A 144,179-nucleotide genomic window follows, 5' to 3' on the forward strand; every position below is an offset into this window, starting at 1 on the left:
CGCCAATACGCCTTTTAACGGCGGCCACTAATGGGCTTTATTCTGATGCATATGCCTTTTTAGGCACTGCATCAGGATAAAGTAAACAGAGCAGGGAGCCGTCAAATCTCCCTGCTCTCAGCTGCCAGAGGCAGGGGGCGTCCCTGCTCTGCCGTGTGAGATCGATATAAGTATCGATCTCACCCGTTTAACCCCTCCGATGCGGTGCAGGTCCGGAGTCTACAGCGATGTCTGTTGGCCTCGCTATAAAAAAGTCTTATAATTGCTCTAGTGAGCGCTTATTCTCTAAACAGGAGCTGTTACTAAAATCTTCTGTACTTAGAGAAGCATTCTGAATACGGCTGGAATAGGAGAAATCTCTGACCACAGCTCTTTAACCCTATGATCGCCGCGGTCCATGACCATGGAATGATCAATGGAGACTGCCCTCTTCCATCGTGTTGGTGACGCAATCAGTGACTAGGATCACTGCAGTCAGCCCTTGGAACTAGAAGGGACCCCAGGGCTGTATGCTCAGTAAGCCTGCTACTGTTAAACTATGTGCTGCCTAAAAGCAGCAGCCTGTGTCATAGTGACACAGTATAATTTATTAACATACAGGCATGGGTGGGATCCGACTGGTTCGCCCCAGTTTTCCCGAACCGGTTGTTAAAATTACAGCCGGTTCCATACACTCAATTGTATTCACGGCCTTCGGACTGAAGACATGAAGCCTCGCCATTCGGCGCTTTAGTGATGATGCAGTCGGCGATGATGTCATCGCGCCACTGCATCGTTCCGCTGGAGGACTGGTGCCGCTGGAGGACGGAGCAGGAAAGGGACAGGTAAGAAATATTTTTTTTTTCCTTCTACCTTGGGCAGCGTTGGGGGTCTTATCTATAGGGGACTATACAGGGAACAGTAACTACAAAACTACAGAGGACTATATAGGGAACATAAACTACAGGGGACAATACATAGGTAACAGTAACTACAGGGGACTATATAGGGAACAGTAGCTACAGGGGACTATATAGGGAACAGTAACTACAGGGGACAACATAGAGAACAGTAACTACAGGGGACTATATAGGGAACAGTAACTACAGGGGACTATATAGGGAACAGTAACTACAGGGGACTATAGGGAACACTAACTACAGGGGACTATATAGGAAACAGTAATTACAGGGGACTATATAGGGAACAGTAGCTACAGGGGACTATATAGGGAAGAGTAACTACAGGGGACTATGTAGGGAACAGTAACTACAGGGGACTATATAGGGAACAGTAACTACAGGGGACTATATAGGGAACAGTAACTACAGGGGACTATATAGGGAACAGTAGCTACAGGGGACTATATAGGGAAGAGTAACTACAGGGGACTATATAGGGAACAGTAACTACAGGGGACTATATAGGGAACAGTAACTACAGGGGACTATATAGGGAACAGTAACTACAGGGGACTAAATAGGGAACAGTAATTACAGGGGACTATATAGGGAACAGTAACTACAGGGGACTATATAGGGAATAGTAACTACGGGGGACTATATAGGGAACACTAACTACAGGGGACTATAAAACACTGCTGTAATCTACATTACAGCGCTGATCACATTATGTACAAGATAGGCCGCTTATAATGTGGTGACAGAGCCTTTTTAATATAAAGTGTGGGTAGGTATATACGCATATGCAATTATATACATAGTGTGGCAATCCACACTAAAGCATTCTGGACAGGGAATTTCTTTATTTAGCATCCACTTTAATGTAGGGGGTATTTGGAAAATCGTAATTGTTTTATTTTATAATTAGAATCATTTTCAATGGCAAATATACCGCAAAACACCGTGACACCTCCCCGGCACGTATGTCTTTGTCCAAAAAACAGGGAACCTATGATTAAAAATTTGAATCCCATCCCTGCATACAGGAGTATGCTAATAAATTATAAGTAAAAAAAATATAAAGTTGTTAAAAAGTTATCTCTTCATGGGATAAAAAAATGCAAAAAATATAACAATAAATGCTTTTTAAAAAAATTATTATTTAGTTTAAAATATATTATATTAGCCGTACATTACAAAATAACGGTATATATTAGGTATCTACACGACTGTAATAACCTTAAGAATTAATTGAACAGTTTATTTAGTGTGAAACGTGAATGGGATAAAAAATAAATCCCCAAAAACTATTTTTGCTATATTTATGCAGCAAGAATAAATGACATAACTTACAAACTACATTTTTTTGTACCCCCCAAACTGCACAGGAAAAAAAATTACTATTTCTCCCGCATAAAACAAGGCCTCATACGGCCACGTCAATGAAAATGTTAAAAATTCATGGCTGCTGAAAGGTAGGGAGGCAAAAAGGTCCATTCAAAGATGGTCATTAAGGGGTTAATGGGGCATCTGAAAAGCTGTTTGAGTCACCTGGGGAATTGTAGCAGCCACTGAGGGAAGGGAATGCAGCGTTGTGTCCATTAGGCCTTATTCACACGAACGTGTTATACGTCCATGCTACGCGCGTGATTTTCACGCGCGTTGCACGGACCTATGTTAATGAATGGGGCCGTTCAGACTATCAGTGAATTTCACGCAGCATGTGTTCGCTGCGTAAAACTCACGACGTCCTATATTTGGCCTTGTTTCGCGCAGCACACACCCATTGAAGTCAATGGGTGCATGCAAATCGTGATGCGCGCTACAGTAGTACAAATAATTAACGAAAACAGAAAAGCACCACGTAAACATTCAGTGTCATAATGATGGCGGCTGCGCGAAAATCACGCAGCCTCGCATCATATGGTGATGACACACGGACCTTTTGCGCACGTGCAAAACGGACATGTCCGTGTGAATAAGGCTGGGGCACTTATGGGGGCATCTAAGGTACTCATACCAAAATATGCATCAATTATGGGGCGTTTGAGATACTTATAGGGTATCTGAGGCTGAAAGTGAGTGTATGTGACTCACACAAATAACGCTATATGCTGCAGAACTTCCCCATGTGAATTTACAATCGTTGATGGACGTATATATAATATATATATATATATATATATATATATATATATATATATATATATATATATATATATACATACACGCGCTATGGTGCATTCTGAAATATTAAAACAAATCGCGGAAAAGAACCATTAATAGCCGTTATTAACACCATTGTCCCCTTGGCCTTCCGCCACTTTTTACGCCTTTTGTTCGTTTTGAAAATGACTAAACAAGCCCCGCCCAGTCCTCCGGAAATAACCGAAGAGCAGCGCTTTAGTCTATGGTTTTTTTCGTTCCGGGAGTAGGCGATGCTACGATTAAGCTCCACCCTTTATTCCGGAAACAGTCGAAGCAGTTAGGTAAGTGTGGAGGAGCTGTTGCCTCGTTTTCCTGTTCGGGACCGTGGAGCGCGGATAGAAGGAGTGTGCGGGAGACGCTCTCAGACAGGCCGCAGTTGTGCTACTAGAGGCCGTCATCATGTCTGAATTCGACGAGTTCGAGCGACAGCTAAACGAAAATAAGCAAGGTGAGCGTTGACTGTGGCCTACCATGGGCCGATGGCGCGAGATGTGCGTGTCTTTGTCCTCTTGGGGCGGTGACTGGTTTATGGTTTCGGTAACAGACGGAGACCCGGGAGACGGTGATTTTTTTTTTTTTTCCCCACTCTTTTACACACGTTTCCTTTTTCCCCTTTAATGGTGGCGCCCCATTCTGGCGCGACTTCCCTTTTCTATGAGGCCTAGCACGGGCATGGGCCTAGATTTCTGCCGGTTAGAGAACCTGCCTTTACAGGGTGATGTGGTTTCTATAAAAATAATTGTGTGTTTGTTCGTTTTAATAGCGACACTACCTGTCCACCAATGACTTTTTTTGCGGTTTTCTTCTGTGCTTCGGCCTTATTACTCGCTAGAGGTTGTAGTGTTTGTGACCATGCTGTAACATGAAGGCTGCGGGGTTACTTTTATTGTTCTTGTAGCATTCTAGTTAACCGTGAGATCTCCAATCCATCCAGAGAACAAATATTCAACTATTGGCTCCAGCTCCTCTTATGTAGGGTTAGGCCTCATTCATAATGCTCGATTACAATGTTACCGGATCAGCTGTTTCTACAAATGAACGTGGCCAATTATTACCAGATAGTTTTCAAAAATGGCAAATTTGTCTAGTGTCCTTGAAGTTGTTTGCCAGGACCCCTTTATGAGCCAGAATGGATCTGGAGCATTCATTACAAGGGTGCTCATTCATTTTTAACCCCTGCAGGGTGACCTTTTTAAAAAGGGATTGTCTCCCCATGCTCAATCTCTTTCCTCTCTCCACATAGAGGGTGGTATGTCCCGTCCCCCCCCCCAGTCAACCCCTTTAAGATTCAGTGACTGTTTCCTTAGGCCCCATGCACACGACCGTGCCCGCGATTGCGGGCACGGCCGGCCGCTGACTGACAGCCGCATTTTCGGGCCGTGCTCCCATACAAAGTATGGAAGCACGGCCCGCAAAATGCGAAAGAACGGACATGTTCCATAATTCCTGGAACATTTCCACGGCACTGACACCCTTCCGTAGTGCTACGGCAAGGTGTCAGTGTTCAATGAAAGTGAATGGCTCCGTTTTTGCGGAACGCAGTTGCGGTCCGCAAAAACTGAGGTTTTTTGCTGTCGTGTGCATGGGGCCTTAGGGTCCCCCGATATGGGCCATAAAAATGAGCGCTGATCAATGAGATCTAGATGATCGGCGCTCCTTTCACAAGGAGCAATAATGGGTTCTCTGGGGGACATCCGATCGTTCCTACGATCATTCCCATACACCTATCATGTTGGCAGCACGTCTACATTCCGTAAGTTTTCAGTGTTTCGTTTTTAAATGTTTTGGTTTTTTTCCTAATCTCATCCGCTCTGCTGCTACTGTAATACTCTGCAGATTTTCCACAATGAAATCCATTGCTGAAAATCCGTAGAATTTACGCCACGTGTGAGGGTATGTTCCCACAAGCTGCATGTGCTGCATAAAAGTATGCAGCGTACGTGATCTAGAACCTGCAGGGAATTCCGCCCGACAAATCGCACCAGATTTTCGATGCAGATTTTCACCTGGAATCGCCGCTATTTATGGTGCTGAGTTGTTTTTGAAGTATTTTCCCTATGTACTTCAATGGGGAGGCAAACAGATAGCAAATGTTGCGATTCAGCCTTAAACCTGAAAAAACAACCACTTTAGGCTTCGTTCACATCTGCGTCAGGGCTCCGTTCCGTCTGAACGGAGCCCTGACTGACAAACTGAAAGCATAGGTTTCCATCACCATTCATTTCAATGGTGACGGATCCGGTGCCAGTGGTTTCAGTTTCTCTGTCGTTTTGACTGGATAAATACTGTAGTAGACTATGGTATTCATCCCACCAAAACAACGGAGACAAACTGAAACCATTGGCACCGGATCAGTCACCATTGAAATGAATGGTGATGGAAACGGAAACCTATGGTTTCAGTTTGTCAGTCAGAGCTCCGTTCTGACGGAACGGAGCCCTGACGCAGATGTGAACATAGCCTTATCTGTTAAAAAAAAAAAAAAGGGGGTCCCGTTTTGTCATAGCAACGACTTCTCCTCTTAGCAATCTGGCCTCCTGGGATGTCATTTCATCCCATGTGACTTCTGCATCTTCACCACAGGAGGCTGGGCTAAACGGAGAACAGAGGGACGTGTTGCTATGACAATGCCTTGGGGAGTAAGTATTGATTATTATTTTTTTTTCTTCCCTTCAAACTTCGTTTTCCGCAGCAGAGATTTTGGGTGACACACTGGTTTTTTTTTTTAGCTTAATTTCTCTGCGGGTTCCAGGTCGGATATGTTGCGTACTTTTATGCAGTGTATACGACCTGTGGGAACATACCCTTACACTTCTCACATAAATGTGGGTCAGAAAATTCTGCAGGAAATTCACTCGAAAAAGTCGCACCGAATCATACTTATTTTAGTGTGGATTTTTGGGCACATTCACCATTGCAGAATACAGTGGACAGACTATACTCTCCTGCCCTGGTGCTTCTTTAGTGATGTGTCCCTTCTCCCCCGGTGAGTCTCTGTACAGCCGGCCTCTTGTTTGTAGTGTTTCAAAGATGTGGCCGCTGCAGCCTGTTAATGAAATGTCATCAAAGGAGGCTAGTCCCACAGACCGATATCAGCCAGGGGAGCAAGGACGCAACGCTACAAGAGCAAGTGTAGCCTTTTTATTTTTCTAATTGAACACAATAACAAATTTTGATGTACAGATTTGGTCTTCCACATTCTACTCAATGGGGAAAATTGACAACAAATGCACCACCATTACTGCGGATATAAAAATCTCCACTGAAAGTCAATTTCTGAATGGAAAATCCAGAGTTAATGAGGTTTGTTAAAAATCTCATTCACATTGCTGCTACCATAATGAGCTGTAAATTTTCCTTCCTCAAATCTGTGTGAGGGCAGCCTTAACCCCTTCCTCCAGCCACTTCTGGCCTTACTGGCAGCCTAATTTTTCAAATCTGATAGGTGTCACTTTGTGGTAATAACTTTATAATGCTTTTACCTATCCGAGAAAATCGGAGATTGTCTTCTCATGACATGTTGTATTTTGTCAAAGGAAAAAATTTGGTAGATATATTCAGTGTTTAGTTGTGAAATACACCAAAATGTGAGAATTTAGAAAAATTCTAATTTGTTTAAAGTGTAGCTAAACGTTCAACAAACTTCTGACATGTCATAGAGACATGTCAGAAGTTTGGATTGGTGGGGGTTCGAGCACTGAGACCCCCACCAATCGCTAGAACAAAGCAGCTGAAGGTCTCGTGTTAGCGCTCAGCTGCTTAGTTTCTGTTCGGCTTTTTACGGAAAGCCGATGTATCGGAGTACGGGCTCATAGACTTTCTATTGAGTCCGTACACCGATACGTTTATTTCCGTAAATAGCCGAATAGACACGAAGCAGATGAGCGCTCACACAAGACCTTCAGCTGTTTAGTTCTAGAGATTGGTGATGGTCTCAGTGCTCGGACCTCCATCAATCCAAACTTCTGACATGTCACTATGACATGTCAGAAGTTTGTCAAACGTTTAGCTACACTTTAAATTTCAACGTATTTGCTTGTAAGACAAATGGGAAAATGTGCCAAAAAAACGGTCGAAAATGCCTCCCATTGATTTCAATGGGAGACGGAGGCGTTTGTTTCCCGTGAGCGGATAAACCGGCTCGCGGGGGGAAAGGGACATGCCCTATCTTTGGGTTTTTACGCTTCTGACCTCCCATTGACATCAATGGGAGGCAGAAGAATGGTATTCCGTGGCGTTTTTTTTGCCCGCGGTGCTCAGTGGGCGAAAAGCGCCGCAAGAATCCTCGTGCCGACAGAGCAAAATCTGCCTCAAAATTAACGGAATTTTGAGGCAGATTTTCCTTCTGCGGAAAAACTCAGTGTGAACCCTGCCTTATAAGTTTAGCAACAATTTCTCACATTTTCAAGAGAATTTCAGAAACCTATTTTTTAATGGACAAGTTCAGTTCTGAAGTGGCTTTGAGGGGCCAGTGTATATTAGAAACCCACAAATCACCCCATTTTTCAAAACCGCATTTAGGAAGTTTCTTAACCCTTTAAGTTAAAGAAAGTATAGGTGAAATTTCCCAGTTTAAGGCCCCATGCACATAAATGTGCTTTTGCGGCCGCAATTCCCCCGAAAATCCACGGGAACATTGCGTCCCCATTCATTTCTGTGGGGCCATGCACACGACCGGGCAAGTCTTATTACGGCCGTGTTCTGCAGTCCAGGCTTACAGCAAATAATGGCCGCTGCCATGTGCACGGCCCGCGATTTTCGGGTGACCTCCGGCCGAACCGACAATCTAAGCCGTGCACATGGCTTTGGTCGTGTGCATGAGGCCTAATTGTTTTTTGCAGAAAATCTGTTTTAATCAATTTTTTTGCTGTAACAAAGGTTTTACCAGAGAAGCACAACTCCATATTTATTGACCAAATGCTACAGTTTTTAGAAATATCCCACATGTGGCCCTAGTGTGCAAATGGACTGAAGCAATTTCTCCCGCTTATGGCAATACCCCTTATGTGGTAATAAATTGCTGTTTGGGCACATGGCAGGGCTCAGAATGGAAGGAGCGCCGTTTGGCTTTTAGCGCTCATGTTTTTGCTGGAATTGTTTTCGGGTGCCATGTCGCATTTTCAAAGACCCTGAGGTACTAAAGCAATGGAAAACCCACAAAAGTGACCCAATTTGGGAAACTACAGCCCTCAAGGAATTTATCAAGGGGTATACTGAGCATTTTGATCCCTCGGGTGTTTTGCAGAATTTAGTCTAATTAGGCAGTGAAAATGAAAATCTAAGTTTTTGTTAAAAATAAAATGAAGTTTTAGCGCAGATTTTTTTTGATCTTCACAATAAAGGAGAAAAAGCACCTCAAAATTTGTAAAGCAACCTCTTCTGAGCACAGCAATACCCCATATGTGGCAAACTGCTGTTTGGAACCACGGCATGGCTTAGAAGGGAAGGAGCACCATTTGGCTTTTGGAGCTCAAATTTTGCTGCAATGGGTTGTGGCGCCGTGTCACATTTGCGAAGCCCCTGCGGGACCATTCAGTGGAAGTACCCGTCCCCCAAAAACAAGTTTGGGGAACCTTCCCATTGGGGAACCTACAGCCCTTAAGTAATTTATCCAGGGGTATAACGAACATCTAGACAGCACAGGTCTTGTAGAATTTATTAGAATTAGGTAGTGAAAATAAATACCAAAGTCGTTCCCCCCCCCCCACTAAAATGTTAAATTTTTTTTAATTTCCACAGGATAAACGTGAAAAAGCACCTTAACATTTGTAAAGCAATTTTCTCCCGAGTACCCCACATGTGGTCATAAACTGCTGTTTGGACACACGGCAGGGCTCAGGAAGGCAGGAGCGCTAATTAGCATGCAGATTTTGCTGGTTTGGTTTTTGGGTGCCATGTCGCATTTGCAAAACCCCTGAAGTTCCCGAGTACACTGGAAGCCCCCAAAAAGTGACCCCATTTTGGAAAGTACACCCCTCAAGGCATTTATCATTTGCCTGGACATATGACAGGGCTCAGGTAGTGAAGAACATGTTCATTTGAGGCCTATTTTGGTGTAATTCACAGCATTGACCCACAATTGCAGGGTTCGGAGGTCAAATTGTAAAAAAAAAAAAAGACAAATTTCTCTTTTTTGAAATCTACACATCTTAACCCGTTAGTGACCACCAATACGCCTTTTCACGGCGGCCATTAGTGGGCTTTATGCTGATGCATAAGCCTTTTTACTGCGCTGCATCAGAATACGTAAACAGCAGGGAGCTGTTAAATCTCCCTTCTCTCAGCTGCCAGAGGTAGCTGGGGGCATCCCCACTCGAACGTGTGAGATCGATATCAGTATTGATCTCGCCCGTTTAACCACTCCGATGTGGCGCTCAATAGCGTGAGCTGCATCTGAGTGGTTTTGGAGAGAGGGGCAGGGAGCTCCCTCAAATCCCACCAACACCTGGTGATAAGATCGACTAATAAAGGCCCCCAGGTCTGCCTGCTAGGTCATGCCAGAGGCATGTCCTAGCAGATGCCTGTCCGTTTTGAAACGGACAGGCAGTAATACACTGCAATACAAAAGTATTGCAGTGTATTATAATAGCGATCGGATGGAGCAGTCCTAGTCTTATCTGATGCTAATTAGCAGCTCACATTAGTGTCCTGAGACTCTTTGCCGGAGGGAAGAGGGAGAATCATCCAGGCACAGAGACCAGTGCACAGTCTCTTCCATGCGCTCTGCTGCTGCTGGTTATACTAAAGAGAACTGTGTAGTGTATAGAGGGAGAGAGACCTTCCTGACGTCACGATGGGGGCGTGCACATCTGTCAGGATGGGGCCACCACCCACCCGTACTCCTAGGCAGCAGAATCTGTACACTGATACATTCAAATGGTGTATGGATTTCTGCTAGCAACAAGAGAAATACAAGAAATAAAATGTGGTAGAAAAGTGTCAGTGGCCATTTAAAACACATATAACACAAAAAGGAGCCCAAATTCATTAATAAAGTAGATTACAAAATATATTTATATTACACATGCTGCTAGAAAAATAAAAAGTTGATTGAACGTTTAGTTATGCTTTAATAAAAGTTAATCAATAAATATGTACCTCAAAATGGTGCTATTAAAAAATACAACTTGTTCCGCAAAAAACAAGACCTTTATACAGCAATGTCGACACAAATAAAAAAGTTATAGCTCTTGGAATGCGACGATGGAAAGACTTAAAAACCTTGGTCATTAAGGTTTAAAATAGGCTGGTCATTAAGGGGTTAAGGCATTTGTTAAGGGGTGCAGTGAGTGTTTGACCCAAAGGCTGGGTTCACACGACCTATTTTCAGGCATAAACGAGGCGTATTATGCCTCGTTTTACGTCTGAAAATAAGGCTACAATACGTCGGCAAACATCTGCTCATTCATTTGAATGGGTTTGCCGACGTATTGTGCAGACGACCTGTAATTTACGCGTCGTCGTTCAAACGACGACGCGTAAATTGACTGCCTAGGCAAAGAAGTGCAGGGCACTTCTTTGCATCGTAATTTGAGCTGTTCATTGAACTCAATGAAGCACAGCTCAAGATTTACGAGCGTCTCAGACGCCTCGCAAAATACGAGGAGGAGCTTTTACGTGTGAAACGAGGCAGCTGTTTTCTCTTGAAAACAGTGTCATTTCACACGTAAATGACAGCTAGCGTGTGCACATACCCAAAAGCTGTTTTGTTTTTTTTACTAGAAAATAATGTGCAGTGGATTTTCCACTGATGTGTAGTTTTAGTGCACAATGTTATACCCATCTCGTGCCACTGAAGACAAATACCTCAAACTGTTAAGCAGGTTCTCCCGGGTATAGGGATGCCATATGTGTGGATGTAAACTGCTGTTTGGGCACGCTGAATGGAGGGAATGCCACTTGCTTTTTGGAGCGCAGATTTTGCTTGGTGGTTCTTGGTGGTATTTCAATTTATAATGTGGGGGCACATGTAAGCTGTGGGTAGCACATCAGGCATAATAAGCGGGTATAATGCGGTAAATAAATATCCGCAGTGATAACAGCCTCCTGTCTTTTTCAGGCACTATTGGGGGCATTATACTGTGTGGGGGACTTTATACTGTGTGGGGGACTTTATACTGTGTGGGGGCAGTTATGGGTGGGCAGTTGTACTGTGGGGGCACTCATGGCGGAATTATGTGTGGGACTCCTTTTGGACATTATACTGTGTGGGGGTCAGTGTCAGGGGGTATATTATATAAAGTAGTATACAGCAGGCTGAGGGGATAAATATTATCCTAGCGTGCACATAGTGGGCGTGGCTTGCAAAAGGGGAGTGGTCTAAATAATCGTAATCGAGTTTACATATTCAATTAATCATGATTTTGATTTGGGTCATAATTGCCCAGCCCTACCTTCGCCCCAGTCTGAGGTCCTGAGCACTCGATCTGATTTTCAATAAGAATTAGGGATGCACGATGCATCGAAACTTTGATACTGTTTCGATACTCTGCATCCCCAAACGGTTCGATACCCTTCATGTATTTCGATACTTCGCTCTGCAGTCGTACACATGAATGTATGAGAGCGAGGCTGCGGCTGTGTGATAGTCATTGCCCCGCTCCTGACAAGTGCGCGCCGTCAGGATGATGCGATGCGGCCAGAGCTGCACTAATAATTGCCAGCAATGAAGACAGAACATTGCGGGCGCACTAGAAAACACCCCTATGTTCTGTCCTCCATGCCTGCAGCCGCATCGCCTCATGCTGACCGCGCGCGCACTTACGGTCAGGAGCGGGGCAATGGCTATATTACACAGCTGCAGCCTCGCTCTATAACGGCAGAGATCAGAGAAACCTCTCATCTCCGCCGCTATTCTCCTGAATGCTGCCATCAAAGCTGACTGCAGCATTCGTTAGGAAAGTGAGGAAGGGGGGATGCCCCTTGGTTCCGCGTCACAGGATTCCCTGTGACGAGATTGAGGGACACACCATATATGGGCAGACAGCCCAGGGTCCATTGAAGGACCCCAGGGCTGTCTTACCATATTTCCTGTTAGGGCATACTTGGGTATGTCCTAACAACTGCCTGTCTACTATCCGTACACAAGCTAATGTACTGGCATATAGATATATGCCAGTACATTAAAGTTTAAAAATAAAAGTAAAAACAAGGTAATAAAAAAAAAAAAATACACATTCACTTATTTTAATGTTTATTGTAAAAAAAAGTCTCTACATAAAATATACATATTCAGTATTGGCGCGGCCGTAATAACCTACAGAACAATTTTTTTTGCATCATTTATGTGTGCGCTGTAAAAAAATAAAATAAAAACTGCTTTTTCACGTGTGCGGCACGCGGTGTGATGAATTTAACCTCCATGTGCCTCACATTAATACCCCATGTACCTTACACATTAACCCATTATGAGTGAGAAACCTGATGGGGTTAATTACTATTGTTGTGAGGCACATTCAAAAATTCATCACACCTTGCGCCTCACATCAGAAAACGGAAGAACTTCTTTTTTTTTTTATTTTTATTTTGTTTCTGTTGGCAAAGTATAGTTTTGGTATCGAAATCGCAATACTACACGAAGTATCGGTATCGAAGTCCAAATTCTGGTATCGTGACATCCCTAATAAGAATTTCTCTGTTCTTTGGTCAGGGTTAAGGGAAAGATGAATGGAGCAGTCTCCCTGTCCCAGCTGCTGAGAAACACACCCTCACAGCACGATGCTGCCCCCACCATGCTCCACTGTGGGTATGGCATTGGGCAGGTGATGAGCAGTGCCTGGTTTCCTCCAGACATGACTCTTAGAATTGAGGCCAAACAATTCAATCTTGGTTTCATCAGACCAGAATATGGTTTCTCACAGTCCTGTATGTGCTTTTTTGCAAAAGGTGGGATTTCACGTGTCTTGTTTTTGTTTTATTTATTTTTTTAAATTTTTTTTTTTACTGAGGGGAGGCTCTTCCGTCTGCTCTGATATAACGCCTAGATTAGTGGAGGTCCTCAGTGATAGTTGACCTTCTGGAAGTTTCACACAGGATCTTTTGAGCTCAGCCAGAGATACCATTGGGTTCTTGGTCACCTCTCTTAGGCCCCATGCACACGACAGTATTTTTCATCCGTAATTACGGACCCATTCATTTCTATTGGCCACGGACACCTTTCAGTATTTTTACTGATGGGTGTCAGTGCTCATACAGATGACATACGGATGTGCGTCCATATACCGTCCGTATTTATGGAAACATTGCTATACAACATGCTGGTGACATCATTTGCATGCTCCCTCTTTTTTCATGGACCCGCATACACGGATGCAATACGGACCGTGTTTACGGCCGCCATTCCGTATATACTGATGGTAAATACGGATCAGTAAGTATCCTCATTCCGATAGTATTTCTTGATAGATGAAAATACTGTTCTGTGCATGGGGCCTTAGCAAGGCCTTCCTCCTCTTATTTAGTTTGCTGGGGCAGCCAGCTATAGAAAGTCCAGATTGTTCGAAACTTCTTCAATTTCAGAATTATGGAGGTCACTCAATCCTGTCTCTTGAGTTCTACAGGTAGTTTCCTCCTCATGGCTTGGTTTTTGCTCTGATATGCATTGTCAGCAGTGAGCACATATATGGACAGGGGTGTGTCTTTCAAAATCATGTCCAATCAAATGAATTTATCACAGGTGGACCCCAATCAAGGTGTGGAAACACTTCAAAGATCTAGAGAAATGGGAGGTCCCCCATAATGAAAGTTCAAGTGTCATAGCAAAGGGTCTGAATAATCCATGCGAAATTGAGTTTTTGCTTTTCTAATATGAAAAAAAATCTAATTTTGTTTTCACTGTCATTGTGCGTTATTGGGTGCAGAATGATGGGATGGAAAACGTAAGTTTTTATTTTTATAACAAGGCTTCACCATAACAAAATGTGAATGTAAAACTGTCTGAAGACTTTCCAAATGCACTGTATATATAATCTGCAGGATATGTTATAAATGTATAATTGCTGGGCGCCCCACCACTGGGTTCCCCACCGATCGCTAGAACCAGGGTGCAGATGCCCACTTCTCTTCACTGCATGATCGCAGTGATCTTCACCTCCATACAATGTCTATGGGGCTGACAGACTGCAGAGCACTGTACTCCGCTGTCTGTCGGCACCATAGACATAGAATGGAGCGACATTGCAAATGAGCAAGCGATGCTCCTTTCAAAGTCCTCCTCCCTTGATCGTACAGTGAGGGGGGGGGGGGGTCAGGGCCCCTTTTCTAGTGGTTGTGGAGGGCCCAGTAGTAGAGCCCCCAGTTGTTATATATTTATCACCTATTGGATAGATGTAAAATGTATCCAACAGCATGTGCCTGCAACAGTCTTTTGCTGCAGATTTTCTGTCTGAAAAACCGAATGTAAGATCTGCAATATGTGCAGGGGACCTCAGGCTGAATTTGCACGTGCAGGTTTTTAGTTTTTTTTTAAGCCAAAACCAGGAGTGGATTGAAATAAATGGAGAAGTAGTATCTTTCTTTTATTCTTAATTTATAATCTACACCAGGTTTTGGATTTATATAACTGCATTAAAAAAAAACTTGAAGTAAAACTGCACATGTGAATACACCCTTAAATAAATAGTTATGTGAATTGCCAAATTCTGAAATGTTAATTATTCACTACATAAACTTTTTTTTTTTTATAACCAAGAACGGGACAAAGAGAACCGCCATCGGAAACGCAGTCACAGCCGTTCTAGAAGTCGAGACCGAAAGCGGCGAAGTCGTAGCAGGGACAGAAGAGCTAGAGAACAGCGCAGTGGATCAAGAGACCGGCGGAGACGCAGGTTATTGTTTGTTTGTTAATGTTCATAATAATTCAGGCATACATAGACATGGCTTTTTATCCGAGATGAAACACAAGCAAGATACATGTATGCTAAGACTGCTGCTTGAAATGAATATAAAACCTATAGAAAATCAACATTCCTGCACCAGTATCTACTTATTGCTGTATAAAATATTGTTAAGCATTCCAGATGCACATCAACAATATATCAAACTTTATTTGGGAAAGAGTTCAGATTGTGGATATTGGTTGTGTCTTTAGTGAGGGGAGTTTAATATTTTTTTCTAATACAATGGCTGGTGGAGAGGAGACTGAGTAAACCGTTGTCACTATTGGGCGACCCGGTGGGTCAATTAATGTCTTCTGCACTATTGACAGTATGTAGAAAAAACAGGATGGACTGGCCGGCTTATAAGAAAGATTGAGACAATTATCAGACAGTGTTACTTATAAAAGTTTGGATGCCGAATTGCCGGTCCTATTTTTGATTGAGCAGAAAGTGAAAAATATTGCAGAGAATTATCTAAAGTTCGGTAATAGATAAAAAAAAAAAAAAAAAGCTAGAATATCTGATCAAAGATTCTCTTATTATACTGGTCTTTTACATACTGCCAAAAGCGCATAAAACATTGTTTGAACACAATTAACCCCTTAGTGACCACCAATACGCCTTTTCACCTCGGTCACTAAGGGGCCTTAGGCTAGGCTGACGCCTTTTCACGTGAGCCTAGTCTAAGTCCTGCACGACAGCTGGGCTCCTGCTCCAACGCCCGCGATCGAAGTTTACTTCGATCACGGCCGTTTAACTCGTTAAATGCCGCCGTCCATAGCGACCGCGGCATTTAACTTTGTTTACAGAGGTAGTGAGCTCCCTCTGCCACCCATCGGCGGCCCGCAAATGCAATCGCGTGTCTCAATGGGGTGTCATGGCAGCCGGGGGCTTGATAAAAGCCCCCAGGTCTGCCCTAGACATATGCCTATTAGGATTAGCCGGAGGCACGTCCTAACAGATTGCCTGTCAGATTTACACTGACAGGCAATAATGCTCTGGTATACGAAGTATACCAGAGCATTATATCAGCGATCTGAAGATCGCACAGTAAAGTCCCCTAGTGGGACTAATGAAATAAGTAATAAATGTGAAATAAAGATTATTAATAAAAATTACAGTAAAAAAAAACAATTTTTTTCCATTAAAAGTGGTTTTATTTAGTAAAAGTGTAAAAAATAAAAGTACACATATATGGTATCGGCGTGACCGTAATGACTCTATTAAAGTTAATATGTAACTTAAACCGCAAGGTGAACACCGTAAAAAAAAAAAAACACAAAAAACAATGGCGAAATTGCAATTTTTTTCCATTGCCCCCAAAAAAGTCATAATAAAAATGAATCAAGTGCCATGTACCCCAAAACAGTACCAATCAAAACTGTCTCGTCCTGCAGAAAACAAGCCCAAAGAAATCACTGCATTGATGGAAAAATAAAAAAATTACAGCTCTTGGAAAGCGACGATGCAAAAACAAATAATTTTAGTTCAAAAGGGTTTTTATTGTGCAAAAGTCGTAAAACATAAAAAACCTCTACATATGTGGTATCGCCGTAATCGTACCGACCCATAGAATAAAGGTAACATGTTTACGTCGCACAGTGAATGGCGTCAATTTAAAAACGCATAGAACAATAGCGGAATTTCAGTTTTTTTTTTTTTTAGAATCTCCCCAAAAAAAGTTAATAAAAAAATTATATGTACCCTAAAATGGTGCTATTAAAAAGTACAACTAATCCCGCAAAAAACAAGTCCTCATACAGCTATGTATAAAATAAAAGTTATAGCTCTTTGAATGCGACTATAGAAAAACGAATAAAATAGCTTGGTCATTAGGGCCTAAAATGGGCTGGTCACTAAGGGGTTAAGTAGCCATTTACTTCTGACCACCTTCCCGTATATTTACAGATGGGTTTCCGTGCCGTAGAAAATGTAGAACATGTCCTTTTTCTGACCGTAATTACGGCACCATCTAAATAGAAGCCTATGGGCGCTACCATAATTAGACTGCTACGGATGTGTAGCCGTCCATAATTATTGAAGCGTTGCTAGGCGAAGCCAGGTTTGCTTATGTTGCAAATTTGTGGTTTCCATCTTTTTGCATGGATCCGTGTTTACGGACCAAATTGACGTATGGATGAAAATACGGTCGTGTGCATGGGGCCTTACAGCCCAGTCACAGTGGAGAGAAGACATGGCTGGATGATAGATATGTCCCAATTCTCCTCCAGCATTATCAACTCTAAGGGTATGTTCACACGGCCTATTTTCGGCCGTTTTTCTGGCCGTAAACTGCTGAAAAATCAGAGGCTGAATGCCTCCAAACATCTGCCTATTGATTTCTATGGGAAATATGGCATTCTGTTCAGACGGGCCGTCTGATTTAGGATCGGCGTTTGCAGGTAGGTCGATGTAGCTACTTGCCTGCAAACGCTGCTGCTGAATCAACTGTAGCCTCTGGTGCCGATGTGTCCTCGCTCGTCAGACACAATGCAGGAAGTGACGTCACAGCGTGATCTCTCGAGAACACGCTGTCTGTGCACTGCCAGAAGCTGGGTGGTAACGAAGAGAAGTGGATGATGCTGATTCATCAGCATCATACACTTCTATTCACAACGCCCAGCTAGTAAAACAAGTAAAAACGCCCAGATGTACATACACAATACACGCCCAGTTGTACTTTAGAAAGCCTCATTTACATAAATATAAAAATGGTCATAACTTGGCCAAAAATGCTCGTTTTTAAAAAAACAAACGCCGATCTGCTGCAATAGGAGATGGGGGTTGCAAAATCTGGCGACAGAGCCTCTTTAAAAAACGGCCGTAAAAAACAGTGACAATCCCGAGTGGCTTAAAAAACGTCTGAAAATCAGGAGCTGTTTTCCCTTGAAAACCGCTCTGTATTTTCGGTTCAGCGTGTGCACATACCCTAATTCCTCAATCTTGTTGAGTCTTCTGGCATTAGTATACATGCACTTTATATTTTTATCCGTACCGCTTTTCTTCTTATTCCTATTAACTGTTCCAACCCATTCCTCTATTCTACCCCATGTTCATTTCTCAGCCCCAGCTCTCTAAAGTTTAAAGGAGAAAAGCAATTCTGCACACTTGCTAAAATAAAGTATTTAAATATAGTGCAACGTGTGCTGTTTTCCCCAAATTGCGCGTGTATATTGAGGTAAATGGCGCATAAAAAAAAAAATCTATTTACAAAAAAATCTATGTAAGGCCTCATGCACACGACCATAGATTATATCCGGAATTATGGACCCATTCAATTTTAAGGCCGCCTGACACCTTCATGTATATTTACAGGATTGTGTCCGGCAGGAGAAAGTTTCAGTAAAAAATAGGACTTGTCCTATGTTTTCTTATCTTACGGACCGTTCTTCCATACTTTGATGGGAGCATGGCCTGCAAATGCGGGTAACTCTGTGGTCTGCAGTGCCCATAATCGCTGACCGGGATTACGGCTGTGTGCAGGGGGCCTAAATCAGTTGCGTGGTGTGTGAAGGTTGCAGTTCTGACTTTCACGACTCAATACTTTATCCTAGAAAGAGTGGTGAGGGAGCTTTGTGACTGCAATGCCGAACCTCATTTATGTGTCTGTTTTTGTTTTTCTTCAACCCCTTAATGACCAGCCTATTTTAGACCTTAACCCGTTAGTGACCGGCCCATCGTGTTTCTACGTCGGTCACTAACGGGCCTTATTCCGATGCAATAGACTTTTTACGTTGCGGCATCGGAATAAGTAAACAGAGGAGGGAGCTGTCAAATCTCCCTGCTCTCAGCTGGGGGCGTCCCTGCTCTGCCGGATGAGATCGATATTAGTATCGATCTCCCCCGTTTAACCCCTCAGATGCGGTGCTCAATAGCGAGCACCGCATCTGAGTGGTTTTGGAGAGAGAGAGGGAGGGAGCTCCCTCTCTCTCCCACCGACACCCGGCGATACGATCGCCGAGTGTCTGTGTCTCCAATGGCAGCCGGGGGTCTAATAAAGGCCCCCAGGTCTGCCTGGAGTGAATGCTTGCTAGATCATGCCGCAGGCATGACCTAGCAGATGCCTGTCCGTGTTAAACGGACAGGCAGTAATACACTGCAATACAAAAGTATTGCAGTGTATTATAAATGCAATCGCATATTATAGTCCCCTAGTGGGACTAGTAAAAAAGTTTAATAAAGTTAATTTGAAAAACCCAGTTTTTCCCCTTACAAACTGCTTTAGTATTAAAAAAACAAAATAAAGTTACACATATTTGGTATCGCCGCGTCCGTAACGACCCCGACTATAAATCTATTACATTATTTAACCCGCACGGTGAACGCCGTAAAAAAATGTAATAAACTATGGAAAAATTGCTGTTTTCTGTGAATACTGACTTTAAAAAAATGTGATAAAAAGTGATCAAAAAGTCGCAACTACTCCAAAATGGTACCAATAAAAACTACAAGTCTTCCCGCAAAAAAAAAAGCCCTCATACAACCGCATCGGCGAAAAAATAAAAACTTTACAGCTCTTCAAATCTGGAGACACAAAAATAAATAATTTTGATAAAAAAGGCGTTTTTACTGTGTAAAAGTAGTAAAACATACAAAAACTATACAAATTTGGTATCGTTGCAATCGTAACAACCCGCTGAATAAAGTTATTGTGTTATTTATACCACACGGTAAACGGCGTAGATTTAAGACGTGAAAAAGAGTGGCGAAATGTCAGGTTTTTTTCTATTTCCCCCCCAAATAAAAGTTAATCAATAAATAATGTCCCCCAAAATGGTGCTATTAAAAAATACAACTTGTCCCGCAAAAAACAAGATCTTATACAGCTATGTCGACGCAAAAATAAAAAGGTTATAGCTCTATGAATGCGACGATGGAAAAACTTAAAAAATGGCCTCGTCATTAAGGTTTAAAATAGGCTGGTCATTAAGGGGTTAATGACCAAGCCATTTTTGAAGTTTTTCCATCGTCTCATTCCAAGAGCTATAACATTTTTTATTTTTGCGTCGACATAACTGTATAAGGTCTTGTTTTTTGCGGGACAAGTTGTAATTTTTAATAGCACCATTTTGGGGTATATAGAATTTATTTAACTTTTTTGGGGGGGGGAGAAAAAAAACTGAAATTTCGCCACTTTTTTGCCTCCTAAATTTACGCAGTTTACAGTGTGGTACAAATAACACTAACTTTATTCAGCGGGTTGTTACCGTTGCAACGATACCAAATTTATATAGTTTTTGTATGTTTTACTACTTTCATGCAGTGAAAACACTTTTTTTTTTTTTTTTCAACATTATTTGTTTTTGTGTGTCCATATTTGAAGAGCCAGAACTCTAATTTTTTTCGCCGATGCAGCTGTATGCGGGATGACTTTTGGAGTAGATGTGACTTATTGATCACTTTTTATCAAATTTTCTTTAAGGCTCCAATCACACGAACGTGTTGTGCGACCGAAAATCCACTGGAGAATTGCGGCCCCATTCATTTCTATGGGGCTGTGCACACGACCGTAGTTTTTACAGTCCATGCATGGCCCGGGAGCCCGCACCGCAGAAAGAACGGAAATGTCTGATTACGGCCATCTTCTGCGGTCCGTGCATGGCTGCGATTTGCTCGCGGCTGACAGTTCGCAGCCGGCCGACCCGAAGTTCACGGCACTGGATTCAAAGAAAACCGCAATTTTTGCATGTTTTTTTTATTTTTTATGACTTTCACCGTGCGGGTTAAATTGTGTAATAAGTTTATAGTTGGGGGTCGTGGCGATACCAAATATGTGTAACGTTTTTTTTTTGTTTTTTTTTAACTTTTTTGTTTAATAACAAAGCAGTTTATAAGGGGGGAAAAGTGGTTTTTTTTTCCCCACTTTTTATTAAACTTTTTTTTTTTTTTTTTTTTACTAGTCCGACTAAAGGACTTCACTATGCGATCCTACGATCTTCTGTATTGCAGTGTATTATGCCTGTCCGTGTAAAACACTGGCTATCTCACAGGATGAGAATTCTTGTCCTAATGCGCGAAGTACTTGCCGCTCAGGACGAGTATTCTCGTCCTGTGTAGACAACCAGTTAATGTAATTACATTAAAAAAAACTGTTGTAATTGCATTGATTGCCCCAATATTTTTAATGTGAATACACAGACTACTAAAGCAAATAAATCTGATATGAAAAATGTTTGGTTGTGTAGTTCTATACCCAGCTCAATTATGTTTTTTTTTTATCCTATCTTAGTCGGTCTCCAAGACATGAAAAGAAAAAGAAGGTTCGTAAATACTGGGATGTCCCACCTCCTGGTTTTGAACACATCACACCTATACAGTATAAAGCCATGCAAGGTAATTGGATTTTTAAGTATCCACTTTGAAATAAAGCATGTTAACAAACATATTCGCAAAGGCCGTAATATATTTAAGAACATTGCATTTGTAACCGTAAAATGAATGCAGTTGGCCTTTCAGTGTGTTCGTCATCCATAAAGAATAAAGCGGGTTAAAGAGCTTCTCCACCAGTTTAGAGGGTGCGTTTAGCAGCTCATTACCTCTCCTAGTATTGGAGCTGGGCTGCGTTGATGTAAACGAGGGTGGTTAAGCTGCAAACCCTGGTAAAACCTGGGACAGTCTTTTTGCCCTGCCGTCTCTGACCACTTGTAGAAAAGTCATTCCCTATCTTGGAGCGGTTTCCACCTCTAAACCTCCATTGAAGTCAATGGGAGGCAGAAAAAAAATGGGACGTTCGTTTGTAGCGTTTTTTTTATGGGCTTTTTGCATTTGCTTAATAAAATTTGGCTAAAAAAAATAAGTTGAAAGTTCATCGAACGTGTGAAGATAATAATTTTGAGGCAGATTTTCATGTTTTGAGGCATTTCTAAATGTTGTATAAAATGGACTAATTTAACCAATTTGTTACATTTTATTCTCCATGTTGTTGTACAGTTTATAATTTGACTTTCACAAATTTTGAGATTTGATATTGTCCTGCTAACATAGCGGCATGGTTCATTCGAGGCGTGTGCTGATGAAGCACACACTGTGTAAGCGACACTAGGCCTCATTTATCAGTACTGTAACAGAGCACTGGCCTTGTTGCCCATGACCGCCGCTCAGTGCAGCTTTAATTTTTCCAGAGCAGTTTTGGAGATGAAAGTGGAGTTCGGATTGGTTTCGATTGGCAAAAAGACCAGTTTTCTAGTTAGTTTTGGTCAGTGAAGCCTGATCTTTTCAGCCCCTGGCTGCATGGCTGGAATACTGCACATTTTACAACCTTATGGTGCTGTGAGCCGTGGGAGGTTTGTTTCTGCCAAGGATACTAAAATACGCCCGTATTACATCTGTGTGAAAGCGGCCTTTGAATGTGAACAATTTTTTAAATGCCGACAATGTGTAAATTTTGAAAGTGGAGAAAATGTTAACCCTTAGTGTACCTTTTACATTCTAGACAAACACCCCTTTCACACGACAGAGTTCGGGCTGTGAAAAACAATCGGACGTGTTTCCCGGCCCGACCGCGGTACAGGGGAATGGACTCCTGGTATCATAGACATTTTATGATCCTAGGAGTCTCTGCCTTCCCGTGGAACTGCTCTTCCGAACTATACTAAATGTTACAGTACGGATCAGCAGTTCTGCGGGGATGGCAGGGACTCTTAGCATCATAATGTCTGATGTCAGGAGTCCCGTTCGCTTGTAACTCGGTCGGGCCGGGAAACGCGGCCAACGCTTGGACCGGTTTTCACAGGCCGAACTCGGTCATGTGCAAGGGCTGTAACAATAGCGTAGGACTTGCAAAATATTTGTTAAAGGTGTTGTCCGGTTGCAACAAATTTTTTTACATTTTGTTTGTATAATTAAGTGGGTTTTCAAGATCTCTGCTTGTTCAGTAGGAATATTCCTTATTTACTTCCAGCGGACAAACTTCTGTCCATGGGCATGTCAGACCCAGCTCTGCATACTGTAATGAGCCGTGCACCTGTCTATTACATGACTATGGACAGAATTGTATCCACTGGAAGTAAGCTATGGATGTTCCTACTGAATCACAACAAGCAGAGATCTTAAACTGAGAAATCAATACAGAAAAAATATTGGAAGGTTGTATAACTTTTCTAAAAGCGGGCAACCCCTTTTAATAATTCTATGGCAGAATTTTGCTGCTTAACCGCAGCATGGACCGTTTAGTCCTGTGCTTCTGTGTGCTCATAACTATGCAGCAGGAGACTATGAAATTGACACTTGTGTACCACCCTGCTGAACTTACTATTGCCATATTAGCATATTTGGTGTAACATTGTGTTTTCTGAGAATACTGGTATTGTGTTAGACCTCTAAGCTTTGCATTAGGTTTGTGCATACATACGGTTTGTGGTTCCTCTAATGACCACACTGCTTCTCCACAACTCGTACTGTTCTGTACTTTTGTAGAAGGTATTCAAATCATTGAAAGTATCAACAATTCCTCTTAATCTTAACTTTTGCGCTCATGTTGTATTTAAAAAAAAAAAATTCATACGTGTGTCCCTTGAGATGAGCCATTTCCCTCCTTTTTTTTTTTTCTCACAATCCTGCTGGCGCTTCTCTGGTCCCCCGTTAGACTGTTTACTAGCCTTCAGCGATGACGTCTCTACATGACTGCTGCAGGTGCGGAGTGTCGAGATGGCATGTCATCGCTGTAGGCCGGTTGGGGACCAGGGAAATGTCACCATGGGAACGCCAGAGGATTAGTGAAGTGAGATTTTTTTTTTTACGTTTTTTTTTCCCCCCACATAAGTGAAATCTGCAAGCAAATCCACAACACTAGGGTTTGGTTTAACGTCATCATTAATGTAAATGGAGAAATTCCACAGCAAGTCCATTCTCGTTCCGTGACCGGAGTTGACGTGTAACAGGTTTAAAAATCTGCACGAGAGGTCAACTTTCGTGGTGCATTTCTGTCCTGTGGACTTCGCCCAAGACCAATGACTGCAGCAGGACACCTCCCCGACTCCTGTCTGCAGTGGGAGATAAAGAATGTCAAGCACCGACCCGTTTGCCAGCCCTAAATGGGGAAGGAAATGAACACCTGAGTGGTCTGCAAGGTTTCTAAAAAAACAGAAAACTTGCAGATTGATAATTGTGGGCGGGTTTGCCCCCTGTTTAATTTTACTGTAAATTTCTATATTTAATCCTACTTCAAAGACTCTAAACAAACTTATCCCGTATAAAGAAATGCACTATGGAAAATAATGTAATTATTAATAGAACGGGTATATTAAGATTTTGATGTCTATTCACTTATCTCACATTCGTGTTGTATACCTTTTTTTTTTATTTTCTTTAAACAGCTGCTGGTCAAATTCCTGCTACAGCATTACTTCCAACCATGACACCTGATGGACTAGCTGTTACACCGACACCAGTGCCTGTTGTGGGTAGTCAGATGACGAGACAAGCCCGTCGTCTTTACGTTGGAAATATTCCATTTGGAATTACTGAGGTACTAAGATTTCTTCTATCAACGTTCATTTTCTCAAATTTTCTTTTCCGTGGTCCTCAATTTATTTGGTTCAGGGGGTATGTGCTTTGTTATATCTGCCTTGTACAGGTTTCTGTATGGTGCGTGTGGTGGGTTTTTTAGTTTGTTTTATTTTTTTATCTTTTTTTGCACCGCCTGTCTTTGGAATCTGATGGTGCTCAAGCTATTTTTATTTCTTTTTAAAATCTACGTAGGCTTTATCTGCTTTGCGGTAAGTTACAGTTCAATGTTTTTTCAAATTAACACGATGCAGCAAAGGTTTTACGAAGCATTTACAAATAGTGTATGCTATTTGTAAGGATAACCTTTTGCAGGTAGGTTGGTAAACCGGCTCTTCTTAGACCACTGGCTTCTTATATCTTTAACTAGGCACATGTGTCTTAAAGTCTGGGTCTCAGTGTTTACTTTTTTTACTTCTGGAAATGGTAACAGTTTTAGACAAAGGAAAGAAGTCCAACTGGCCCTGCTAACTGTATGTATTGCCTCTGTTTCAAAGTTTGGCCAAATTATACTGCGGTTGGTTTGGTGTTTACAGAAATTGGTAATTAGTCTATGTAAACTTTTTTTTAAAGCAAACTTTGAATAAAACCCTTTCCATTTGAAAAAAACAAGATCAAAGAGTTGTTTCCATTTCTTTTTAAAGTGAAAATTGTGGGGCTGAAATCCCTTCGTAGCAAAATAAGTTTGCTACCATCATGAAAGGCAAGTAGGACATTCTAGATCTTACCAATGCTCTCTTTTTATTAGTAGTAGGTACATCAATAAATATGTTTGTGTTTGTTTTTTCCCTTTTTCTTCCCATCACAGGAAGCAATGATGGATTTTTTTAATGCCCAAATGCGCCTTGGTGGTTTAACGCAGGCACCAGGAAATCCAGTCCTTGCAGTCCAGATAAACCAAGATAAAAATTTTGCCTTCTTGGAGGTTAGTGAAAACCTAGATATGCCTTTTGTTAATGGTACAATAAGAATACAGATTTTTACATTGCACCCAACTTTATTTTGTTTTTTAGTTCCGTTCTGTTGATGAGACAACACAGGCAATGGCTTTTGATGGAATAATTTTTCAAGGCCAGTCATTAAAGATTCGTCGCCCACATGATTACCAGCCTTTACCTGGCATGTCTGAAAACCCATCTGTCTATGTTCCAGGTAATCCTTAAATTTGTTTCGGTCTTCATTTCATGCTACTTTATAGTGGTTTGTAAGACACTTCTCTTTTTTTTTTGTGCTTCTATTCTCACGGTCACATCTCTTAAAATGTACCTTTCAATTCAGCAAAAGATTACATTTTGCATTGCCTCCATTATGACTGTTTCCATTCACTTAACAGAGAAATGCTTTTTGAACTAAACAGCCTGGACTCCAGACTTATGCATTGTAGCAAACTACTAGACTTGTGAGCTTGTTGCTGATTCATTGTTTAGACTTGGTAGAATTGTATGCATTTCTCTGCTGAATTCAGGACTAGCTTTGTACCGGTTTGTTTCCTCTGACAGAAAATGAATACATGCAGTACACTACACTTTCATTTATACAGTGGCTAAGCATTATTTATGTAAAGCTGGGAAAATCTTTTAACCTCCCCTTTGTAGACACTGCATTTTTCGTCCATTAGGCTTTTTCTGCAATGCTTCAGTTCACTAAAACGAGAGCTTCATAGCAATGCTCCCAAACTGAATACAGGAGACTAAGACTTCGGTGTGCATTAGCTTGTAACGGTTTAAAGCACAACTACCTCTCCTCAAGATGTTAAAAACGGCTTATAAAGCCTAACTTTAAATGTGGGGCAAGCCCTGCAATAAGTTACATTTGTTTTTTTAAATGACAGGTGGACTTTAAAGTGTTGGCCACATTTTGTAGGTTTTTCAAAAGGGCTTGGTGCTCTGTTTTTCCAGTACACGGCTCCAATTCCCTGCTCCCTCCGAACCCAATGAGTAGTTGTAGGTAAAAAGTTCTGTATTCAGTGAGCACAATCCTGCGGCATCCATAGGCCGACTTTCTTTTATTACTACTGTCACGTGTCCTGGGCGAGCCTGAGATCCGACCTCAGAATCTATGGCCACTTTGTGATTGTGAAAGTCGGTTCTTAAAGGGACTGTGCCTTTTTTTTTTTTTTTTCTTCCCCCTTTTGTAATACAACAATCAAGCAGGTTATGAATGTTATTTAGGTGGGGTCCTGTCCTATGTCTCAGCTGTGGGACAACTTTAAATAAGTTACATTGGTATTAACACTAAAACCTCTACGAATACTTTAACCAAAGTGACACTAAAATAATACTAAGTGGTCTTTGTTTTTTTTTCCCCGTGTTTGTTTGTATGTGTGTCTCTGCCCGTGTGTGTATGTGTGTGTCTCTGTCTGTCATTTTCAATAGGAGTGGTATCCACTGTTGTCCCAGACTCTGCACACAAACTGTTCATTGGAGGTTTACCCAACTATCTGAATGATGACCAGGTAAGTACATGTGTTTGTAGGCTTTCAACTTGATACCATCTAGATTTGCAACAGCATTTCCTTCAGCAATAACTTTACCAGCGGGATAAATGCTGCCTTAACCTTCTCCCGACACACCCGCCACATATATACGGAGCACGCCTGGCGGGTGGAGTATGGAGCGAGTGTGACAGCCGACACTTCCAGGTAACAAGCAGCATCCCACACGTTTAACCCGTTAAATGCCACGGTCAACAGCGACCGCGGCATTTAATTACTAAAAACTGGGTGGTGGCCTGTAACGTTGGAACAGCCCAACCCGCGGCGAGATCGGGGGGGGAGGGTGCAGTTGGTTAGCATGGCAGCCAGCAATATATCGTGCAAGCGATTTAACGATCACTGGTTAAAGTCCCCTAGGGGGGCAAGTAAAAAAAAAAAAACAGTAAGGCCGTGCTTTTGCGGCCCCAATTCCCCCGGAAATCCACGGGAGAATTGCGGCTCCATTCATTTCTATGGGGCCATGCACACAACTGTAGTTTTTACGGTCCGTGCATGGCCCGGGAGCCCGCACCGCAGAAAGAACGGACATGTCTTATTACGGCCGTGTTCTGCGGTCCTGGCTCATTAAAAATAATGGCCGCGGCCATGTTCATGGCCCGCGATTTGTGGGCGGGTCGCGGCTTACAGTCCGCTGCCGGCCGACCCGAAAATCACGTCGCACGTAGCTACGGGTCTTTTGCATGAGGCCTAAAATGTTTTTTTTAATAAATGAAAAAAAATGAAGTAAAAAAAAAACCTTTTCCTATTTTCCCTGAAGCACAATGTAAAAAAAAAAAAAAAAAAAAAAAAACTGCTATTGAGGCTTCCATAAAAGTCTGAGCTATTACAATATATTTAGTCCGCACGGTAAACGCTGTAAAAAAAAAATGTAAAACATCAGAATTGCTGTTTTTTGGTCACTTCATTTCCCACTAAAAATGTAAGTCTCATGTACCCCAAAATGGTACCAATATAAACTACAGCTCTCCTGCAAAAAATAAGCCCTCAACCGCTAAATCGATGGAAAAATAAGTTATGGCTCAAATTTAAGCTTTGTCGCCACAATCTGATTTTTTAACACTCCGTTTATTTCCTTGTAAAAGTCGTAAAACATAAAAAGAACTCTGTTTAAATTGCACGGTGAATGCCGTGAAAACAAAACCACCCAAAAGATTAAGGAATCAGTTTTTCCTATTCCACCCACAGATAGATATAGATATATATAATTTTTTTTTTCTCGTTTCCCACTACATTATATGGTACAATAAATGGTGCTGTGAAAATCTACAACTCCTCCTGCAAAAACCAAGCCCTCATACGGCAATATTGATGGAAAAATAGAAATTACGACTTTTGGAAGATGGGGAGGAAAAAACAAAAGGGGAAATCCGAAAAATGGCTGCGGAGGGAAGGGGTTAATATACTAAATTTACGTATTCGCTTATAAACCGTATCAAAAGTAAACTAGCATGTTATAGCATTTATATACATATGTAAATGCAGGGCTCCTGATTTCAACCATAATGCACCAAAAATGTACAAATCGCTACATAAATTAAGATTTATTTTGTATTTATATTAGAGGCTCTGCCACCAGATTTTGCAACCCCTATCTGCTATTGCAGCAGATCAGCGCTGCAATGTAGATTACAGTAACGTTTAATTTTTTTTTAAACGAGCATTTTTGGCCAAGTTATGACCATTTTTGTATTTATGCAAATTAGGCTTGCAAAAGTCCAAGTGGGTGTGTTTACAGTAAAAGTACAACTGGGCGCGTATCGTGTGTGTAAATCAGGGCGTTTTTACTTCTTGTACTAGCTGGGCGTTCTGACGAATCAGCCTCATCCACTTCTGTTCGTTAACACCCAGCTTCTGGCAGTGCAGACACACAGCGTGTTCTTGAGAGATCACGCTGTGACGTCACTCACTTCCTGCCCCAGGTCCTGCATCGTGTCGGCACCAGAGGCTACAGTTGATTCTGCAGCAGCATCAGCGTTTGCAGGTAAGTAGCTACATCGACTTACCTGCTAACGCTGATGCTGCTGCAGAATCAACTGTAGCCTCTGGTGCCGATGTGTCCTCGCTCGTCCGACACGATGCAGGACCTGGGGCAGGAAGTGCGTGACGACACAGCGTGATCTCTCGAGAACACGCTGTGTCTGCACTGCCAGAAGCTGGGCGTTCTGAGGAGAAGTGGATGATACTTCTATACACAACGCCCAGCTAGTAAAAGAAGTAAAAACGCCCAGATGTAACGAACACAATACACACCCAGATGGACTTTTACTTTAAACACGCCCACTTGGACTTTAGCAAGCCTCATTTGCATAAATACAAAAATGGTCATAACTGGGCCAAAAATGCTCGTTTTTTAAAAATAAAAACGTTACTGTGATCTACATTGCAGCGCCGATCTGCTGCAATAGGAGATAGGGGTTGCAAAATCTGGTGACAGAGCCTCTTTAATCTGCAAAAACTTAAATTCTATTCAAATATACTTAAAGGGAATGTGTTGCCAGCAAAACATGTATTTTTTTTTTTTTTTTTAGTTAAACAATTAGTGTATAGGTGATTAAACATTGTTCTAATTTTTTTATTTTTTTTTCACGAGTCAGGAAATATTATCAATTGGATTCTAATTTATAATATTTCCCATTGCTGGTCACTAGATGGAGCCATTCCCAAAATTGCAGCATTGCATGTGGTAAAGCAACCACATTGCTTTATGCTGCAAAATTGGGTAAAAAGCCCTCGCTCTAGTGAGCTCTCAGAATCCCCCCCTCCTTTATCCTGGCTAGTGCCGGGAGAAACGAGGGGTTTGAACGGTCTAACCTCCTACACTGTGTGTCGCCATTTTTTGAGCTAACAGTGTAGAAGGTTTACATACAGTAGTAAACACACACTGAAACACAAACATACATAGAAATCCCTAACCTTCTCCGGTCCATCCGCTGCTCCATGTGCACAAGTCCGGAAGCCGCGACCGGAAGTAGTAATCTTACTGTCCGGCCGCGACTTCCGGTCCACAGGAAAATGGCACCGGACGGCGCGCATTACAAATTGAACTGTGTGGGAGCGGCGCATGCGCTGTTCCCACACAGCGGCGTACATGTTAGTGGATGGAACGGGCCCCGTTCGCAGTCCCTATGGGACTGGAGCTGCCGTATTCCATGTCTGTATGTGTCGTTAATCGACACATACAGAAATGGAAAAAAAAATGGCAGCCCCCATAGGGAAGAAAAAGTGTAAAAAAAAGTAACACACAAATTAATCCAAACGTTTTTAATAAAGCACTAATATCTTTAACATATTAAAAAAAAAATTGTGGTAACACTGTTCCTTTAAATATACTAAATTAATAAATGGAATACTGTTTCCTGTGGGTACCTCTGGTAACAATGACCCACTCTAAGGATATTTCCTTAATAAACTACCCTCTGTTTTCTATTGAGTGAATTACCTAAAAAAAAAAACAGATCGTGTGGTATATGTTGTTCTTGATGTGTTTTTTTTTTTTGAGGCGTGTGTTTTACCACTTTTAAAGGTAAAGGGAAAAAACTGTTTTTGACAAGTGTTCAAAACCACCGCGGCCATTCAGTGTTTTCCCATCTCCCATTGATTTCATATATGGTTTTTGAGGCATAAAACGCTTGAAGACGGGTCATACCGCTTCTTTTTTTATTTTTATTTTTTTCTGGCGGCAGCAACAAACTGGGAAACTCCTTTGACTCCCATTGAAATCAATGGGATTAGATTTTCCCCATCAAAATCAGTGCCTAAAAACTCAATGTGAACAGGGCTGATTTTACCTGGACTGTTCAGCCCCAGTTAGTGGAAAAGTGTGGTGTCCTAAAAATAACATGAAATAATAAAGTTCCCAAAGAACTTTTCTGACCTTTGCAGGACAGACCATAATAAAATAAGTGAAAAAGCAAACCATAGTAAGATAAAGAGAACCTTTCACCTCCCCATACATGTGCAGAATGTAACGTGCAGGGCTGCACAAACCCTGGGTCACTTAACATTTTTTTTTCTACCCTCCGTTATTTATATATCGGTGACGCTATATTTGGCACCCAATATTTAAATAACGCCCTGAACTGTCAATGGGCGTGTACTGTCAAGGGGGCATGTTACTATGGCTGTGACACTGTCCAATCAGATATGGACAGTGTTACAGCAAAGAGCGAGGAGTGTGCGCACACGCTCACTCCAGCTTTCAAGATCAGTCTTCTGAACTGGCAAGGGGGCGTGTCACTGCCTCGGACAGTAAGGGCAGTGCAAGCGCTCCTCAGCTCTATCAGACACGCCCCATTGCCAGTTTGGCAGGCAAAGTACAAGACTGATCTCTCGCAAGAGCTGAAGAGAAGAGAGCGCGCATGCGCACTCCTCTCCACAGCTCTTACACTGTCCTTAGCAGTGACACGCCCCCTTGCCAGTTTAGAAGACTGACGTGAGCTCGCGTGCACAATCTTCTATCCTCGCTCTTGCTGTAACACTGTTCATATCTGATTGGACAGTGTCACTGCCATAGTAACACGCCCCATTGACCGTTCAGGCCGTTATTTAAATATTGGGCGCCAAATATAACGCCACCGATTATCTAAATAACGGAGGAGGGTAGAAAAAAAATGTAAAGTGCCCCAGGGTTTGTGCAGCCCTCCCGATTATATGCTGCACATGTATGGGGAGGTGAAAGGTTCTCTTTAAATAAAAATGACACCTAAAATAACATGACAAAAAAGCTGCTCCCCTGCCAGTCATCGTCAGAACCCTAGCCCTGACCAAATAGACCTGTAATATATCAATTTACGGTAGACCATGAATCACAAATAGTTTTAGGCCGGATTCACACGAGTGTGTTCGGTCCGGGATATGCGGACCGTATGCCGGCAGTATTTCCCGGACCGAACACACTGCAGGGAGCCGGGCTCCTATCGTCTGTTATCTATGACGCTACGAGCACCCAGCCTCGCTGCGGGAAAACTGTCCCATATTGTAATCATGTTTTTATGTAGATAACTATGGCGATAGGAGCCCGGCTCCCTGCAGTGTGTTCGGTCTGGGAAATACTGCCGGCATACAGTCTTCATATAATGGACCAAACACGCTCGTGTAAATCTGGCCTTAGGGTAACACTTTTACCATAAAAAATTTGTGAGACTTTTATTTTTATTTTTTTCTTACATTTCTTCTAACTAAGCTATAAATGCTAAAAAAGCAAAACTTTTGTGTATAACATTGATCAGACACTCTAAAAAAAAAAAAAAAGTTGCTAGCTCAACTAATAAAGTTATAGCCATATTTAACCAATGCTCTAAAAATGGATTCAACTGTTTCTTCCTTCAACGGTTAAAATGCAGTGAGGCAAAAACGGAAAAATTAACTGCATCCAGAAGGTCAAAATGACCCTCTTCCTTAAGGGGTTAATGTAATTCAATTAATATTTACCCCAATGATCCTCTAAATATACATTGCATTATGGATGCCGAATATTGGTATATGGTGTAACGTATGATGTCGCTATACTGCCAAGAACAGACACCATTTTGGTTTTACATTTATCTACCTCCTTTTGCTTTAGACACCTGCTCTGCACATGGTTAATAATGATCCAGGCACAGAAATGTTTTAGTTTAGGTTAATAAGTAGATAGGGCTAGTGCAGTTCAGCTTAAAGGCTGGTGGCCATAGGTAATTATGTATGTTTTGGACAATCCCTTAGAATAAGAGTCCTTTTTTCCACATATGTACCCTGATATGTGCCTTTTGACTCCAGTGAAGTCAGTGAGAATTTCTTCCAGACTTGTGCAGTGTTTTTAAGATATTTGCAAAATGAAGATAGCAATGTACTAAGAAAATGACGGGTGGCATCACTCTTATAATCAAGTGAATTTCCTAGAATTCATTCATACGCTTCTAAAAAAAAACAACAATGTTTTACATATTGATTGGGTTTTGAAAGCTTTTCCTTTTTTGACAAGGAGTAAGTGCTACATGTAAAATCTAACATGTATTGGCCTTTCTTCACAGGTTAAAGAGCTGCTTACTTCTTTCGGTCCTTTAAAAGCTTTTAACTTGGTAAAAGATAGTGCTACAGGCCTCTCTAAAGGATATGCTTTTTGTGAATATGTGGATATCAATGTCACAGACCAGGTATGTAACCCATAAGGAAGTGCATGCTGTAAATAAAACAATGCATCCTAAGTGTTGAGACTTGATTCGATCTCCGAAATCTTTCCTATACAGCAGTTGGTGAGCAAGTCAGGTAGTTGTGCTGCTGATAGATTTAGCTCAAAGGATTGTCTAGACCAGGCGTCTCCAACTCGACCGGGTAAATGGGCTGGATGTTGAAAATTTGACGGGCCGCATTACTTTCAAATTTGATATGATACAAAATTGTTAATCAATTTGTTTGCATTACGATTACCATACTACGTTAGTGTCACGATACCAGAATTTCGACTTGGATACCGATACTTTGTGTACTATTGCGATACTCTATACCTAAACAATACTTTGCAAACAATCATAAACAAAAAAAATAATTAAATTTTCTGATGTAAAGCAATGTGGTGTGATGAATTTTGAGCCTCCAATGTGCCTCACATTAATAGTAATTAACCCCATCATGCTCCTCTGTCATAATGGACAACATTGGGTTAATTACTATTAATGTGAGGCACATGGAAATTCTAAATTCATAATACCTCATGCCTCACATTAATAAGGGAAACCAATCTGTTATTTTATAACAGCGTAAACATTATAAATTTGTTCAGTCAGTCACGACGATACCATATGTGTATATTTTATGTATTGAGACTTATTTTAATGTTACTTGTAACGTTTTTTTATTTTTTTTTAAACTTAAATGTACTGGCATATGTCTATATGCCAGTACATTAGCCTGTGTACTGATAGTACACAGGCAGTTGTTAGGACATACCCAAGTATGCCCTTAGGTCCTTCAATGGACCCTGGGCTGTCTGCCCATATATGGTATGTCCCTCAATCACATCACAGGGATTACCTGTGAAGTGATCAAAAGGGCATCCCCCTTGAATGCTGTGGTCAGCTTTGATCGCAGCATTCAATGGAATACCGGCAGATCAGAGGTTACAGCCATTGCCCCACTCCTGGCAACAAGTATATGCGCGCGAGCGGTAAGCATAAGGTGATGTGGCCAGCGCTGCACTGAGCCATGGCGCAGGCACTGAAGACCGAACATGGGGGTGGTTTGCAGTAAGCCCGCCATGTTCTGTCTTCAGTGCCAGCAACCATTAGTGCAGCACTGGTCGCATCACATCATAACTGCGTGCGCACACTTGTCAGGATTCAGGAGTGGGGCAGTGACTGTATTACAACATTCATGTGTTACTATACTTAGCTGATACATGAATTAACGGTATTGAACCACTTAATGGTGCACAGTATCGAATCCCGTTTCGATACATCGTGCAACCCTATACTACATTACTGTAACATTACTGCTAGGTTTAAACTTATGGACATTAGAGTGTACACCTCGTGCTTAGTTTAACAATCCAATTAAAGTGTCTCTAAATGCAGTCTTGCTGCTCTGTTGGCAGCGTTTGGCAGACACAAGAATGTCAAGGTTGGGCAGCCCCTACATCAATTCAAACTCTGACAAGTTGTGTCTGTAACCTAAGTAAATATGTATATTCTAAACACATTTTTTTACATTTTTAAGGCCATTGCTGGACTCAACGGAATGCAATTGGGAGACAAAAAACTACTCGTTCAAAGAGCAAGTGTTGGTGCAAAGAATGCAACACTGGTAAGGATTTTTATTTATTTTTTTAAGTTCTTTAATTCAATGTATATCTGCTTTCAAACGATGATGCCATATTGTGACGCTGCAGGCAGTGTAACAGGTTCTTTCCAGGAGAGCGATTAGAAAACATTTACAAAATGCCATTTGGCCTTTTCACGGCCTCACGTACTGGGAAACTTCTAAAATAAAGGGAATCTGGATTCAAATATTGGAAGTTCTTACGGTGTCCCCATAACCATATATTTTGTGAAAGGTCACATCTGGCACATTGTGACAATGCCATCCACCACTTAAGTATAAAGCATAGTTTTTTAAATGCATACACATTTTATCTGTGGCTAAAAGTCTGACCCAAGCAGAGCCTTAAAGAGGCTCTGTCACCAGATTTTGCAACCCCTATCTGCTATTGCAGCAGATCGGCGCTGCAATGTAGATTACAGTAACGTTTTTATTTTTAAAAAACGAGCATTTTTGGCCAAGTTATGACCATTTTTGTAGTTATGCAAATGAGGCTTGCAAAAGTCCAAGTGGGCGTGTTTAAAAGTAAAAGTCCAAGTGGGCGTGTATTATGTGCGTACATCGGGGCGTTTTTAATACTTTTACTAGCTGGCCATTCTGATGAGAAGTATCATCCACTTCTCTTCAGAACGCTGATGCTGCTGCAGAATCAACTGTAGCCTCTGGTGCCGATGTGGCCGTCACGATGCAGGACCTGTGAGTGACGTCACAGATCTGCACTGTCAGAAGCTGGGCGTTCTGAAGAGAAGAGGATGTTACTTCTCTTCAGAGCGCCCAGCTAGTGAAAGTATTAAAAACGCCCCGATGTACGCACATAATACACGCCCACTTGGACTTTTACTTTTAAACACACCCACTTGGACTTTTGCAAGCCTCATTTGCATAACTACAAAAATGGTCATAACTTGGCCAAAAATGCTCGTTTTTTAAAAATAAAAACGTTACTGTAATCTACATTGCAGCGCCTATCTGCTGCAATAGCAGATAGGGGTTGCAAAATCTGGTGACAAAGCCTCTTTAAACACGCAGTGTTCATTCGTGCCATATCTGAGTTAAGGAGGTAACAAATGGTTTAAATAGACGAAGGGCTAATTTGAATCTTTCACTCCTGGGGTAGTAGAAATTAAAATCTTTTGCAACTTTCTTCCAGTATTTTGTTGACTCCAGGTAAAGTAGAGCACAACTTTTGACATCCAGATGATTAAATTCTCTCGCTATCATTATGGGGCCCGTCGCACAAAGGTGGTAAAACAATCTCAGGGGATTTGTGGGAAACATTAGGAGAAAACGCTGGATCTGGGAAAAACACATTTCGCTCTTCAAAAATGTTGGGTTTACAGGGCCAGAGCAAATGGCTTGAATTTCCTTTACCTAGTAGCCAGCAACTGTAGCAACTAGATTGTTTTTTTTATTTTCCGGAGCCTATGAAAGACATGGGTTTGAAAAGTTTCCAAATCATCCCACCACCCTCTCCCCCAGGGACTGTATAAAAGTCCCAAGAGATTACCTTGGAGGGAAGAGCTGGAGTGACCGTTACAAGTGGTTAAGTCATAGAGGACACCAGATAACTTTTGAAATATTTAAAGGGAACCGGTCACCAGCGCGGTCAGTGAAGTGGAGGAACCTCATTATTGTCTCATAACGAGACCTGGGCATTACTGCAGAATACAATGGGGTGCCTTGGGCGGGTCTTGTTGACCAGTGAGCCCTAATGGAGGGCTTTTTGACCCATATTTAGGGTGAGCCCCAAAAATGTTTAGTTCCTGCAAATTTGTGGGCGTCCAATCTCTGGCATGGGTGGATGAAGGTTTCTGCCTATATATACTGAGCAGCCTATAAATTAGTTTCGTGGACAATGATATTTAGGAGGTCGTCAGTAATTAATAAATAAATGGAAGTGATCCACTTGGATAAAATTTGTATTGTCCATAATTATGCCAGGAGTGGCAGTAAATACGTGGATTCTAGGCCCAAAAGATGTAGCAGGTGCCCATACAAGAGCCTGAACTGGAGGGACCAGGCTGTCCCGTGCTACAGCGCTACTGTCAGGGATGACATCCCCTGACGATGAACCTGAAGTAACACTATCATCGTCACTGCCTACGACCGGTTCGATCTCTGATGCGGTCTCAGACTCTGACCACAGCATGGCGCATGCCTCAGCACTAAAAAAACTTCCTTGCCATGTCTCAATAACTAAACAAATTTTTTTTTATAAACACAAACTAACTGGTGTAGAATTATATATTCCCTACATGCCTATTCTAATATAAAAAAAGATAGATTGTATAGATAGAAATCTATATTTTTTTTCTATCTGTAAAGAGAATGTATTGATGTGTAAGGCCCCATGCACACGACGGCAAAAAACCTCCGTTTTTGCGGACCGCAATTGCGGTCCGCAAAAACGGAGCCATTCACTTTCATTGAACACTGACACCTTTCCGTAGCACTACGGAAGGGTGTCCGTGCCGTGAATTGTGGAACATGTCCGTTCTTTCGCATTTTGCGGGCCGTGCTCCCATACTTTGTATGGGAGCATGGCCCGAAAATGCGGCTGTCAGTCAGCGGCCGGCCGTGCCTGCAATCGCGCGCCGTGATTGCGTGCACTGTCGTGTGCACGGGGCCCAACACTGTGTTTTGTTTTTTGTTTTTCCAGTGTGTTCTTTTGGCTACAATTCTCTTGAGTTTCTTCTTCTCCTCAAACTGAAACGATGTGTGAGAAGAAGAGGCAGGAGATTTGCTGCCAGAAATAAAACAAATGTGATCGCTATGATTTTCACAGCGATCACATGTTCAGGGACCATCAGATTGGTCCCTGATACTCTGCCCAGTGCCATTGGCTGTTTGCAACAGCCAGGGCACAGGGCTGTGTGCACGCGATCGCGCGTGCACACTCTGAAGTGCCGCCGTATTTAGTCTATACGGCAGACTTCAGAGACCCTGACCGCTGGCCGTAAAAACACAGCCAGTGGTCGGGAACCTGTTAAAGTACGATATACCAGGATTTGAAAGAGTAGAATTTTTATGCTCTCCTGGCAGATGTCTTAAGGGGGTTTTACACTGGGTGATTATCGGGCAGACGAGTATTCATAGAACGCTCGTTGTCTAATTCCCATGTGTAAAACAATCCGCAGATAAACGAGCGAACGCTTGATCTGCTGGTCGTATAGTTTTAAATAAGTAAAATATTATCGTTTTTAGCAGTACATCTCATTGTGTAAACAGGGAAATGCGCTGCCGACATGATGTATGGGGACGAGCGATCAGTGTAACGTCCGCTCGTCCCCATCCAAAGGTCCGTGTGACCGGAGCAAACAAGCGCCGATCAACAAAAAATGCCCCAAATCTCCCTCTATTGATTTTCAATAGGAGGTTGTTTGTTTTTTACCCCCAGGTGTTTTGTCAACCCACGGGAAGAAGTCATGCCCTATCTTGTAGTGGTTTGAAATCAGTGGGGATGGAAAAAAAACTTCGGTGTTCGTTTGGCGCAGTTTTTTTGTGTTCTATTTGCTAAATTTTAAAGTGGGTCAAAAACCAAGCGGAATTTTGAGGCAAATTTCTTTTTTTTTTGATTGACCGTGTGCACATACATGGAGCATAGTAAGTAGTAATAGAGTCCAAAGATTACTATTAATGAAGCAAATATGGCTCACGGCTTACTGCTGGGGGAGAGCCTCATTGCCTTCACTATCTGCGATGCCTCGAACGCCCTGTTAACATCTGCGTCGGGGCATTCGATTGTTCTGCTTAGTCAGATGAACCGAACAAGGGAATGCCGGGTGCAACTATTCCATTGCAACAGACACCACAGTCAGCCGAAGGAACCCATTGTATGTGCTAGTGTTTCGCGCCAATCTTTGCCAGCTCTGCGACGTGGCCCTTAAAGCCTCCAATGCAGATGCGAACAGGCCCTAATTTGGAGAAAAATATCCACTAAAAATGTGGCAGTCTTTGGCTAAAACACACCTTTTTTTTTGAAGATCAAGTTCAATCCCAGAATTTAATCTTCTGAAAATTGTCTGGACAGCTTTTCCACCAAGTATTTAACCAGAAAAGAATATATATTTCTTTCATTACGCCGCTCACTGTGTGGGTTAAATGTAATCGTTTTATAGTGTGGATTGTTACGGACACTGCGATGTAGGGAGAACATGTGGGGGTTTTCAACTTATTTTTTTTTTTTTCTTTTTGTTTTACTTGTAATTTTTCATTTATTTTAGTGTAAACTATTACTTTTTTTAGGATATGTTTCACAAATGGTGTTTTTTTTTTTTTTTTTTTGGTCTGGCAGCAAAAAACGCCACCTTAAAAACCTGCCTTAAAGAGGCTCTGTCACCAGATTTTGCAACCCCTATCTGCTATTGCAGCAGATAGGCGCTGCAATGTAGATTACAGTAACGTTTTTATTTTTAAAAAACGAGCATTTTTGGCCAAGTTATGACCATTTTTGTAGTTATGCAAATGAGGCTTGCAAAAGTCCAAGTGGGTGTGTTTAAAAGTAAAAGTCCAAGTGGGCGTGTATTATATGTGTACATCGGGGCGTTTTTAATACTTTTACTAGCTGGGCGCTCTGATGAGAAGTATCATCCACTTCTCTTCAGAACGCCAAGCTTCTGGCAGTGCAGACACAGCCATGTTCGAGAGATCACGCTGTGACGTCACTCACAGGTCCTGCATCGTGTCATACGAGCGAGGACACCGGCACCAGAGGCTACAGATGATTCTGCAGCAGCATCAGCGTTTGCAGGTAAGTAGCTACATCGACTTACCTGCTAACGCCGATGCTGCTGCAGAATCAACTGAAGCCTCTGGTGCCGATGTGTCCTCGCTCGTCTGACACGATGCAGGACCTGTGAGTGACGTCACAGCGTGATCTCTCGAACATGGCTGTGTCTGCACTGCCAGAAGCTTGGCGTTCTGAAGAGAAGTGGATGATACTTCTCATCAGAGCGCCCAGCTAGTAAAAGTATTAAAAACGCCCCGATGTACACATATAATACACGCCCACTTGGACTTTTACTTTTAAACACACCCACTTGGACTTTTGCAAGCCTCATTTGCATAACTACAAAAATGGTCATAACTTGGCCAAAAATGCTCGTTTTTTAAAAATAAAAACGTTACTGTGATCTACATTGCAGCGCCTATCTGCTGCAATAGCAGATAGGGGTTGCAAAATCTGGTGACAGAGCCTCTTTAAAGATGTTGAAGGAATTTTGTGCAAGTCTCCTGAGGGATACAGGTTTCAGCGCACAATAAGTAGCCATTGCTCCTTAATTAAATCTATTGCTGTGCAGTCCAAATTGGCTCTATTGGTTTGCTTCGCACTCTAGTACAGTATATGGTTTAGTGACCCCATCTACTGCCATGTCTGACCCTTAGGGAAAACTTCAATTCCAGATAACCTTTGCAATTATGCCTATTCCAAATGCAATACTAAATTTCCCTGTGGCAAGTTTACTTATGTGATGTATGCTGACCCCATGGCCAGTTGCCTGCGGCCTCTGCACCTCTGCCACCCCCAGGTTTAACCCATTGTATGGTGTCTTGATATGCATCTGGAATGGGCCTATTCTCTTTTCAGGACTAAGCTAGTGAGCATCACTCAATCCATTTTGGGTGGAATGTTTACTTGCCCTCCCATGGACTCTTGTTCTGCCTGTCCTCCATGTCTTCCTCTCGTGGCAGACCCTGATGGCGAACCAGGTCCACTCGCTTTCATCGTCCTTCTGTTTCACCTCCCCACCAGAGGATAAATTTGAGGCTTCCTCTCCCACTGGAGAGGTTTTGTCAGGGGGTGAACGGCCCGAATCAAACTTAAGTGTCTGGGATACCAGCCACTGATTCTGCACCTTCATCTGACTCCATTTCCTTCCTTCACCCTCAAACTTCCCAAGCGGTCTTTCCAGACCATTTGGGGCTTGGGATTGTCTTTAAGGATTGGAAACACCCGCACAATAAGTTTTCTTACTCTAGCAGTCTGGAAGTTGTCTAGCCTTTCCAAGAAGGGAATTCTTCCAAATGGATTAGGTGCCTGACTGTGTATCCTCTGGTTTCTCGTTTAGTCAAGGCTACTACTTTGCCTATGGCAGTCTCCACTTCCGTCAAAGAACCTCTGGATCACCACATGGACTCCTTTTTGCTAAAACCACTTTGGAGAAGTCTGGCCATGCCCCTTGGCTGATTTTTATCATTTATTTATTTATTTTTCCCGTCCATGTCTGGGTTAGCAGAGCTATCACTGAGTGGGCACACAAACTGTCATGTCCTACTCGCTGGACACAGGACTCTCCACAGGACTCCTCCTATCTGGAATTTAAAACCATTTTTTCCTGAGCCCGCTGCACTGGACATTGAAGCTGCCCAAACACGTTGTGTGGATACAAACAGACAATGCCACAGCCATAGCTTATCTTAAGCACCAGGATGGCTCTTGCAGTGTGGCTGTGATGGCAGAGACCGTGAAGTTTCTGGCCTGGGCAGAAGCTCACATTTCTGCTCTGACAGCAGTACAGATTCCTGGGGTCGGCAACTGGGTCGTGGAGCTTGATCTCGGGGGAATGGTCTCACCAGGAAGTCTTCGACCAAATGTCACGGGGGGGGGGGGGTCACACCGCTGTTTGTATTCGTACCTCGTGTCCCTGTTGCCCTTGCCTGTCTGTCCTGACCTTCTCGGGGACCTCTGCTATAAGAATTTAAGGTCTCTACGTTTAATGATGTGGCTGTTGAGGCCACTGTTCTGAGGGCTCGTGGTTTCTCAGTGGGGTTCTCACTGTGCTGAAGGCTAGAAAGCTGCCTTCAGCGTGCTTTTACCACCGTGCTTTTACCACCGTCGGGATCACGAGCTGCCCCTGGCGTGTTTCTCAATCCAGAGTTTTATTTTTGCAGGGTGGTCTGGATCAAGGTTTGGCACTCGGCTCCCTGAAGGGGCAAGTTTCCAAAGAAACTAGTTCGGTCACCTGATGCTGTATACGGCTGACGTCAACTTTTCTGCAAGGGCTAGCTCATACATGTGTCTTTTTCCACCTCACCCATCCCTCATCGTCCTGCGATCCCCTCTTGGGGGTCTCAATTTGGTTTTGGATGTCTTACAGTTGGCTCCCTTGCGAGACCTTTCCCTTCGTTTTCTGTCCTAGAAAGTGTCTTTCTGGTAGCAGTGACCTCCATCCGTATGGTCTGAGTTGGTGGCTCACTCTTCCCGTTCTCCATTTCGGTATCAAGACAAGGCGGTGCTCCGCACAGTACCTTCTTTTTTTGCCTAAGATTGTTTTTGCATTACACCTGATATTGTTTTGCCCCCTTTATGTCTATCGCCCAGTCATCTGAGGGAGCGTTACCTTCACAACCTGACTGAATATCTTCTGCGCCTTGAGGACTTCACTTTCTGTTACGGTCTCCTGCCACTGCTCTGATTTCCTGTTTATCCTTCCGGAGCCTCCCAAGAAGGGTTTGGCGGCCTACCGCAGTTGCTCGCTGTTTTGACTGATTGGTTTGCGAGGCTTATCTGCTTCGGGGGACGGTACCCCTTTTCCGGGTCACTGCTTTACTAGAGCAGCCGGAGTTTCCTGTCTGTGTGCTATCAGGCTTCTGCCCTTCAGTTGTGAAACGCAAACTTGGTCTTATTTGCACATCTTTGTCAAGTTCTATCAGGGGCACACCTCTGCTTCTACAGACACCTCTAGGTCGCAAGGTCTTGCTGCCTTCTGTGAAATAGCTGACATGTCCCATGTTCTATTCCCACACCTTTGAACTGCTCTAGGACGTCTCACGGTTTGTGCCCCCCAATGTAACGAACAAGAAAACCGGTTTTGAGTACTCACTGTAAAATCCTCTTCTCGTCCAGTTTGTTGGGGGACAGCTCCCACTCATGTTTACAAGGTTTTTTTTATTCACGGTATAAAGTTTGAGGGATTCTCCTCATTTGACTTGCCTCTTACTAGGTCTGGGTGATCAAATGAATTAGATTAATTCGCCCTCAATGCCTCTGATTAACAGTCGTTTAATAGACTTCTCTAGTGACGCCGTCGCAAGGTGCTGCAGGAGGAAGCTGCACCCCGGCACCTGCCTGGTCCACCGCTTCTGAGAAGCTGCACCCTGCTTTCAAAAATCAACCAAAATTGGCCTCAAATGCGCAATGGGGTGCTTTCACTCCTGAGCCCTGTCGCATGTCCAGAAAAATGTACATTTTTTGAGCGGTGTACTTTAAAAAAAAAAAAAATGGCCACTGCTGGTGGGCTTCCACTGTAATCTGGTACCTCCCAGAGAGCTCTGCAAATGCAATTGGATATTTTCATGTTGGTTACCCACGGTTTGTGTTCCACAATGTATATGCTGTTGCCACTAGGAGACTTGACATTAAGGGAAAAAAGTGACGACTCCTACAGGAAATACCCTGCCCGCAGACACGTAGCTCCTCAGTCTTAGCTTAGTGTCGTATGAGGCATAGAATTCTGCCGATAGACGCAGTCTCTTCCAATAACTTTTTTTTTTTTTTTTTTTCATCATGAACAGGGTGTTCTACTTTTTAACCAAGTGGGCGTTGTGGAGAAAAGTGTATGATGCTGACCAATCAGCGTCATACACTTCTCTCCATTAATTTACACAGCACATAGCGATATAGCTTTATAGCTATGTGCAGCCACATAAACACACTATAACGTTACTGCAGTGTCCTGACAATGAATATACATTACCTCCAGCCAGGATGTGATGTGTATTCAGAATCCTGACACTTCGCTAACACAATCACGACACTACAGCACAGCAAACGTAATCTCATTTGAAATGACCGTTTACAACGTAATCTCGCGAGATTACGCTTGCTGTGCTGTACTGTCGGGATTGTATTAGCAAAGTGACAGGATTCTGAATAGATATCATGTCCTGGCTGGAGGTAATGTATATTCATTGTCAGGACACTGCAGTAATGTTATAGTGTGTCTATGTGGCTGCACATAGCGATATAGCTATATCGCGATGTGCTGTGTAAATGAATGGGGAGAAGTGTATGACGCTGATTGGTCAGCGTCATACACTCCTGTACAACGCCTACTTGGCCAAAAAGTAAAACATGCCCAGTTGTCCATTAAGAAACTCATTAGCATAAAGCTAAGCCGTCAAAAATGATAGTTTTTTTAAAAATAAAAAACACCGTTGTAATCTACATTACAGCGCCGATCACACGTAGATTAACGGGCTCCAGAGCTGGTCCTTGTGCCTGCAGCCCATTAATCTACGTGTGCTCCTAATAGAGCACACACTCTCCCCGCAGCCCGGCATCTACCAGTACAGGCTGCTACTAGCAGACTTAGTACTGGGGGAAAACATCTGGTCGGATCCGAACAGATTAACCCCTTAACCGCGGCAGTCAATAGCGACCGCTGCATTTAAGTTGTTATAGAAACCTCGGCACCCCGCGATTGTGAGGGCTGATTGTTGCCGGGGGGGGGGGGCGATTGCTATGGCAACCGGAAGCCTAACGAAGGCTTCGTGTCCGCCATCTATTGAAGACTATTACGTCTTGCCGGGGGCAAGACCTAATATGCCTCCTGTCAGTGTGAAACTGACAGGTATAATACCCTGCAATACATAAGTATTGCAGGGTATTATAACAATCCAACAATTGGCTCTGCAAGTCCCTAATAGGACTAAAAAAAAAAAAGTTACAAAAATGTCAAAATAAAATCGCCTTTTGTTCCCTTATAAAGTCCTTTATTAGAAAAAAATAAACTATGCATAATTTGTATCGCCGCATCCAAAACGGCCTGAACTATAAACAACTAATGTAATTTATCCTGCACGGTGACAGCCATAAAAAAAATAATGAAAAAATGATACCGGAATCGCTATTTCTAGACACTTCAGCTCCCAAATAATTGCATAAATAGGGATAAAAGTCACGTGTACCCAAAAATTGTACCGATAAAAACTACAGTTTGTTACACAAAAAACAAGCCCTCACACAGCTTTCCGGATATAAAAATAAAAAGTTGTGTCTCTTAGAATATGGTGACACAAAAACCATTTTTTTTTTTTAAAACTGATTTTATCGTGCAAACACCATAAAACATAAAAAAAATCTATATACATATGGTATCGCCGTAATCGCATCGATCCACAGAATAAATTAAATGTCATTTATAGCGGACGGTTAACGCCGAAAAAAATAAATAAAAAACAATAGAAGTTTTGACTGCCTAATTACACTAAATTCGGCAAAACCTATGGGATCAAAATGCTCACTATACCCCTAGACAAATGCTTTTTAGGGCTGTAGTTTCCCAAATGGGATCACTTCTGGGGGGTGTCCACTGTTTTGGTCCCTCAAGGAGCTTTGCAAATGCGACATGACACTCAGAAACCAATTGAGTAAACTTGAGCTCCAAAAACCAAATAGTGCTCCTTCCCTTCTGAGCCCTGCCGTGTGTCCAAACTGCTGTTCATTACCACATATGAGGTATTGCCGTAATCAGAAGAAATTTCTTTACAAATCCTGGGGCACGTTTTTTTAATTGCTTGTAAAAAGTTATAATTTCTAAGTTTTATTGAAAAAAATTTGGATTTTCATTTTTAGACTCCACAAAATTGAGCAAAAAACCTGTGGGGTTAAAATGCTCACAATACCAGTTGATTCCTTGAGGGGTGTAGTTTGCCAAATGGTGTCTCGTTGGGGGTGTTTCCACTGTTCTGGCACTACAAGACCTCTTCAAACCTGGCATGGTGCCTAAAATATATTGTAATAAAAAGGAGACCCCAAAATCCACTAGGTGGTCCTCTGCTTCTGAGGCTGGTGTTTCAGTTCATTAGCACACTAGGGCCACATGTGGGATATTTCTAAAAACTGCAGAATCTGGGTAATAAATATTGAGTTGCGTTTCTCTGGTAAAACCTTTTCTATTACAGAAAAAGGATTTTCCGACAAAAAAAAGAAATTCGCAAATTTCCCCTCTACTTTGCTTTAATTCCTGTGAAACACCTAAATGGTTAAGCTTTCTAAATGTTGTATTGAGTACTTTGAGGGGGTGTAGTTTTTAAAAAATCGGGTGACTTATGGGGGTTTCTAATATATAAGGCCCTCAATGCCACTTCAGAACTGAACTGGTACCTATAAAAATAAGTTTTGGGATTGTTGATAATGTGAGAAATTGCTGCTAAAATTCTAATCCTTGTAACGGGCCTAGAAAAATAAGTTCAAAAAATGATGCCTACATAAAGTAGACATGGGAAATGTTAATTGGTAACTATGGTGTGTGGTATTACAATCTGTCTTACAAGCAGATACATTTAAATTTAGGAAAATGCTAACTTTTGAAAATTTTCTCACAAACAAATACTGAATTTAGTGATCACATTTTTCCACTAACATAAAGTACAATATGTCACAAGAAAACAATCTCAGAATCGCTTGGATAGGTAAAAGAATTCCCAAGTTACCACACAAAATAAACATTTGCTCTATCCACAAGGCCAAAACAGGCTGTCCTGAAGGGGTTAAGGCAATATCTGCCTCCATCATAGAGCTAGGCAGTCATTAAAGACTTCCAACAACATTGGTAGGCTAACATCACCGTATTTCCTGTATATCGCAAGAGGAAAACCATTTGAGCTAAGTGACTATTTTCTCAGTAAATTTATTTAAGCACCACCCTTAAAGGGACCAGTGTCACGAAAAAAATTGTTTTTAGATCTATTTGCTTTTAGTATTTTATTATATTTTTTTTCATTTGTTTTACTTTTTTTTTTCTTTTTTCACTTTCTTGTCCATGGGGGCTGCCATTTTTTTTTCCATCTCTGTATGTGTCGATTAACGACACATACAGACATGGAATACGGCACATACAGTCCCATAGTGAATGCGAACGGGGGCCATACGATCCACTATGCTGTACGCCGTCTGTGGGAACGGCGCATGCGCCGCTCCCACACATTCCAAATTGAACTGTCCGTCGCCATCTTCTTGTGGACCGGAAGTCGCGGCCGGACAGTAAGAGTACTACTTCCGATCGCGGCTTCCGGACTTGTGCACTTGGAGCGGAGGGAGCGGCGGCGGCAGGAGCGGGTAAGTTAGGTCTGTGTATGTACGTGTTTTACTGTGTGTTTACTACTGTATGTTAACCTACTACACTGTGTGATAGCTCAAAAAATGGCGACCATGTAGGAGGTTTGACCGTTCAATCCCCTCCTTTCTCCCGGCACTGGCCAGGATAAAGGAGGGGGGATTCTGAGAGCTCACTAGAGCGAGTGAGTTTTCTCAAATTTTGCAGCGTAAAGCAATGTGGTTGCTTTACCACATGCAATGCTGCAATTTTGGGAATTGCTCCATCTAGTGACCAGCGCTGGGAAATATTATAAATTAGAATCTAATTTATAATATTTCCTGACTCGTGAAAAAATTAGAACAATGTTTAATCACCTATACACGAACTGTTTAACTAAAAAAAAAAAAAAAAAAAAAATTTCTAGCGACACATTCCCTTTAAAGAGGCTCTGTCACCAGATTTTCAAACCCCTATCTCGTAATGCAGCAGATCGGCGCTGCAATGTAGATTACAGTAACGTTTGTTTTTTTTTTTTAAAAAGTAGCATTTTTGGCCAAGTTATGAGCATTTTTAGATTTATGCAAATAAGCCTTTCTTAAGTACAACTGGGCGTGTATTGTGTGTACATCTGGGCGTTTTTACTTGTTTTACTAGCTGGGCGTTGTGAATGGAAGTGTATGATGCTGACGAATCTGCATCATCCACTTCTCCGTTAACACCCAGCTTCTGGCAGTGCAGACACATAGCGTGTTCTCGATCACGCTGTGACGTCACTTCCTGCCCCAGGTCCTGCATCGTGTCGGACGAGCGAGGACACATCGGCACCAGGCGACAGAGGCTACAGTTGATTCTGCAGCAACATCGGCGTTTGCAGGTAAGTCGATGTAGCCTCTGTCGCCTTGTGCCGATGTGTCCTCGCTCGTCCGACGCGATTCAGGACCTAGGGCAGGAAGTGACGTCACAGCGTGATCTCTCGAACACGCTGTGTGTCTGTGCACTGCCAGAAGCTGGGTGGTAACGAAGAGAAGTGGATGATGCAGATTCGTCAGCATCATACACTTCTATTCACAACGCCCAGCTAGTAAAAGGTAAAAACGCCCAGATGTACATACACAATACACGCCCACTTGTACATAACTTTAAACAAGCCCAGTTGTACTTAAAAAAAGCCTGATTTGTATAAATATAAAAATGGTCATAACTTGGCCAAAAATGCTCGTTTTTTAAAAAACAAAATGTTACTCTTATTTACTTTGCAGCGCCGATCTGCTGCAATAGGAGATGGGGGTTGCAAAATCTGGTGACAGAGCCTCTTTAAAGGAATGTGTCGCTAGAAATTATTATTTTTTTTTAGTTAAACAATTATGTAAGTGGTTAAACATTGTTATAAATTAGAGTAAAAAAAAAGAACAATTTTACAACATTCCCATGTGCTGGGCACTAGAGTGCAAATCCCAAAATTGCAGCATTGGCAATGTGGTAAAGCAACCTCATTGCTTTATGCTGCAAATTTGGGGTAGACACTCGCTCTAGTGTCCTCACACAATCCCCCCTCCCTTATTCTGGCTAGTGCCAGGAGAAGGAGGGGGTTGAATCTTCAAATCTCGTACACTGTGTGCCGCCATTTTCTGAGCGAATTCAGTGTATAAGATACAGTGGTAATCAGACCGTATAACACTAACATAATACACACGTCACATACACAAACATAACTTACCTGCTCCTGCTGCCGCCTCTGCCCTGCGTCTTTGCTTCCTTTAAACTATGGTCGGAAGCCACGACCGAAAGTCGTCATCTTACTGTCCGGCCGCAGCTTCCGGTCCACATGAAAATGGCGCCAGATTTCACACTGCCAAAGACCTTCCTTTTGATCTGTGTGGAAGTGGCGCACAGTATATAGTGAATGGAACGGCTCCCGTTCGCTTTCTCTATGGGGATGTATGTGCCATATTCCATCTCTGTATGTGTCGTTAATCAACACATACAGAGATGAAAAAAAAATGGCAGCCCCCATAGTGAAGTAAAAGTAAGGAAAAAGTACAACACAAAAACACAAATAAATAAAACATTTATTTTAATAACCTACTAAAAGCAATATTATAAAAAAACATTTCATGACCCCTTCCCTTTAATTCCTCCAGGGTGAATGGCTCCTCCAGTGATGCCCTCTGAGTTTCAGAGAGGAACAGGAATTTTATTTGTACTAAAGATTTTTCAATACCAGTCTGGTCCACTTCAATTGTGGAGGTATATAATTGACAGAAAAATAATCTAAATTCTAACTTGATTTCTTTCTTGTCCTGTCATAGCTCCCACACGTGTTCCAATGGAGACAATTTTTTTTATTTTTCTTGTTTCCGAACAATATCAGCCAGCAATTTGTCTGGCCTACCTGACTTGCAAAAAATGTTTTTGCTGGGCCTTACAAAGAATGTGTCGTATATTTAACTCTGGCTAATGACAAGTTATTTATAATTGTCTCCATTGGATCGTTCGAGAGCTCCTCCTCCTCCTCCTCCTCCCAATGCTTTATTTGCACTTTTACGTGAATCCTTTGGACAAAGGGAGAGAGAATTAAAAACTCAATCTCCTATTAACGCTCCTCTCAAAAAGGCTTGCAGTGAGTCCCAGGCCGAATGTATGAGTAGAATTTTGGTTAATTTCCAAAAGAATAATTGCCTGATTAAAGCCTGGTTGTTAATGGACAACCAGTGTGGATTGATCCTGGGTAAGGCCCTGTCCCCGCCTGTCTTCAGATCTACCACCATAGGGTAGTGATCAGAGACCCCTGAAGTTTCAAAGACCATCCTTTCAATTATATCCAAGCCACTCTAGTTCGCCAAAGACCTAATCTATTCTAGACATTGATTTATATGTCTGGCTATAATAACATGAGGCTTTTTTTTATTTTGGGGTCTCATCCTCCATACATCTTTAAAACCTGAAAATGTATATGGGAGGTATCCACCAGCTCACCTTCAGCAGAATCGCGCTGCTGGCTGCGCCCGGATCCTCGTGTCGGCACACGATCTATGGAACGAACAGGAATACAGGGAAGGATCCAGCGCAATTTTGTGGGTCAAGAGCTGCGTGACACAGTTCTAATTCTGTCCAACCATGCATCCAGAACGCAATTAAAATCAACATTTAACAGTATCCCTCTACTGGATGAATACAAGCAGATTATTCAGTACATAGGGTGAATAAGGGGGAGGTATAAAAACAGATGCCAGCACGCATCTAAGCTACAGAGGGATATGCATCTTCCCTTATCTGTAACTGTTGATGATGCCTTTTAAAATCAATCTTTGTGAATCAAAATACTTATGCCTCTATAGAATATGTAGAACATGTTGAGTCTGGCCGGCTCATTTTATTTATTTTTTTTTAATTATTTCTAACTTCTCCCCAGTCAAATGTGTTTCGGTATAAGCCATTATTGCTGTTAACGTTTATTAGGTCAAATATCATGCATCACTTTTTGTCCCCTAATCCTCTCACATTCCATGTTAAGATTTGAAGTCTCATTTTCTACAAAAAAAAAAAAAGAATCCCGTGGCTGGTAATACCCACCTCATTAGGCCTCATGCACACAAACATGCTTTTACGGCCGCAATTCCCCCGAACGTCTACGGGAGAATTGCGGCCCCATTAATTCCTATGGGGCCATTCACACGACCGTGGTTTTCACGGTCCGTGCATGGCCCATGAGCCTGCACCGCAGAAAGAACGGGCAAGCCTTATTACGGCCATTTTCTGCGGTCCAGGCTCATTGAAAATAATGGGCGGATCGTGGCTGTCACTCCGTGGCCGGCCAACCCGGAAATCATGGCTGTGCACATGGCTACAGTCGTGTGCATGAGGCCTTAGCCTACTACATGGCCTGCAATGCAGAACATACATGCAGCCCTCTTCCACTTCAGGCCACCCCCTTTATCCCCCCTCCCCCAAGCCGTTATTGCTTTATTATGGTTATAACAGTTGTGTGTCCTATTACACCATGCGATCTATAATAACCCTTTCCCGTCACTAATATGCCTATTTACATCGGAAAAGGGTATTTAAAGATGGCACCCGCTCACTTCCGTTGCTTTAAGGGAACAGGTGTGGCCGTTCCGTCAAAAATAGGACAGGTCCTATTCCTGTCTGTTTTTGACGGAACAGTCTCGGCCTTTTCATCGATTTGGTCCGTGAAACAACGGACCGCACACGGAAGCCAACCTTGTGCAGTAGGTGTCACGGATCAGTCATTAACGGCCGTACAACGACCAACGGAAGTGTGCATGAGGCCTAAGGCTGAGGTGCTGTGGCCACCCACCCACAATGACTTTTTTTACGCTGGGTAAGTTCTGAGCAGATCCTCCAGGAAAGTCTGTTTGCCTGTTATGTGACCCATCCAGTGCACCACTTTTCTTTTCTCAAACAAACGTCTCTGCTTCTACAGGTGGTCGTCATTCCGGTACCCTTGAACCAAAAGTTGCAGGGTTTTTATTCCAACCTTTTTGTCGTCCCTATAAAGGGCAGCTCGGTTTCACTCAACTGGAACTCAAGCGTCTTAACGCGCAGGTTCAGGTCCGTCATTTTCAGATGGAATCACTCTGATCTGTCAACGCTTCCATGGAACGGGGAATTTCTTCTATGGACATTAGGGACTCATCTACACGTCCCTATCTGCACTGTCCACCAGTGCTACCTGCGTTTTGCGGCACGGTATTGTTACCAATTTGTAGGCACTTTTGGCCTGACCACGGCCCTGCGAGTATTCACAAAAGTTCTGTTATGGCACGCATTCGCACCAGGGACGGTGTCAGTCACCGCTTACCAGGACGACGTAATCAAATCTAACTAAAGGGGGCAACGAGATGGCCCTCCAGATCTCTCTGGAAACTGAGTCGGTATGGTTGGATCATAAACCGGTCCAAGTCTTGCCTATCTCCTTCACAGCAGATCGTTTTTTTTGGGGTCGCCTTCAACTAACTCGGCGAAGGTTTCTCTTCCTCTGGAAATGTAGTCTTAATCTTTAGCACAGGATTCGTTCCCTACAGACTGCTGTGCCTACCTCATTCCGCCTCTGCATGCGGGTGCTCCGGACCATGGTGGCCTCTATCTAGACTATTCAATTTGCATAGTTCCACACGTGTCCTCTGCAGCAGGCGATCCTCTCCCAGTGGGACAGATCTTTGCAATCATTAGATATGAAATTGCCCCTTCCCCTCTGTCAGTCGGTCGCTTCTGTGGTGTATATCGGTTCTCTGGCCGTTCCTTGGGGGCGCTCCTTCCTCCCTCTGAACTTGCTGATCTTCTCCACGGATGCCAATCTCAAGTAATGGGGGCCCACTCGGTCTCGGTATGGACACCATGTGAGGCATCAGATGGACAATGCCATGGCTGTGGCTTATCTAAATCACCAAGGTGGCACTCTGTGATGGCTGAGGCTTCCAGGATCCTGGTCTGGTCAGAAGCTCACGTTCTGGCCCTCACAGCAGTTCACATTCCTGGGGGCAGACTATCTCCGTCGAGAAACGGATCCTGGGAAGTGGTCTCTTCACCAAGATGTAGTCAACCAAATTTGTCTCTGGTGGGGTTGTCTGGATGTGGACTTAATGGCCTCAAGGTTCCCTTTTATTTCCTGAGCTCAGGATCTGGAGTCCTGTGCCTTGGACGCTCTCGTGGAATCATGGGCGGACTTCCCTCTTCTGCCATGACTCCACAGGCTCAAAGCGGAGGGCTTTCTTGCCATCCTGGTGGCCCCGGATTGGCTGCGCAGTTGGTACGCAGAGCTCAGGTCCCTCTTGGCCCTTGCCTTTTTGTCCTGTCCTTCTCTCTCACATACCTTTCTTCCACCAGAGTTGAAAGAGGTTTTGTCACCAGATTATAAGTGCCCTATCTCCTACATAATGTGATCAGCGCTGTAATGTAGAGAACAGTGGTTTTTATTTTGAAAAATGATGATTTTTGAGCAAGTTATGAGCAATCTTAGATTTATGCTAATTAGTTTCTTAATAGACCACTGGGCGTGTTTTTACTTTTTACCAACTGGGCGTTGTACAGAGGAGTGTATGACGCTGACCTATCAGTGTCATACACTTCTCATTGTTCCAGCCCAGCTTCGTTCACTGCACACAGTGTGGTTGTGCAGTGAAAGAAGCTGGGCTGGAACATTGAGAAGTGGATCACCCTGATCTTCACAATGCCCACTTGGGCAAAAGTAAAAACACTCCCAGTTGTCTATTAGACTAATTAGCATAAATCCAAAATTGCTCATAACTTGCTAAAAAATGATAGTTTTTCAAAATAAAAACCACTGTTCACTACATTACAGCGCCGATCAGATTATGTAGGAGATAGGGCACTTATAATCTGGTGACAGAGCCTCTTTAAGGTCACTATGTTTAACGGCATGGCTGCTGAATCCGCCGTTCTGAGGGTTCATGGGTTTTTGTCCTCTCTATGCTTCAGGCCATAAAGTCCTCTTTAGCATGCATCTTTCATCATACATGGTAGGCTTACCTTGGTTGGTGTGAGGATTGCAAGCTTCCCGCCCTTGTTTTTCCTTGTCCAGGATTCTAACCTTTCTACAGCGTTGTTTTGATCAAGGTTTAACTCTCCCTGAAGGGGCAGGTATCTGCCCTTTTCCATTTTTGTTTCCATGTTCGTGTTCCATCTTGCAGTCGATTCCATTTGAAACAGAGCGAGATCTCTCCTTTTTCGGTCCTGGAAGGTGCTTTTTCTGGTCTAGGTTACTTCCATCTGGAGGGTTTCTAGTTTAGTATCTGATTCTTCAAGACAAGTCGGTGCACCGCACGGTGCCAACATTTTTGTCTAAAGTGGTTTCAGCCTCCCACATGAACGATTTTGTCTTGCTATCTTTTTGTCCTCCTTCCAGTCATCTGAGGGAGCGTTTCCTCCATGACCTGGATGTTGTCCGTGCTCTGCGGATTTACCTTTGTCACTGCTACCATCTGGCAGTCGGATTCCCTCTCCATCCTTCCTGAGAGTCCTAGGAAAGGTTTGGCAGACTCTAAGGCCACCATTGCTCGGTGGATTCATATGATTGTTCGTGAGGCTTATCACATACGGGGAAGGGTTCCCAGTTTCCGGGTCATGGCAGATCGGTTGGGTGCACCACCAGGCCTCTGCGCTTCAATTGTGCAAGGGGACCACCTGCTCTTCTCTGCACACCTGTCAAGTTGTACTTGATGTATACCTTTTTCCTCTGCAGATGCTTCTCTGGGTCGCAAGGTATTGCAGGCATCTGAGAAATAGCTGACAGTGTTCTGTACCTTCCCCTAGGGACTGCTCTAGGACGTCCCACAGTCTGTGCCCCCCCCCCCTATGTAACTAACAAAAAACAGGACTTTTCGAATGCTCACTGTAAAATCCTTTTCTTCTGCTGTTCAGTGAGGGACACGGTTCCCACCCAATTGTTTCCAACTTTTTTATTTTTTTTTGTGGTTTTCCGTTTTGTGATTACTCTAGTGTTTCACATATCTTACCTTGGATCTGCTTTTCCTCCGCTTCTGTCGCAAGATCATAAAGGGAGAAGCTGTATGATGCTGATAGGACGGTGTGAAGCAGCCATAACCGATGCCTCCCCCAGTGAATCCTCCGCATTACTGCCCCATTGGCTAGTATAGCCTAATTAGCATTATAAAAAGAAATTACTCATAACTTGGAAAGCAGATGGCTTGGGATACAAACTACACTGAAATCCGTGTGACCGCGCCTCTGACAGTGAGTTTGGATTTGGGCTTTACTGAACTAATGACGTTCATAAAAAAAAAAAACATTCATAAGTCGACCTACGTTGTGGCTTTTTTTTTTTTTTTTTTTTATATCCGCTCCATATAATTTTAATGCTTCAGAATCGCTGCTCTTCTGTTGTGGGTTTTCCACGTTGAATTCAGAAACCTGCAACAAAGGGCTTGCTTGTGCAAATGGAAAAAATATATTTTATTTTGAAATTAAATAAACTTATACTTACCCTCGGCCGTAGTCCTAGCGACGTGATCTTGTTGAGCGCAGCCTGGCCGCCTTGGATGACGTTTTGTCGCGTGACTGCTGCATCCAATCAAAAGCTGCATCGGTCACATGGACTACAGCATCATCTTAGGGGGCCGCGCTACGTTCAGAAGAGAAGAATGAGTTTCTATGTGAATACAGCCAGGGTAAGTGTACTTCCCCTCCCCCCCCCCCCCCCCTCTTTTTCTTCCCTATTGCTACAGGACTTCCACAGCGGACATGCCATCCACTGCACCACAATTTGGTGCGATTGTTTCAGGTAGAATTTCCTGCAGCTTCCAGGGTGGGAAAGTTGGGTAGTTTTACGCATCATATTTGCCTAGATATAAACAGAACCATAAAAGTGGGGGGGTAAAGCCAAATTGCGTAGATTGATAAAAGACAAGTTAAAGTTCAACCTTTCTTACTCAATGTTTTCCACTGCTAGATTATTTATAACCCTCAATGCGATTCGTCAGTAAATAAACATCTAGCCCTTTTTTAACCACTTCTGGACTGCCCATTGACTAAACGGGTCCGCAATTTACTCTGCAAGTTCGTTCCAGAACTTCCTGCAGAGCTAGCTGGTTTGCCGCTCCCCGGCAGCGTTTAGCTCCGTGATACAGCTGTCTCTAGACAGCTATATCATGTAACTTTAACCGGAGACCACTCAGCGTGGTCTCCGGTCATGTGATCGTTGTGACAGCATATTGCAGCGATCACATTGCTCCTCCCAGCATTGTTTGCGCACCAGCGGTAAGGAGCTGAGCTATGTGAACGCTGTGACAGCCTGTCACAGCGATCACATGCGTGCCGACGTTAAGGAGCTCCATGACCGAGCTTGAGTGGTCTCTGGTCAGGTGATCGCTGTGACAGCCTGTCACAGCGATCGGCAGTTGCATCTTCTCGCCAGAGGGAGAAGAATAATGTAATGCTGAAAAAAAAAATTTTCGCAATAAAAATTTGCCCTATAAATAAATTTGTCTATCTGCTACACGGCGACTTTGGCCACGCACGCACTGGTCGTCCGGCCAAAGATTACAATGTCCCGTAGCCTACACTGCATGTAATAAAAGTCAATGTGGTTGTGTCGCAATGCGCAAGTTGCCACGACATGACAGTTGCAAGAAATCCAAACTGTCGTGTCGCAGTTATTTTGCAGGTCGCAACGCAAACACATTGACTTTCATTACTTGTGGTGTGGGCTATGGGACATAGCGATCTTTGGTCGGACGACCTGTGTCGTGGCCGAAGTCACCATGTAACTCACACGGAGTATTTTGCAGGCAGAAAAAAAATCTGCCTCAAAATTCCTTCAGTAATTTTGAGGCAGATTTTGACCTGCCTGCCCTTTTTTGCTGAGGATAGGCAATCCGTTTTCATGGACTGGAAACGTCAACATCTGTAATGGTCGTATGGTGTCAGCGAACCAGCTTTGGGAAAAAATTTTTTCTCTAAAAGCCAGTTTGGACATCACTCATTGTAAGCGTGTAAGAAATGCACACATATTTGGTATAGTTTGGCAGCCGTTGCCAAATACGTATTCAGGTGTATACCCAGTGGCTGCACCAGATGAGAAAAATGTGAAATTTTTTTACTATTTCCCCCCCCCCCCTTTTTCCTTTCATATTTTCAAAAAAAGTTAAATATATATTTTTTTACACAATATTGAAGCCCAATATGTTCTGAGAAAAACAAGACCAAATACGTGTAGGTTTGAAAAATAATAGAACAATTTTGCTTTTAAATTGGCACATGGCTAAATCTTAAAAATGGGCCTGTTCAGGAAGTGGGGTAAAGCTCCTGGTCAGGAAGGGGTTAAATAGTATCTGCCCTTGCTATTGCTTGTGGTAGGAAATTTCATAGTTTGACTGCTCTAACTGTAAAGAACACTTTTCCCTTTATTGATATCTAAAACATGTTTCCACACTGAATGAATGTACTCTAACGCATAATTTCTTTACAAGGACTTTACAAAGGAACAGTTTATTTGTATTGAGAATTTTTTTTTTTTTTTTTTTATTCCAGAGCACAATAAACCAGACTCCAGTAACACTGCAAGTTCCTGGATTAATGAGTTCTCAGGTGCAGATGGGAGGTCACCCAACAGAAGTACTTTGTTTGATGAATATGGTTTTGCCAGAAGAACTACTGGATGATGACGAGTATGAAGAGATTGTGGAAGATGTGAGGGATGAGTGTAGCAAATACGGCATTGTTAAATCTATTGAAATACCACGGCCAGTTGACGGTGTTGAGGTACCAGGATGTGGAAAGGTATGTTTGATTTTACTTACAATCTACAGGGTATTTTATAATTTCATGTTAGTTCCTGTTTACATCTGCTTTGGTGGCCTCAAGATCTGGTCCAAAAAAACGCTATTCTTTCCTGTAAATAGACGGAACCCATTAAAGTCAATGGGTTCCATTGGGCTCCGATGGTGTCAGTCATGCAACTGACCCGGTGTTTTCGCTGTCTTTTGCTTCTCTGATGGAGCAGAGCAACGGAAACACTGAATAGTAGATGTGAACAGGCCCATTATCCTTTTAAATAAATTTCATCATTGGGAAGCAGAAGCTTGCTCTTAAATGGACACTTACTTTTCAAACAACTTAAGCTAATCTAATGGCATACCGTGTCCTATTTTCTCACAAACCCTTCACACGGTCCGTTGAAACAACGGCCATGTGAATGGCCCCATTGAATTACATAGGTCCGTGTGATGGCTGTTTTAACGGACGTATAACACGTTTGTGTGAATAAGGCCTTATTGCTGCTACCCACCCCCTGTTAAGCAAAATCCAACTAGTTACAGGGCAGAGTAGACTGGCTCCAGGAAGTGGGGGCTGTGTCTTTCCACAGCCTGCCCATAGAAGGCTATGGGGAGGGGAAGCATGAGCAGAGAGGAGACACAGGCTGCCGGTGTTTTTAGCTTAAACCAGTGCTGTAGACTCGGCTTACTGCTATATGATCTCCCCATGCTGCTGTTAGATATTCTATATATCTTCTATATACGTGATAGAAGAGCAGGATTCTCTTTTCTCTGTGCGGTGTATAGAAGACATGAGAGCAGTAATGCTCCACCCACTAACTCTGAGAATTAGAGCCTGCAGAGGGAAAAGCGCTAATGTGTATCTATATCTTGCTGCACAGTAAAGGTGATATTATACGGCCCGACCTAAGCCGTGTAGACTAGCACCGATCAATGAGACAGCTCGTTGATCGGCGCTCATTTGCTACTTCCACAAGGAGCTAGTATAGGGACGAGCGCTCGTTGCTCCAATCGCTCGTTCCCATACAGGGAGATGTGCTGCCGACAACGATAATTTGGCAATGAAAACGATGCAATCAAGCGATAAACAAACGTTTGCTCGTGCATCGGCTGATCGTTGCCCTGTTTACACAAGGCTATTATCGGAACAGTTTGCCAGATAATCGGCCGGCGTAAAAAGGCCTTAAGAATGCTTTTCAAAATTAAAAGTGTTAATGTGTTTTTTGTTTATTAAACCATTCACAAACTAAGAATGAACAAAAGAGAAAAATCAAATCAATATTTGGTGTGACCACCTTTTTTTTTGCTTTCAAAACAGCACATATTATTCTAAGTACACTTGCACACTTTTTTTTTTAAAAGGTACCCTGCAGGGAGGTTATTAGCAGGGAGATTGCAGGGCCCTGTGGTAAGTTTAGGAGAATTAACCACAGGGCTCCTTGTTTACGCTGAAGATAGTTCTTAATGACATTGGCTGTATGTTGTCCTGCTGCAGAATAAATTTGGAGCCACTCTGATGCCTCCCTGGTGGTATTGCATGCTGGATAAGTACCTGTAGTTCTCCGCATTGAGGACACCATTAATCCTCACCAAGTCCCCCAACACCATTTGCTGAAATGCAGCCCCAAACTTGCAAGGAACCTCCACCATGCTTTACTGTTGCCTTCAGGCACCCATTATTGTACCACTATCCAGCCCTTCGGTGAACAAACTGCCTTTTGTTACAGCCAAATTCAAAATTTTGACTCTTCAGTCCAGAGCAGCTGCTGCCATTTTTCGACACCAGAGTTCCTATGTTTTTGTGCATAGTTGAGTCGCTTGGCCCTGTTGAAAGTATTTTGGGCTGCAATTTATCCATGAAGACTACTACTGACCTGGACAGTAGATGGATGTACCTGGATCCCTCTGGTTTCTGCTAGTTCTGAGCTGATGGTATGGTTGGACGTTTTCCAGTTTCTAAGGGAAGTAAGCATGATGTCTTGATCTGCTGTACTAAGTTTCCTTGACCAACCACTGTGTCTACGGTCCTACGTTTTCTTTGTGCTTCAAAAGGGCTTGAACAGCACATATTGACACCCCAGTCTGCTTAATGTTTTCCTGGGAGAGACCTTGCTGATGTAGCATAACTACGTTGTCTTGTTGCTGTGCTCAGTCTTGCCGTGGTGGACCTGTGAAATTAAATGGTCTTCCTCACATTTTGTAGCGTAGTTTGGCTATTTCTCGCACAGCATTAAGCCTCCTACACGTTTTTTTTGTTAATGACCTTTCAACCTACCTTTTGAAAATGATAATCATTGTCTGGTATAATTGGTTAATCCTACACCTCATTATAATCCTACAACATCCATGAAATTGTGCAAGTGTACCTGTTTGATGCTGTTTTGAAGGAAAAGTGGATGTCACACCAAGTTTTGATTTTAGATTTCTCCTGTTGATTCAATTTGTATTTTGTTAGTTTTTTATTTTCATCAATTGACACATTGAAAGCATTCTTACTGTTACTGTGCAGCATTTTTTCACAAATGCCTAAAACTTTTGCACAGTACTCTGGAGAATTTTTATTTTTTGTTACATTGATGGCACAGACCATAGGTATATGCTGTTGACACTAAGAATAAAAAAAGTGATGACTCCTGCGTAGGAGGCAGGCCTTTCTGCTGATAGTCCCTGTCAAGAATAAATTTTTTTATTATGAAGAACTAGGGGCACAGGGTCCCCCTGTGTTCCCTTGGTGGTGCACAGTTTCATATGTAAATGCACTGTTGTCCAACCTGCCTATGAAGAGAAACTGGACAAGAGCATCAGCTACTTTGTCACCCACCAGCCCAAGAAGCACCTATAACCTTTCTCCCACCAGATCCTTGCAATCATTGGATATGAAATTCCTCCTTCCCCTCTGTCAGTCGCTCACTTCCGTGGAAGGGCTGGAGAAGTGATCTACACCATGTATATCACTTCTCTGGCTGTTCCTTTGTGGCGCTCCTTCCTCCCTCTGAACTCGCTGATCCTCTCAAGGGATGGGGGCCCACCTTCTGGAATCTCATGGCTCAGGAACTGTTGTCTCCGCAGGACTCTTTCTTTCCCATCAACATTTTGGAATTGAGACCCCTTTCTGTCGCCTTCACTGAACTCAGTCTCTGTGCGGACACCATGTGAGGGATCAGATGGACAATGCCGTGGCTTATCTAAATCACCAAGGGGTGGCACTTGTAGTGTTGGCCGAGGCTTCCAGGATCCTGGTCTGGGTGGAAGCCGACGTTCTGGCCCTCACAGCGGTTCACATTCCCAGGGTCGACAATTGGGTTGCGGACTATCTCAGTCGAAACGGTGGATCCTGGGGAGCGGTCTCTTCACCAAGATGTAGTCAACCAAATTCGTCTCAGGTGGAGTTGCCCGGATGTGGACTTGATGGCCTCAAGGTTCCCTGCTTCATCTCCCAAGTGAAGCTTGGGACCCAGAGTCCTTGGCCTTGTAAAGGTGGTAAAACACACCCCGCCCCACCCTGCTGGCCAGCAGCTTTTTATTTATTTAGGCTGTTGCCATTGCTAGTCACTGTACTGGTTGGGGGGGGTGACCTTTTTTTTTTTTTTTTTTACTTTGTCCTCCAATAGCGCTTCAGCATTCTTTTTCATATTTTAAATTTGTTTTATTCCCTTATCCTCTCTCTCATGTGGAGTCTGGACTCTTGATTGGCCGGTCTTCTCAAATGACTGCCAGCGGCTAATCTTGGGTGGATCTTCGGCGCTACCTGCTGTTCTCTAATATTTGGATGGATGCTGCTGAGGATGGGGACACAGGGCTGGGCATCTTGAACAGAGCTGCTGCTTCCTGCCTGAGGAAGGACTTCTGATGTTTTGGGAAAGAGTGGGATCAGCCCTGCTTCTTTCTACTTTTCTTGCGGGTGCCCTAGATGTTTTCTACCCTTTTCGAGAGAGGCAATTCTTCTGCATGGGTGAGGTTCCCGGCATTGGATTCCCTGCGGTTTCTCGTTTGGCCAAGGCCACTACCTTGCCAATGGTGCATTCTACTTCCTGCATAGATCCTCTGAATAGCCATGTGGAATTTTCTGGACGGACTATTCCCTTCGCTGAACTTTCACATCCGTCTGAGTTAGCAGAGTGGTCAGTGAATGGGCACACAAATTTAGACAAAGTATATCTCTGAAGCTGGCTTCTGTTTCCTTTGTCACTGTTTACATGACTAATGTCTGGAGCGGTTCAATCTGCAGAGGCGGCAAGCCTTCTTTACTGAATCTATGGAATAGCCGATCGCAGGAGCTGGTGACAGTAGGGACAGTAGATGGATTAGATCATTTCCTGGAACAAAAAAAAATATTTGCTCCTATGTGTAGAAATTTTTCCCATCTCTTGGTTGAACTTGAGGGACGTATCCTTTTTTCAACCGTACTAACTATGTAACCTGGCTGAAAGCTGTGTCTGCTGAATCAGCCTCCAAAACCTCCCTGACTACACTCCCCTTTTACAGGCTCTCATCTCTTTTTGGGCCTAGGTTAGATGAGAATCTCTGAAGTTACAGCTGGCAAATGCACCTATCCTCCTAAAAATAGGCCTAAGCGCACTGCTTTGGACAAAAAAGGTGGGTGTGCATTTTTGTTCCTTTCGCGGTTACTCCCAACACCACATCCTGTAGGTTTCAGCCTCACCAGGTACAGTAGGCCACACCTTCCTTCAAGACTGCCCTTCTGGCATCCTCCACCTCTGAAGGCTGGAACCGGCAAGGACATTCCCGCCTGAGGAGGTGCCCCAATTATATTCACCCTATACCCTCAAGTCAAAAGTTTGTCCCCCCAAAAGTCAGTTCGGCTTGGCCCATCCTGGATCTCAAGCATCTAAACGCGCATATTCGGGTCTGTCATTTTTGGATGGAATCCCTCTGATCTGTCATCACAGAATAAACTCCCCCTGTTCCATGGCAGCTGACCTAAAGGACGCATATCTACACGTCCCTATCTGCACTTCCCACGCTTTGCAGTACGGTCTTGTCTTTACCAGTTCGTGGCCCTTCCATTCTGCCTGGCATTGGCCCCGAGAGTATTTATGGTCGTGATTTCGCTACTTCGCACCAGGGGGATGTTGGTCACTCCGTACCTGGATGACTTTCTGATCAAGTCTCCCTCCAGGGAGGAGAATTAGGGGGCTCTCGATCACTCGTAGTTGGCACGGTGTGATTATCAACCAAAGTCTTGCCTATCTCCGTCCCAGCAAATATTTTTTTCTTTTCTTTGGGGGGTCCCCTTCGACACTTGCTCAGCGACTGTTTTCCTTTCCCCCACAGCGGCTCTTCATACTCAGGGACGGGATTTGTTCCTTAGACCGCTGTGCCGAACACTCCGCCTCTACATGTGGTTTCTCAGGATCGTGGTGGCCTCAATCGAGACCATTCCATTTTTGCAGTTCCACATGCGTCCTCTGCAGCGGGTTGATTTCCTGCTGGGACCGATCCTTGCAATCACTGGATCTGAAGTTCACCCCCCCCTTGCTGAAGTGGCTAAATCCTCTCCGGATCCTAGCCTCAAGGAAAAGGGGGAGTCTGCACTTCCTGACTATCTTCTGGAATTGTCATTTTTCTGTGCCTCCTGCACTGGACTAGGATTCTGGTCTGGGCGGAAGCTCAAGATCTGACTGTTACAGCGGTTCACATTCCCAAGGTCAGCAATTGGGTCGCAGACTTTGTCGTGAAACGGTGGATCCCGATTAGTGGGTTCATCTGATGGACTCAAGGTTCAATCAACAGGTCCCCTGCTTCATTTCCTGAGCCCAGGACCAGGAGACATGCACCATGGACGCTCTCGTGGAGCCATGGTCTGACTTCAGTCTGCTGTGAGTCTTTCCTCCTCTCTAAGGCGGTACTCCACTGTACCCACCTTTTTGCCTAAAGTTGTTTCGATCTTCCATATGAATGAAGATATTGTCTTGTCATCTTTGTCCTACTCCCAGTTATCCGAGGGAGCGCTTTCTCTACAACCTGGTTGTCGTCCGCTTCTTTCCAGCGATCGGATCGCTTATTTGTCCTCCCGGAGGGTCCCAGGCAGGGTTTGGCGGCCTCAAATGCCACCATAGCTCGGTGGATTTGAATGATTGTTTGCGAGGCTTATGTCCAGAGTTTCTCCTTTATAGTTTACGGCCCACTCTACCAGAGTGATTGGGGCTTCCTGGGCTGTGTGCCATCGTGCCTCTGCCCTTAGATTGTGCAAGGCGGCCACGTGGTCGTCTCTGCACACCTTTTTATCAAGTTCAACCAGATGCACACCGTTGCTTTTGTAGACTCTTCCCTGGGTCGCAAGGTCTTGCAGGCATGTGAAATAGCTGACCATGTTTCACATTCTGTTCCCAGAAGACTGCTCTAGGACATCCCACGGTCTGTCTCTCTCCATGTAACGAATAAGAAAACAGGATTTTTTTATTTTTTTTTTGCGTACTCACCGTAAAATCCTTTTTTTGTCCAAATCATTGGGGAGCACATCTCCCACCAATTTGTTTCACGTTTTTTGGCTGTCAGTTTGAGGGATTGCCCTCTAGTGTTTAACATGCTTAGCTTGCATTGTATCTGCTACTTGCGGACAGACTAACTATGTCTGTGGGCAGCATATATCCTGTAGGAGTCATCACTTTTTTTTATTTCATAGTGGCAACAGCATATACCCTAGGTCTGTGTCCATCATTGAACTGGACCAAAAAATTATTTCATGTGAGCGGTTTTTTGGGGGGGTCTTTGTTTAAGTAATTGGTCAGTGACTTTATGCTGCCCTCTGACATGCTGATTTCAGTCCACCGTATTCATGAGCAGCTGCGTACCCAGCCGCCGATTGACCGCTTTATATCTATTCGGGTATGTTCACACAGGGCGGATACGCTGCAGAAATGTACACTGCATATCCGCCCTGGAACCTGCAGGGAATTCCGGATGAAAGACCGCACCAAATTGTGGAGCAGTTTTTTGGCTGGAATGTCTATTGCGGATAACAGGTTAAAAAAAGTCTGTACTTACCGGTAGTAATGGTGAGGCGTCCCGCTGACGTGCTGCAGCCTGGCTTCCTGGGATGACGTCCCATGTAATCGCTACAGCCTGTGATTGGCTGCAGCAGTCATGTGAAACGTCATCCCTGGAGGCCGGATTGGATTCAGAAGCATAGAGGTCTGAGTAAGTATAGAAGTATATATTTATTTTTCTTCGGCGTTGCGATTTTTTTCAGCGGAATCGCAGCATTTTGCAAAATTTATTGCGGGTTGGAAAAACCCGCAACAGAAGAGCGGCTATTCCAAATCATAAATTGACATTCTGCGGATTAAAAAAAAAACCACCGCAGGTTAATTCATGAACGATTTTTCAACACCTTTCTTACGCAGCGTGTGGATGAGATTTGTTCAAATCTCATCCTCTGCTACTACTGTACTACGCTGTGGATTTTCTGCAATGCAATCGATTGCGGAAAATCCACAGTATTTGCGCTACGTGTGGACATAACCTTACTGTGCAGCATACTGAAATCCGCGTGTATTTCACTACTTTATGCTACTTTGAGGGCAGCATAAAGTTACTGACTGGTGGTTCTCTTTTTGGTTTTTAAGGGTAACTAAACTTTCAGAAAACTTTTAACGTGTCAAGTATTGATCGGTGGGGGTCCGAGCTTTTTCCAGAAAGCCGAGCAGTTGGAGTACAGGCACATAGACTTTCTATTGAGTCCGTACACCGTTACATCAGCTTTCTGACACAGTTCAGAAATTAAGCTCCTCAGCGCTCATCTAAGCGCTTCTGCTGCATAATTTTAGAGATCCGTAGAAGTCTCCATGCTCAGACTCCCACTGGTCAAAACTTCTGACGTGTTACTATGACATGCCCGGAGTTTTCTGAAAGTTTAGTTACCCTTTAAGCGCCTAAATTACAGAATGTTTTTGTACCATTTTATATATTATAAAAAGCTTTCTTTGCATAATTGTAGAACGCACCGCATACAATGTTTAAAGAGGCTCTGTCACCAGATTATCAAATCCCTATCTCCTATTGCATGTGATCGGCGCTGCAATGTAGATAACAGTAACTTTTTTTGTTTTTTTTAAAAAACGATAATTTTTGGCTAAATTATGAGCAATTTTATATTTATGCAAATGAGCCTTTCTAATGGACAACTGGGCGTGTTTTCTCTTATTTTCAACTGGGCGTGTATTGTGTTTTAAGTAACTGGGCGTGTTTACTTCTTTCACTGCACAATCACACTGTGCTGTGGATCATGCTGGGCTGGAACAATGAGAAGTGTAGGACACTGATTGGTCAGCATCATACACTCCTCTGTACAACACCCAGTTGGTAAAAAGTAAAAACACACCCAGTTGTCCATTGAGTCATTAGCATAAATCTAAACTAGCTCATAACTTGCTCAAAAATGATGGTTTTTCAAAATAAAAACCACTGCTGTAATCTACATTACAGTGCCAATCAGATTATGTAGGACACAGGGCAATTATAATCTGGTGACAGCCTCTTTAAAACTATTGGCTGTGGCAAGGAAATCCGTGGATATAGACTTCTAAGTATTAATAATGTGCTCTAAACTCATTTCTAAATAAGTTATTTGGCATAGAATTTTGATTATTCATTTTTAGATACAAAATGTATACTTGATATAACATTGATTGTGGCTTTTTCTTTTCCAGATTTTTGTTGAATTTACAGCCGTGTTTGACTGTCAGAAAGCCATGCAAGGACTCACAGGCCGAAAATTTGCTAATCGGGTGGTTGTCACAAAGTACTGCGATCCAGATGGTTACCACCGTCGTGATTTCTGGTAGATGTAGCTGCATAGAAGATATTAAGTAAAAAAAAAAAAAAGAAAATCTTGAGGTTTCAAAGAAAGCTCAGGACAACTTTGTATCTCCCTATCTCTATTCATGTTTTTTCAGAAGACTTGTTTACGATTAATTTTAATTTTCCCACACGCTCCTCTTTATTTTCTTGCTCAGGCATCTGTGACCTTTCCTATTTTAAAACATATTGACATGTATTCCTTGTCCTGTTCCATAGTTAATACAAACATAAGCCCTGGAAGTCACCTTTTCTTGGACTGATGGACCATGAGAAATGTTGGTTAAACTGTAGTAATTGTCTTATCATGAATTTTTTTTTTTTTTTTTTTTTGGCAGTCTCTTATTTACTAAGACAAATTAAAACATTTTGTTGTATTTTACTTTAATTCTTCATAGTATATATGGTGTCTTATTGGGGAGAATGATCTTATTGTCTGAATAAATTGCTTTTCTAGTTTAAAGCGTATCTCCAATGACATTGCCTAAAAATCATTTTGTGCACAGCTGAACAGAGCCTTTCACTACAATTCCAACAATACCTATATTATGCAGATGGCTACTTCTTAGCCAGAGATTCAACCATTATAATTGTCAGACCGTAAATGTAAAATCTTCGTGCGTTGGAAAGTTAGAGGCCCTGTTTCCAGTCAATTAAATGTTGCGGTTGCTATTTACCGTGCCATTTGACAGGTTAAACACTCATAGCAGTCGCTTCAGCACGATCCTAACACCCAACCGATAGCTTGTTCTATGGAGAGGACTTGGCATGTGAGCCTGCTCCATGTTACCCCCACCCCCGTGTATTTTGTGGATGTCGGCAAGGGGATAGATGATAGATAGATCATCTAATATAATAATAGTCTAATATATCTAATATAATACTAGTGGGGGACTCGGCCCTCTTTAACCGTTTTATTGAAATAAAAAACGAGCGGCTATGGGAGCCTGATGCCATTGTATGGCATCTGTCACAGGTATACGTTAAAGGGAACCTGTCACCAGCATTTCACCTATTGAACTTTACTTCTCCCTCACTGGCCGCTGCTATAAAAAGTTCATTGCCGTTATTCCCGCTCCTAAACTCCTCTTCCGACTGTAAATATCAGTCTGCAAACGTTTTGCGCCTTTTATCGTAATTATGCGGTGTCCCTTTGTGCGCACACACCAAAAGAGGACATCAATGCACAAGCGCAGGATTTTGTGTGCTGGGGGAAGGCGAGGAGCTGTCAATCAAAAGTAAGGAGGCGAAGTAAACTTGGAAAGACTTGAGGAGTGAAGATATGACTCTTTCCAAACGAAGATTTGACTCTTTTCAAATGAAGATCTGACTCTTTTCTGCTCATTAGCATACTGTGTGGGAACACTAAAACGCTAAATACTAAAGCTACAGAGCCGACTAAGAAGATAATTATAGGTTATATTGAAATGATTTTTCACCCACTACCGCCAGGTATAGTCGGTTTAATAGGTGAAATGCTGGTGACAGGTTCCCTTTAAACGTACACTACCGTTCGAAAGAAATTTCCTTTATTTTTTTTTTAAAGAAAAGCAGTTTTTTTTCAATGAAGATAACATTAAATTAATCAGAAATACACTCTATACATTGTTAATGTGCTAAATGACTATTCTAGCTGCAAACGTCTTGTTTTTAATGCAATATCTACATAGGTGTATAGAGGCCCATTTCCAGCAACCATCATTCCAGTGTTCTAATGGTTCATTGTGTTTGCTAACTGTGTTAGAAGGCTAATGGATGATTTGAAAACACTTGTGCAATTATGTTAGCACCGCTGTAAACAGTTTTGCTGTTTAGAGGAGCTATAAAACTGGCCTTCCTTTGAGCTAGTTGAGAAACTGGAGCATTACATTTGTGGGTTCGAATAAACGCTCAAAATGGCAGGAAAAAGAGCGCTTTCGTGTGAAACTCTACAGTCTATTCTTGTTCTTAGAAATGAAGGCTATTCCATGCGAGAAATTGCCAAGAAACTGAAGATTTCCTACAACGGTGTGTACTACTCCCTTCAGAGGACAGCACAAACAGGCTCTAACCAGAGTAGAAAGCTAAGTGGGAGGCCCCGCTGCACAACTGAGCAACAAGACAAGTACATTAGAGTCTCTAGTTTGAGAAATAGACGCCTCACACAGGTCCTCAACTGGCAGCTTCATTAAATAGTACCCGCAAAACGCCAGTGTCAACGTCTACAGTGAAGAGGCGACTCCGGGATGCTGGCCTTCAGGGCAGAGTGGCAAAGAAAAAGCCATATCTGAGACTGGCTAATAAAAGGAAAAGATTAATATGGGCAAAAGCACACAGACATTGGACAGAGGAAGATTGGGAAAAAGTGTTATGGACAGACGCATCGAAGTTTGAGGTGTTTGGATCACACAGAAGAACATTTGTGAGACGCAGAACAACTGAAAAGATGCTGGAAGAGTGCCTGACGCCATCCGTCAAGCATGGTGGAGGTAATGTGATGGTCTGGGGTTTCTTTGGTGCTGGTAAAGTGGGAGATTTGTACAAGGTAAAAGGGATTTTGAATAAGGAAGGCTATCACTCCATTTTGCAACGCCATGGCATACCCTGTGGACAGAGCTTGATTGGAGCCAATTTCATCCTACAACAGGACAATGACCCAAAGCACACCTCCAACATATGCAAGAACTATTTAGGGAAGAAGCAGGCAGCTGGTATTCTATCTGTAATGGAGTGGCCAGCGCAGTCACCAGATCTCAACCCCATAGAGCTGTTGTGGGAGCAGCTTGACCGTATGGTACGCAAGAAGTGCCCATCAAGCCAATCCAACTTGTGGGAGGGGCTTCTGTAAGCATGGGGTGAAATTTCTCCCGATTACCTCAGCAAATTAACAGCTAGAATGCCAAAGCTCTGCAATGCTGTAATTGCTGCAAATGGAGCATTCTTTGACGAAAGCAAAGTTTGAAGGAGAAAATTATTATTTCAAATAAAAATCATTATTTCTAACCTTGTCAATGTCGTGACTATATATTTTCTAGTCATTTTGCAACTCATTTGATAAATATAAGTGTGAGTTTTCATGGAAAACACAAAATTGTCTGGGTGACCCAAACTTTTGAACGGTAGTGTATACCTCTGGAGCTCCCAGCATCATTGTCCATACAGTAATGTCAGTGGCTTCCTCAGTCAAACCCCAGGCAGTGCTCTAATAGAGACTCCGGCACTGGGAAAGCTCCCGGCATCACTGTCCATACATGGGCAGTGATGTTAGGAGCAGAGCAGGAGTCCCAGGCTGAGCCCGAGACTCTAGCTCTGGGGTTGCCCCCTGACATCACTGTCCATATATGGACTATGATGTCTGAAGGAGTCCTAGACAGAGCACTTGAAGTTGCTCTGTTTTGGGACTCTGGCTATGAGGAAGCTAATGGTGCTTTGCCCGGGACATCACTGTCTATATATGGACAGTGACGTTCGAAGCTTACACAGAGCCAGAGTACCGGAGAGGAGCCCCTACTAGCGCTCTGCCCGGCACTTCAGTTCTGCACCAGACATCACTATCCATATATGAACAGTGATGCCGGGAGCAGTGCTGTGAATGGGGCATAGAGTGAGGCGGCTCGGGATCTCGCACATCCATGTGGTCCTCAGCCTCTGTTCTGCATAGAATCCGTAGCCAGCGTCTGATGTTGCTGGTGACTGATTCCAACTAACAACGAGTGGAGACTGCAGAAGTAGGAGAGACGGAGGAGCAGCAAAACGGAAGACTACAGCACAGCAGGCTAACACTTGCTGTTAGGTAAATAAAATTTATTGAAAAGGTCTTGATTATTTTAAAAGGAACACAACTTTTTTTTATCTTCACAGGTACACTTTAAGATAATTGTAAATAACTGAATACAGAGACTAAAAAAATTCACACTGCTAAATTTGTGATTTCACTAATCTAAATTAGAGGTTGATTTCTTTAAAAAAAAAAATCAATTGCAATATATTGAACGCAAAATAACAACTTGTGATAGAAGATAACGGTTTCTAGTGCCGCCCTGTAAGTAAGTGTAATATCATCGCAACTCAGTTGTGACCTAATTTTATTTTTTATTTTTTTTCCTACAAGGGTAAGTCAGTTGACTTGCGATTGTCACACAGGTTCTCTCTCCATATGGAAACATTGAGGTTGTGAAAATGCAGTTTTACTGCAACTTGCGAGTAGCCATATGTTACTATGGATCCCTAGACAAAACGAGCCTTAAACGTTATCAGCCTAATCAAAGAGTTGATTTATTTTGCTTTAAATGAACTCCATGTTTTATAGATATAATAACTGATACACTTGGTAAATTTAATGATACATCAGGAGTGGCATGCATCGCTATACTTGCTGTCAAAATGGCACAAACCTCAGCATTCGCCCAGGATCGCACAGTTTTTGGTGCAGCTTTTGGGTACAAATACAGGACTGGATAGAAGAAATTAGATGCATTTGCTTTCTGTACCTTCCCTTCCTTTTAGATCCACTGCTGCCTTTGGATCATTTTCTTTGGGCCAAACATTGTAAAAAGGCCAGGACCACACTGTTTTGATGCAGTCATTGGGGTATGTTGGTGACCGTTTATTGTACAATGGATCAACATACCCAACTGACTTACTGAAGGCACTCCACAGCTTGCAGTGCATTTTCATGTCCATAGTGCTGATATATCTTGCAGTGCTGTAAAGTCTGAAACCTTGTACGCATTGAGGCTTAAAAACAGTTGGTTTTCTTCAATTTGTCTTGCTTTCATATTTGGGCAATTTACAAGGTATGTTTTGACCGTGTACGGGGAAAAGGAATTCTCTAGTATTAATCCAAGCATGAGACATGCTACGTATGTTTCCCTGGTTATGCAACCTAAAACAAACACTGCTACTGAAAGAATACATTAAAAGGGAATTTAGATGCAATGGAAAATAATTTGGATGAAACCTGTGATCTAATAGGCATGCCGTGGAATTCAAAATGCTTAATATGCCCTCAAATCTAAAGGGGAAATTTCTGCTACATATGAAAGTAGTTTTGACAACGCTGGTCACATGTATTCTACTGTAGTTTTGCAACATATTTGCCACGTGTGAAGGTGGCCGAATACTTAGGCGTTCTGCATAATCCATGCCCATATACCCTGGGCAGGTGACCCAAAATTAGGTTACAAAGCTACAGTTTGTGTTTAAAAGCTCAGAGTAGTTAAAAAGTTCAAGTGTCAATATCCAAACCACAATCACATTTATATTTAGGGCTAGGTAATGTTCGGACAAACACCCTCCCATGATAGATCAATAGAACACTCCAAGCATATTCAAACAATTTTAGAAAAAAAGCATATAGCCAAATATATATAAAAAGGTATAACAAATTTTATTACACATATTAAACAAAAATAATTTAAAATTGTAATGTCGCAAGGTATTACAGACTAGTAAGTGGTAGAGCAGGATAGACTAATGAAATGCTGGTCATAAAATAATTAGTAATCCATGATGTGAAACAGTGTCCACTCATGGAAAAAAGTGTGCAGTATATGGTTGACTATGTACATAAAGTAACCTTTAGAAACCTGTCTAAGAAAATACTCCCATCCCTAGTAACTCTGTAAATAACACAAGGGCGATCGCCAGTGCAAATAAGTATTTCCTCGTTTTTGATCAAAGGCCTACTTGTTCTAAACTTAATAGTCCATTGGGCTGTTGATTGCCAGCTATATATGTGCATATCTATATATGGAAGGCTGTCAATCCAAACGGCACTCTAAGGTAAAATTATTTGAGTATTTACACATCTAGGACAAACCAGTGTGGCGTGCTGATCACCTCTTTAGGTTATGCATGAGTACTGGCACTATACAATGGCACAAAACAATATTCAGGTGTATAGTCCATTAATTCTCACTTCTGCCAGCTCCTGGAACCTAAACCAGGTGTGTGGATCTGCTCACTGGAGTGATCATGGTTAGGAAAGAGAACCTCTCTGGAGGCTGCCTAATGAAGACCCCTGTACGAGGTCGAAATACATATCAGTATAACAAAATAAAGCGTCCTTGCAAATGGGTCAAGGTTTAAGTGACCTCACTCCCGATATGGCGGTTGCACAGTGTCCTATATAAATGCACTTTTGTCCAACCTGCCTATGAAGACAAGAGCGTCAGCTCCTGTCGCCCACCTGACTAAGGAGCGCCTCTAACACCTCCCACCAGTGTCTCCTTAGTAAAGGTGGAGGGAAAAGGATTAAATTCTCCAGTGCTATCCAGTATTGTTGAATTAAGGGAATCAATCCTGTGTCTGCATGTCCCACTCTCTATCTCACAGACGCCGCTCTCGTGACCCCCCCCCCCCCCCCCTTGTATGAAGGACAAATGATGCAACTGTACTGGGAAAGCCCTGAACGATAAATCTCTAGTTCTGCTGAGACTGTTTGGGAATGTGACTAATGAACCTCTCAGTCTCGGCACAACTAGAGAGATTTATCGTTCAGGGGTCTGGGGAAGCTGGGTGACCACCATTACCCCTCCCACTGGAGTGAGAGGTTCATTAGGCACATCCCCAAACACACTCCAGTAGGAGTAATAATGGTCACCCAGCTTTCCCAGAACGATAAATCTCTCTAGTTGTGCTGAGACTGGGAATGTGACTAATGAACCTCTCAGTCTCAGCACAACTAGAGAGATTTATCGTTCTGGGAAAGCTGGGTGACCATTATTACTCCTACTGGAGTGTGTTTGGGGATGTGCCTAATGAACCTCTCACTCCAGTGGGAGGGGTAATGGTGGTCACCCAGCTTCCCCAGACCCCTGAACGATAAATCTCTCTAGTTGTGCCGAGACTGTTTGGGAATGTGACTAATGAACCTCTCAAACAGTCTCGGCACAACTAGAGATTTACTGTTCAGGGGTCTGGGAAAGCTGGGTGACCACCATTACCCCTCCTATTGGAGTGTGAGAGGTTCATTAGTCACATCCCTAAACACTCCAGTAGGAGGGGTAATTGTGGACACGCAGCTTTCCCAGAAGCAGATATAACCAGGGACGGGCTGAGGGTGCACAGGGTTTTTTGTGATCCCCCTCTGTCGTGATCGGACCTAGGTTACCGATTCATCAGATGGGGTTCATGTGACTATAAATCTGTCCATAACAAGAGACAGTGCACTCAGGACAAGCCCTGCCCTCATGCCGTAGTTGTGTGGTTCTGTCTGCAGTGATGGCGGTGGGTGGCTCTGACACCCGCCTCCCCCGTCGGGTCATCTCAGGACAGAAGGGGTGTCCGGATTGGAGAGACAGCGCCGCACCTGTCCTCAGGTTGTCTGGTATTGCAGTTCACCTCCATTGAAGTGAATAGAACAGAGCTGTAATACCACACATGACCTGAGGACAGGTGCGGCGCCTTGTTTTCCTGGATGACCCCTTTAAGACTTTTCCCGTGTGTGTGGCAGAGCGGAGTGTGCACGGGCGCTGCTGATACTTCATAACCGCTTATCAGCTGTTTTGAAGAATAATCACCGATCTCTATCTCTCTGGGTTGGGTTCACACGACCTATTTTCGGCTCCAATACGTCGGCAAACATCTGCCCATTCATTTGAATGGGTTTGCCGACGACCTGTCATTTACGCGGCGCTGTCAAAAGACGGCGCGTAAAATAACAGCCTCGGCAAAGAAGTGCAGGACACTTCTTGGGACGTAACTTGAGCCGTTTTTCATTGAATCCAATGAAGAACAGCTCCATATTACGGCCGTAATTGACGCCTCGCAAAACGCGACTACGAGCAATTACGTCTGAATGACAGAGCTGTTTTCTCCTGAAAACAGCTCCGTCATTTCAGACGTAAATGCAGTTAGCGTGTGCACATACCCTAAGGGTATATTCACACACAATGTTTTCAGCTGAAAAATCAGAAGCAGAACGCCTACCAGCATCTGCCCATTGGTTTCAATGGGAAATACGGCGTTCTATTCCGACAGGGCGATTTTTACGTGGTAGTTTTCCAAAAACGGCACGTAAAAAGACGCCCGACCAAAATGAAGTGCACATCACTTCTTGGGATGTTTTTGGAGCCGTTTTTCATTGACTTTATAGAAAAACAGCTCCAAAAACGTCCGTTAAAAAACGCGAGTTTGATTAAAAAATGGCTGAATATCAGGAGCTGTTTTTGTTTAGTGAGCGTGTGAACATACACTTAGCCTTTTGGTGTGTCCTATAACTTCTTCCAGCTGCACAATCACACCCAATATGGCTGCCGGACACTGCTTAGCAATTTGAAGACACCTTTTCCTGGCTTGTGAGAGGGGGGGGGTGAGGTTCCCTCCCACATTTACAGCAGCTGAGAGTCAGGTTGCTTTGCCTTATTCACCTTGCTGTAATTCTGGGAAGTGCTCCCCCTGGTGGCCAACATTTGAAAACATGTCAAATTATTATTTAATTTTTAATACTTTCCACCATACGGAAAAAAAATAAAAAATACAGCAAAAAACGAAGAAAATATAATAGAAATAAGTAACGACACTTAAAAAAAAAAAAAAAAAGAGGTTTAATTTGCGACACATTCCCATTAAACATATATAAAAGTGCTACTTGTTACGAGATCGGACCGATCTCTTAAAGAGGCTCTGTCACCAGATTATCAAATCCCTATCTCCTATTGCATGTGATCGGTGCTGCAATGTAGATAACTGTAACGTTTTTTGTTTTTTTTAAACGATCATTTTTGGCTAAGTTATGAGCAATTTTATATTTATGGAAATGAGCCTTTCTAACAGACAACTGGGAGTGTTTTCTCTTCTTTCCAACTGGGCCTGTATTGTGTTTTTAGCAACTGGGCGTGTTTACTTTCACTGCACAATCACACTGTGCTGTGGATCATGCTGGAACAATGAGAAGTGTAGGACACTGATCAGTCACTGATTGGTCAGCGTCATACACTCCCTGTACAACACCCAGTTGGTAAAAAGTAAAAACATGCCCAGTTGGCCATTGAGAAACTCATTAGCATAAATCTAAACTAGCTCATAACTTGCTCAAAAATGATTGTTTTTAAAAATAAAAACCACTGCTGTTATCTACATTACAGCGCCAATCAGATTATGTAGGAGATAGGGCACTTATAATCTGGTGACAGAGCCTCTAAGGCAAAAAAAACCAAAACACATCCATGTTTTTTTTTTGTTTTTTTTTGCCTGATGAACAGATCGGTCCGATCTTTTAACGAGTAGCACTTTACTAGGTCAAAGAGCTACTCGTTACAAGATCGGACCGATCTCTTCATCAGGCAAAAAAAAACATGGATGTATGTTTTGGTTTTTTTGCCTTGAGAGATCGGTCCGATCTCGTAACAAGTAGCACTTTTATATAAGTTTAATATAAATTAGGTATCTTATTTTACACTTCCTGCCTTGGAGTGATTCCCTTAATTCAACAATCCTGGACAGCGCTGGAGAATTGAATCCTTTTTTTTTCCCCAACTTATCTCTACATATTGAAGGAGCTTTGATGGCCCCTCCACAGATTTACCAGCTGCAGTCCTTTAATCAGTGCTCCTAGCACAACACCATTTGATAAGCATAACCGCTTACCCCCGGCCCATTTGTACTATAAACAAGAGATGATGCACAATGTGCGCCGGGTGTTTTTTTTATTTTCCCCTTCCCTTTCCATGCATGGCCGTGTTTTTTTTGGGCTGGCCGCAGAGTGTCACCCGCAAGCAAATCACGGACCGTGCACATGGCCACGTCCATTATTTTCTGAGCCTGGACCGCAGAACACGGCCGTAATAAGACATGTCTGTTCTTGCTGCGGTTCAGACTCCTGGGCCATGCACGGACCGTAGAAATTAATGGGGCCGCAATTCTCCTGTGGTTTTTCAGGGGAATTGCGGCCGCAAAGCACATTCGTGTGCATGGGGCCTTAGTAAAGGTGGCATCACTGAGAGGGTGCTTGTGGTTAGCTCATCTGGGAGATGGAGCGTTGGGTGAGTGATATTCAACCCCCCCCCCCCCTATTTTCTTTCAGACAGGGCTACTGCTTGTTCACTGTAGTAGTCTGCTGGACCAGCCTATTCCCTGGGACTTCCATTTGGCCTATTCTGCGTTGCATAGCATTTTTAGGCCAGCAGTGTGGTTTTTTTTCTTTCTTAATTGTATGCCTTCGCATTATCTTGACACTATCCATTCAATAGCGCTCCACCATTACACACACACACACACACACACCCCCCCCCCCCCCCTCTCTTATGGGGAATTATTCTTCTATCCTGATTGGTCGGTCTCTTCACATGACTGCCGGCGGCCAATTGTAGTTCCGCAGGCGGAACTTCTGCGCTCCCCACTGTTCTCCATTTGGATGGACACTGCTGGGGACATAGGACCTCATGGGCAGAGCTGCTGATTTCTTTCCTAAGGAAGGCCTTCTGGCATGGAAGCAGGTAGAATCAGCACTTGATTCGTTATACTTCCCCCAAAGGTACTTTCATTTCCCTGAGGGAATGTTCATTTCTCTAGCAGAGCTAGGTTCAGACCGTGCTCTTTTCTGTCGGTGCTAGGTGAATCAACCATTGCTCCCCAAATATGACTACCCCTTGCTGCGAAGTTCATTTTTTTTTTTGTTTCCCCCCCCCCCCCTCCCTGTTTTGTTGATTCTCATTGTTTCATTGTGAAGTAAAGTAACCTCTGCTGCTATGTCTGACCCTAAAGAGACACGCTCAAGTCAGATAACCTTTGCGATTTTATTATCCCTTTTCCGAGCGCAATTCTAAATTTCTCAAGGCACCCTCCATGACCGCACCACAGGAGGTAGGACCCCACCTCTAATATGGACAAGAAAAAGCACAAGAGGGGAAATGGCCTCTCCCCACCAATCCCCCTCTGTTGTTGTTTTTTCCTGTCCCTATCTGGCAACGAGGATATTACTGTCTGGGCTTGTGGCAGGGAAGGCTAGAAATAATGGTATCCACCAGGCATCTGGGGTTTGGTCCTTCCTACTCCCTTGTGCTGCTCCCATTCTCTTCTAAGTTCGGGACCTACGACAACCCCTCCTGTGCTGCTCCGGTAAAGCTAGGGTTGATAGTGGCTGCGGTCCTCTTTGGAGCTTAATAGCCATGCTACTTCGATGGCAGTAGCATTGACTGATTCAGGCCTAGCGTGCGTTCAACTGTGTAACACACGCTAGCATCGTCCGTTTATCGATGTTCCCAAAAAAAAAAAAAAAAGAAGCTGCATTGGTCTCCACGCCACAGAAAGAAGAGAGATGTTATTTCTCATCTGAATTTATGGTTTAACTGCTAGGGGCAGTGAGAAGTACAATGGGGGTTGAAGTCCAGGAATGACATTCTGTCCAGGACTAAATGGTTGTAGGCCTAAGAACCCAGAAAAAAAAGTGTATATATAAGAACCTCAAGGGGCTTATTGAGGACAAATGGAAATTTCCAGAAGGTATATAGATACCTCCATGAAGTGAGAGCGATTTTCCCTGGACAAGGAAGAAATTGAAATCCTGGTCTGTAATGCCAAAAATTTATATCCAAGTAGCGAATTTGGGGAAAAAGACTTCTCCCGTTTGAGGACTCTTCTCAGTTAAAAGAATTGTTAGACATAAAGCTGATCGTCTCCTTAAAAAAATACTGGGAAGCTACCTCCGCCCTAGTACAAATGAATATTGGTGCCACCTGTTTAGCCAGATCCATGTTTAGATGGCTTGACCAGCTTGAGGCTCACCTTAGAGAGAGCACTCCAAGGGAAGACGTTATTACGTCAATCCTCCTCCACTCCAAAGCCACAGCTTTTTTGGCGGATTACATAAAAATTGCTTCTAGAGCGAATATACTCCAACATCACAAGAAGAGCCCTGTGTCTAAAAATATGATCTGGGGATCTGTTATCTAAAAAAAGAGCTATGTGCCATACTTTTTCACGGAGAATGTGTTTGGTCTAGATCTCATACGATTTTAGAAATGTCATCAGACAAAAAGAGCCCTTCCTGAACCTTAGGTTCCAAAAAGGAAACTGCTTTTTTGTCCCTTTCGTAATCCACAACAAACAAAGTTTTTAGAGGCAAGGGTAAATCGGGCAGGTGGAGCCACCCAAAAGGGGGGAGAGAGAGAGGAACATTTTCCTTAACTGTAACAGGCCCAATCAGGATAGACAATGATGCCAGGGAGGTAGGTGGCAGAATTTAAAAATTCTCTCCCCAATGGGAAAACATCTCCAAGTGTTTACTGAATTCCATATTAGGATTCAAAACAGAATTCTCCTCCTACCCCCTCACCCCCAAACAAAATGGTTATAACCAATCTTCCATCTCTTACTCTTCTGCCATCCCTGTCAGAGGGTCTGCAAAAATTGCTATCCATGAAGGTGTTCTCTCCAGTACCCACCAGGGAGAGAGGTCTCGACCACTATTCATGCCTTTTCTTGGTCTGAAAACTCAATGGGAAACATAGTATAATTATAAATTTGAAACCATTGAACGAATTTGTGGTATACCAAAAGTTCAAAATGTTGTCAATAAAGGCGACCATTCCCCTTGTGGGGAAAGACTTCGTGATGGCGACCATAGATCTTTAAGATTCATATTACCACATTCCAATACATCCTGTATACAGGAAGTTCCTGAGGTTTGCAGTTCAACAGGGCCCAAAAAAATTACCATTACCTGTTCAATGTACTCCCATTCGGAATCTCTTCTGCATCAGTAATTATTTTTTTTACCAAGATAATGTTATAAACATCATCCCATATCTGGACAACCTTCTTCGCAAATACTTATAGGTCACATACATCTCACCTTCCAAACACTCCAAGATTTAGGTTGGATCATCAACTGGAAAAGGTCCAACATGACTCCAGAGAAACTGTGTTTTTGGGAAACATGTTGGACTCATGAGAGTGTCCTTGATTGTCCTTGAGTGAAAATTTCCAACTTATACGAGAGGTAATGTCGGTATTGGGGTCAATCACCTCAGGCATGCTGGCGTTTCCCTGGTCTCCGGCTCACTCCAAAGATCTCCAGACCTTGATTCTGTCAAAATGGAACAAATCTTTCCTAATGTTGGACAATAAAATACTTCTCAAGTTCAGTAAAAAATTCCCTTATATGGGGGCTGAGTCCCAGGAACCTAGAAGAAGGGGTAGTTTGGCATCCTCCCATAATATCAATGACCACAGATGAAAGCAAACTAGGATGAAGTGCAGTGTTTTCCAGAAGAACGTTTCAAGGTACCTGGTGTCAGAGGCTAAGCCTTCACTCCTCAAATTTCCTGGAATTGAGAGCCATGCTGGAGGCCCCAAGGACAGCGGAACTTTTAGTCGGTTTCACACCTAAGAATTTATTCGGATGACATAACTGCAGCTGATGTAGCCAGTGCTGTTAATATATCAGTTGGTATACTGGTTTTTACGATCTGTGGGTATGTGGACCCACTAGGCCGCACCGCTGTAGTGGGGAGGCAGCTGGCCAAACAGTACCCAATAATACAAAGTCCAGCACTTGGGCACCTGAATAGTCCAGACAGTCGCAGTTGCTAGGCATAGATGGTACTTCAGATGGCCGATGATGCAAAGCGTGGCAGAAGACACCAGGCGGGGTGTAACACAGCAGGCGTCCAACACGACTTTCAGGCACAGGAACGGTAGCACGGGATTCAGGTAGCAAGTACGGGAACACTGGGAACAGGATAACACTAAGGGACTATTGGCAAGACTAACACGGGTAAACACAACAACGCTCAGGCAATGAGAGAAGGGGCAGCGCCCTTATAGTCCAGGGTGGTCATAGGTTAATTGGTAATTATTTTCATGTGCACGCGCGCCCTACGGTACACAGCTGAACGGAGCCGAAGTGAGCGCTGGCTTCTGGGGAGGAGATACAGCCCAGCGGTGGGTGAGTAATCCCGACTGTCTGCGGCCATGGGTGCTACACTGAATAGGCTGAATGTAGATATGGTCCAAACTAGGTTAAATTAAATAAATGTACACAAGGCCCTGGGACCAGATGGGTTACGAGGGACTGCCGCAGGGCAAATGTGGTGCCTATTATCAAAAAGGGCTTTAGGTCTTCCCTGGGTAATTATAGACCTGTAAGCTTAAGGCTGGATTCACACGAGCATGTTCGGTCCAAAAAGAACGGAACGTATTTCGGCCGCAAGTCCCGGACCGGACACACTGTAGGGAGCCGGGCTCCTAGCTTCATATTTATGAAAGATGCTAGGAGTCCCTGCCTCTCCGTGGAACTACTGTCCTGTACTGAAAACATGACTACAGTACGGGACAGTAGTTCCACGGAGAGGCAGGGACTCCTAGCGTCGTACATAACTATGATGCTAGGAGCCCGGTTCCCTGCAGTGTGTCCGGTCTGGCACTTGCGGACTAAATTCATTCCGTCCTTTACGGACCAAACATGCTCTTGTGAATCCAGCCTAACATCCATTGTGGGGAAAATGTTTGAGGGACTATATACGAGATTGTGACGAAAAATAGTATTACAAGTGATAGTCAGCATGGTTTTACTGAGGACAGAAGTTGTCAAACAAACCTGATTTATTTTTATGAAAAGGTGAGCAAAAGCCTAGACAGGGGGTCCGCTCTGGATATAGTGTTTTTGGACTTTGCAAAGGCATTTGACACCGTCCCTCATAGACGTCTAATGGGCAAATTAAGGACTATAGGTTTAGAAAGTATAGTTTGAAATTGGATACGGTCCTTTAGCCAATTCTCAATCCAGAGAGTTGTGGTCCATGATTCCTACTCTGACTGGTTCCCGGTTATAAGTGTTGTACCCCAGGGTTCTGTGCTGGGACCACTATTATTCAACTTATTTATTAACGATATAGAGGAAGGGATTAATAGCACTATTTCTATTTTTGCAGATGACACCAAGCTATGTAGTAATGTTCAGTCTATGGAAGATGTTCGTAAATTGCAAGCTGATTTGAACACTAAGTGTTTGGGCATCCACTTGGCAAATTAAGTTTAATGTAGATAAGTGTAAAGTTATGCATCTGGGTACCAACAATCTGCATGCATCATATGTCCTAGGGGAGCTATACTGGGGGAGTCACTTGTTGAGAAGGATCTGGGTGTACTTGTAGATCATCAACTAAATAACAGCATGCAATGTCAATCAGCTGCTTCAAAGGCCAGCAAGATATTGTCGTGCATTAAAAGAGGCATGGACTCGCGGGACAGGGATATAATATTACCACTTTACAAAGCATACGTGGGGCCTCATCTAGAATATTCAGTTCAATTCTGGGCTCCAGTTCATAGAAAGGATGCCCTGGAGTTGGAAAAAATACATTGAAGAGCAGCGAAGCTAATAAGGGGCATGGAGAATCTAAGTTATGAGGAAAGATTCAAAGAATTAAACCTATTTAGCCTTGAAAAGAGACGACTAAGGGGGGAGGGGGGGGACATAATGATTTTTTATATATATATATATATATATATATATATATATATATATATATATATATATATATATAGCAGACAAAAAATGGCGACAGCACCCTGCAACACTAATGCCACCTAAACCACTAAATATAAATAAATATGCACTAAAGCTAAATCTACTTACAAATAGGGAGGTTCTTAGTGCACATTTTGATCAAAAAGTGTTAGCCCACCTGCCACGACAAGGCGACCTCTGTAAGGTGGGAACCTACGCTGCACATACACCCAGAACTGGGACTAAGCCTACATATATACCTGGGGATGGTAGGATCCAGCATTGAACTGATTAAAATCACCCAGGGCAGAATGGGAGGAGTGCAAGAACAACAAGTGGAGGCAGTCACTAACCCCACATATATGGATCACATAAACACAACAAAAAGTTGAACAGCACATTCCAACTAAATGATACAAAATGTATGCAGGTGCAAGAACACCTGTGACTGCAGAAATACAGCAGACAAAAAATGGCGACAGCACCCTGCAACACTAATGCCACCTAAACCACTAAATATAAATAAATATGCACTAAAGCTAAATCTACTTACAAATAGGGAGGTTCTTAGTGCACATTTTGATCAAAAAGTGTTAGCCCACCTGCCACGACAAGGCGACCTCTGTAAGGTGGGAACCTACGCTGCACATACACCCAGAACTGGGACTAAGCCTACATATATACCTGGGGATGGTAGGATCCAGCATATATATATAAATGGCACATACAAAAAATATGGTGAAATCCTGTTCCATGCAAAACCCCCTCAAAAAAATAAGGGGTCACTCCCTCCATCTGGAAAAAAAAGTTCAATCTGCAGAGGTGACAAGCCTTTACTGTGAGACCTGTGAATCTGGAATAGTCTACCACAGGAGCTGGTTACAGTAGATACAGTAGATGGCTTTAAAGGCTTAGATAATTTCCTAGAACAAAAAAATATTAGGTCCTATGTGTAGAAATGTTTCCCTTCCCTTTCCCATTCCTTGGTTGAACATGGACATGTCTTTTTTTTTTTTTCAACCGTACTAACTGTAACTCTGGTGGCATATCTAAGACACCAGGGAGGCACAAAACAGCGAAATCTCCAACTCTTGGCCTCGCAACTATTCTATTGGGCAGAACTGAGACTCTAGTCCATATCAGCCCTCTATCTTAAACGAACTTTAAATACACAGGCAGACTTTCTGAGCAGAAAAGCCTTAAAGAGAATGTGTCACGAATTTTAATATTTTTATTTAATATTTATTTTTATAATATTTTTAAGTTTTTTGCTGTAATTTGTTTTTTGTTTTTTTCTTCACGTGGTGGGATGTATTAATAATTTGACATGTTTTCCTATGTTGGCCACCAGAGGGAGCACTTCCCAGAATTACAGCAAGGTGAATAAGGTAAAGCAAACTGACTCACAGCTGCTGTAAATGTGGGAGGGAATCTCACCCCCCCCCCCCTCCCTATTTTTGGCTACAAGCCAGGAAATGTGTCTTCAAATTGCTAAGCATTGTCTGGCTCCCATTTTGGGAGTGATTGTACAATGCAGCTTGTAGACGCTATAGGATACACCAAAAGACTTAGGGTATGTTCACATGCTCGCTAAAAAAAACGTCTGAAAATACGGAGCTGTTTTCAAGGGGTAACAGCTCCTGATTTTCAGCAGTTTTTTAATCAAACTCGTGTTTTTCGCTGCATTTTCTACGCCCGTTTTTGGAGCTGTTTTTCTATAGATTCAATGAAAAACTGCTCCAAAAAACGGCTCAATAAGTGACATGCACTTCTTTTTCGCGGGCGTCTTTTTACGTGCCGTTTTTTTTAAATGAGGCGTAAGATAATGCCCCGTTGGAATAGAACACCGTATTTCAAATTGAAATAAACGTGCAGATGTTTGAAGGGCGTTCTGCTTCCGATTTTTCAGCCGTTTGTCGAGACGTTTACGGCCCGAAAATCGTCTGAAAGCACTACGTGTGCACATACTCTAAGAGTGATGAAAGTGAAGTGAATGACTTTTCAATTGACAGGTTCACACTGCGTGTATTTGACGTGGTTTTTTGGCGCATTTTACGTGCCAAAAACCGCATAAAAAAACGCTTGATTACGCTTTTCATTTACATAATTGGTAAACTGCGCTGTTACTATATACAACGCGCATTTTTACACACGCGTTTTTAAAAAACGCATTGTGTAAATAAAGGAGTGTCGAGTCAATTCCTTTGCACGTAAAACACGCCAAATGTTCCCATAGTCAATGGGAGTCCTAATTATGCATCAAAAAAAGCGTCAAATGCTTTACATCAATGGGAAAGCGAGCAGTTAGTTTTTTATGAAAGCGGTTTTGCGTAAAAAAGAACAGTGGGGGGTTGTGTGTGGCGCAGTTGCATGTTTGGCGGGATTTGTGTATGTGTGTGTGGGGGGAGGGAGGGGTGCTCGCCACTGATTCTTCAAAACAGCTGATAAGCGGCTATGAAGGATCAGCGGCGCCCGTGCATACTCCGCTTCACAAAATTAGGACATAGCTCTGCCACACACACACACAGTTCTACACACAGTTCTACACACATCCACTACACACACACCTTTTGCTACACACCTTTTGCTACACACCTTTTGCTACACACCTTTTGCTACACACCTTTTGCTACACACCTTTTGCTACACACATTTCTACACACACACACACACACACACACACACACACACACACACACACACACACACACACACACACCTCTGCCATACATACATACACACACACACACCTCTGCCATACACACAGTTACAGCAGGTGTGCGGGGGGCCGCGAGAGGGAGGGGGTTGTGAGGTTGGGGGGGCTGTGAGACAGACACCTTAGCTGCAGTGTGGCCAGTCTTCATAATGGCGCCGCTTTCCCCCTACAAACCAGCTTCTATGCTGGGTCGCTCTGAACTGCACCTGCAGTAAAAAAAAATCCTGATACTGTCCCTTTTTAAATTCCACAGAATGGTGTCTGAACCCAAAAATCTTCCTTCAGATCACCAGCATGTGGGGTGTTCCGGAAGTAGATCTATTTGCCAACCAGAGGCGCATCAAGGCTCAAAAATTCTATTCCCTGAACCTAAAAGAAAAATCCATAGGTGTAGATACGCAAGCTCACAAATGGACGTTCAGTCTAGCATACGCCTTCACTCCCATCCCCTTGTTTCCACGAGTTCTACAGAAACTGAGACCAGAGAAAATCGATCTCATTTTGATTGCTCTCCTATGGCCAAAAAGGGCCTGGTTTGGTCTCCTGAACAATCTGAAGATAACAAATCAGATTTTACCATCACTCCCGGATTTTCCCGGACCAATCCTACACTCAGATCCACAAATTTTTTTATTTAGCAGCTTGGCTTCTGAGGGCATGATACTAAAAGCCAAAGGGTTATCGGAGAGCGTCATAAAGGCCCTGCAAAAAAGTAGGAAAGAGGTCACGAATGCCATCTATGGGAAGGTCTGGAAGAAATTCTTAACTGGCCTGGTGATCCCTTTCCCGATGTTCATCATCCTAATATTGCACACATAGTGGACTTTCTGCAATCAGGCCTTGAGACAGGGCTATAACCTAGCACCCTAATAGTTCAAGTATCTTCCCTTAGTAATTTCTTTGATCAAGATCAGGCTTTTCATAGATCGATTGAAAGATTATTTTGTGGTAGTATCTAGATTATCTCAAAGACCTGTTTTTCTTCCTCCTTGGGCTTTAACCCCTTAACCCTTTCACGCCGCAGCCCTTTTTTCAGATTTTCATTTTTGTTTTTCCCTCCCCACCTTCCAAAGGCCAAAACGCCTTTATTTTTCCGTCGATATAGTACTATGAGGGCTTGATTTTGTAGTTTTTCGTAGCACCATTTATTTTGCCGTATAATGTACTAGGAAACGGGGAAAAAATTATTTGTGGTGTAGAAAATGAGAAAAACAGCGATTCCGCCATGGTTTTTTGCGCGCCATTTTTACGGAATTCACTGTACAATTAAAGCAACATGTTAATTTTATTCTATGGGTCAATACGATTACGGCGATACCAAATATGTGTAGTTTTTTCCATATTTTACTACTTTTACAAGTAAAAACCTAAGTGTAAAAAAGAAAATGTATTTTGTTTTGCCAAATTCCGAGAGCCGTAACTTCTTTATTTTTCCGTCGATTAAGTTGTATAAGGGCTTATTTTTTTGCTGGATAAGCTGTAGTTTTTAATAATACCATTTTGGTGTAAATGTGACGGTTTGATCACTTTTTATTTAATTTTTTGTGGGAGATTAGGTGACCAAAAAATAGAGATTCTGGCGTTTACAATTTTTTTTGTTTTTACGGCGTTCACCGTGCGGGTTAAATAATGATATATTGTGATAGTTCAGACTTTTACGGACGCGACGATACCAATTATGTTTATTTATTTAATTTTTTACTATGCTCTAGGGGGAAAATGGGAAAAGGGGGATTTTTTGAACTTTTAATATATTTTTTTTTACACAAAAAAAAAAACTTCAACTCATTTTTACATTTTTTATTAGTCCCCCTAGGGGACTTCAACCAGCGATCGTTAGATCGCTTGCACGATATACTGCAATACTAATGTATTGCAGTATATCGTGATTCTGACAGTCTCCTATGAAGCCCTGCCGGAGGCAGAGCTTCATAGGAGTACCAAGATGGCGGACCTGGGGGACTTCGTCAGACCCCCGATCTCGCCGCGGGGGGGCCGTTGAGACGTTACAGGGGGTCGCCCCCCTGTTTTTAGTAATTTAAATGCCGCGATCTCTATTGAACGCGGCATTTAACGGGTTAAACAAGCGGGATCGCGCTAAAGCGCGATCCCGCTCATAACCCGGACGTGTCGGCTGTAACACACAGCCGACACACTCGCTCTATGGAGTGGACTCAGCCCGTGAGCCCGCTCCATATTCCCCCACTCGGCGTGCGCCGTATATATACGGCGGATGTCGGGAAGGGGTTAAGGACACAGCCTTGTTTTCGCCTTAAAGGGAACCTGTCACCAGCATTTTAGCTATAAAGCCAGCAATACCTGGTGAAAGTGGGTGAAATATCATGGTCATCTAAGCTATAAATATGTTCTAAGTAAGCTCTGTAGCTTTAGTATTCCGTTTTTCAGTGGTCCCACGCCGTATGCAAATGAGCAGAAAAGAGTAAAATCTTCATCTGAAAAGAGTTAGATTTTCATTCCTTCAGCATCTCAGAGTGGACTCCACCTCCTTCTTTTTGATTGACAGCTCCTTAGCCAGTCAGGGCTGGACAGGTGGCAACGGTGGGCGGGGTTAAGAAGCTGCATCCCAGAGGGAAAAATAATTACCATAAAAGGCGGGAAAAGTTTAAACGACGATATTTACAGAGGAGGACTTCAGGAAAGAAGAGAACAGGAACGAACTCTGGACAGCTGCGGCCATTGAGGGGTCAGGCGAGTTTAACAGGTAAGATGTTGATGACAGGATCCCTTTAAGGCTCAGAGCCCATTTTTCAAATCTGACATATTTTACTTTATGTGGTAATAACGTCGGAATGCTTAAACCTATCCAAGCGATTCTGAGAATGTTTTCTCGTGACACATTGGTCTTTATGTTAGTGGTAAAATTTGGATGATATATTCAGTGTTTATTGGTGAAAAATTGCAAAATTTAGAGAATTTATAAAAAATAGCATTTTTCAGAATTTAAATGCATCTGCTTGTAAAACAGACAGTTATACCACCCAAAATAGTTACTAGTTCACATTTCCCATATGTCTACTTTAGATTGGCATCGTTTTTTGAACATTCTTTTATTTTTCTTTGACGTTACAAGGCTTAGAACATAAACCGCAATTTCTCATATTTTAAAGAAAATGTCAAAAGCCTTTTTTTTAAGGTACCTCTTCAGTTCCGAAGTGGCTTTGAGGGGCCTATGTATTAGAAACCCCCATAAAACACCCCATTTTGAAAACTAGACCCTCAAAGTATTCAAAACAGCATTTAGAAAGTTTATTTAACCCTTCAGGCATTTCACAGAAATTAAAGCAAAGTAGAGGTGAAATTTGCAAATTTAATGTAATTTTTCTTGCTGAATTTCAATTGTATTCAATTTTTTCTGTAAGGTATGTGTGCACACACACTAATTACGTCGACGTAATTAGTGTGTGTGCACATACCCTAACACAGAAGGTTTTATCAGAGAAACACTACTAAATATGTATTGTCCAGATTTTGCAGTTTTTAGAAATGTCCCACATGTGGCTCTAGTGTGCTCGTGGACTAAAACACAAGCCCCAGAAGCAAAGAAGCACCTAGTTCATTTTGAGGCCTCTTTTTTTTTTATTAGAATATATTTTAGGCAGCATGCCAGGTTTGAAGAGGTGTTGAGGTGCCAAAGCAGTAGAAATCCCACAAAAGTGACCCCATTTCGGAAACTACACCCCTCAAGGAATTAATTTATTGTTACCATTTTGACCGCACAGTTTTGTCACAGCACCTATTTGAATTGGGCTGTGAAATTAAAAAAATGTAATTTTTTTTCCCAATAGGATGTCATTTTTGATAAAAATTTATTTTCACAGGGAACAAAATACCCCATTTTGTGGCCCAATTTGTCCTGAGTGCAGCAATACCCCATTTGTGGCGATAAACTGCCGTTTGAGCCCATGGGAGGCCTCAGAAGGGAAGCAGCGCTGTGTGTTCTTTGCAGTGCAGATTTTGCTGGATTGGTTTTCGGGTGCCATATCGCATTTGCAGAGCCCCAGAGGTATCAAAGCAATGGAAACCCACCAGAAGTGACCCCATTTTGGAAACTACACGCCTCAAGGAATTCATTTATTGGTGTTGTGACCATTTTGACCCCATAGTTTTTTCACATAGCTTATTTGAATTGGGCTGGGAATTCAAACAAAATTAATTTTTTCCAATAATTTGTCGTTTTGGCTGAAAATGTCTTATTTTCACAAGAAATAAAATACCCCATTTTGTTGCCCAATTTGTCCTGAGTGCGGCAATGCCCAATTTGTGGTGATAAACTGAGGTTTGGGCCCATGGGAGGGCTCAGAAGGAAAGGACCACCATTTGGCCTACTGGGGATTTTCTGGTGCTAAGTCATGTATGCAGAAGCCCCTGAGGTACCAGTACAGTTGAAACCCCCAAGAAGTGACCCGGTTTTAAAAACGACACCCCTTAAGCATTCATCTAGAGGTGTAGCGAGCATTTTTACTGGAGACATACACCCCATAAACTGTAATGTGTGTTCTCACGGGTATGGCAATACCCTCAATGTGGCTGTTATCAGCTGCCTGGGCACACGGCAGGGCTCAGAAGGGAAAGATGAGGGGGATAAGATGTGCGGAGTGCATCAGGGTAAGTAAGACTGGGGTAGATTAAAAATCAAGGGATGTAGGATACATTTTGAAGCACTCTTTCATACGGAGCCTTAGTTTTTCGGGACACGTGTCACATTGATATATTGTGTCCTCCCTTATCCCCCTCTTATAACAGACTTTGTACCTCTTTTGACTTTTTCCTTTCTTGCCAGTTTGGGGAACTTCTCCTGGAAAGTGTTGCCCTGGTACGATGCGTGTGGCCCCGCTTCCAGAAGTACTGGGTGCCCCCCCCCTTCTTGGTCCCTAAAAATTAGTTTCTTGATAATCACCTCTTGAAATTCCAGGAAAGTTCCCCTCTGGCCTGCACATCGACGTAGCACGTACACATCGTACAATGCCATCTGTATGATGTGCACGGCCAGCTTCTTATACCACACCGCATGGCGCTGTAGGGCTTCAGGGCTTGATCTGACAAGTCCACCCCTCCCATGTACCTATTGTAGTCCAGGATGCAGTCTGGTTTGGGGGTGTCCTGTACAGGTACATGGGTACTGGTGTGGGCATGTATTGTCAATACAAGGACATCTCTCTTGTACTTGACACACTATGTTGCTGCTAGATTGTGCCCTGCTCTCACCCCTTCTGAGTGTTTGCACAAGCATAGTTTTAGGGAGGCCTCTCAGATTTCTTCTAGCAGTGCCGCATGCCGCAGGACTTCTGGAAGCGAGGCAGTTGAAGAGTGGGACGCTGGTATAAAAATTATCCAGGTAGAGTTGGTAACCCTGGGCCAGCAGTGGGTGCACCAAATCCCACACAATTTTTGCATTAACTCCCAGTAAGGGGGGGGGGGCATTCTGGAGGCTGAGCACTGGTGTCCTTCCCCTCATATATCCTAAATTTGTAGGTATACCCTGATGCACTCTCGCACAGCTTATACATCTTCACACCATACCTTGCCCTCCTACCCGGCAGGTACTGGCGGAATTGAAGCCTCCCTTTAAAATGTACCAAGGACTCATCAATAGAAATACACGTCTTTAGAAAACCGGGCACTGAAATGGTCTAATAGGGGTCTCCGTTTTATACAAACGGTCAAAACTGGGGTCATCTTGGAGTAGGCAATGCTCATTAGGAGAAGCGAAGTATTACCTCTTTATTTTTTTTATTTTTTTATTTATTTTTTTAGGTTCCAGTCCAGTTCTGAAGTTGCTTTGAGGGGCCTATATATTAGACACCCATCAAACACCCCATTTTAGAAACTAGACCCCTCAAAGTATTCACAACAGCATTTAGAAAGTTTATGAACTCTTTAGGTGTTTCACAGGAATTTAGAGCAAAGTAGAGGTAAAATTTACATTTATTTTTGTTCGAAAATCCTTTTTATAGCATTTTTTTCTATAACACAAAAGGTTTTACCAGAGAAATGTAACTTAATACTTATTGCCCAGATTCTGCAGTTTAGAGAAATATCCCACATGTGGCCCTAGTGCGGTAATGGACTGAAGCACCGGCCTCCGAAGCAAAGGAGCACCTAGTGGATTTTGAGGCCTCTTTTTTTTTTTTTATTAGGCACCATGTCCGGTTTGAAGAGGTCTTGTGGTGCCAAAACAGTGGAAACCCCCCAAAAGTGACCCCGTTTTGTAAACTAGACCCCTTGAGGAATTCATTGTAGTTTTCTTGGGGTGCATGCGACTTTTTGGTCAGTTTTTATTCTATTTTTAAGTGGCTTGGTGATTAAAAAACAGCAATTCTACTATTGTTTTTTATTCAATTTTTTTTACAGCGTTCACCGTGCGCTATAAATGACATATTCACTTTATTCTGTGGGGCGATGCGATTACGGCGATACCAGATGTTTATAGTTTTTGTATGTCTTATGGCGCTTGCACAATAAAATACGTTTTGTAAAAAATCATTCACTTTTTGTGTTACCATATTCTAAGAGCCAGAACTTTTTTTATTTTTCCATCAAGAAAGCCGTGCCAGGACTTATTTTTTGCGTAACGAACTGTAGTTTCAATCATTACCATTTTTAGGTACATGCGACTTTTTGATCTCTTTTTATTCCATTTTTTGGGAGGTGAAGTGACCAAACAATTGTGATTGTGGTACGGTTTATTATTTTCTTTTACGACGTTCACCGTGCGGGATAAATAACGAAATAATTTTGTAGTTCAGGCCGTTATGTACGCAGCGATACCAATTATGTATAGTTTATTTGTTTATCTATTTTTATTAATAATAAAGGACTGATCGGGGAAAAATGGGGATTTTTACTTTTATTACTTTTAAAACTTTTATTTTCTTATTTTTACACATCTTTTTTTTACTTTGTCCCACTAGGGGACTTGAGGGCAGGAGGCCCTGATCGCTATACTAATACACTGCACTACATGCGTAGTGCAGTGTATTAGAGCTGTCAGCTACTCACTGACAGCAAGCATAGTGGGTCCTGACTTCGTCAGGACCCACTAGGCTTCCGTCGATGGCATAGCCGGACACCATTGTTTGCTGTCCGGTTGCCATAGTAACCATCGCCGGCCGCTATCGTGTAGCAGGCCGGCGATGGTAGCTTACAACTAAAAAGCCGCGATCTCTATTGAACGTGGCTTTTAAGGGGTTAATCTGCGGGGACACAGCGATCGGTCCCTGCTGTAGGAGCTGCGGCAGCTGCTGTACGAGACAACAGCTGTCACAGCTCCTGTATGTGTCGGGAGGACGGCCGAAACGGCCATTACTCCCGAGACGTACTATTCGGTCATAGAGCGCGAACGATGGAGCTACGATGACCTAATAGTACGTCCAGGAGCGAGAAGGGGTTAAACGTAGTGTTGAGAGATTTGACGTTATCTCCCTTTGAACCTATATCTGCCTGTAAATCATCTCTTGCAAGGCAGCTTTTTTCTTTAGCTATAACCACAGCTAGAAGGGTAGGAGAAATTCAGGCCCTCACTATTGGTGATAATTTGCTTAGAATTCAAGATAATAAGCTTATTTTATATCCAGATCCCACCTTCTTTCCCAAGTTCGTGTCAAACTTCTACATGTCCCAAGATGTAGTACTTCCTTTATTTTGTAAAAATCCAACAAACAAGAAGGAAGAAGAGTTCCACACACTAGACGTACGCAGGATTATCCTACAATACATAGAAACCACAAACTCCTCGAGGAAAGATCCTAATGTTTTCATTGAATTTAATAGTCCTAATAAGGGAAATAAGGTGGCAAAAAAATATATAGGCAAAGTGGATAAAAAAAGGCAATCTGTACATCCTATTAAAATCTTCACGTCTCCTCCAGAACATCTTTAGGCCCACTCTACACTCTGTCGGTATCCTGGGCAGAAAGAGCTGATGCGTCTACTGAACAGATCTGCAAAGCGGCAACCTGGTCATCCGTTCACACTTTTACAGAACGTTACGGACTAAATCTGCTTTTCAATGAGGACCTCTCCTTTCGGTAGGAAAGTTCTCCAAGCTGTAGTATACAACCCCCCCCCCCCTTCTCCAACCACTTACCGGTAATTCGGTATGTAGTAAACCCTCCATGACAGCACCCGTATATCCCCCCCCCCCTTAATCGTTATTTAAGGATTATTTACACATATTTCTGATGAGTAATACAAAAATCAAGAGAGCAGCACTATAATGTCCAATATATGGGTGCACGCCTCAGGGCTCCAACCTCCATCCCTCCCAGACAATTCAATGAATTAGGCAGCACTCCAAGCGTTTTTAAAGTGAAGTAAAACGTGTTTTATTCACCCATTGATATGCAACGTTTCAACCCCAGCATCGGCTTCTCTCTCGCATATCAATGGGTGAATAAAACACTTTTTATTTCACTTTAAAGAAGTTGTTTTGCCTAATTCGTTGAATTGTATGATGAGTAATAGATATGTAAACGTAGCAGTGGATATACACTGAGGAGGAATGGTGTGGAGGGGCTATTTAACTGTCCATATTAGAGGTGGGGTCCTGCCTCCTATGGTGCTGTCATGGAAGGTTTACCAGAAACTGAATTACCAGTAAGTCTAATTCTGTTTTCCTTGTTGTCAGTCTACTGGCCTCTTTCTTGCCTTCATTTTCACTGTCCTCTTCGGTTTCACCTCTCCATGTTGGCAGGATATTTCCAGTCCTGAAGTTAGGTCTGGTGCCTCCTCTCCCACTAGAGAGATTCTGTCTGACGGTGAATTGTCTGATTTTCGATACTGATTCAGTCAATAAGGGTCCTACCCCTTTTCCCACCTCGATGGAGGTTCTAATTAAAGCTCCAGACTAAGGCATTTAGCGCCGAACGCACATTGGCGTGGATTCTCCCAGTGTTATTACTTCTGAATTTGTTTCCGGGGGTGGAGAATGAGTTAGATGTTACAGCTTTGCTCTAAGCGGCACAACCAAATGTTAACCGCTCGAACTGACAGATCTCCAATGGGGGAAGAATAGGAAATTGCCGGTGTGAGAAACTAGAAGGACCGGACTCACCACCTTGTCCGCTGGAGGGCTGGACTGGACTGTTGGACTTTTGGAAGGACGGAATTTGGTGCCTTTCTGCTGAACGTCTTGCTGAGCCTGTTGGGATCGATGAGCTGCGGTCCCGTGGATTGGTGGAGCCCCGCTGAACTCACTGCTAGATCTGCTCGGCGTGAGGTCTGGCTACAGCGATCAGCTGTTTACTGACAAGGAGGCTCGGCTCCCGAAGACACGTGTCTCGGCGTCCCTGAAGGGAATTCACTAGCAGTTGTGCTGTGCCGTACTGTGCTGTGTTGTGCTCCGCTTCACTCCGCTAGGACCAATTCAAAAAAAGCTGGTAGTCTGTTTCAGAACCTAAGTGACTTTAACCCACACTCTGTCCGTGTCTAATTGTGTCGAACTGTGCTTAATTGTGCCTTACTGAGCTTAATTATGTTTGTTGGAAGGCGTGGAGTTTACTGTGGTTGGAGCTGGGTTATCTGAGAGGATCTCTGCCTTTTTCGCTCGATTTTCTTGGCAAGGGTTTGAGACTAAAATTGACTGCTGCAGTGGTTGTTTCAGAGAGGTCTTCTGCCCCTTTATCTTATTTTTGTACGTCCTATAAAGTGGAGAGTACTAAAAAATACCAAAAGGTCAGTCAAAGGATAGTCAAGCTGACTAAATGTAAGGGTAGAACTGCCCCTAGGAAGCTGACAGACTATTTTGCTAGCCAAGCACTTTCTCAGGAAGCCGATTCAGTGGCAATAACTTCTGGTGTCTTGCAAGATGGGGTGAGCCAGCCCGCAAGTATGCCTGTACGAAAACTAACACAAGAGGAACTTCCATCTGAAGATGGGGCTTCTGGTTCCCCCTTAACATCAAATGGGGACAGGGCTTCATGTGGGGATACCTTTTCCCCTTTGGTTTCTCCAGCAGCTAAAAGCACTGCTCGTAAAAAATCAACAAGGGTGGATGAATTTATGTTGCCACAATCAATAACAGACGAACCTTACAATATTAACCAGTTTCCCTCCTCTGATGCCCCCATCACTGTGGATACGCTAAAAGGAATGCTAATCTTGCTACAAAAGGGCATAGATAAAAGTGTGTCATCCTTGGTCCGTAAACTACAGTCTAACCTTAATGCACTGGGCGAGCGTACTGACCACTTAGAACGTAAGATGGGAGACTTTACAATCGCCCATAATGAATTGGTGGATGCCCACAACGCCTTGGAAAATTAGGTTGTCTGGCTCAAGCATAAAGTTACGGCTGCTGAGGACCGATCAAGGCGTAACAATATTAAAATCCGAGGTATAGCAGAGGAGGTATCTACTACTGAATTGGCTCCCTATCTGCGAAAACTATTTCTTGCGATATCGTCGCTCTCAGAGCTGGATCTGACAGTAGATCGGGCTCATAGGCTACCAAAATCTAAAGCAGCACCAGAAAAGGCGTCCCGAGACACGTTGGTTAAAATGCACTTCTTCCATATTAAAGAGAGATTGATGTTTGAGACCAGAAAAACAGGTTCGCTCCCGCCTCCCTTTATAAATATTTTTCTATTCCTGGACATCTCAGCTGCCACTCTTCAAGCCCGTAGAGAATTTTTCCAAGTTACAAAAAGTTTGCGTGATATGGGCATCAAGTACAAATGGAGCTTTCCGACAAAATTGTTGATAACCTATAATGGGACATTTGTTACTGCTACCTCTGGAGGAAGGGCTAGCACTGTTACAAAAATGGAACATTCCTCTACCTGGTACTGTTCATAGAGTTGGGAAGATTAATATACCTTCCATACTTCCTCTAGATTGGAAGTCAGTGAGCACTCGGCATCACCTGACCTGATACGTTTTGTATATGTTGTTTTCTAGCCAAAGCTAGTGTGGTGTCGATACATCCTTTATTTGGTTAACTTAATTTTGATATTACTAACTGAGCAATTTTTCTTTTTATTAAATTTTTCTCTTCCCCCAAGAGAATGCAGTTCGGAACTTGCACTATGATTGTTCTCAAATTATTCTTATTTTTTTCTTCACTTTTCTTTCTTTTCTGTTTCTCTAGCATGTACTCTCTTGTACATAACTTATCTATATAAATGGGCAATTTTGAATCTATTTTATCTGAAAAATATGTTAATTAAGGTTTTTCTTAGAAAGAAGGGTCCCGATGTTAGAACTTTAGGGTCTAGTTGGGATTTTCGGGCGCTCATCTGTACTTGTTTTTTAACCTGTAGGAATGGTATTAAAATTTTCTTCAATTAATGTCAGGGGACTTAACCGTCCTTATAAAAGAAGCCTGTTTTGGCGTGAAGCTAAGGTTCTAAAATGCGACGTTTTACTGGTGCAAGAAACCCACTTCCAGGTGGAGAAAACCCCAAAATTTTCAAATACATTTTTCCCACATATCTTCACCTCTTCATGTTTGGCTAAACGTAAGGGGGTTATGATTGCTATTAGAAACTCAGTCGTCTTCACTTTTAAATCCCTTATAAGCGATCCCCAAGGAAGATATCTGGGAGTAGTATGTGAAATTAATAATATATTGTATACTATCTTTAACGTATACTTTCCCAATAAATGCCAACACCATTATTTGGTCTCTATATTATCAAAAATTAAAGCCTTTAGACAGGGCATGCTGGTTGTAGGTGGAGACTTTAATATGATCATTGACCCAGATATAGATTGTACTACTAAAAACAGACGGGCCTTTTCCTTTGCATCGATTATGGCAGAGGAAGGTTTGTTTGATGTATGGAGATGTCAACATGGGGGGGGGGAGAGGGATTACACCTTTTTTTTTCTCCCCCACATGGTTCCTACTTCAGGATTGATCTGTTTCTGGTAAACAACAGGGCACTTTTACAATCACAAGTTTCGGAAATCTGACAAACCTGCTCCGATCACGCACCAATCTCGCTTTATATGGAGGAAAAAATGTCACTCCCATCCGTCACAATGGCGCTTAAATTATTACATACTTCACCACCCTGATTATGCTACGAAATTGCCTAAAGAATTGTCCCTTTTCTTTGATGAAAATGTGGGTTCAGTTCCTTGCCTTTTTACTGTGTGGAATGTGCATAAAGCATTTGAGAGGGCTGCTGATTAAAGCTTGCTCTCAGGCTAAAAGGAAAAGGGAAAACGAGATTTTTAACATTACTAAGCAGACAACAGCCATAAATGTTAAAAATAAAGCTACACCTACACCGGCATACTCTTCTGAACTGAGGTCCTTGCGTTTGTCATTGCAGTCATTGCTTGCAACCCAACACGACATTTATCTTAAACGTATGCAAATGACTACTTACGTACATAATAATAGAGCGGGCGCTTTTTTGGCTAAAAAATAAAACCGTTTACCCCACGGTCCCGTATTACTCACCTTATTGACAATCAGGGCAATAAAATAATAGATCCTAGGCTTATAGCTGATCATTTTCAAACTTACTATAACACTCTCTATAACCTACATCTGGATGATAATACCGATCAGCCTTCACAGTCGGAAATTGCGGATTTCCTTCTTTCAGTTCCACTGCCTCAGGCTTCTCAGTCTTAACTCGCAGGTATATCGGCTCCCTTTTCTGAACTCGAGGTACTTAAAGCAATATCATCGCTTAAACTTCACAAAGCTCCAGGTCCGGATGGATATACGAATAATTACTATAGAGAGTATTCACAGATTTTAGCTCCACAGTTAGTGCAGATATTTAACAAAGCAGCACAGGAGGGTGCTTTTCCTATGGAAATGCTTTTGGCCACGGTAGTTACCCTCCCCAAGCAAGATAAGGACCCAACATCAGCCTGCTAATTTCAAACCATTTTCCCTTTTAAATACAGACATTAAAATATATGCAAAAATGCTTTCCAAAAGATTTGTATCATATTATCCCCCAACTGATTAACCCTGACCAAGTTGGGTTTCTGGCGGGACGTCAGGTCTCTGATGTAACTCGGCGGTTCATGAACCTGATCCAGTGCGCGGAGACCTCTCGAACGCCTTCTCTGCTTCTTTCCTTAGATGCGGAGAAGGCGTTCGATAGAGTACATTGGGGTTACCTGCCTCAACTTTTTGAACATTTTGGCCTTAAGAGCAGTATAAAATCGTCAATATTGGCATTATATTCGTTCCCCTCGGCAAGAGTTCTTTCCGCTGGGTTTCTCTCTGATCCTTTTTTAATAAGGAACGGCACACGTCAAGGTTGCCCACTCTCCCCAATCGTGTTTGCCCTAGCAATGGAACCCTTAGCAGAAACAATACGACTTAACATAAAAATCCAGGGCATAAAAGTGGGAACTAAAGTCCATAAAGTCGGTCTCTATGCTGACGACGTGCTTTTGGTGGTTTCTGATCCTATTGATTCTCTACTGGCTACTCAAGACACGCTTTCTAAATTTAGTAAAATTTCATATTACAAAGTTAACTCGAGCAAGTCTAAAATGATGGGTATAGGATTAGATCAGGCTATGAGGACCTTTTTAATTGCACGCTTCCCTTTTGAGTGGAGTGAAGAGAGCATTACATATCTAGGTACGTTTATCACAAGTTCAAGCTCGACATTATTTATAAAGAACTACCCTTCGCTTTTGCTTAAGGTATCAAAACTAGCGGACAGCTTTTCTAAACTAATGATCTCTTGGGCTGGGAAAATTGCTATTGTTAAGATGATTTTGCCCATAATACTATATGTATTCCGTACAGTAACTATTCCACTTCCCATTAAATATCTCTCGAAACTCTAAAAGTTGCCTACGGATTTCATATTGGCTGGTAGAAAACCTAGGATTCGGTTCTCTACCATATCTCGTCCTTGGTCCTCAGGGGAGATGGGAGTACCTGATATTAGGCGATACTTTCACTCTACCTTTCTTAGTCAGATGTATCATTGGTGGGGTAGGCATAATGAACTCAAATGGGTAGAAACTGAGAGGGCCACCTTGGGGGCTCATCTTATTTCTCTTTTGTCATTAGATAGTTCTAAATGCCCGCATAGGAACATAAACATGCTTTCTATTGTTGCCTCTATAGCTTCCTAGAAATATTTGATCTTACATACTCCTACGTCTGATTGTCACCCCCTCCAGCTACTACCCCTTCGGTATCTTTCTTCCTTTACACCGGAATTAAATGTACTAAAATGGGAGGCAGCTGGGATTGAGATGATCGGTTCTCTCTATGAACCAAAAGGAATGTTGCCCTTTAACATATTGGTTGAAAAATATGGTATACCTACTCATGATCTGTACAAATATTTTCAGATTCGTCATATCTTAAACAGTAGGAACCTGGATGGGCGACTATTTCCGAAAAGTGCATTTGTGGCTTTCAACTCTGCTGCGCCTAAAATTAAGTGCATTTCATGGTTTTATTCTACCATTTCTAAATTTCAGACATTAAGTAAACCAGGGTATTTGCTTAAATGGGAGGCGGAATTGAATGTGGTTATCACCTTAGCAGAATGACACCAGGCGATGAATTGGGCCCCTAAGATCTTAGGGGTGAGTCATAGAGAAATAGCACATAAAATACTGCTTAGATGGTATAGAACTCCAATGTTGTTGACTAAATTCAATCCTTCTTACTCTCCCCTTTGCTGGAGGAACTGTGGCATGTTAGGCGACTATATGCATGTTTCTTGGAATTGCCCATTAGTTTTTAGGTTTTGGAAAGATACCTTTGTATTTTTGTCAACCATCCTACATTATATAATTTGCCCTTCCCCTGCATTGGCGCTGTGTTTTGTTGGTCTTGCTGACATTCCTAGTCACCTTAGGTGCATAACCGGACATGTCATCCTTGCAGCTAGATTGTTGATAGCTAGGACTTGGAAATCTTCAGACCCTCTTACTATCACTGAGTTATACAATCTTGTTCAATTTGATTATACTATGGAAAAAATGGTAGCGGTCCGTTCCAACTCATATAGAAAATTTTTTAGTAACTGGACGTTATGGTCAGACTATAATACTTCAAGAACATTTCCTTCATAGGTTCTAGATATTGGAAGCCCTTCCAATTGATTGGTGCAAGGACATTAGGATACAGCTGTAAAGATTTAATAATATTATGTAATGTACCTATAGTATATTACAAAGATAAAGTCCCACAATGTCATTTATAAAGTTTCTATTTAGCAAAACTGTACTCGGGGAAAACCGTAACTGCCTATTTTGTATTCTCTTTTCTTTCTTCATTTTCTTCCTTTTCTTTATCTTTCTCTTAACCCCTTAAGGACACGGCCAATTTTGGCCTTGAGGACAGAGCAATTTTTTTTACATTTCCCTCTTTGCATCCCTACGCTCATAACTCTATTTTTTGTACGACGTAGTTGTATGAGACTTTGTTTTTTGCGGTACGAGTTGTACTTTATGTAGGTACCATTTTTTGGTACAAATACATTATCGTTTAATTTCTAGAAATTTTTTATTTTGCCGAAAATTAAAAAAGCAGTTCCGCTGCAGTTTTAATATTTTTATTTTTTTTACACCATACACCAATCATCATAAATAATGTTATACATTTGTTTGTACAGGTTGTTTCGGTCGTGGCGATACCAAATATGTCTATATTATTTCATGTTTGGGACTTATATTTTAAAAAGTTTATTTATTATAAAAAATGTGTGTTTCTGCGTATTTTTTTTACTTTTTATTTATTTATCATTATTTTTTTTTTTTACATTCATTTAACTTTTTTTTTTAATCTCATAAAGGGATTTATCATTTTGATTTTGTAACTGTAATGTACTGGCAAAGATCTATATTCCAGTACATTAGCCTGTGTACTGATTGTACACAGGCAGTTGTTAGGGCATACCTCCAGTATGCCCTAACAACAGGAAATATGTTCAGACAGCCCTGGGGTCCTTCAATGGACCCTGGGCTGTCTGCCCATATGAGTTGTGGGCTTTGATCGCGTCACAGTTATTTTCTATGACGCGATCAATGTGCGGTCCCCCCTCTTTGAACGCCTTGATCAGCTTTCATTGCGGCGTTCAAAGGGTTAGCGGCGGAGAGAAGAGGTTTCTCTCCTCTCCGCTGTCAGAACGGGGCCGTGGCTGTGTATTACAGCCGTTGCCCCGCTCTCGATCGCGCGCACAGACGCGCATAGACGGCTGTCACACAGGACGAGTATGCTCGTCCTAATGCGCGAAGTGCTTGCCGCTCAGGACGAGCATACTCGTCCTGTGTCGGCAACCAGTTAAATGTTTTTATTGTATTTGTCCGAAGAGTGGAAAAGACAAATGAATAATTATTTATATCTATCATAAGATATGGATGTAAAAAAAAAACCTGTCCCTGTTTTTGTTTATGACTGAAAAATAATAATAAATATTTAAATGTAAAAAAATTACTTCTGAATTCGTAACGGGTACGTTATGTCTCCTTGCATTCATTCAATTTAAGATTTGTTTTTGCTCTTATTCGTGCACTGACTATCTTTGTGCTGTATAACCATCCATTTATGCCACTTGGAACTTATATACTACTTATCATGCGCAAGTCTGTTCAGTAATGGGGTCTCATGTAACTATTTGTCCAGCGAGTTGTCGTTTTTTTCTCTGTAGGTTTGTGGATTCTTTTTAATTGTATTGTAACTTAGCCTTTACTGGTCATTTCAATAACGATTTTTTTTTTATCCTTTTTTTGTTTTTGGTAGCATCAATTCTTTGTAGGTTGATGCATTTTGGATTTAACCCTAGGATTATCCCATATAGGAAATGTAAGACAATCACTTGCATTTGGGCTATTGGATTCTTGCTGTTTTTTGATCTGTTGACTAATTAGTGCTGTCCGTGACACACTTCAGGTCTCCTTCGCTGAAACTGCTTTTGAGGCCTCTGGCTATGCCCTTCGCCCCAATTTTTGCATCTGTCTGGGTAAGCAGAGCAGTCATTAAATAGGCACTCAAACTCTGTCATGACCTGCCCTCAGGTCCTCGAGAGGAACTAGCTGATCTGTCTCACCTAATCTCCAATGTGTCCAAGTATATCTGTGAAGATGCCCTTGACGCTGCCCGCCTGGTTGTGCGGACCTCTACTTCCTCTGTCGCTATTCACAGGTCTACCTGGCTCAAGGCTTGGTCATATGATTCAGCCTCCAAGCGCTCCCTGACTGATCTTCCCTTTACAGGGTCCCGTCTTTGTGCCTAGGTTGGACGAGATACTCTCAGAACCCACGGGAGGCAAAGGCACCCATCTTTCTTAAAATAGGCCTAAGCGCACAACTCTGGCCAAAAAGGCGGGTCCGCGTTTTTGTTTTTCCGAGCTTTCTCCAACACCATGTTCTCCAGGCCTCAGCAAGATCAGAAGGCCAAACCTTACTTCAATACACGGCCCTCCTGGCGTCCCCAACCTCCACCTGTAAAGGTTGGAACCGGCAAGGCTACTTCCACCTGAAGGTGCGCCCAACTCTATTTACTTTGGGAGGGGGGCAGGCTTCTGCACTTCAAGGACGTCTGGCTTTCTCACATTTCAGATGCCTGGGTTCAGGAGGTAGTATCTTCGGGGCACAGAATTGAATTTGCCAGCCTCCCTAGAGTGTTTTTTTGCTGTTCCACAATGCCCCTCCAGGGGGCACCCTTTTTTTCAGGCAATCGGCTCTCTGCGTCTTCAGAACCCAAAGGTTCCGAGGCTTTTATTCCAACCTTTTTGCTTTCCCCAAAAGACTGTTCAGTTCGGCCCATCCTGGATCTCCAGTGTTTCAGCGCGCGTGTTCGGGTCCCTCATTTTAGATGAATTTCTCAGATTGGTCATCTCTTCCACGGAACAGGGGGAGTTTCTTTCTTCTGTGTACATCAAGGAGGCGTATCTGCATTTCCCACCAGCACTTCCTGCACTTTGCGGTACTGTCTCGTCATTACCAATTCATGGCCCTTCTTTTCGGCCTGGCCACAGCCCCAAGAGTATTTACGAAGGTTTTCCCTGTCGTGAGGGCACTCCTCCGCACCAGGGAGATGTTGGTCACAATGTACCTGGACGTCCTTCTGATCAAGTCTCCCTCCAAGGAGGATAATGAAATGGCTCTCCAGATCAGTTGTTTCGGTTTGATAATCAACTTGTCCAAGTCTTTCCTATCTCTGGCCCAGCAGATCTTTTTTGGGGGTTGCCTTCGACACCCGCTCGCCGAAGGTTTCCCTTCCTCCATAGTGTCTCTTCATTCTTCATGACAGGATCTGATCTTTACAGAGGGCTTTGCCTACCTCACTCCGCCTCTGCATGCGGGTCTCTGGGACTAAGGTGGCCTCAATCGAGTCTATTCCATTTGCGCAGTTCCACACGTGCCCTCTACAGTGGGCGATCCTCTCCTGGTGGGACACATCCTTGTAATCGCTGGATCTGAAGTTCCTCCTTCCCCTCTCAGGCACTTGCTTCAGTGGTGGATCACTTCTCTGGTCGTACCTTTGGGGTACTCCTTCCTCCCACTGAACTGGCTGATCCTCTCCAAGGATGCCAGCCTCAAGGGATAGGGAGGCACCTTTCGGAAACTCACTGCTCAGGGGCTGTGGTCTCCACAGGAGGCTTCCCTTCCCATCAATCTCCTGGAATTGAGAACCATTTTTCTGTGCCTCCTGCACTGGACTTTCTCTGTCAAGGAATTACTATTTGATCAATTACCCAGAGTGCATGTTTATGGAATTGTTATTCAAGCAATTCTCCAAAGGCAGCTGGAGACTGGCTCAATCAGATATCTCAAGTCAGTCACCACTCTGGTCGGCAGAGTCTAAGGCTACTCTATGGTCTTCACCAGAGCCCACCGCAATGCAAGTTAGATTTGGCTGCATAGAACCCAGGTTGCTTTTTACAGAATACGGTGTTGGGCAGGAGGTGCAATGCAGGCAATTCCAGAACTGATAACCAGACAAGCCACAGGGGTAATCAGAAAGCAGGGTTCGCATCCAGGAGATACTAGAAGTCCAAATTGCAAAACAGAGTACCAGGACATGCAGAGATCAAACCCAGCCGAGAGCAGAAAGTCCAAATCAGAGAGCCGAGGGAAAATCCAAAGACAAAGCCGAGATCTATTTCAAAGACTCCAAACCGTCAAGGTGATACAGGGTGTAACCAGGTTCTTGATCAGACACATGCAAACATAAGAAAATCGCAAGCAACAATGAGAAGACTGAACAGATTCAAATACTACACTCTAGGGCCTGATAGGTAGCAGACAGAGAATTTAGATTGGCTTTACATCTCAAACCAGGGCCACCCAGAAGCTAGGTTGGTAGTCGTGACAACCTTTAAAGTGACGGACGTTTCCTAACAGTCTCCGTCCGGACAACCGTTCGGCACTTGCATTACCGCAGTGATAGCCGAGGCTTCCTGGATCCTGGTCTTGGCAGAAGCTCACATTTTGGCTTACAGTTGTTCACATCCCTGGGGTCCACAATTGGGTCGCAGACTTCCCAATCGTGAAATTGTGGATCATGGGTTTTGGTCTCTTCACTAAGATGTCTTTGACCAAATTTGTCTCGGGTGGAGTCATCCGGACGAGGACTTGATGGACTTCAGGTTCAATCGGCAGGTCTCCTGCTTCATCTCCCGAGCTTGGGATCTGGAGGCCTGCAGCGTGGACACTCTTGTGGTGCCGTGGTCCAACTTCAGTTGCCTGTACGTCTTCCTATGCATCAGCGGCGGCTCAAGGCAGAATGGATTCCTGCGATTTTGGTATCCCCGGATGGGCATTAGTATTCGGACCCAGTGTTCCTGTTGGTCGACGTCCCGTGGCCCTAACCTCTCCGTCCCGACCACCGCTCTCGATTTAAGGTGGCTACATGTAACTGTTGAAGCCGCCGTTCTGAGGGCTCATGATTTTTTGGAGAGCGCTATCCTCACTATGCTTAATGCTAGAAAAGGCTTTTTCATTCCGCATTTACCATTGTACATGTAAGGATTATCTTGGTTGTGTACTTGCATAGTTGATAAGGTTGAAAAAAGACACAGGTCCAACCTAGAAAACAGCACCTAAATGGGGAGGGTGCAGCTGTGTTGGGGGAAAAATATGGCTAGAAGGTTGGAGGAGTGTTTAAACTAGGGAATGGGGGAGGAGGGCAGTTACTGTATAGAAGGGGAGGACAGTATAGCTAGTGTGCTGGGGCTGAGAAATAAACATGGGGTGGAATAGAGGAATGGGTTAGAACAGTTAATAGGAATAAGAAGACAAGTGGTATGGATAAATATATAAAGTGCATATATGCCAATGCCAGAAGCCTCAATAACCAGATTGACGAATTAGAGTTGATAATGCTGGAGGAGAATTGTAACATAATGGGAATAAGTGAGACATGGCTGGATAATAGCTATGACTGGGCTGGTAATATGCAGGGTTACAGTCTGTTTAGAAATGATCATACTTCTAAGGGGGAGAGGTTTGCTTATATGTAAAATCCTGCCTAAAATTCACCCTGCGTGATGATCGCTGAGGGAAATTATCATGTGGAGTCCCTATGGGTGGAAATAAGGGGATGGTGAAAGAAGAATATTAAATTACTGATCGGGGTTTGTTAGAAGTCTCCAAGTATAATGGAAGAAGCAGAAAATCTACTAATACAGCAAATAGATGAGGCAGCAATCAATAATGAAGTCATTATTATGAGGGACTTTAAAGAGGCTATGTCACCACATTATAAGTTTTTTACCTTTTTACCAAGTGGGCGTTGTAAAGAGAAGTGTATGACGCTGACCAATCAGCGTCATACGCTTCTCTCCATTCATGTACATCTGTATTCACTGCACAGCGTGATCTCGCGAGATCACGCTGTGCTGTCACATACACCCACATTAACTTTACTGAAGTGTCTTGAGTGAATAGGCATTGCCTCCAGCCAGGACGTGATGTCTATTCACACTCCCGACACTTCGGTCAAGCGTTGGACTTAATCACAGCACAGAGTGATTCCGCTGTGTGAGTAAGTCCCACAAAAACTTTACCGAAGTGTCGGGAGTGTGAATAGACATCGCGTCCTGCCTGGAGGCAATGTCTATTCACTCTCAAGACACTTTAGTAAAGTTAATGTGGGCGTATGTGACAGTACAGCGTGATCTCGCGAGATCACACTGTGCAGTGAATACAGATGGACATGAATGGAGAGAAGTGTATGACGCTGATTGGTCAACGTCCTACACTTCTCTTTACAACGCCCACTTGGTAAAAAGGTAAAAAACGCAGAGCTGTCTATTAAGAAACTAATTAGAATAAATCTGAAATTGCTCACAACTTGCTCAAAAATGATTGTTTTTCAAAATAAAAAACACTGTTTGGTATCTACATTACAGCGCCGATCACATTATATAGGAGATAGGGCACTTATAATCTGGTGACAGAGCCTCTTTAACTGCCCTGATATAAACTGAGAGGCAGAAACCTGCAGTTCCCACAAAGGAAATAGGTTATTGACAATAATTAAGGACAATTACCTTTCACAACTGGTGCAAGATCCAACAAGAGGGGGGGCACATCTAGACCTAATTTTAACCAATAGGCCCGGCAGGATATCAAAAGTACAGGTTGGGGTCACCTAGGTAATAGTGACCACAACATAATAAGTTTTATGTATCCTTTTATTAAGATGTTTTGGTAGAATACCTACAAAAACACCAAACTACAGAAAGGACAATTTTCATGGGCTAAGGGATAAGCTTAAAGCCAGATTCACATGAGCATGTTCAGTCCGTAATATACGGACCGTATGTCGTCCGTATTTCCTGGACCGAACACACTGCAGGGAGCCGGGCTCCTAGCATCATAGTTATCTATGACGCTAGGTGTCCCTGCCTCGCTGCGGGACAATTGTCCCGTACTGTAATCGTGTTTTCAGTACGGGACAACTGTCCCGCAGCGAGGCAGTGACACCTAGCATCATAGATAACTATGATGCTAGGAGCCCGGCTCCCTGCAGTATGTTCGGTCCGGGAAATGCGGCCGACATACGGTCCGCATATCACGGACCGGACACGCTCATGTGTGGGGCTCCTAAGGGCGTAAACTGGGACCATGTCCTCAAAAATAAAAATACACAAACTGAATGGGACATTTTTAGAAGCTTCTTAAATAGGTCCTGTTACAAATATGCACCTTATGGGAATAAACAAGTTAGAAATAGGGTGAAAACAATGTGGTTAAATAAAACCGTAATGGGGCAATACATGATAAAAGAAAGCATTCAGACTAGGGTTGCATGATGCATTGAGATATTGATATTATTTTTAGTCTGTGCACCCTCGAATGGTTCAATACCATTCATTCATGTATTTCGATATTCAGCTGTGTGGCCGCACAGCTTACACCGCGTTCCAAATTATTATGCAAATGTTATTTTTCGCTGATTTTACTAAATAGTCGATTCAAATCACAGTCAGTATAATCTTCAAGCCATCAACCGTTGGAGTATAATGCAAATTTTATTGAACAAATCTCCTAATGATAACAGATTTTTTTTTAGATGGAAAAAACTCAAAATGCACTGTTTCAAATTATTATGCACAACAGAGAGCAAAACATTTTAAAGGTTGTAAAGAGAACTAAAATGGTAATTTGTTGAATTGGCAGCATCAGGAGGTCATATTTACAGAAATCAAAAGCTCTTTCAATCAAAAAAAAAACTTAACAGGCCAAGTTACATGTTCACATAGGACCCCTTCTTTGATATCACCTTCACAATTCTTGCATCCATTGAATTTGTGAGTATTTGGACAGTTTCTGCTTGAATATCTTTGCAGCATGTCAGAATAACATCCCAGAGCTTCTGTTTTGATGTGAACTGCCGCCCACCCTCATAGATATTTTGCTTGAGGATGCTCCAAAGGTTCTCCATAGGGTTGAGGTCAGGGGAACATGGGGGCCACACCATGAGTTTCTCTCTTTTTATGCCCATAGCAGCCAATGACACAGGTATTCTTTGCAGCATGAGATGGTGCCTTGTAATGCATGAAGATCATTTTGCTACGGAAGGCATGGTTCTTTTTGTACCACGGAAGAAAGTGGTCAGTTATAAACTTTACGTACTTTGCAGAGGTCATTTTCACACCGTCAGGGACCCTAAAGGGGCCTACCAGCTCTCCATGATTCCAGCCCAAAACTTTTTTTTTTTTGTAACTTGGATAATGGATAGCAAGATTGGAGGTTTTCTTCAGTGCACAGTTTGCCATATGTATGCACGACTGGAGCCGGAGTTCCAGGGTGAATATCTGTGGCAGATGTGAGCATGTTGTTCACCTGGAAGCTCGTATTAGAGATCTGGAGGAGCAGAATGCAACACTGAGGAGGATACACAATCTTGAGCTGAGCTTGCTGCTCACGGAGCATGCAGTTAGTGGGTTACAACTGGAGGGTGAAGACATGGGTGAGCAGGATCAGGTAAGTAGCTGGGTTAATGTAGTTAGGGGCAGTAGAAAGGGGTCAAAGAAAAGGAAGGCCGATCCGGTTTCTGACATTCCAGGCAAAATTGCCAAGTTGGGTGATGATGCAAGGGTGTCAGTCTCAGAAATGGCAGCCCTAGTGGATACTGATCTCCCTAACAGCCGGGAGAACAGCCCAGCTAGTAGTCGGCGGGATGGTAATGCAGGTAAGCCAAGACAATTGATAGTCGTAGGGGATTCTATAATCGGGAAGACGGATAGAATAATTTGTCGCCAAGACCACCTCAACCGAATGGTTTGCTCTCTCCCTGGTGCCAGGGTTCGGCATGTGGTGGAATGGGTGGACAAATTGCTGGGAGGGGCTGGTGATGATCCAGCTGTCGTGGTCCATGTCGGTACCAACGACAGAATAAATGGTAGGTGGAGGAGCCTTAAGAATAATTTTAAAGAACTAGGCTACAAGCTGAAGGGAAGGACCTCCAAAGTAGTATTCTCAGGAATAATGCCTGTGCCATGCGCATCACAGGAAAGACAGCGGGAGCTCAGGGAGTTAAATGCATGGCTGAAGTCTTGGTGTAGAGGAGAAGGATTTGGGTTCCTAGAGCACTGGGCTGACTTTTCATTGGGGTACAAACTGTATTCTGCAGATGATTTGCACCTAAATGGAAGGGGGTCCGCTGTGCTGGGGGAGAGAATTCTAGCTGGGGTGGCGGAGTATTTAAACTAGGGCTGAGGAGGGAGGTCAATGTAGAAAAAAAAAGGGTAGCCAGGTTAGAGAGGGGTCAGACTATATTGGTGTGGGGAGAGGACTAGACAACAAGATAAGGAGATCCTTTCGTTACAAAACATCGTAAATAAAAAGGCCCGATTAATGTCCAATCACATTTCTGATAATAAAAGTGAAAAACTGACAGGCAAGTTAAAGTGTATGTTCACAAATGCCAGAAGTCTAGCAAGCAAAATGGGGGAGCTGGAGGCCTTGATACTGGAAGAAAATATAGATATAGTTGGTGTTGCTGAAACATGGCTGGACTCTTCACATGACTGGGCTGTAAATCTACAGGGTTTTACACTTTTTCGGAAAGACAGGACAAATAGGAAAGGTGGTGGTGTATGTCTGTATGTGAGAAATGATATGAAGGCGAGTGTGAAAGAGACAATAGTGGGTGAATACTGTGAGGAGGTTGAAACCTTGTGGGTGGAACTAGAAAGGGAGGTAAACACTGAAAAAATTACTTTGGGTGTAATCTATAGACCCCCCAATATAACTGAGGAGATGGATGTTCAGCTATATAAACAGATGGAGCAGGCTGCACAGGCGGGTACTGTAGTGATAATGGGAGATTTTAATTTCCGGGATATTAATTGGTGTCATGGTTCGGCTTCAACTGCAAAGGGGAGACATTTCCTCAACCTGTTGCAGGAAAATTTTATGGGCCAGTTTGTGGAAGACCCGACTAGAGGTGAAGCTCTGTTGGATCTGGTCATTTCTAATAATGCAGATCTTGTTGGGAATGTCAATGTTCGTGAAAACCTCGGTAACAGTGATCATAATATAGTTACATTTTAACTATACTGTAAAAAACAAACGCAGGCTGGGAGGGCAAAAACATTTAATTTTAAGAAAGCCAATTTCCCCAGGATGAGGGCTGCAATTCAGGATATGGACTGGGAAGAACTAATGTCAAATAATGGAACAAATGATAAATGGGAGATTTTCAAATCTACTTTGAGTTATTATAGTGCAAAATGTATTCCTATAGGTAACAAGTATAAACGACTCAAATTAAACCCCACATGGCTTACACCTTCTGTGAAAGGGGCAATACATGACAAAAAAAGGGCATTTAAAAAATACAAATCTGAGGGTACAGCTGTAGCCTTTGTAAAATATAAAGGGCTTAATAAAATCTGTAAAAATGTAATAAAATTAGCAAAAATACAAAATGAAAGGCAGGTGGCCAAGGATAGTAAAACAAATCCCAAAAAATTCTTCAAGTATATAAATGCAAAAAAGCCCAGGTCTGAACATGTAGGACCCCTAGATAATGGTAATGGGGAGTTGATCACAGGGGATCAAGAGAAGGCAGAGTTACTAAATGGGTTCTTTAGCTCTGTATATACAACTGAAGAAAGAGCAGCTGATGTAGCCAGTGCCAGTGCTGTTAATATATCAGTTGATATACTGAATTGGATGAATGTAGAGATGGTCCAAGCTAAATTAAATAAAATAAATGTGCACAAGGCCCCGGGACCAGATGGGTTACACCCTAGAATTCTTAAAGAGCTTAGTTCAGTTATTTCTGTCCCCCTTTTCATAATATTCAGAGAATCTCTAGTGACTGGTATAGTGCCAAGGGACTGGCGCAGCGCAAATGTGGTGCCTATTTTCAAAAAGGGCTCTAGGTCTTCCCCAGGTAATTATAGACCAGTAAGCTTAACATCCATCGTGGGGAAAATGTTTGAGGGGCTATTGAGGGACTATATACAGGAATATGTGACAATAAATAGCATTATAAGTGACAGCCAGCACGGTTTTACTAAGGACAGAAGTTGTCAAACTAACCTAATCTGTTTTTATGAAGAGGTGAGCAGAAGTCTAGACAGAGGGGCCGCTGTGGATTTAGTGTTTTTGGACTTTGCAAAGGCATTTGACACTGTCCCCCATAGACGCCTAATGGGTAAATTAAGGACTATAGGTTTAGAAAATATAGTTTGTAATTGGATTGAGAATTGGCTCAAGGACCGTATCCAGAGAGTTGTGGTCAATGATTCCTTCTCTGAATGGTCACCGGTTATAAGTGGTGTACCCCAGGGTTCAGTGCTGGGACCACTATTATTCAACTTATTTATTAATGATATAGAGGATGGGATTAATAGCACTATTTCTTTTTTTGCAGATGACACCAAGCTATGTAATATAGTTCAGACTATGGAAGATGTTCATGAATTACAGGCAGGTTTAAACAAACTAAGTGTTTGGGCGTCCACTTGGCAGATGAAGTTTAATGTAGATAAATGTAAAGTTATGCATCTGGGTACCAACAACCTGCATGCATCATATGTCCTAGGGGGAGCTACACTGGCGGATTCACTTGTTGAGAAGGATCTGGGTGTACTTGTAAATCATAAACTCAATAACAGCATGCAGTGTCAATCAGCTGCTTCAAAGGCCAGCAGGATATTGTCGTGTATTAAAAGAGGCATGGACTCGCGGGACAGGGATGTAATATTACCACTTTACAAAGCATTAGTGAGGCCTCATCTAGAATATGCAGTTCAGTTCTGGGCTCCAGTTCATAGAAAGGATGCCCTGGAGTTGGAAAAAATACAAAGAAGAGCAACGAAGCTAATTAGGGGCATGGAGAATTTTAAGTTATGAGGAAAGATTGAAAGAATTAAACCTATTTAGCCTTGAAAAAAGACGACTAAGGGGGCACATGATTAACTTATATAAATATATTAATGGCACATACAAAAAATATGGTGAAATCCTGTTCCTTGTAAAACCCCCTCAAAAAACAAGGGGGCACTCCCTCCGTCTGGAGAAAAAAAGGTTCAAGCTGCAGAGGCGACAAGGCTTCTTTACAGTGAGAACTGTGAATCTATGGAATAGCCTACCGCAGGAGCTGGTCACAGCAGGGACAGTAGATGGCTTTAAAAAAGGGTTAGATAATTTCCTAGAACAAAAAAATATTAGCTCCTATGTGTAGAAATTTTTCCTTCCCTTTTCCCTTCCCTTGGTTGAACTTGATGGACATGTCTTTTTTCAGCCGTACTAACTATGTAACTATGTATGTAACATGACTCCGCCACCTCCTTGCTGACGTCGCAGCCTTGTTCGGACATGGTGGCCATTCACCAACCATCCACTACGCCATCCATCTGGACCATCCAGGGTTGCACAGCACTCATCAGTAAACAACACGGTTTGAAAATTAGTCTTCATGTATTTCTGAGCCCACTGCAACCGTTTCTGCTTGTGAGCATTGTTTAGGGGTGGCCGAATAATAGCTTTATGCACACTTGCAAACCTCTGGAGGATCCTACACCTTGAGGTTCGCGGGACTCCAGAGGCACCAGCGGCTTCAAATACCTGTTTGCTGCTTTGCAATAGCATTTTGGCAGCTGCTCTCCTAATCCTATTAATTTGTCTGGCAGAAACCTTCCTCATTATGCCTTTATCTGAACGAACCCAAATCTTTTCACAGTACGATATTCACGCTTAAGTTTTCTTGAAATATCCAATGTTTTCATTTCACGCTTTTCGGCAGCAGAGAGAGCCTTTTTGTTTCCCATATTGCTTGAAACCTGTGGCCTGCTTAATAATGTGGAATGTCCTTCTTAACCCCTTAAGGACGCAGCCTTGTTTTGGCCTTAAGGCTCAGAGCCCATTTTTCAAATCTGACATATTTCACTTTATGTGGTAATAACGTCGGAATGCTTAAACTTATCCAAGCGATTCTGAGATTTTCTCGTGACACATTGGGCTTCATGTTAGTAGTAAAGTTTGTTCGATATATTCAGTGTATATTTGTGAAAAATTGCAAAATTTAGAGAAAATTTGGAAAAAATAGAATTTTTCTGAATTTAAATGCATCTGCTTGTAAAACAGACAGTTATACCCCCCAAAATAGTTACTAGTTCACATGTCCCATATGTCTACTTTAGATTGGTATTGTTTTTTTGAACATTTTTTTTATTTTTCTTGGACGTTACAAGGCTTAGAACATAAACAGCAATTTCTCATATTTTTAAGAAAATTTCAAAAGCCTTTTTTTAAGGTACCTGTTCAGTTCCGAAGTGGCTTTGAGGGGCCTATGTATTAGAAATCCCCATAAAACACCCCATTTTAAAAACTAGACCCCTCAAAGTATTCAAAACAGCATTTAGAAAGTTTTTTAACCCTTTAGGAATTTCACAGGAATTAAAGCAAAGTGGAGGTGAAATTTGCAAATGTCATTTTTCTTGCTGAATTTCAATTTTATTCCATTTTTTTTCTGGAACACAGAAGGTTTTACCAGAGAAACACTACTAGATATGTATTGTCCAGATTCTGCAGTTTTTAGAAATGTCCCACATGTGCCTCTACACATGGACTAAAACACAAGCCCTAGAAGCAAAGAAGCACCTAGTGCATTTTGAGGCCTCTTTTTTATTAGAATATATTTTAGGCAGCATGCCAGGTTTGAAGAGGTGTTGAGGTGCCAAAACAGTAGGAATCCCCCAAAAGTTACCCCATTTTGGAAACTACACCCCTCAAGGAATTCATGTATGGTTGTTGTTACCACTTTGACCACACCGTTTTTTCACAGCACGTATTTGAATTGGGCTGTGAAATTTAAAAAATGAAATGTTTTCCAATAAGATGTCATTTTTGATAAAAATTTCTTATTTTCACAAGAAATAAAATACCCCATTTTGTTCCCCAATTTGTCCTGAGTGCGGCAATACCTCATTTGTGGTGAAAAAACTCCTCCTGAGTCCTCCCATGGGCCCAAACGGCAAAGTAGCGCTATGTGTTTGTTGGAGTCCAGATTTTGCTGGATTGGTTTTCGGTGCCATGTCGCATTTGCAGACCCCCAGAGGTATCAAAGCAATGGAAACCCTCAAGGAATTAATTTATGGTTGTGGTTACCATTTTGACGACACAGTTTTTTCACAGCACGTATTTGGATTGGGCTGTGAAATTAAAAAAATGAAATGTTTTCCAATAAGATGTCATTTTTGATCAAAATTTCTTATTTTCACAGGGAACTAAATACCCCATTTTGTTGCCCAATTTGTCCTGAGTGCGGCAATACCCTATTTATGGTGATAAACTGCCATTTGGGCCCATGGGAAGGCTCCGAAGGAAAGGAGCGCTATGTGTTTGTTGGAGTCCAGATATTGCTGGATTGGTTTTCAGGTGCCATGTCGCATTTGCAGAGCCCCAGAGGTAGCAAAGCAATGGAAACCCACCAGAAGTGACCCCATTTTGGAAACTACACCCCTCAAGGAATTGATTTATGGTTGCTGTGACCATTTTGACCGCACAGTTTTTTCACAGCACGTATTTGAATTGGGCTGTGAAATTAAAAAAATTGAATTAAGTAAGATGTCATTTTTGATCAAAATCTCTTATTTTCACAGGGAACAAAATACCCCATTTTATTGCCCAATTTCTCCTGAGTGCAGCAATACCCCATTTGTGGTGATAAACTGCAGTTTGGGCCCATGGGAGGGCTCAGAAGGAAAACACCACCATTTGGCCTACTGGAGCTTTTCTGGTGCTATGTCATGTATGCAGAAGCCCCTGAGGTACCAGTAGAGTTGAAACCCCCGAGAAGTGACCCCATTTTGAAAACTACACCCCTTAAGACATTCATCTAGAGGTGTAGTGAGCATTTTGACCCCACAGGTATTGTGTAAAAGATAATGCGCAGCATATGGTGCAGTGTGAGATTTGCCATTTTCTATATATATATATATATATGCCATTTCAGTGTCCGATATAGTGTGCCCAGCATGTGCCACCGGAGATATACACCCCATAAACTGTAATGTGGGTTCTCCCAGGTACGGCAATACCCTACATGTGGCTGTTATTAGCTGCCTGGGCACACAGCAGGGCTCAGAAGGGAAAGATGAGGGGGATAAGCTGTGTGGAGTGCATCATGGTAGATGAAAAATCTAAGGGATCTATGATAAATTTTAAAACACTTTCATACAGAGCCCTGGTTTTTCGGGACACGTGTCACATTGATATATTGTGTCCTCCCTTATCCCCCTCTTAAAGCAGACTTTGTACCAGTACAGTTGAAACCCCCGAGAAGTGACCCCATTCTAAAAACGCCACCCCTTAAGACATTCATCTAGAAGTGTAGTGAGCATTTTGACCCCACAGGTACTGTGTAGAAGATAGATAATGCGCAGCAGATGGTGCAGAGAGAGATTTGCAATTATATATATATAGGATCCAAAAATCAGGCAGCACTCCGAAGTATGAACAATGTAGAAAAAGGTGCTTTATTGGTCCATATAAACACGACGTTTCAGCTCAATACAGGAGCCTTTTTCACTTGAAGTGCTGCCTGATTTTTGGATCCTACTACAGCAGGTCTGTTAGCCCTGACCTGGGCAGGTCGGCACCCATCTACGATTTACAAGGCTGTGCGGCTGACATTGTATTTGGATTTTATATATATATATATATATATATATATATATATATATATATATATATATGCCATGTCAGTGTCCGATATATTGTGCCCATCATGTGCCGCCAGAGATATACACCCCATAAACTGTAATGTGGGTTCTCCCGGGTACGGCAATACCCTACATCTGGCTGTTATCTGCAGCCTGGGCACACGGCAGGGCTCAGAAGGGAAAGATGAGGGGAATAAGCTGTGCGGAGTGCATCAGGGTAAATTAAAAATCAAGGGATGTATGATAAATTCTAAAACAATCTTTCATACTGAGCCCTGGTTTTTCGGGACACGTGTCGCATTGGTATATTGTGTCGTACCTTATCCCCGTCTTTGAGCAGACTCTGCACCTCTTTTGACTTTTTCCCTTCTTGCCAGTTTGGGGAACTTCTTCTGGAAAGTGTTGCCCTGATACGATGCCTGTGGCCTCGCTTCCAGAAGTACTGGGTGCCTCCTTCTTGGTCTCTAAAGATTAGGTTCTTGATAATGATGTGCACGGCCAGCTTCTTATACCACACCGCATGGCGCTGTAGGGCTTCAGGGCTTGATCTGACAAGTCCACCCCTCCCATGTACCTATTGTAGTCCAGGATGCAGTCTGGTTTGGGGGTCTCTGTACTGGTACCTCGTACAGGTACATGGGTACTGGTGTGGCCATGTATTGTCAATACAAGAACATCTCTCTTGTCCTTGTACTTGACACACAATATGTTGCCGCTAGATTGTGCCCTGCTCTCACCCCTTCTTGTTTCCCCAAGCAGAGTCTTAGGGAGGCCTCTCAGATTTCTTCTAGCAGTGCCGCATGCCGCAGGACTGGAAGCGAGGCAGTTGAAGAGTGGGATGCTGGTATAAAAATTATCCAGGTAGAGTTGGTAACCCTGGGCCAGCAGTGGGTGCACCAATTCCCACACAATTTTTGCATTAACTCCCAGTAAGGGGGGGGGCATTCTGGGGGCTGAGCACTGGTGTCCTTCCCTTCATATATCCTAAATTTGTAGGCATACCCTGATGCACTCTCGCACAGCTTATACAACTTCACGCCATACCTTGCCCTCTTGCTCGGCAGGTACTGGCGGAATTGAAGCCCCCCCCCATTAAAATCTACCAAGGACTCATCAATAGAAATACACTTCTTGGGTGTATTCTTTGGAAAACAGGGCACTGAACGGTCTAATAGGGGTCTCCGTTTATACAAACGGTCAAACCTGGGTCATCTCGGGGTGGGCGCTGCTCATTATCAGTATAATGTAAGAAGCGAAGTATTGCCTCATTTATTTATTTTTAGGTACCAGTTCAGTTCTGAAGTTGCTTTGAGGGGCCTATATATTAGAAACCCCTATCAAACACCCCATTTTAGAAACTAGACCCCTCAAAGTATTCACAACCGCATATAGAAAGTTTATGAACCCTTTAGGTGTTTCACAGGAATTTAGAGCAATGTAGAGGTGAAATTGAAAATTTTTTTTTTTGTCAGAAAATCCTTTTTATACCATTTTTTTCTATAACATAAAAGGTTTTACCAGAGAAACGCAACTCGATACTTATTGCCCAGATTCTGCAGCTTTGAGAAATATCCCACATGTGGCCCTAGTGCGGTAATGGACTGAAGCACCGGCCTCCGAAGCAAAGGAGCACCTAGCGGATTATGAGACCTCCTTTTTATTAGGCACCATGTCCGGTTTGAAGAGGTCTTGTGGTGCCAAAACAGTGGAAAAACCCCAACAGTGACCCCATTTTGGAAACTAGACCCCTTGAGGAATTCATTGTACTTTTCATGGGGTGCATGCGGCTTTTTGATCCGTTTTTATTCTATTTTTAAGTGGCGTGGTGACTAAAAAACATCAATTCTACTATTGTTTTTTTATTCTATTTTTTTTACAGCGTTCACCGTGCGCTATAAATGACATATTCACTTTATTCTGCGGGGCGATACGATTACGGCGATACCAGATGTTTATAGTTTTTTTTTATGTCTTATGGCGTTTGCACAATAAAATACATTTTGTAAAAAATCATTCACTTTTTGTGTTACCTTATTCTAAGTGCCATAACTTTTTTATTTTTCCATCAATAAAGCCGTGCGAGGACTTATTTTTTGCGTAACGAACTGTAGTTTCGATCAGTACCATTTTTAGGTACATGCGACTTTTTGATCTCTTTTTATTCCATTTTTTGGGAGGTGAAGTGACCAAACAATTGTGATTGTGGTACGGTTTATTATTATTTTCTTTTACGGCGTTCACCTCGCGGGATAAATAACAACATCGTTTTGTAGTTCAGGCCGTTACGGACGTGGCGATACCAATTATGTATAGTTTATTTGTTTGTTTATATATTTTTATTAATAATAAATGACTGATCAGGGAAAAAGGGGGATTTTTTACTTTGATCACTTTTAAAACTTTTATTTTCTTATTTTTACACATCTTTTTTTTTAACATTTTTTTTTTTACTTTATTACTTTGTCCCATTAGGGGACTTGAGGGCAGGAGGCCCTGATCGCTATTCTAATACACTGCACTACATGCGTAGTGCAGTGTATTAGAGCTGTCAGCTACTCACTGACAGCAAGCATAGTGGGTCCTGACTTCGTCAGGACCCACTAGGCTTCCGTCGATGGCAGAGCCGGACGCCATTGTTTGTTGTCCGGTTGCCATAGTTACAATCGCCGGCCGTTATCGTGTAGCAGGCTGGCGATTGCAGCTTAACCCCTAAAAAGCTGTGATCGCTATTGAACACGGCTTTTCAGGGGTTAATCAGCGGGGACACAGATCGTTCCCCGCTGTAGGAGCTGTGACAGCTGCTGTACGAGACAGCAGCTGTCACAGCTCCTGTATGTGTCGGGAGGACGGCCGAAATGGCCGTTACTCCCGTGACTTACTATTCCGTCATGGAGCGCGAACAGGTTTCCTTGATGGAATAGTAAGTCACTGAGCGTTAAGGGGTTAAGTAGTTTTCCTTTGATTGGTCACACCTGGCAAACTAATTATCACAGGTGTCTGAGATTGATTACAATGATCCAAAGAGCCCTAAGACACAATACCATCCATGAGTTTCATTGAAAAACTAATAATTAAATGTTTGACATTTAAATCCAATGTGCATAATAATTTGGAACGCGATGTAGTATTGTAACACATAAATGTAGTCAGAGCGGAGCTGCGGCTGTGTAATACAGCCATTGACCCGCTCCTGACAACAAGGGTGCGCGTGCAGTCAGTATGAGGTGATGTGGCCAGCGCTGCACTAATGGGCCCCGGCACTAAAGACAGAGAACATGGCGGGCGCACTGCAAAACACCCCCATGTTCTGATTTCAGTGCTGCCGCAACACCTCATGCTGACCGTGCGCACACTTGTCAGGAGCGGGGCAATGGTTGTATTACACAGCCGCAGCCCCGCTCTAACGGCAAAGATCAGAGAAACCTCTGATCTCTGCTGCTATTCCCTCTAATGCTGCGATCAAAGCTGACCGCAGCATTTAAGGGGAGAATGAGAAGGGATGCCCCGTGGATCGCATCACAGGGAATCCCTGTGACGCGATCGAATGACATACCATATAAAGGCAGACAGCCCAGGGCTGTCTGACCATATTTCCTTTTGTTAGGGCATGCTTAGTACACATGCAGTTGTTAGGACATACCTATCAGTACACAGGCTAATGTACTGGTATATAGATATATGCTTGTACATTAAAGTTTAAAAATCAAAAAGTGAAAAAAATATATAGTAATGTTAAATAAAAAAAGTTAAAAAATACACACACTTTTTACGTTAAACATTAAAATAAGTCTCAATACATAAAATATACACGTTCAGTATCGTCGCAACCGTAATAACCTGCACAACTAATTTATAGCGTCATTTACAATGTGTACACTGTAAAAAAACAAACACAAAGAAACTGCTTTCTTTCACTTATTAATTTGAGGCACGAGGTGTTATAAATTTAGTACCTCCATGTGCCTCACATTAAGGGCGGATTCACACAAACGTGAATTGCGTCTGTGCAGGCCGCGTGGTTTTCACGCGGCTTGCATGGACCAATAGAAGTCTATGGGGCAGTACAGACAGTCCGTGCTTTTTGCGCAGCGTTTGTCCACTGCGTAAAAAGCGCGACAGGTTCAATATCTCTGCGTAATTCGCGCATCACGCACCCATTGAAGTTAATGGGTGCGTGAAAACCACGCAGGTCGCACGGAAGCACTTCCGTGCAAACTGCCTGTTTCGCGCAACAGCTGTCAAAAGGATGAATGTAAACAGAAAAGCACCACGTACAAACATCCAAATGGCGTGTCATAATGATGGCGTCTGCGCGAAAAGCACGCAGCCGCGCATCATATGATGCTGCCTCACAGAGCACGTAAGTGGCTTTTGCGCAGGCAAAACGCAACGTGTTTTGCGTGCGCAAAAACGGCACGTTCGTCTGAATCAGGCCTAATAGTAATTAACCCCATCATGTACCTCACACATTAACTCAATGTTGTCCATTATGACTGAGAAACATGATGGGGTTAATTGCTATTAATGTGAGGCACATAGAGGTACTAAATTTATAACACCTCATGCCTCGCATTAATATGTGAAAGAAAGCAGTTTTTTTGCGGTTTTTATTTTTATTATTATTGTTGGCAAAGTATCGTTTTGGTATAGAGAATCGAGCTACTACACAAAGTATCGGTTTCGAAGTCCAAATTATGGTATAGTGACAAACTACTAAAGCAAGACGTTAGTGACGTGGCATAAACCCCTTAAAGAGACAGTGTCATGATTTGTTTTTTAACCCCTTAACGCACCAGTACGCACCGGTACGTCCTGCATTGAAGTGCTTTAAGGACGTATCGATGCGTCCTGGCTAAAAACTGTCACCCTGTCAAATGACAAGGTGACAGAACTGTGCCGTCAACTGTTTGACAGTTGACCGGCACAGTAAGACGGCAGGGGACCATTCACAGCGGTCTCCTGCCGGCGATCGCTCTGATTGGTCAGTCTGCTTTGACTGACCAATCACAGCTCCATGACGTAGTGTATGTAATGGCGCTGGCTCAGCTATCACCGCCGGTAATCAGATGTCCAGCACGATGGTTGCCACAGGCGCGGATCTCAGCTGTTTGTGACAGCTGACATCGTGCTCTAACGGCCAGGACCGGAGCTAGGCTCCGATCCAGCCGATTAACCCCTTAGATGCAGCTATCGCTGCATCTAAGTGATTAGATCGCACGCTATGGTTGCTAATGACAACCATCGGCACCCGCGGGTGTTCCAATGGTTGCTATGGCAACCGTAGCCTAACAATCGCTTCCTAGTACGGAGGCCTATTAGGCCTAGCCGGGAGGCGAAGCCCAATAGGCTTGCTGTCTGTAAATAGCTGACAGCTCTAATACACTGCACTATGTAGGTAGTGCAGTGTATTAGAATAGCGATGAGGGCTTCATGCCTTCAAGTTCCCTAGTGGGACACAAAAAAAAGTAAAACAAGTTAATAAAAACGTTGTAAAAAAGTAAAAAAAAATAAGTTTCATGAAAAAAAACGTTTCAAAAAACACTAACAGCCTTTTTTCCTATAATAAGTCTATTATAGGAAAAACAAAAAAACATAAAAAAAAGTACACATGTGGTATCACCGCGTCCATAACGACCCAAACTATAAAAATATTACGCTATTTTACCCGTACGGTGAACACCGTAAATTTTTTTTATAAAAAACTAGTCCAGAATCGCTGTTTGTTAGTCACTACCCCTCGCAATACAGAATAAAAAAAGGGATGTAAAAGTTGCATGTACCCCAAAATTATACCATTAAAAATTGCAGCCCGTCCCGCAAAAAACAAGCCCTCCCGCAGCTTTTTTTGACAGAAAAATAAAAAAGTTATGGCTCTCAGAATATTGTGACACAAAAAATAAATTTGAAACAAAAGTGGATTTTATCGTGCAGATGCTGCAAAGCATAAGAGAAACTATATGCATATGGTATCGCCGTAATCGTACCGACCCGCAGAATAAAGTAAAATTGTCATTCATAGCGCATGGCGAACGCCGTAAAAAAAAAATTATAAAAAACTTCAGAATTGCAGGTTTTTGGTCACCTTGCTTGCCCAAAAAAATTAAATACAAAGTGATCAAAAAAATTGCATGTACCCCAAAATGGTACCAATGAAATCTACAGATTGTCCCGCAACAAATAAGCCCTCACCCAGCTCCGGTGGAGAAAAAAAAAAGTTCTGGCTCTCAGAATATGGCGATGCAAAATGTGCAGAGTGTTCCAAAAGCGGATGAGATCTGGCACCATTTATCAGTGCGACACCGGCCACATATCTATGAATTTATTTACCCCATTATTATACCCTCTTATTATGCCCTGATATACTCCGCACAGTTTACATATGCCCCCACATCATAAACTGAAATACCAGCAAAACCCCAAACAAAACTACCACTAAGCAAAATCTGCGCTCCAAAAGCCAAATGGCGCTCCCTCCCTTCTGAGCCCTGCAGCGTGCCCAACGGGCAGTTTACGTCCACATATATGGCATCGCCATACCCGGGAGAACCCGCTTAACAGTTTGAGGTATTTGTCTTCAGTGGCATGAACTGGGCACAAAATATTGTGCACTAAAATGGCACATACCTGTGGAAATTTGCAATTTTCACTTTGCACCATTCACTGAGCATTCATTTATTATAGAAAAAAAAAACCCTGTGTGGTCAAAATGCTCACTACACCCCTTAATAAAATGCCTTCAGGGGTGCAGTTTCCAAAATGGGCGTCACTACTTGGGGGTTTGTTTTACTATTTGACCCCAGAGCCCTGCCATTGTGGGCTAATGCTGCGAAAATCACCAAAATAGTTCTCACATGCGCCTTTCACTCCTAAGCCCTGTCATATGTCCAGGCAAATGATAAATGCCTTGAGGGGTGTAGTTTACAAAATGGGGTCACTTCTCAGGGTTTTACACTCTACTCTGGTACCTAAGGGAGCTCTGCAAATGCGACATGGTGCCCGTACACCAGTCCAGCAAAATCTGTGCTCTAAAAGCCACATGGCACTCCTTCCATTTTGAGCTCTGCCATGTGCTCAAACAGCAGTTTAGGGCCACACATGGGGTATTGCCGTACTCGGGAGAAATTGGGTAACAAATTATGTGTTGTTTTTTCTCCTATTACCCCTTGTGGAAAAAAAATTGGGTGCAAAACGACTTATTTTTGGGGAAAAAAAATAATTTTTCATTTTCATACTGCCTCATTCTAATACAATCTATGAAACACCTGTGGGATCAAAATGCTCAGTACACCCCTAGATGATTACCCTGAGGGGTATAGTTTCCAAAATGGAGTCACATCTCAGGGGTTTCTACTGTACGGGTACCTCAGGAGCTCTGCAAATGCGACATGGCGCCCAAAAAACAATCAACCAAAATCTACATGCCAAGTAGCACTCCTGCCATTCTGAGCCCTGTGGTTTATCCAAGCAGCAGTTTATGACCACATGTGGGGTATTACCGTACTCGGGAGAAATTGGTTTACAATTGTTGGGGCGCTTTTTCTCCTTTTATTCCTTGTGAAAATTAAAAAAATGCAACATTTTAATGGAAAGAATGTAGATTTTCATTTTCACTGCATAATTCCAATAATTCAGCAAAAAAACTGTGGGGTCAAAATGCTCACTATACCGCTAGATAAATTCCACGAGGGGTATAGTTTCCCAAATGGGGTCACTTTTGCCGGGTTTGCACTATTTTGGCCCCTCAATGGCTTTGCAAATGTGACATGGGGCCGCAAACCATTCCAGCAAAACTTGAGCTCCAAAAGTCAAATGGCGCTCCGTCCTTTCTAACTTCCGCAATGTGTCCAAACAGCAGTTTATTACCACATATGGGGTATTGCTGTGCTCAGAAGAGTTTGCTTTACAAATATTGGGGTGTTTTTTCTCCTTTATCTATTGAAAAAATCTGAGCTAAAACTACATTTTATTAGAAAAAATTTAGAGTTTCAATTTCACTGCATAATTCCCATAAATTCAGCAAAAACCGTGTAGGGTCAAAATGCTAACTATACCCCTAGAAAAATTCCTTGAGGGGTGTAGTTTCCAAAATGGGGTCACTTTTGGGGAGTTTCCACTGTTATGGTCCCTCCAGGGCTTTGCAAACACGACATGGCACCGAAAACCATTCCAGCAAAATCTGTGCTCCAAAATCCAAATGGCCCTCGTTCCCTTCTGAGGCTGGCCGTGGGTCCAAACAGCAGTTTATTACCACATATGGGGTATTGCCGTAATCGGGAGAAATTGCTTTACAAATGTTGGGGTGCTTTTTCTCCTTTATTCCTCGTAAAAGCGAAAACATTGTATGTTTTTTCAGAAAAAAAGTAGATTTTCATTTTCACAGACCAGTTCCAATAAATTTACCAAAAAACCTGTGGGCTAAAAATGCTCACTATACCTCTTGAAAAATTCCTTGAGGGTTGTAGTTTCCAAAATGGGGTAACTTTTTGGGGTTTTCCACGGTTTTGGCACCACAAGACCTCTTCAAACCTGACATGGTGCCTAAAATATATTCTAATAAAATAGAGGCCCCAAAATCCACCAGGTGCTCCTTTGCTTCTGAGGCCGGTGTTTCAGTCCATTACCGCACTAGAGCCACATATGGGATATTTCTAAAAACTGCAGAATCTGGGCAATAAGTATTGATTTGTGTTTCTCTCGTAAAACCTTCTGTATTACAGAAAAAATGTATTACAAATGAATTTCATAAAAAAAAATTGAAATTTGTAAATTTCACCTCTACTTTGCTTTATTTCCTGTGAAATGCCTAAAGGGTTAAAATACTTTCTGAATGCTATTTTGAATACTTTGAGGTGTGCAGTTTTTAAAATGGGGTGATTTATGGGGACTTTCTAATATATAAGACCCTTAAAGCCACTTCAGAACTGAACTGGTCCTTGAAAAAATAGCCTTTTGAAATTTTCTTGAAAATGCGAGAAATTCTAGCTAAAGTTCTAAGCCTTGTAACGTCCTAGAAAAATAAAAGGACGTTCAAAAAACGATGCAAACATAAAGTAGACATATAGGAAATGTTAACTAGTAACTATTTTGTGTGGTATTACTATCTGTTTTACAAGCAGATACATTACAATTTAGAAAAATGCAGATTTTTGCAAATTTTCTCTAAATTTTGGTGTTTTTTACAAATATTGAATTTAACGACAACATTTTTTCAGTATCAAAGTACAACATGTCACGAGAAAACAATCTCAGAATCGCTTGGCTAGGCAAAAAGCATTCTGGAGTTATTACCACATAAAGTAACACATGTCAGATTTGCAAAAATCGGCTGTGTCCACAAGGCCAAAACCGGGTTAGACACTAAGGGGTTAAATTTATTTATGTGTTTTTATTTAATAAAATATTATATTGACTTTTTTTTTTAATTAACACACATAATGTTTTTTTATTAACACTTTCTTACTGTACTGGGGGCTGCCATGTTTTATTTAATCTGTGTATGTGTCTCTTAACGACACATACACAGATGGAAGCGCAGTTCAGAGCGACCCAGCACAAAAGCTGCTTTGTAGGGGGAAAGCCGGCGCCATTATGAAGACCGGCTGCACTGCAGGTAAGTTGTGTGTCTCTGTCTGTCCCTCTCTCTCTCTCTTGCGAACCCCCTTGCACACCTGCTGTAACTGTGTGTGTGTGTGTGTATGTTTGCAGCAGAGCAGTGTGTGGGTGCGTGCGTGCGCAGCAGAGCTGTGACCTACTTTTGTGCAACGGAGTATGCACGGGCGGCGCTGATCCTTCATAGCCTCTTATCAGCTATTTTGAAGAATTAGCGGCGAGCACCCCCCCCCCCCCCCACACACACACACACACACACAATCCCCCCAAACATGCAACTGCTCCATACACAAGCCCACCCCACTGTACTTTTTTACGCAACACGTTTTTTTTAAAACGAACATTGATGTAAATGGGAAGCTTAATCAAGCGTATAACGCTTTTTTTGCGTGTGTTTATTCGCATAATTAGAACTCCCATTGACTATGGGAACATTTGCCACGTTTTACGTGCAAAGGAATTGACTCGACACCTCTTTATTTACACAACGCCTTTTTTTAAAACACATGTATAAAACGCGTGTATGTACTAACTGCGCACATTACCAATTATGTAAATGAAAAGCGTAATCAAGCGTTTTTTGATGCGTTTTTTGGCATGTAAAATACGCAAAAAAAGAGTCAAATACACGCCGTGTGAACCTGTCAATTGAAAAGTCATTCACTTCACTTTCATCACTCTTAGGGTATGTACACACACAAAATCAAAAACGTCTGAAAATGCTGCTCCTGATTTTCAGACGATTTTTTTACCTCCACGTTGGAACAGAACGCCGTATTTCCCATTGAAATCAATGGGCGGATGTTTGTTACATAGTTACATAGTTTGTACGGTTGAAAAAAGACACATGTCCATCAAGTTCAACCAAGGAATGGGAAAGGGGAAGTAAAAAATTTCTACACATAGGAGCTAATATTTTTTTTTTCTAGGAAATTATCTAAGCCTTTTTTAAATCCATCTACTGTCCCTGCTGTGACCAGCTCCTGCGGTAGGCTATTCCATAATTTCACCGTTCTCACAGTAAAAAAGGCCTGTCGCCTCTGCAGGTTGAACCTTTCTTTTTCCAGACGTCCAAACATAAGCCATGTGAACATACCCTTAGGGTAAATGTCCCGAAAAACGGCTGAAAAATCGGAAGCAAAAAATAAGTGCATGTCACTTCTTGGGACATTTTTGGAGCCGTTTTTCAGTGACGCTATAGAAAAACAGCTCCAAAAACGGCCATAAAAAAGGCAGTTAAAAATGCGAGTTTGATTAAAAAATGGCTGAAAATCAGGAGCTGTTTTCCCTTGAAAACAGCTCCGTATTTTCAGACGTTTTTTTAGTAAGCGTGTGAACATACCTTTAGCCTTTTGGTGTGTCCTATAGCTTCTGCAAGCTGCCATTTGTACAATCACTACCAAAATGGGAGTCGGACACTGCTTAGCAATTTGAAGACACCTTTTCCTGGCTTGTTGCCAAAATAGGGAGGGGGGGGTGAGATTCCCTCCCACATTTAGAGCAGCTGTGAGTCGGGTTGCTTTGCCTTATTGACCTTGCTGTAATTCTGGAAAGTGCTCCCTCTGGTGGCCAACATAGGAAAACATGTGGAAGAAAAAAAAAATCAATAAAAAACGTAAAAAATATAATAGAAATAAGTAACTTACTTAAAAAATGGTTTAAAGACACATCCAATTTTGGCTTTAAGGATAGAACTATTTTTTTTATAATTCCCTCTTTGCATCCCGACGCTCATAATTTTTTTTTATTTTTTTGTACGACATGGTTGTAGGAGACTTTGTTTTTTGTGGGACGGGTTGTACTTTGTATGTAGTTACCATTTTTTGTTATATATACATTATCGTTTAATTTAAAATGCCTTCATAGAGGAGGTGAAACGTTGTGGTTCCATGTTGGATGAATAAATTCACTTTATTTGAGTGCTGCTTCACGTTCTCTTTTTTGGATATCGTTTAATTTATATATTTTTATTTTGGCGAAACTGCAGAAAAACAGTTCCGCTGCAGTTTTTTTTTTTTTTTTTTACACCATACATTGATAATCATAAATAATGTTATATATTTGTTGTTTAGGTTGTTACGGTCGTGGCAATACTAAATATGTCTATATTATTTAATGTTTTGGGACTTCTATTTTAAAAAGTCTATTTATTGTAAAAAATGTCTATTTGTGTGTATTTTTTCCTTTTTTTTTTTTTAAATAAAAAATTTTTTTTTACATTCATTTAACATTTTTTTTTTTAATCCCATAAAGGATTTTTCATTTTGATTTTTATTTTTCAACTGTAATGTACTGGCATATATCCCTATGCCAGTACATTAGCCTGTCTACTGATTGTAAATTTACAGCCGCCGCACCCACGGCTCGCGCATTACTCTCGCAGGAGCTCCGGGACTGCGGGCCTGCCAAATAGTGTCCTTGCCTGCCATAACACTGTCCCCTGGTACTCACCAGCCACCAGAAAGACCACCATAATGGCAAAAATGTAGCACCCGCAGTATGCCGCCATCTTGAATTGGGACCTGCTGTGCAACCTGTATGCCCTCCTATTCCACCAGGAACCAGGTACGCAGAGGGATCGGTTTGGGGCATTCCTAAGAAAGATTAGAGTACCTGGGAGATGGGACCTAGTGGGTGGGCCGGAACCCCGCCGCCATTTTCCCCTTATTTACATAGCTATTTTGCCACTGAAGAAGAGGGCAGCCTGTATACCTTACATTGTGACCCTGCTGGCAGTGTGTAAACTTGCTCCACGAGCACACCTTCACATGCTCTGTATTTGACATTGTGCTACTGCCGTATGACTCGGACAATTCTGTGACTTTGGAGTGAAGACATTTTAGCATGTGTTGAGTGTTGTCTGTGGCGGAAGCACCATCAAGAAGCGAGGTCTCCTATAGCCTTCCCTATGGTCAAAATAGGTAAGCAGCGGGGCACAGGCTGTGGAACCAGCGGCACGCAAGGCACTACTCCTTCACAAGGTGACTAATAAATTCCTGACAAAACATTCACAAAGTGAAGCAGACATGCCTTTTTCCCCTCACAAAGGGCCCTGCAAACCACCCGGTTGATATGCAAACGGACACTCGGGCCGACCATGAGGACTCTGGATCTCCCAGCAATGATCTCCCCATCTCGAGGTCCTTTATTTCACAAGCCCTTTCAAAAGCGCTACATCCAGTTCTAGACCAGCTTGCGGATATCAAAAGAGATGTTCGTCAAATAGGCAGCAGGGTGGATACTCTAGAATCGACGCAATCTGAAATTGTCTCATTCACCAAAGCGGCTTCAGAAAATCTGTTATTGTCACCAACATATCACCCGCCTATACGACTATATCAAAGACCAAGATAATCGTGGCATGTAGAACAATATCTGCATAAGAGGGGTTTCAGAATCTGTATCCTCAGACGGCACGACTAAGGCGGCCAGAGAATTATAATCTACTGGGAACATCATATACAGATCCTCTGATTATAGAAAGAGCTCACAGGGCTCTGCGCCCTGCTCCGAAACCTACTGAACCCCTAAGGACATTATAGTGAAACTGAGACCATTACTTATGAGGGCTCCACTATTTCATTTTTCCAAGACCTTGCCATTCCACTTTTCAGAAAAGGAAATTACTTAAAACTCTGACCGAATACTTGAGGGCCAGGCGCATCGCCTTTCATTGGCTCTTAACGTTTTGGCATCCTGATCTCTGCAGCTAGCCGTAAGTTTGTAATAAGAAACCCTCAAGATCTCACGGAACTCTGACTCGCTAGACATTTCGGATCTCCAGATCCCTGGCTGGTTGGCTGTTTCAGATTCTCCTTCACTGCCAGTAATTGTTTCCCCCCCGACGCCGTGGGACCTCGCCAGCATGGGTAAATTGTCTAGGAGCAAGAAAAAAATCCAGGAAGCTCATGCCTAAAAGACTGCTGACAGGAGACTGAGGCTATGGGATAATTGTCACTTAGAACTTTCGTTCACTTTTCCATTGCGACCTCTTCACAAACTCCCTGTCTCCTCGCTCTCTCTGGGCGCACTGGTATATCCGACTGTTCTCATATTGCTCTCTTGATGTTTTCTATTGCATTTTCGTGCATTCCCTTTTCCATGCAGGACCTCTTGGTCATCGTGTGTGCAGTGCTGTGCTTACACTGGCAACCTGTAACCATTCTACAAGGTGTGTTGCGCTGCTGGAGAGCCGGTTCAAAGTCTACTTCTACTACAGGTTATATATGCCATGCTGTTCGCTGATGTCCTATTGTGAGAGATTTAATCCATTGCAACTGTCCTACTATTCTGTATTTAGCTTCCTGCAGTTTTCTTGTCGGACACAGGTGTTAACTATATGACAAGGGAGGGGGTTCAATATGGCGAGGATAGCAAACTCATTTCTGCTCCATTTTGTTCATTCATAGTTTATATTTTTGAATTTTATATATCTAACTAGATTTCTACTTTACAATAGTGGTGTGTTTCGCCTGCTTACTATACTTTCTACACAACTGCAACCATTCAGGTTTTTACGAGTTCTTATCTCTTTTTGGTAATATTCCGGGGACCTGATGTTTCCCTCGGACAGAATAGAAATTACATCCTGATGTTCTCCTTTAATCCAATGTTATACCACTTGGTTCTCCTCCTAACCCTACTCTTGCCACTTATAATCCATAATTGCACGGCCTTTCACATGGGATGGGAATTTTTATTTTCAATTCTAGCACAGAGTGATATGTCATATTGAATGAAAACCTAAAAATAGAGTCAAAACCATGCTTATACTGATAAAATATATAATTTTATTGGTACAAAATATAAAAAACACACACATTAAAATCAAAGATGATTACCACAGTGTGAAACAGATGAGGCCAGACAGTTGACAATAGTTGGATAAACATATATCTGTTTTGGAAGTATCATGAGTAAGGCTTGGAGTAACTGCAACCATGAAAGCACATTCAGTGCTCTACATAGTGTATAAAATATATAAACCCAGAAGACATGTAATGTGTTCTAGATAATATGCAAAGAGTCCCAGGTTTGAGTAATCATTTGAGGTCAAAATGCAGTCAGCACCAGACCCAAACAAATGGTTACATAAAAAGTATATGTGGATATATAGTATAAGCAACTTACCCGTAGATTTGTGCTGTCTGGGGTCACACCCGACGAAGGCTCTATTTGTTGTAAAGTTGTTTGTAGTATTTATAGCAAACAAAAATACTTCCTTCAAAACATACCATAGTCCATGCTGCTGGGTGCAGGCTCTGCGCGGAATCCGCTTCCTCCCACCTCTGTTAGCTAACAAAATGGTTCCTTTTTACCCTTAATTCAAGATTTTACAATCCTAACAAGCTGAGAAGAAGGGGTCTCTTCAGCAATACGGCCATGTTACTGAAAAGCGGATCACTGCAGAAGAGACCTGGCTGTGAAGACTGAGCATGTGAGTCCACCAGCACTCAGGTTAAGTGGATGAGCACTTTGCTATACGCTTTGAACACCGGGTGTTGCCATACTATGCAAGTAAAGGTCATAACTTCACTGGATCAGTGTTGTTTTAGATACAAAATGTGCTTTTTTTTTTTTTTTTTTTTTTTAAATAAACACTATTCTTTGTGGGATAACTCCTTTAACCCCTTCCCTCCGCAGCCATAACTTTTTTTTCATTTGTTTGTCAATATAGCTGTATGAGGGCTTGTTTTTTTGCAGGATGCAGGGCCGGCGTTAGGGGGGCCAAACTGGGCAATTACGCAGAGCTCCCATCCTCTCAGGGGCCCCTGCTGACTATAGCAGCTGCTACGGGGCCGCGGCATGAGGGGACCGATGCTGGCCTGCACATAATATTTATGGGCTGGGCGGCATGGGCCCCTTCATGTCTGGTGGCGTCGCTAGCACTGGAGGGGGCCCCGGTGCTTGCGACTGCCACATTCAATTGCATCTGCATCCTCATGAATAGTATAGGCTGCAGGCAGGCCACATTAGTCCTGCAGCCTATAAGATGCTGGGACAGAGTCCCTGCGCAGTTCAGCGTCATGGCGTCATTGCATCATGCTGGCCAATGCAAGGGTCCTGTCTGAGACTGTGGAGTGCTCAGTTCGTTGCAGGAATGAGGCTAGGTAAGTACACTATTTTATGTGGGGGGGGGGGGCGGGCTGTGAGGCGCAATCTACTAAGGAGGGGTGATGTGTGGCGCCATCTACTAGGGGGGCTGTGTGGCGCTATCTACAAAGGGAGCTGTGGCAATATACAGGGGAGGGCTGTGTGGCGCTATCTACAGGGGGCCTGTGGCACTATCTGCTGGGGGGGCTGTGTGTGGCACTATTATTATTGTGAGGCCTAAAGGGGGTACTATTATAGTGTGTGGCACCGAGGGGGCATTATTTCCATATGGGACACTTTAAATGGTGAGGTTTTCGTAGAGGGTGGGTAGGTGCTAGAAAAGCAAGAAGCCAAAGATGTTTGTGTTGCAAATTCTGCAAAGGCGATTTGTAGTCGGGAGAAGGCGTCCGAGCAATCTGGGCTGGGTGAAGAAGAAAGGGAAAAGTGAGTGACTCTTATCTGAGAAGACGTCATTTCACTCTATTGTATTAACCCCTTGAGGACCAAGCTCATTTTGGCCTTCAGGACTAGACCCATTTTTTTCAAATCTGACGTGTCACTTTATGGGGTAATAACTTGGGAATGCTTTCACCTATCAAAGCGATTCTGAGATGGTTTTCTCGTGACTTATTGTACTTTATGATAGTGGAAAAATTTGGTCGATTAAATTCAATATTTGTTAGTGAAAAACACCAAAATTTGGTGAAAGATTGCAAAAATTAGCATTTTTCTAAATTTAAATGTATCTGCTTGTCAGACAGGCAGTTATACCACACAAAATTGTTGCGAATTATCCTCCCCCATATGTCTACTTTAGATTGGCATCGTTTTTTGAACATCCTTTTATTTTTCTAGGATATTACAAGGCTTAGAACTTTAGCAGCAATTTTTCACATTTTCAAGAAAATTTCAAAAGGCCGTTATTACAGGGTGCAGTTTAGTTGCAAATTGACTTTTAGGCCCTTATATGTTTGTAACCACCAATAAGTCACCCCGTTTTAAAAACTTCACCCCTCAAACTATTCAAAACAGCATTTAGAAAGTTTCTTAACCCTTTAGACGTTTCACAGGAATTAAAGCAACGTAGAGGTGAAATTTTCAAATTTCATTTTTTTTTTTTTTGCAGAAATTCATTTTAAATCTATTTTTTTTGTAACACAGAAGGTTTTACCAGAGAAATGCAACTTAATATTTATTGCCCAGGTTCTGCAGTTTTAGGAAATATCCCACATGTGGCTCTAGTGTGCTAATGGACTGAAGCACCGGCCTCAGAAGCAAAGGAGCACCTAGGGGATTTTGGGGACTTCTTTTTATTAGAATATATTTTAAGCACCATGTCAGGTCTGAAGGGCTCTTGTGGTGCAAAAACAGTGGAAATACCCAAAAAGTGACCCCATTTGGGAAACTACACCCCATGAGGAAATTATCTAGGGGTATAGTGAGCATTTTGACCGCACAGATTTTTTGCAGAAATTATTGAAAGTGGGCCGTGAAAACGAAGGTTTAGCTAATTTTTTCTAATTTGCACAAGGACTATAGGATAAAAAGCTTAGCAACATTTGTAAAGCAATTTCTCCCGAGTAAAACAATACCCCACATGTGGTAATAAACGGCTGTTTGGACACACGGCGGAGCTTAGAATGGAAAGAGTGTCATCTGGCTTTTGGAGCTCAAATTTAGCAGGAGTGGTTTGTGGAGGACATGTCACATTTGCAAAGCCCCTAAGGGACCAAAACAGTGAAACCTTTTTCTTCAATAAGACATAGCTTTAGCTCAAAATTTTTCATTTTCTCAACAAATAAAGGAAAAAAAGAACCCCCAACACTTGTAAAGCAATTTCTCCTGAGTACGGCAATACCCCACACGTGGTCAGAAACTGCTATTTGGGCACAGAGTAGGGCTCAGAAGGGAATGAGCGCCATTTGCTTTTGGAGTACAGATTTTGCGGCATTTGGTTTCTGGTCGCTATGTCGCATTTGCAAACTCCCTGTGGGACCAAAACAGTGGATCCCCCCAGAAGTGACCCCCAGTTTGGAAACGACACCCCTCAAGGTAGTCACCTAGGGGTGTAGTGAGCATGTTAACCCCTCAGGTGTTTGCAACATCGATTGCACACTTATTTCTGCCAGTGAAAATTTTATTTTTTCCATAGATATGCCAATATAAGGTGCCCAGCTTGTGCCACCATAACAAGACAGCTCTCTAATTATTATGCTGTATTTCCGGTTTTAGAAACACCCTACGTGTGACCCTAATCTTTTGCCTGGACATTTGACAAGGCTCAGGAGTGAAAGAGTACCAGGTAAAATTGAGGCCTAATTTGGCGACATATAAAGTATTGGTTCACAATTGCAGAAGCTCTGATGTAAAATAATAAAAGAAACCCCTGACAATTGACCCCATTTTGGAAACTGCACCCCTCAAGGCGTTTATTAAGGGGTGTAGTGAGCATTTTCACCCCACAGGTCTTTTCCATAAATGATTGCGCTGCGGAAGGTGCAAATTAAAATTTTTCCCCAGATATGCCAATTCAGTGGCAAATATGTAGTGCCCAGCTTGTGCCACTGGGGGGACACACCCAAAAATTGTTAAAAGGGTATGGCGATGCCATATATGTGGAAGTAAACAGCTGTTTGGGCACACTGTGGGGCTCAGAAGGGGGGGGGGGAGACCGCCATTTGGCTTTTGGAGCATGGATTTTGCTTGGTAATAGTTTCGTTTGAGTATTGCTGGAGTTTCCATTTATAATATGGGGCATATGTGAGCTGGGCAGAGTACATCAGGGGCATAGTCAGGTGGTATAATAATAAGGTAAAAAAAATTAAATAATAATCCATAGATGTGTGTTACGCTGTGACACAATCCTTGCTGCGCAGGCCAGTTTCGCACTGATAACGGTCCTTCCTTATCCCCCTTTTGCATTTTATGATCTTGCTGTGAATGACAGCTTACAGCGTAATCTCGCAAGACTATGCCTGCTATGCTGTAAATCACAGAGACGCTACAGAAGTGGTCAGGATTCGGAATACACATGACGTCCTGGCTGGAGGTAATGTATATTCATTATCAGGACACTGCAGTAATGTTCGTGTTTGTGTATGTGGCTGCACATAACTATATCGCTATCTGCAGAGTAAATGAATGGAGATAAGTGTATGACGCTGATTGGTCAGCGTCATGCACTCCTCTGTACAATGCCCACTTGGTCAAAAAGTAAAACACGCCCAGTTGTCCATTGAGAAACTCATTCGCATAAAGCTAATATAGGTCATAACTCCATCAAAAATGATCGTTTTTCTATATAAAAAAACACTGCTGTAATCTACATTACAGAGCCGATCACATCATGTACAATATAGGCCACTTATAATGTGGTGACAGAGCCTCTTTAAACTGGAAAACTGGATTGTTGAAATAAGGACGTGGAGAATTCTCTCAAATTTTAAACCTAGCGGTATTATTATAGTAATGTAGTATTATTATTATAGTAATATAGTGTTATAGTAGTTCAAATAACTAATTAATTAACAATAATTTTGTATTGTGTCAAATTTGAAATTAATGCGGCCCGTCAACTTCCCATTTTTTCTATATGTGGCCCACTTACCCGAATGAGTTTGAGACCCCTGGTCTACAGGGAGGGCTGTATAGCACTGCCTACAGGGGGGGGGCTGTATAGCACTGTCTACGGGAGGCTGTACAGCACTATTTACAGGGGCACTATCTACAAGGGCGGCTGTGTGTGGCACCCAGGGGAGGGGGGCCCAGTCAAAAGTTTGCGATGTGGCCCAGTGTTTCCTAGTTACGCCCCTGTTGATAACATGCTGATTGGTAGGGGGTCCGACCGCTGGGACCCCCACCGATTATGAAAACGGGGGTCCTGTTCCTCCGAATGAATGGAGTGGCAGGTCGAGCATGCGCACTGCCGCTCTATTCACGATCTATGCCGAGTACATCAGACCCCCACCGATCACAATATTATCACCTATCCTGTGGTTAGGAGATAACATTTCATCTTGATACAACCGCCTTCCTGTTATATTGCTCATATATTTAAAAAATTTATAATCTCACACAATTGCTAAATAGGAGCAGCATGTGATTAGAATTCTTATTCTCTGGGCATTGTAGTTTGGGTGGGAGCGCATTACTGGACTGACACTTTAAAGGGAACCTGTCAGCATTTTTGAGTCCTCAAAACTGTTGACAGAGCAATATAAGGGAGGGGGTGGCATTTTAAACCTACCTTTTTTTCTCAGTCATCCCAGTTGCATGACCGAGAAAGCGACGTTTCTTGTGAAAGAGCCACTCTCTGCTCTGAGTGACAGCTCTAGGGGCCAATCAGGAGACCGCTAGAGCCGTCACTCAGAGCAGTGGGTCGGGGCTGGCAGTGTTCTCTGAGGAGAGACAAGGAGCACTGCACATCAAGTATCGCCTTAGTGGCATTTGCGTTCGGCACACTGGGAGAATTAACCATTGTTTTCTCAGTCATGCGAGACAAAATGTATGTTCAAAATGCCCCCCTCCCCTATATCTTCCTGTCAGCAGACCTCAGAACTGCTGACAGGTTCCCATTAATGTGCTGGATACTTATTAAGATTTGCTAGAGAAGTGTGAGTCTTTGTTTTATTATATAAAGCTCCTCCCATAGAAACCCTGATAATATGTTCTGTAGAAGATTGTGATGGTGAGACTGAATCAGGATCGGGTCTGAAAATTGTAATTAAGGAGGAAAGTTTCTTACGTCCTACATTCCTGTTGTAAAAACGCCACAAACACATTGGACATATAATCACACACCACTCACACACTGGACATATATCGCACACGGATCACTCACACACTGGAACCATAATACACACATCACACACACTAGACACATACTACACACTAAACACACACCACGCACACACTAAATATACAACACACACACACACACACACACACACCATTCACACCCACCACTCACACACTAAATACACACACACACACACCACTCATGCACACACACACACACACACACACACACACACACACACACACCATACTACACACACCTCACGCTAAATACTACATAACTCACATGCAGACACCACAATACATTAGGCACACACATAGCTCACACAAAGTGCATATATCACTCATACAATGGATATACACTGTAAACACCACACCAATTACTCTACAAAAATCAATCACACACCACTTCACCCACATTCCTGTATTTACTTGCTTTCTGCTTGCAGATGCAGACCATTACTAGTGTGCACCACCCATGACCCATATACTGTTTAATCCCCCATCACTTTAGCAGGCTGGTTGCAGCTTTTATGAGGCTGAAGAGATAAAGCTGCTGGTGCTGTCATTGTGAGTAACACACCCAGCAGGGGCTGGAGTCGTCTTCTTCTCGGCAGCTAAACTGAAGCTGTGCTCTCGGGGCAGAGCAGAAAGCAAGCTTAGCGCTGATTGGCTAATGCTCGGCCAATCGATGTTAGGCTTGATTTCTACATGTAGTCAGGCAGGACTCTGATTAGCTGGGAACCTGTGCAGAAAACAAGTCTAGCGCTGATTAGCCTGGGCTCGGCCAATAATCAGTAGACTTCTTCACTGCACCCTCCCATCATTCTGATATTCTAATTCATTGAGAAGGACTAGTATATCATCAAAAAGTTAAATTATTTCAGTAATTCAATTCAAAAAGTGAAACTCGTATATTATATAGATTCATTACCACAGAGTGATGGTTGCTATGGCTGCCTGGGGGCCTAATGAAGGCCCCCAGGTCCGCTATCTTTGTACGCCTCTGGCAGGGCCTAATATTTGCCTGTCAGAGTCACGATATACTGCAATACATTAGTATTGCAGTATATCGTGCAAGCGACCTGACGATCGCTGGTTGAAGTCCCCTAGGGGGACTAATAAAAAAAAGTAAAAATTAGTTAAATAAAGTTGTTTTTTTTTTGTGTAAAAAAGAAAAAAAAATATTAAAAGTTAAAAAAAAACCTTTTCCCATTTTCCCCCTAGAGCATAGTAAAAAAAATAAATATAATTGGTATCGCCGCGTCCGTAAAAGTCTGAACTATTACAATATATCCTTATTTAACCCGCACGTAAAACGCCGTAAAAAAAACAAACTTGTAAATGCCAGAATCTCTATTTTTTTGGTCACCTAATCTCCCACAAATATGAAATAAAAAGTGATCAAACCGTCGCATGTACACCAAAATGGTATTATTAAAAACTACAGCTTATCCCACAAAAAATAAGACCTCATACCACTTAATCGACGGAAAAATAAAAAGTTATGACTCTTGGAATTTGGCGACACAAAATAAATTTTCTTTTTTACACTTAGGTTTTTACTTGTAAAAGTAGTAAAATCTAGAAAAAACTATATATATATTGTATCAGCGTAATCGTATTGACCCACAGAATAAAATTAACATGCTGTTTTAATTGCACAGTGAATTCCATAAAAACGGCACGCAAAAAAACATGGAGAAATCTCTGTTTTTTTCATTTTCTACCCTACAAATATTTTTTTTTCCTGTTTCCTAGTACATTATATGAAAAAATAAATGGTGCTACGAAAAACTACAACTTGTCCTGCAACAATCAAACCCTCATAGGACTATATCGATGGAAAAATAAAGATGTTATGGCTTTTGGAAGGTGTGGAGGGAAAAACGAAAATGAAAATCTGAAAAAGGACTGGTCTGTTGCTCAGAGGTCCAAAGTCCTGTTTTCAGATGAAAGTAAATTTTGCATTTCATTGGGGAATCAAGGTCCCAGAGTCTGGAGGAAGAGTGGAGAGGCATCAATCCAAGTTGCTTGCGGTCCATTGTGAAGTTTCCACAGTCAGTGATGGTTTGGGGAGCCATGTCACCGGCTGGTATTGGTCCACGGTGTTATATCAAAGTCAATGCAGCCGTCTACCCGGAAATTTTAGAGCACTTCATGCTTCCCTCTGCTGACAAGCTTTATGGAGATGCTGATTTCATTTTCCAGCAGGATTTGGCACCTGCCCACACTGTACCAAAAGTACCAATACCTGGTTTAATAACCACAGTTTCAGTGTGCTTGATTGGCCAGCAAATTGGCCTGACCTTAACTACATAAAGAATCTATGGGGTATTGTCCAGAGGAAGATGAGATACCAGACCCAACAATGCAGATGAGCTGAAGGCCGCTATCAAAGCAATGTGGGCTTCCATAACACCTCAGCAGTGCCACAGGCTGATCGCCTCCATGCCACGCCACACCACATTGATGCAGTAATTCATGCAAAAGGAGCCCCGACCAAGTACTGAGTGCCTATACTGTACATACTTTTCAGTAGGCCTACATTTCGGTATTAAAAATCATTTTTGAAATTGGGCTTACTTAACCCCTTCGCGCTCAGCGACGTACTATTCAGTCGCGCTAAGTGCATCGTTCGCGATCAGCGCCAGAATAGTACGTCCAGGGGAAAATGCATCGCCATTTTCCCCCAGCGCTTCATCGAGCTGTGATACCTGCTCTTTCCGACAGCAGGCTATTACAGCTCAATACTCCGGGACCAATTGCAGTGGTCCTGCCCCGGCGATTGCTGCTATTGCCGCACCTGCTCTGAACTTCTCTGTTGGCGTTGGAGAGTTTTTCAGAGCGGTTGTGTCGGAGAATTGTCTTAGGAAAACTTGAAAAAGTTACTTTTTTGTACTTCCCACTTGCTCATCCACTTCCCACACCTGTCCTCCTCCTCCTTGTCCTGTTTTCCCCTTGTCATCCCCGTTTTTTTTTGGTCAGTAATCTCCTATCACTGACCACTTCTTAGTCTTCAGGGACACATTTTCTTGGTACCTGTGGATTTTGTTTTCTTTATAAAATACAAAAAACAAAAAAAAATATAAAAATGTATTCAAATTAAAAAAAAGTTAGTTTAGAAAGTTATCATCTAGCTAGTTTAGTATTCGGGTTAGTTAGTGTCAGGGAACCGTCAAAAAGCGTAGTGAGATTTAGTGTCAGGGAATTTAGCATCAGGAATCCGTCACCGTAGTTAGGTTTAGCGTTAGGGATCTATCACCGTAGTCAGGTTTAGCGTCAGGAATCTGTCACCGTGGTCAGGTTTAGCATTAGGGATCCATCACTGTTAGGTTTAGCGTAAAATCAGTTGTTCGCGCCAGGAAAGCTCGGAATAATCTAGATAGGTTTAGTGTCATGCACCCGTCACCATAGTTAGGTTTAGCGTCAGGAAAGTTATAAAGAATAATCTAGTTAGGTTTAATGTCAGGGAATCGTCGCCGTAGATTGGATTAGTGTCAGGAAGTCTACTCTTCTATAAAAAAAAAAATATATATATATATAAAAAAAAAGTTTAGATATTTCGTTATCTGCAGCATCTCAGCTGGTATTAGGGTTTCTTAGTGTCAGGGAATTGTTCCATAAAAACAATAAAAAAAAGTTTCAGCTAGCAGTCAATTGCTTCTACTAGTACTAATAAAAGTACTGTGCAAGAAAATACATTTTGCTGTATACATAATACACGTGTCTAAGCACACAATTTACACATGTGACACATAAATAATAAAATATGTCCCAAAGGTAATTTTCTCTGGAAGAGGCCTATGCGTTTCTTGCCTCTGACACGGACTCGTCAGATGGCGAGGCTCTCTTTTATTTATCAACCTTCTCATCCAGGGGTGAAGAGGACCCCGCAACAGTTGAAACCTCCGAGCGAAGTGACCCCATTTGGACCACCACACCAGGCAATTACGAGCTCCAAATCCCTGAGTACACGGGCAGCCCAGGGATAAAATTTAATATGGCAGGGCTCAGTAAGATGGACTTTTTAAGTTCTTTTTCACGGATGAATTTATAGAGCTTATGGTGTCCCAGACAAATTTATATGCCCAACAGTATATAACAAAGAACCCCACATCATTTTATGCCCAATCCCACAGGTGGACTCCTGTAGACGCAGCAGAGTTTGGCAAGTTCTGGGGACTGCTCTTCAACTTGGGGCATCTGAAAAAGCCATCCATTAGGACCTACTGGAGTACAGACCTGTTATACCACACCCCCGATGTACTGCATGGCCGTGTACAGGATGCATTATGAGGCAATACTTCGCTTCTTACATTATGCTGATAATGAGCAGTGCCCACCCCGAGATGACCCCAGTTTTAACGGTTTGTATAAACTGAGACCCCTATTAGACCATTTCAGTGCCCGGTTTGCCCAAGCATACACCCCCGAGAAGTGTATTTCTATTGATGAGTCCTTGGTACATTTTAAAGGGAGGCTTCAATTCCGCCAGTACCCGCCAAGTAAGAGGGCAAGGTATGGCGTGAAATTGTATAAGCTGTGCGAGAGTGCATCAGGGTATACATACAAATTTTGAATATATGAAGGGAAGGACAGCAGTATTCAGCCCCCAGAATGCCCCCCCTACTGGGAATTAATGCAAAAATTGTGTGGGATATGGTGCACCCACTGCTGGACCAGGGTTACCACCTCTACCTGGATAATTTTTATACCAGCGTCCCACTCTTCTAGTGCCTCGCTTCAAGAAGTACTGCGGCATGCGGCACTGCTAGAAGAAACCTGGGAGGCCTCCCTAAGACTCTGCTTGGACAAACACTCAGAAGGGGTGAGAGCAGGGCACATTCTAGCAACATATTGTGTGTCAAGTACAAGGACTAGAGAGATGTCCTTGTATTGACAACAATACATGGCCACACCAGTACCCATGAACCAGTACGAGGTACCAGTACAGAGACCCCCAAACCAGACTGCATCCTGGACTACAATAGGTACATGGGAGGGGTGGACTTGTCAGATCAAGTCCTGAAGCCCTACAGCGCCATGCGGAAATCGAGGGTGTGGTATAAGAGGCTGGCCATGCACATCATACTGATGGCATTGTACAATGCGTATGTGCTACGTCGATGTACTGGCCAGAGGGGAACTTTCCTGGAACTTCAAGAGGTGGTTATCAAGAACCTAATCTTTAGGGACCAGGAAGGTGGGGCACCCAGTACTTCTGGAAGCGAGGCCACACGCATCGTACCAGGGCAACACTTTCCAGGAGAAGTTCCCCAAACTGGCAAGAAGGTAAAAAGTCAAAAGAGGTGCAGAGTCTGCTCAAAGACAGGGATAAGGTACGACACAATATACCAATGCGACACGTGTCCCGAAAAACCAGGGCTCAGTATGAAAGATTGTTTTAGAATTTATCATACATCCCTTGATTTTTAATTTACCCTGATGCACTCCGCACAGCTTATTCCCCTCATCTTTCCCTTCTGAGCCCTGCCGTGTGCCCAGGCTGCAGATAACAGCCAGATGTAGGGTATTGCCGTACCCGGGAGAACCCACATTACAGTTTATGGGGTGTATATCTCTGGCGGCACATGATGGGCACAATATATCGGACACTGACATGGCATATATATATATATATATATATATATATATATATATATAAAATCCAAATACAATGTCAGCCGCACAGCCTTGTAAATCGTAGATGGGTGCCGACCTGCCCAGGTCAGGGCTAACAGACCTGCTGTAGTAGGATCCAAAAATCAGGCAGCACTTCAAGTGAAAAAGGCTCCTGTATTGAGCTGAAACGTCGTGTTTATATGGACCAATAAAGCACCTTTTTCTACATTGTTCATACTTCGGAGTGCTGCCTGATTTTTGGATCCTATATATATATATATATATAATTGCAAATCTCTCTCTGCACCATCTGCTGCGCATTATCTATCTTCTACACAGTACCTGTGGGGTCAAAATGCTCACTACACTTCTAGATGAATGTCTTAAGGGGTGGCGTTTTTAGAATGGGGTCACTTCTCGCGGGTTTCAACTGTACTGGTACCTCACGGGCTTCTGCATACATGACTTAGCACCAGAAAAGCTCCAGAAGGCCAAATGGTGGTCCTTTCATTCTGAGCCCTGTCGTGTGCCGAGGCAGCTAATAACAGCCACATGTAGGGTATTGCCGTACCCGGGAGAACCCGCATTACAGTTTATGGGGTGTATATCTCCGGTGGCACATGCTGGGCACAATATATCGGACACTGACATGGCATATATTTATAGAAAATTGCAAATCTCACTCTGCACCATCTGCTGCGCATTATATTTTACACAGTAACTGTGGGGTCAAAATGCTCACTACACTTCCAGATGAATGTCTTAAGGGGTGTCGTTTTTAAAATGGGGTCACTTCTGGTGGGTTTCCATGGCTTTCATACCTCTGAGGCTCTGCAAATGCGACATGGCACCCGAAAAAAAATCCTGCAAAATCTGGACTCCAACGAACACACAGCGCTCCTTTCCTTCGGAGCCCTCCCATGGGCCCAAACGGCAGTTTATCACCACAAATGGGGTATTGCTGCACTCAAGACAAATTGGGCAACAAAATTTGGTATTTTATTGCTTGTGAAAATAAGAAATTTTGAGCCAAAACTACATCTTATTGGAAAGAATTACATTTTTTTAAATTCACAGCCCAATTCAAATAAATTCTGTGGAAAAAACTGTGGGGTCTAAATGGTCAAAACACCCATAAATGAATTCCTCGAGGGGTTTATTTTCCAAAATGGGGTCACTTTTGGCGGATTCCTACTTTTTTGGCAGCTCAACACCTCTTCAAACCTAGCATGCTGCCTAAAATATATTCTAATAAAAAAAAAAGAGGCCCAAAAATGCACTAGGTGCTTCTTTGCTTCTGGGGCTTGTGTTTTAGTCCACGAGCAGACTAGAGGCACATGTGGAACATTTCTAAAAACTGCAGAATCTGGTCAATACATATTTAGTAGTGTTTCTCTGGTAAAACCTTCTGTGCTACAGAAAAAAATAGAATAAAATTTAAATTCAGCAAGAAAAATGAAATTTGCAAATTTCACCTCCACATTGCTTTAATTCCTGTGAAATGCCTAAAGGGTTAAAAAAAACCTTTCTAAATGCTGTTTTGAATACTTTGAGAGTTCTAGTATTTAAAATGGGGTGTTTTATGGGGGTTTCTAATACATAGGCCCCTCAAAGCCACTTTAGAACTGAACACGTACCTTAAAAAAAGGAAAGACTTATGGGAAATGTGAACTAGTAACTATTTTGCGTGGTATAACCATCTGTTTTACAAGCAGATGCATTTACATTCAGAAAAATTCTATTTTTTTCAAAATTGTGACATTTTTCCCAAATAAACACTGAATATATCGACCAAATTTTACCACTAACATCGCTTGGATAGGTTTAAGCGTTCCGACGTTATTACCACATAAAGTGAAATATGTCCGATTTGAAAAATGCGCTCTGAGCCTTAAGGCCCAAACTAGGCTGCGTCCTTAAGGGGTTAATATTCCAATTTTCTGAAATACTAAATTTGGGGTTTTCATAAACTGTTCGCCATAATCATCAACATTAAATGAAAAAAAATGCTTGAAATAGATCACTTTGTGTGTAATGAATCTATATAATGAGTTTCACTTTTTGAATTGAATTACTGAAATGAATTAACTTTTTGATGATATTCTATTTCATTGGGAAGGACTAGTATGTGCAAGCATTCAAGAGTAGCAAAAAAACTTTAGGGTATTAAAAAACTAAATAAGGCGGTATACAAGACTTTAGCTACAAATTTAAAATAATCTTTTTAGCGGTCAGAGTTATCAGGGACATAATTCTCCTAATCTCAATTGGATATTTTTCTATGTCCATATTAAAAATAAAGATCCAGGTGTCTTGAGTTATAGGCTCGTCTAATAAAGAATTTATAAAAAAACAAAAAAGTCCCAGAACCTTTAAAACAGTGGGCACCTCCACAGGCAATGTCATAATTAGGGAGTGCACAATTTGGGCATATATCGGTTGGTTGTTGTTTCTCTGGGGTTTCTTGGGTCTCATTAGTCTTAAGTATAAACTTAATATTAAAAGCACTATAAACTCATCGTTTCTTTCACTGGAGTTCCTTTAATATCTCAGATTTTATCGTTAAATTAATATTCTTCCACCTATCATATAATTTTCCTGTATTTGTATCAGTGTTACTCTAATATCTTGGCTAATTTCATTTGCCTATACCTTAACCCCTTAACGACATGCTACGTACAGTTACATCGCAGCCGTTAGGTAGTTAACGCAACAGCACGTAACTGTATATTACAGCTGACACCCTTCTGTAACAGTCAGGACCAGAGCTAGCCTCCAAGTCGGCCCATTAACCCCTTAGATGCATCAATCAAAAGCGATCACTTCATCTAGGTGGTTTCTAGCACATCTGCACTCCTGAGACAAAATTGCGGGGTGCTGACGGTTAACTGACCTAACAATGGCCTCCTGGTCCGCCAAGTATGGAAGCCTATTAGGCCCAGAGGCGGAGCCTAATAGGCTTGCTGTCCGTATAACTGATAGCTCTAATACACAGCACTATGTAGGGAGTGCAGTTTTAGAATAGCGATCAGGGCTTCATGTCTTCAAGTCCCCTAGTGGGACAAAAAAAAAAGTTAATAAAAATGTTGCAAAAAATTGTAAAAATACAAGTTTCAAGTTAAATAAACAAAAACTGCCTTTTTCCCCAATATTATAGGAAAAAGCTGAGAACGTTTTAAAAAGTAAACAAATTTGGTAACGCTGCGTCCGTTATGACACAAACTATAAATATATCATTATTTTTTCCACATAGTGAACACCATACAAAAACTAAAATAAAAAACAATCCCAGCATTGCTGTTTTTTGGTCGCCAACCTTCCCAAAATATAGAATAAAAGTGGTCAAAAAGTTGCATGTCCCCCGAAATTGTACCAATAAAAACTACAACCTGTCCCCGCAATAAACAAGACCTCC

General features: G+C 42.6%; 1 protein-coding gene across 2 annotated transcripts; it reads left to right on the plus strand.

Annotated features, from left to right (window-relative positions):
* The first annotated feature begins 3,328 nt into the window (after positions 1 to 3,328).
* U2AF2 (U2 small nuclear RNA auxiliary factor 2) lies at positions 3,329 to 66,280 on the plus strand. Of its 2 annotated transcripts, none has more exons than XM_075840016.1 (11): positions 3,329 to 3,537; positions 14,779 to 14,914; positions 21,195 to 21,298; positions 24,280 to 24,431; positions 25,278 to 25,394; positions 25,483 to 25,621; positions 26,848 to 26,924; positions 32,975 to 33,097; positions 34,656 to 34,742; positions 56,828 to 57,076; positions 65,745 to 66,280. In XM_075840016.1, exons 1-11 carry the CDS (start codon positions 3,489 to 3,491, stop codon positions 65,877 to 65,879), a joined length of 1,368 nt encoding a protein of 455 aa, XP_075696131.1. In that variant the 5' UTR covers positions 3,329 to 3,488; the 3' UTR covers positions 65,880 to 66,280. The 2 variants fall into 2 exon arrangements, with proteins under 2 accessions (XP_075696131.1, XP_075696130.1); XM_075840015.1 differs by having other exon boundaries at positions 3,331 to 3,537; positions 26,845 to 26,924.
* Positions 66,281 to 144,179: the final 77,899 nt, after the last annotated feature.

Source organism: Rhinoderma darwinii, chromosome 10, assembly GCF_050947455.1.
Source record: "Rhinoderma darwinii isolate aRhiDar2 chromosome 10, aRhiDar2.hap1, whole genome shotgun sequence".
NCBI lineage: Eukaryota > Metazoa > Chordata > Amphibia > Anura > Rhinodermatidae > Rhinoderma > Rhinoderma darwinii.

Coding starts and splice junctions, on each gene's coding strand:
- U2AF2 (XM_075840015.1), top strand. CDS start 3,489: ATGTCTGAATTCGACGAGTTCGAGCGACAGCTAAACGAAAATAAGCAA. Junction 3,538..14,778: donor GCTAAACGAAAATAAGCAAG/GTGAGCGTTGAC, acceptor TTTATAACCAAG/AACGGGACAAAGAGAACCGC. Junction 24,432..25,277: donor TTCCATTTGGAATTACTGAG/GTACTAAGATTT, acceptor TTCCCATCACAG/GAAGCAATGATGGATTTTTT.